This window comes from Carettochelys insculpta, chromosome 21 (assembly GCF_033958435.1).
Source record: "Carettochelys insculpta isolate YL-2023 chromosome 21, ASM3395843v1, whole genome shotgun sequence".
Classification (NCBI taxonomy): Eukaryota; Metazoa; Chordata; order Testudines; family Carettochelyidae; genus Carettochelys; species Carettochelys insculpta.
Window position 1 is genome coordinate 24,585,510 of NC_134157.1, and position 124,773 is coordinate 24,710,282.

A 124,773-nucleotide genomic window follows, 5' to 3' on the forward strand; every position below is an offset into this window, starting at 1 on the left:
GTCTGTGCAGTGCGGCACGCTGCGGGGGAGCCCAGCGCTGGGTTATACCAAACAGACCCATGGGCCAGTGCCGCAGTCGGGTGCAGTGCAGGGTCTGTGCAGTGCGGCACGCCGCGGGGGAGCCCAGCGCTGGGTTATACCAAACAGACCCATGGGCCAGAGCCGCAGTCGGGTGCAGTGCAGGGTCTGTGCAGTGCGGCACGCCGCGGGGGAGCCCAGCGCTGGGTTATACCAAACAGACCCATGGGCCAGAGCCGCAGTCGGGTGCAGTGCAGGGTCTGTGCAGTGCGGCACGCCGCGGGGGAGCCCAGCGCTGGGTTATACCAAACAGACCCATGGGCCAGAGCCGCAGTCGGGTGCAGTGCAGGGTCTGTGCAGTGCGGCACGCCGCGGGGGAGCCCAGCGCTGGGTTATACCAAACAGACCCATGGGCCAGAGCCGCAGTCGGGTGCAGTGCAGGGTCTGTGCAGTGCGGCACGCCGCGGGGGAGCCCAGCGCTGGGTTATACCAAACAGAGCCATGGGCCAGAGCCGCAGTCGGGTGCAGTGCAGGGTCTGTGCAGTGCGGCACGCTGCGGGGGAGCCCAGCGCTGGGTTATACCAAACAGACCCATGGGCCAGAGCTGCAGTCGGGTGCAGTGCAGGGTCTGTGCAGTGCGGCACGCCGCGGGGGAGCCCAGCGCTGGGTTATACCAAACAGAGCCATGGGCCAGAGCCGCAGTCGGGTGCAGTGCAGGGTCTGTGCAGTGCGGCACGCTGCGGGGGAGCCCAGCGCTGGGTTATACCAAACAGACCCATGGGCCAGAGCCGCAGTCGGGTGCAGTGCAGGGTCTGTGCAGTGCGGCACGCCGCGGGGGAGCCCAGCGCTGGGTTATACCAAACAGACCCATGGGCCAGAGCCGCAGTCGGGTGCAGTGCAGGGTCTGTGCAGTGCGGCACGCTGCGGGGGAGCCCAGCGCTGGGTTATACCAAACAGAGCCATGGGCCAGAGCCGCAGTCGGGTGCAGTGCAGGGTCTGTGCAGTGCGGCACGCTGCGGGGGAGCCCAGCGCTGGGTTATACCAAACAGACCCATGGGCCAGAGCCGCAGTCGGGTGCAGTGCAGGGTCTGTGCAGTGCGGCACGCCGCGGGGGAGCCCAGCGCTGGGTTATACCAAACAGACCCATGGGCCAGAGCCGCAGTCGGGTGCAGTGCAGGGTCTGTGCAGTGCGGCACGCCGCGGGGGAGGCCAGCGCTGGGTTATACCAAACAGACCCATGGGCCAGAGCCGCAGTCGGGTGCAGTGCAGGGTCTGTGCAGTGCGGCACGCCGCGGGGGAGCCCAGCGCTGGGTTATACCAAACAGACCCATGGGCCAGAGCCGCAGTCGGGTGCAGTGCAGGGTCTGTGCAGTGCGGCACGCCGCGGGGGAGCCCAGCGCTGGGTTATACCAAACAGACCCATGGGCCAGAGCTGCAGTCGGGTGCAGTGCAGGGTCTGTGCAGTGCGGCACGCCGCGGGGGAGCCCAGCGCTGGGTTATACCAAACAGACCCATGGGCCAGAGCCGCAGTCGGGTGCAGTGCAGGGTCTGTGCAGTGCGGCACGCCGCGGGGGAGCCCAGCGCTGGGTTATACCAAACAGACCCATGGGCCAGAGCTGCAGTCGGGTGCAGTGCAGGGTCTGTGCAGTGCGGCACGCCGCGGGGGAGCCCAGCGCTGGGTTATACCAAACAGACCAATCACACTTCTTTCTGTTCTGTGCTGAAACAACAGGAATCTGCTGCTTTCACAGCTCTTGCTCTGGGGGCTCTCCCAGGTGTTTCCTGAGAACAGTCAGACTGACATTTTATTTTTAGAGTCTGCCTGGGGTGGAAACATGGCCGCTCACTGTCACCAGGGGAAGGTCCTGCCCTGATTGTCATTCCCCCCGCCAGCTGTTCCGCCTCTTTGTGGAGCTGCTCCCCAGCCAGAGGCGCAGGCTGCACTGCTGCCAAAGCCAGTGACTGTGAGCTGATCTGTGCACACAGCAGCCCTAGCACTCCCACTCTCCCTGAGAGGAACTGGGTAACCTGCCAAGAAGAGCCCTGGCTGGGGCAGCCAGCTGCCATGGCAAGAGCAGCATGAAGACAAGGACACAACGTAACCCATAGGCCTGGGCTTAGGAGGACCATGAGAACGACTCAGGGCTCCATGAGAACCTCTGCAATGCGCTACACCTTGCTCTGGGCTTTCCAGCATGTGTTCTTGTGCACAGGGCAGCCACATGTCCAACACAAAGTGCCAGCCCCACAGCATGGGGCCCACGTCCTCTGTCCTGACAGCCATGTGGATTCTCTGAGCTCCGCGCCTTCCATACCAGGCTCCAGAGGCCATCCTTCCTCCCTCCCTGTTCAGAGGCCATCACAATCAACACTGAGCCCAGCAGCTTCAAGGAGGTATCCAGACTGGCCAGCCCCTGCAGATGCAGATGTCCCTCTTCCCTGGCTGCACCCGAAGAGGAGATGCTGCTAGGGACTCCCCTGGATCGTCGGCTTGTCAAAGCCTTTGCAGAGGTTGAGACTATCCATTCTAGAGTGCTTCAGTCTTCGCCGTTGACCAGACCTTATTGTACTTGCGTATGTCTGTGGGTGGCCTGCCCTGGCTGAAGACTCCTCCTGGCACAATCTCCTCACCCTCTGGGCCATTTTATTTACAACCTGCCTTGCTCTGCTGTTCCCAGAGAGCGTGCACCTCCTCTGGAAATGCAGCTGCTCTGCCTGGATATGCTTTACTCATTCAAAGGCCAAAACTGGCACAAACGATGCTGCAGGATGTGCTGTGCAGTCCAAGGCACAGGAGCTGTAGAACTGGGGACTGGCACACCCCTTTCTAATAAACCATTCTTTTCCCTTCATTTCTTGACTTGGAGAATTCTTCTGAGCCAGTAAAATCTAGGGGCCCTCCAGCTCCAGTGGAATAGAAACCAGTCTTCCTCAGACACAAATCCCAGTACAATAGCCAAGAAGGAACTGATATTCTCCAGTAAAATGTGCTTTCGAAAAAAAGTCCCAGAAGGCAAAACAAAACCTGCCCAGAAGTTTGACAAACTCCACGAGATTGCAGCACTGACACATCATACAACTGTGGTTTGAACAAATGTAAATAAGTGAATGTCTTAGGAAAGGGAGTAGGTAAAATGTGCAATGGACACGTAATGCACACAACACCCGCATACATGCGTACATGACAGTAACTGTACACGCGTAGTCTCAGAGAACTCCATGGGACTGCTCATGTGCCAGAGTTACTTAGATGTGCAGAGCCTGAGACCGCTGTATGGAAGAACATAGCAGCGTCATCTCCATCTCCCTAATAGTGACAGTGTCAACGCCTCCTGCCCTACAAGCATTCTTGGGTGCTCATTGTCACACTCTGAGCAGCTCAGGGCTCCATGTACCACAGCATAAAGAGTTGATTTGCTTGGCCTTCCCAGTTGCCTCCTTAGGCAATGGCTATGCTACAGCATATAATGCCAGAGTGGAAGTAAAGAAGCTGTTCTCATGTTCCAATCTGGGCTCACAACCACCACCTGTTCCCCATGAAAATGGTATTGCAGCTCATGCCACAAACATGTAGAAACATGGACCAGAATGCATCTGGGGAGATTTCTGGTTACTAAGCAGCAATTAGACTCTTCGTTAGGAATCAACTGGTTTCCCACTGCTAGGGCAGGCAAGGGGGGTGTCTTATTGAAATGCTGAGTTTTTAATATTATTACACTAAAGACTTTCTGTATCAGCATCTCTGTGGGGAAGCATTAACACACTATAATGTGTATCAACTTCTCCAGTTCAGGAAATCTTTCTGTATTTGTAATAGGGCATTTGGGGCATATATTATGTATGGAGCATATATTCCTCATTTCCACCACTCATCATCTTTCTCTCTTTTTCTCTAAATTGCTCTCCTACCCCAAAAATGCATTTTGCTCCTCACCACTCAAAATAATTGTCCTTAATCTTTAGATACAGAAGCCAGTACCAGCCCTCAGTGGTGCACGCAGAGGAAACAAGAAAGGCATTGATTGGGCAAGGAAAACAGAAGACCCAGCACCCTGCCTTCTGACAGTGGCCAATGCCAGGTGCCCCACAACAGGGAGTCATGAAGGGATTCCAACAAAGAGAGAGTAGGGACACCCTGTTTGCCCAGCCTGGATAATAGCCAGTGCAGGACCTGTCCTCCATGAATTCATTTAGCTCTTTTTTGAACCTTGTTATAGTTTGAGCCTTCACAACATCCTCTGGCAAAGAGTTCCATAGGTTTGTGTCGTATGAAGAACTACTTCCTTTTGTTTGTTTTAAACTTGCTGCCTATTAATTTCATTTGCTCCTTCTCATAACACAAGAACTACGGATAACCATATGAAACGCATACTCCTTCTCCAAACCCATCATGATTTTATAGACCTCTATCATGTCCTTCCCTTAGTTATTGCCTTTCAAAGCTGAAATGTCCAAGTTTTATTAATTTCTCCTCATCTGAAAACAGTCCGTTCCCCTAAAGATTTTTGTTGCCCTTTTCTCTATATTTTACACTTCTTTTTTGAGATAGGACATTATACACGCACACAGTATTCAAGAAGTGCATGTGCCGTGGATTTATATAGAGGCAATATATTTTCTGTCTTATTATCTATCCTCATGATTTTCAATAATCTGTTAGCTTTTTTTATTGCTGTTTAGCCTTGCCAGATGGCCAGTGTGACAGACTGGATCAGTAACAGAGAGATAGCCATGCTAGTCTATATACTATCAAAACAAAAAAGCAGTAAAATAGCACTTTAAAGACTAACAAACTAATTTATTAGGTGACCTTTCGTGGGACAGACCCACTTCTTCAGACCATAGCCATACCAGAACAGACTCAATATTTAAGGCATTGAGAACCAAAAATAGTAATCAAGGTTGACAAATCAGAAAAAAAATTATCAAGGTGGGCAAATCAGAGAGCAGAGGTGCAGAAGGAGGGTGGGAGAAGTCAAGAATTAGATAAAGCAAAGTATGTAAAAGAGCCCCTATAATGAGCTAGAAAATCGCCACCCCAGTTCAAACCACGTATTAATGTGTCGAATTTGAATATAAAAGAAAGTTCAGCAGCCTCTCCTTCTAAACATTTGTGAAAGTTCCTTTTCAGTAAAACACACACGTTTAGGTCATTAACAGAATGTCCCACTCCATTAAAGTGATGGCTGAGAGGTTTGTGAATCAGGAGTGTTTTTATGTCTGTTTTATGCCCATTAATTCTTTGTCTAAGAGAATCTGAAGTCTGTCCAATATATGAAGCATGTGGGAATTGTTGGCACATGATGGCATATATGATGTTAGTTGAGGAACATGAGAATGTGCCTGTGAGTCTGTGAATAACCTAGTTAGGTCCAGTGATGGTATCTCCAGAATAGATGTGTGGACAAAGTTGGCAATGGGCCTTGTTGCAAGGAAAAGTTCCAGGATTGGTATTCCTGTGGTATAGTCTATGGTTGTTGGGCAGAATCCTCATAAGGTTGGGAGGTTGGCCGTAGGAGAGAACAAGCTTGCCACTTAGGGCCTTCTGGAGTGTGGCATCCTGATTAAGGATAGGTTGTAGGTCTTTAATGATGCATTGCAGTGGTTTGAGTTGGGGGCAATAGGTAATGACCAGTGGTGTTCTGTTATCGGCTTTTTTGGGCCTATCTTGGGTCATCTCCCAAGACATGTTGCTACTATGAGCAGTTCTATGCCATTCTTGGGAGGGACCCAACCATTCTCCCCAAGGCTACCATGAGCTGTTCAGGAAACTTTCCTCAGGTCTCCAGTGAGAGATGAGAGGGGGAGCAGGAGGCAGAGGTGGATGAAGAAGAGGACGTCAATAGTCAGCAGGCAATTTACAAAGCTTACCATGTCAACCTGGAGTTCTTTGTCACCCTGGAGCTAGTCCCGTCATCAATACCTGATGCGCCAGGGTCCAGCAATGTTTTTGAGGGCTCTTCTGGTGAGTGTATTTTTTTAGAGTGCTACAAGCTTGGCTGGGGTATATGTTTACTTCTGTTGAATGTATTTTTTAAACTGCTACAAGTGACTTGCGAGTCAAGCACTGTGGATTTATGCCCCTTAGAACAGCTTGTTAATATTTCTGGGGATGGAGCGCTTATTCTTTTTGGAGATCTCCGTAAAGGTCTCGGCCAGGTACTCTTTCATTTTTCATACTTGCTTTTTGGGGAGGCCTGATTTATTGTGGCTTCCATGATAGCACACCTTGCCGTGCCAGGCAACCAGTATGTAATCTGGTTTCATGGCATGACACAGAATTCTAGAAAATTTTCCAGCCCTGTGCTCACACAGTATAAGCACATTGTCTTTTTCACTCTGTTATTCTTGGGAGGCTGATGTCTCTTTTTTCAACCTAGAAGAAGTACAGGAAGTTTCACTAGAGTTTGTCCCTTTAACATTATCACACTGCTTCCTAGCCATTTAAATTTCTCAGGACTGCCCTGCGTGTGATGGGGTTCAGGGGTCCCCATGCACTGCACCCCATCTGCAGGCAAGACTGACTCTCACTCAGCAGGTAGAACAGGAAGTTTATTAGGTGACAGAGGCCCAGTTTCTTACAGAAGAGTCAGTTCAACAGTCAGAGGCAGTCATTCCAACCCATCCTGGGGAGGGAAGCCCAAGGGGTGCCCCTCTGGGGTGTAGCTTCCCCCCTCGCCAGGGTGGCTGCCTTCCAGCTCCCTCTCCCCTCCAGCTTCTAACTGCCGCCCCAGAATCAAACCCAGCTCGGCTCCTCCCTCCTCTTTGTTCAGGGCAGAGGTGTTACCTGCCAGCCTAGGTTATAGCCCCAGGGTCATCCTTAGCCGCTGAGAGCTGCTCTGCTTGTCTCACACATCCAGCCTGAGTCTCACACATGCACTCCCCCCACTCCATCACACCCTGATTCACTATGTGGCTGGTGGGCTCTCCGTCTCTGCCCTCCACAGGCTGTCCTGGCTCTCTCCCCTCTCTCCCCTCCCACCACATGCTGGCTTTTCCCTGCACAGATTTATGAGGATCCTCCAAGAATTTTTTTTCTGTGCTTTACACTACACAAGGCTGACCTGTCTTCCCCTGTCCACCATGAGGCTGGCAGGCTTGAACCCTTCCCACCACCACACAGCTGCTGGACTGTGCAGACCCTGCTCCCAGACACCAGCATGTCCAGTGTGGGCTTTTCATGCTTTAAATGGCTTTTTTCCTTAACAGGATTTATGAGGATCCAGTGCAAAAGTTTTTTCTGCACTTTACAGGTTACAAGGATGAACACCCCCACACCAGCCCACCATGAGAGCAAAAAAACATTTTTTCTGTGTTTTACAGTTCCCAGGGCTCTATTTCAACCCCTCCCACCCTCCGCACCCTCCCAGCCATCCTTAGCCAGCAAGATTTAATCACGTCCACAATGAAATGGTCTGGATAAATAATACCTTCTGTTCTACAGAGCTGATTCATTGTCATCCTTAAGAAACCAAAAGTGGCCTTGAAAAACAAAAGCTGCAGTGACTGTCAAACAGAGACCTCTTCGTTCTATGGGTAGCTGCTTTGCACCACATTGAAAATTGTATCTAAAATTTAGACTTTCACTATCTTCAACAGGCATTGTGAGTAAGGGAAACAAGGTTGCTGCAATAAAGTGAAAAAAAGAGATCCAAACAGGACATCATCCTGCAGCAGCTTGAAAAGGCAGACAAGGAATGAGCCAAAGCTGCTGCTGACAAAAGGTGGACCCAACAGTGGTGACAAATCATGCTCCAGTGCAGGAACAAGGATTTGGCAGAGCTCCTGACAGCTGTCAGAGAGCAAACCAAGATCCTGTGTTCCATGCTGGAGCTGCTGAGAGATACCCTCCATAGGATTCACTATGCGGCCTGCAAACTCTGTTGCCTGACCTCCCCTCAATATGGCTTGACCCCATTCACCTTGTCGGGGTCCCCAAATGCGGAAGGGAGGGCAAGGACAGCCTCGCTCTCCATCCCACTGATCTCACCCCAACACTCATGACACCAGGAGTTCCCTCTACTTCCTGCCTCTTAACCCCCTACAAATCATTGTGGGGTGTGGGGGAGCTATCCCGATAGTTAAATGCAGCGGATTCATGGAGCTGTCTGCTCATTCATAAAGCTATTTTTCGAAGCCTCCCTGATTGCCGTTGCTTCTGCACAAGTATTGGTGAATGCGCTTGTGTCTGGTGGTGCATCAGCACAGCCCAGGGCACCTGCATCTGCAACCCAGGCTGGCATGAAATTTCCCCCCTTTGATTTGCAAATGGTATGGAGAATACAGCATGCTGCAAGCATGGGGGTGGAGGGGAATGTTGGTTTGACAAAGATCCAAATAGATCAAAAGGCACCTGAATCTGGCTTTTAAACAGCTAAAGGCACATTCCACCACCATTCTGCACTTACTCAGCCTGCAGTTGAAGTGCTCCTGGCTACAGTCCAGGGTGCCTGTGTATGGCTTCATGAGGCAAGGGAACAGAGCATTAGCAGGGTCGCCCAGGTTTACTGTGGGCATCTCCATGCTACCAATCTTGATTTACTGGTCTAGGAAGAAAGTTTCATCCTGGAGCTTTCTTTACACACATGAATTTCTAAAGGTGCGTGTGTCATGCACCTTTTCTGACCATTTCGCATAACTGTTGGTGTAATGACCTTTGTTACCCACCAACGCCTGCAACACCATACAGAAGTACCCCTTGCGGTTTATGTACTCTGAGGCTAGGTGGTCCAGGGCCAGGGTGCAGATGTGTACTCCATCTATTGCCCCATGGCAGTTAGGAAACCTCATGGCAGCAAAGCCATCCACTGTTTTCCTCTCGATGCATCTGACGAAGCAGGTCCTTTGCCCACGAAAGCTTATACTCCAAAATATCTGTTAGTCTATAAGATGCCACAGGACTTTGTGTTGTTTTTGAAGATACAGACGAACTCAGTTACCTCTCTGATACTTGTCACTATTTTCCTGTACATTTCCCAGACTCATGGTCTTTCACAGCAGCCGAGTACTGATTGCCTTGGCTGCCTGGATCACCGCAGCCCCCACTGTAGATCTGCCCACCCCTAATTGTTTTCCCACTGACTCATAGCTGTCAGGCATTGCAAACTTCTACAGAGCAATTACCACTTGCTTGTGAACTGCAAAGCAGGTCTCATTCTGGTATATCTGCACTTCAGGGTGGGGTACAGCAAATCACAAAGTTCCATGGAAGTGGCTTTACACATGAGGAAGTTCTGCAGCCACTGCTGGTCATCCCAGATCTCCAAAATTATGTGGTCCCACCAGAGTGTGTGCTGGTTTCACAGCTCCAGAACTGGCGCTCCACTTCAAGCAATGCAACCAGGGCAGCCAGCAGTTCTGCATTCCTGTTCTCCAATTCTTCAGCATCTCATCTGAATCATCTGCATCCACCCCATCCTCCCACTGGCTTTGTCTAATTAAATACTGCATGACACTTTGGGAAGTGGCCATGACACACTGCAACAACTCTAAGCTGTTCCGGATCCATGGTCGCATTGTGCAGCAGTGTGAGCTAGGGACAGGCTTTGGGAAAATGGTACAAAGAATGGCATGAATTCCTTGAGCTAGCCGTTTGCTTCCCAATGGCAGGGGGTGGGGGCATCACACTTTGGGAAGATATCGGACACCCATAAGCACTTGCGGCATATTTTTTTCCTATAAGCTACTGGAACAAAAACCTAGAATGCAGTGGGACAACAGGCACTGTGGGATAGGTACACACAAAACATTGCTGGTGCAGTCGAATATAGGTAAGACAATGGAGTAGGTTGGATATTAAGAAAAACTACTTCACTAGGAGGCTGGGGGAGCACTGGAATGTGTTGCCTAGAAAGGTGGTGGATTCTTCATCCCTAGAGGTTTTTAAGTCCTGGCTTGACAAGGTCCTGGCTGGGATGACTTAGTTGGGGTTGATCCTGCTTGAAGCAGGGGGCTGGACTAGATGACCTCCTGAGGTCCCTTCCAGCCCTATGGCTCTATGGAGACACACCATGTCAACTTTCTGGACATATGTGGACACTCATCTTCAATTTTATAAATTCCAGCAGTAAAAAGTTGACTTCAATAAATTCAACTTTATTTAGTAGTGTAGACATAGCCTTTGAGTACTCCTTTAGCATCTTGATTGATTAGTGGTCCCACTGGTTGTTTAGCCAGGTTCCTGCTTGTGATGTACATTTTGCTATTACTTTTTGAGTTTTTGGCTAACTCTCCTTCAAATTCTATTTTTGGCTTTCTTAATTATGTATTTTCACTTCACTTGCCAGAGTTTAAGGTCTTTTTTATTTTCCTCAATATGATTGGAGTAGAGAAAGGTGATTAAGAATAATCCACATGGATTCACCAAGGGTAAGTCATGCCTGACCAACCTAATGGCATTCTATGATGAGATAACTGGCTTTGTGGATATGGGAAAGGCAGTGGATGTGATATACCTTGACTTTAGCAAAGCTTTTCATATGGTCTTCCACAGTATTCTTGCCAGCAAGTTAAAGAAGTATAGCTTGGATGAATGGACTATAAGGTAAATAGATAGCTGGCTACATCGTTTTGCTCAATGGAACTGATTAATGGCTCAATATCTGGTTAACAGCCTGTATCAAGTGCCCCAGAAGTCAGTCCTGAGGCTGGTTTTGTTCAACATCTTTATTAATGATCTGGCTGATGGGATGGATTGTGCCATCAACAAGTTCACAGATGACGCTAAGCTGAGGGGAGTGATAGATACACTGGAGGGGAGGGATAGGATCCAGAGTGACCTAGATAAATTGGAGGATTAGGCCAAAAGAAATCTGATGAGGTTGAGCAATGACAGGTGCAGAGTCCTGCACTTAGGACAGAAGTAAACCATGTACTGCTACAGGGTGGGGACTGACTGGCTGAGCATTGGTTTTGCAAAAAAGGGCCTGGCCATTGCAGCAAATGAAAAGCTGGAGGAGTCAACAGTGTGCTCTTGTTGTCAAGAAGGCTAATGGCATTTTGGGCTGCATTAGTAGGAGCACTGCCACAGATCAACAGAAGTGTTTATTCCGCCGTATCTGGCACTGGTGAGGCTATATCTGGAGTTGTGTGTTCAGTTTTAGACCCCCTACTACAGAAATGATGAGAACAAATTGGAGAGAGTCCAGTGGAGGGCAAGAAAATGATAAGGAGGCCCTGGGGCACATGATTTATGAGGACAGGCTGAGGAAACTGGGCTTATTTAGTCTACAGAAGAGAAGAGTGATGGTGGGTTGATAGCAACCTTTGCCTATCTAAAGGGTGTTTCCAAAGAGGATGGAGAGAGGCTGTTCTCAATCAGTGGTGGTGGACAATGGAGCAATGATCTGAAGCTGCAGTGAGGAAGGTCTAGCTTGGATGTTAGGATAAAACTATTTCACTACGAGGGTGGTGAAGCCCTGGAATAGGTCACCTAGAGAGGTGGTGGAATCTCCATCCTTTGAGGTTTTTAAGTCCTGGCTTCACAGGAACATAACAATAATAATTATAATTTCTATAGCATCATTCGTCAAAGGATCTCCAATACTTTACACACACTAGTGAATTACTCACATGACCGCTGCCAGGTGATATGACCATGCTCATGTTAAAGCCTGAGAACTGAATTAGACATGATCATGCAGCTGTGATAGAAATGGGAACAGAACTCAAGAACTTTTCTGATGCTCAGCTCACAGCACCAGACTGCTGCACATTTGGAGAAGATCAGCTGTTAACCTCAACAACCCTAAACTATATTTAAGGAGCTGTTGTCTGAAGCACTGGAATGGGTTGCTTAGTTGATTGGTTTCTGTTACAGATAGGCATACAGCTCAGCCAGTCAGACGCACAAGTGAAGACAGAGTGTCCTACTAAAGAAAAGGAGAGAACTATTTAGATACTCACTAGGCAGGTTAGTCAGAAAGTGAGAATTCAGCACTGTAAAGAAAAGGAATTGAACTAGCTATCCCGGTGAGAAAAGATCAGAATATAAAGGACCCCCTGCCAGGGCGAGTTGGAGCAGACAATCAAAATTAACAAGAGGGGACGCTGGGATTATTTGTGCAGTAGGCTAGACTATCACCCATAGAATATGGCCCTGTAACATAAGCAAAGAGGCATCATGTAATATACCTGCTCAGTCAACCGTGGCTTCTTGGGACTATAGGGGAAAAGAGAACTGGAGTGTGGCTTCCAGGAGAGGGCATCTTCCTGCTAAAATTCACGGAGGCCAGGTCTGCCTGGCTGGCCCCAGCTGTCTTTGACCACACTACCCAGCAGGTTGGTGGGACAGAAGTCTCTTGTGCGCAGGTTTCCATTAAGGGGTAGATCGGCCGGACTGCACATCTCTGTACAGTCACGCCTGGCCTTAAGTCTTTGCAGCGTGTTGGCCTTGCAAGAGGCCGCTTTCTTCAGGCTGCTGTCCTGCTCCTGCTCGCCCGGACCACGGCCTGCTGCAGCGGAGGTGTCTCGCTCTTTGCATTGAGCGGTTATCTGAAGGCTGCTGGTTTCACATGGATGTCAGTTAAAAACACACTTCCCCGGTCCCAGCCGCCCGCGCTGTCACAAGCGCACACCCCCGCCCCGCCCCGCCCGCTCTTTGCTTCTGATGCTGCTTTGAGTGACACCAGACCAGCCGGTCCGTCCCCGGGCTGACCCGGCACCTCCCAGCCGGGCAGGAGGAGGACAACCCCGCCGGGCAGCGAGCAGGCCCGCCGGCACGCGGAGGTCTGTAACCGGCGCGACTGCCGAGCCTGGCCCCGGGCGCGGAGGGGGCGGCAATCGGGGCTGGCCCGGCCGTGCGCCCTGGGCGCGGAGCTGTGCCCGGCGCCGCGGGTGCCCCTGCGAGGGGCAGGGGGCGAGGCCGGCGGGGCCGGCGCAGTGCGGGCTCCGGGAGGCAGGGGGGGCTCTGCAGCGCGCCGGCTCCCGAGCCTGCCTCCGCCGCGCCGGTCCCGCCGCCCCCCGGCCTGGGCCGCGCCGCCGGCCGCAGCTCCTGCCGGGCGGGCGCGGGGCCGGAGAGCGGCGCTGCGCCGGGTAAGGCACCGCCGCGGGGCTCGGGCCGGCAGCCGCTCCTCCCGCTCCGCTGGGCCGCGCAGGCCGCTGCCGCCGCCGCCGCTGGGCCGGGCCGGGCCGGGCCGGGCCGGGCGATGAGAAGCTGCTTGTGCCTGAGACGGGGCAGACGGGACCCGCCGCCGCCCGCCGCTCGGGCAACAGTTAAGTGTCCCCGGCCCGGCCCCGGCCCCGGCCCCGCTCCCGCTTCTCCGCCGCCTCGCCCGGCCGGGGCCCTGCCGCGGGGGTGCGCCCGGAGCCCGGGCTCGGGCCGGCTCCGCCTGGGCCAAGGCGGCTCTCGGGGCCCGGCCGCAGCGCCTGCCTTTGTCCGCCCCGCTGCCCCCCAGCCCCGCTGCCCCAGAACAATGGCGCGGCGCGGCGCGCTGCCCCCCAGCTGGGCTGGCTCAGGCTCAGGCTCAGCCACACGTGGCGTGGGCTGGGGGAGGGGTCCCCGACCGGGGCGCCTTGACTGCGCCTGTCTGCGCCCCAGCGCAGCGACCGTGGTTCCCCGTTTGCCCCTGTGCTGGCCACGCTTCTCTCGGTGAGGGTTGGGAGGACACCGCCATCCCTCTGGGCCACTGGTGCCCCACGCCAGGAAGGTGCAGTCGCTGTAGCTGGGAGGCCCACCCCTAGGTCCTGCAGACGTGCACCTCTACGGATAAGCGTGTGACTTCGTTCTGCCCTTCTGCAGGACACCCGCGCCAAGGAGACCAAACAGCGAGGTCACTGGCTTCGCCGGTCATGCTGTGTTGCTCCATTTGCCAGAGGTGTTTTGGGGCCTTGGCGACAAGAGTTGTGGCTGCTGGGTGTTAGCACTGTGTTGTGGAGGAGACCCTCCCACTGCAGCACCCCGCCGCAGGTGTAGGTATGAAGTAAATTAAGTGACTTGATCTGCAGGGTCATTTGTGGGAGGAGAATGAGTTATCTGCACCGTGTAGTCTGGCCCAGGGGCCATGGTCTGCTGGATTGTCCATTGGCAGTTGTGGACTTTGTGGTACAGAGCAGCGTGCTGGGGCAAGCTGTGCTGAGAGGTGTAAAGTGTTCTGGGGCAGGTGCTTACCGATTTGTGTTCCTTGGTTTCTGAATTTTTCTCCCCTATTCTCTGAGGTCTCTCCCCAGCCAAAGTGAAATGTGCATTTCCTCCTCTTGGAGCACTGTCCAGACAATGGCATTGTTGATACGTATTCCACTCTGGCTTACATCACTGAGACTTGGTCTTTCTGCTCTGGTGTTTGGGAAGGTTTGTCCAGGTCCGCTCAACTTATCACGTGTTAGGCTCTGTCTGGACTAGAGTTTAAAGATGTGGTGTCATGTTGTTGCTGTTGACCCCGGCACTCCTGCCAGTCACAAAGAGTACATGAAATTGGTGGGAGATTTTCTCATGTTGACCTCCCACTGTGCAGATGGAATCAAAAATCAGTTTTAGATAATTCAACTCCAGCTACACATTTCTTTTACCTGGATTTGCATATCTAAAATCAATTTTTCCTCCTAGTGCAGACTAGGCCTGGGTTGGTCAGGGTATGATTTCTTTTTATTAACACAGGTGTGCTTCTAAAAGCCTTAGGATGGATGCAGTTATAATGAGATGCCTGTTCTTAATGGCAATTTCCTGAGCCAGTGAAAGCACAGTTATACCAGTATAACCACATTGACAGTTGGGGCAGCTTTGCCTGTTAACTGTACTGGTCTAACAATACCTGTAGTAGCCTCTAACTGTAGACAGTACTTAACACTCTCAACAGGAAAAGGCAAATTATACTTCAGCAGGTGCCAAATTAGTCCAGGTAAAGCTTAGATTCCCCACTAGGGGCTGATTTATCCTATCCGGCAAAGTTGACCTAATTTACACAACCCCAGCTCTGTGAGTATCATAAGAGATGTCAACATACCTTGGGTTGACTTATTATGGAGTCTGTACTGCGGGGTGGGGTCAAAGGGAGAAACTTGCTCATTGACTTTTCTTGCACCTGTGGTTCCAGTGAAATATTGGAATCAATGAGAGAGTGATTGGCAGTCAGTTTAGTGGATCTTCACTGCGCTCACTAAATCGATCCCTGCACCACTGATTCCCTGATGAGTGTAGACAAGCCCTAGATTTCAACTCAGCTAAGTCAGCATGTGCTGAAGGAGCGGTTCTCAACCAGAGGTATACATACCTGGGACACAATGGTCTTGCAGAGAATATGTCAGCTCATTTACATAATTGTTTGGTTTTACAACAGGCTGCATAAAAGCACTAGCAAAGTCAGTACCAACTAAAATTTCATAGAATGAGTTATTGATGGTGCTCTATATACTGTACCCTGAACTGCAACATTTCTATTCTAATTGATATATAATTATATGATAAAAATGAGAAAGTGAGCAGTTTTTCAGCATTAGTGTGCTGTGACACTTCTGTATTTTAATGTCTGATTTTGTAAGCAAGTAGTTCTAAGAGAGGTAAAAATGCGGGGTTCAGAAGACAGATAGGAGCCCTGAAAGGGATACTGTAGTCTGGAAAGGTTGATAGTCACTGAGGTAGTGTGCAGCTTGGCTTTGTCTTGGCTGGACATCTAATATTGAACGAGATATCATCAAATGACGTCTCTTTAAATCCTAGTCAAGACTGGGCCTTACCCATCCTTTCCTTTGGGTAGAATAGACCATGTAAAGCTTAATCTGATGTAGTTCATGGATCATGGCACAGACCATAATGCGTCAGTTTTCATCTCATTAAGCACAGCTGTTTCCAACATCCAGTCTAAGGCTTTCGCCCCATTCTTGTGACATTTAGGGCTTGGCTGCACAGACCATGGAAACAAAATGACTTAAATGGAAACAGCTTGCATGGAATTCACACTTTAGGTTACTTAGGCAAGTTACCCTTGTATGGACACTTTCTTTGTATTGAGTGTCCTTGTCAATTTCCTTAATTCTTTTTTTAATTATTTAAACAATAAGGCACTGAAAATACAAAATAGGTGTCCACAAGTGGCCGTGCACTGACATAACAGCAGGTGTAAATTATAACTAATTTAGTTATTTCGGTTCCTGTTTCTGATTAGACCAGCCCAAGTTCCCATGTGTGCTGCAGTCTGTTCCTGGGCTAAGTATAGCTATGTAAATGTGCTGTGCAAATGGCAGCCATATGGAAAGTGGGCCTTTCCTTAGTTCATGTGTAGATAGGACCTAATGCAAAATGATAACTTGCTTCATGGATGACATTTGAAGCTGAAGTTGTGATTACCCATGACTATGCTGTTGGAGCCAGTATCCTGGCCAAAATCCCACTGTCTGCTTAAAATTTCCCCGTGCTCTAAAACTGGCTGTTAGCTCTTAAGCAGCTGCTAGATCACACACCAGATGTGGCTGCGGTTTGGTGGTTGGTGAAGGGATTGTGTATGTGTATCAGTTTGTAGTGTTTTGCAATCCGATTTGTAAAGAGACGTCCTGTGTAATTGTAATTGAAGAGGGCTGTCAATAGGTAGAGTTATTTTCGAATGAACCTGTAATCTTCCAATAGTATTTGAATTAAGACTGCACTAATGTCTCTTCCCATAGACTTTGTGGCTTTATTTCTTCTTTGGTACAGGAAGTTGGTGAGAGGTTTTTATTTTTTAGTTTCATCACTGCTGAGTGTCGTTCTGCCTTTGTGGTAACAAGTTAGTGTCAAAAGCATGGTGCATGTGCTTGAAGAAGGAAGTGATAAGCAAATTGTCCTCCTGCCATTCAGCCTTAGAGCTGTGCTGGTTGTTCATGCAGCATAGTATGTTGATCAGCAGATCTGCTGCACTCTCACACAGTTTGTTCTTGAAGTTATTTGGTTTTGAATTTGTAAATCTTTGTTTTCTAGTTTCCGTCATGTTCCATTTCTTAAACTAAGAGAACTTCACTACCAGTGGATGTAAGTCTGTTTTGTCCTGTGCACTAGTGGTTCCTGCGTGCACGGTCTGGGCATAGTGCTGAAATACTTGAAATGGACGCGAAAAGTAAACCAGTGCAAATGCAGATAAGAATAAGGTAGATGAGGAGGTGTGTGTGAGAGAGAGAGAGAGAGAGAGAGAGAAGGCATGTGTTCTAAAGACACCAATCAGAAGAGGAGATATGTGCATCGATTGGTCTGTGAGCTAAGGGAGTTAGTAAATCTGTGCAATGTGTTTCAGTAATGAGCATCCTTACCAACCACCTCCAGGAACGTGTAATTTTTTTCCCCAGAAACACAGAAGACTCTCAGAGGGATCTAAGCTACTGGAACATGTTCCCTGAGAGCACTCAGTTTCTTCCGGTTCAGAGTAGTATTTCTGTAAACAGATAAAGACTCTCGCTTAACATCAACAGGTCCCATGAGTACAGCCAGTGTCTCTGTCCCAGATTGTGTGCTCCTCTACTGTGTAGTGATCATTGGTATTCTCTCCACAGGGTAATAAGTAAAGATGGGTCCAGAGCTAAACCCTCCTAACCGTTGTGTGTGTTTGTAGAAGGGGGTCAAAAAAGCATTTGACCTGGTCTCCTGTTTCAGGCTGGCTGACCTTTGTCACTGAATGCTTGTTTGCTGTTCATCCTTTTGAAATATTCTGTCCTGATAAACCTTTAGCTATTGCTCCCCGGTGCCCCTCTCTTTCCTGTTGTGTTGACCATTCTCAAGGCTGAAGATCTCCTTGGAATGGGCAGGATCAGGAGAAGGCTGTGGACTGCTCAGTCCATTTTCCTTTAACAGGCCAGCGATCTGTTGGCTCTGAGCTCAGTGCTGCCAGAAGTCCAGCCCAGCTGTGAATATAGTAGAGGTGATGGGGCAGTTTGTAAAGTGAGGGTCCTGAGAGCTGTTGAACCATACTTTAAACCCTATAAATAATGGAAACCACTTCAAGCCAGAGGGTGCCACAGCACGTCCCGCACCCCTAGTTCCAGCACATCTGGAACACACCGTCTGCAGGTAAAGACTCTGATATGTTGACCCTTTGCTGGTTTGCGGTATGGAAATCCCAGGGTTGGTCTCTGCTGCACGGCCCATATAGAGCACAGCTAGGTGGTGGGGTTGAAATGCTGATGAAATGCTAGCCAGAGTCCTGTAGCAGTGACAAGGGAGCAACCAGGGTTTCAGAATTTATTGCGAGTTTCTCTTATAAAGGATCGGGATCTTTCTCTCCCACCCCTTGCCCATGGTGAGGCGCCCTCAGGGCGGGGGGCACTGCTGTCGTGTTCTCCCCATCAGTATTACCCTCAGGGTTACTGGAGAGCTCTCCACAGGAGAGTGCGAAGGTCTGGGCTGACTGACCAATGAGTCAGTTCCTATGGGAAGAAAGCTCCTGGTAACTCACCAGCAAGGAGCAGCCATGCTCCTTCCTGTAACAAGGGATCAGGATGGTTGTGCTTGGAGCTCCTGGGTGTGTTCTGTCATTGTCTCTTGTTGCCTCTGCTCTGCAGGGTGAGAGCCTGAATCCTCCGTGCCCAATTCCCACAAGGAAAATGAAGAGTTGTCTTGATTATACCAATGGGGGGCCCAGCTTAGGGCAAGCTGCTCATGCAGATCGAGAAACCCTCCTCTCCTAGATCTTTTCTTCTGCTCTCCAGCCATCCTGGTGCCTCCCTCCATGTGGAATGCCTTAGGAGATGGACCAGCTGATCGCCGCTCGCTGGGAGGCCTGTCAGGGATGATCATTTTGGGGTTATTTAGTACTGTAAAATCTGCCCTGGGAGCAGTATCTCTCAGTGCATCGTCTTGTCGCCTTTGCCTGCTGCTTGTCGACTTCAGTTTCTCAAGTGCTCCTGTGAATGTGGGCAGGGCCTAGAATGCAGATAACTCCCAGTGAGGGTTATGGCAGGTGAGGTCGTCGGCAGGCAGGTCCCCTCTCTCCTCCTTCCCTAGCCAGCAGCCCCTGCAGCAGCAGTTTGGGTCTCCCCTCCTCCTAGTGCTTGGCATTTTCAGGGCCTCCACGCACACAGACTGGACAGGCACAGGGCATTTGGACCGACCTAGTGAGAGAACACTTTGCACGGATGGAAAATGATATCTTAACTGATCTGAGCTGTTCCCAAAGCACCCCTGCTCAGGTTGGAGCTGTGGCGGAAGACCTCCCCATACCGAATTCTACAAAGGCTGACCAGTATCAAGTAAAATTATAAAATGCAGCCTCTTGATTAGCTGGCTGGAGTTCTGAGCTGCCGTACATCTCACCAGGACTGCAGGTCAGCCATGCGCTGTTTATAGAGACACTGGCTATAATAATAAGCCGTCTAATAGAACTGTTTGTGTGTCCTCCATCTTAATTTCACGTATGCTTTTCAAGAAAAATCACAGTGGGTTCAGGCACGCAACAGTCAAGCAAGCAAACTTCATTAATGCCCCGTGGGGAGGAGTGAAGTACAACCGATCCCGTGTTCACCTAGCCAAGGTCTACTCTGCGACCTGCGTAAAGTTCACCAAAATATTGCCTGCATTCCCAGGGGATGATCTCCCCCTCCGTGCCCATTCCAGGTGCATCCTAGAACTATCCGCAAGATGAGGTGTTGCTCTGAAGAGGCATCCACAGCCTAGCAGAGCTGGCTGAATAACCCCACTGTTCCACTGCAGCATGGCGCCCTAGCAATGTGTAGGGCTGCAGTGAGCTCTGACCATGGCACATGTGTGGGGCTGCTGAGCGAGGCCATGGCTCCTGCACTGTGTGCTGTGGTATTTGGCAGCAGAGCTTAGGAGCTGCGCCAGGTGTAGCGTGTACCTAAGTATGTGGTGCAGCGTGTGGTAGCTGAACCCGCCCCAGCGCCCTACCCATCTGTGGGTGAAACAGGGAATGCTGCCCAATCCTTCCTGAGCAAGGGCGGCAGAGCTGGAGCGCTTCCCAGAGCAGCGAGGTCTTCTGCAGGGTGGGCTGGATGGCAGCTGGAAGTGTTTCTCACAGACTGGCAGCCCCAGGGCTGCCTGGGAGGCACTGTGAAAGACAGCACAAAGGTAGGGAAACCTCCTCAGCCACATGTGATGCTGACCTGTCCCTGTGGCTGTACAGCCCCTCGCAGAGTGGAGCCCTGCTTGCGACTGAATGTCTGTCAAGGAGCCAGGGCCTGAGTCTATGTAGGGGAGCAGGATTGGGCCCGTAATGTTATGCACAGGCCCAGCCCAGTTTGGGTGTGCTTCCCCGGATTACTGTGGGAGCCCGATTGCTGTGATGGGCCGTGCCACTGGGGGCACTGGGCTGGGATGGAGTGTCTAGCTGGCCACTCTGTGCTGCTCAGCCAGGCTCAGGAGCAAGAAGCGTCACACCCTGGCCTTCCTACCGCAAGCGCACTTCTCCCTCCCCCCGGGAGAGTCACATGTGTGAGTCAGCCCCGCAGCCTCCCATCTCCAAGGAGAAAGGCCCATTTCTTCAGCTCTTCATCTCCGCTGCTGCCAGGACAAAACGGCTTTGTCTGCATCGTGACAGAGTCGGGATTGAGTCTGGTTCCTGCCCCTCGCGCTGAGTCAGACACCCACAAAACCGCTTTGTGCTTTTGCTGCGTGGCGCCTGGTTGACAAAGGCACAACCCCCATGGAAGGCAGGCTGGTGTCAGCCTCCAGGAAGTGAGAAGTGCAGCTCTACTGAGCTGCAGCCCCAGGGACTTGTGTTGCTGGCTCCCTCCAGTCACTCCGCACAGGTATGTGACTTGTTCTGAGGGTTGGGCTGCGGCCGCTGGGCTGGCACTTACGGGCTGTTACCTTCCAGGGAGACAGGTCTTGAAGGAAAGCCTAAGTCACATCTGCTCAACAAGCCTCCATTCAGTGCGGCCACAGCGCTGCCAGGATCCCAGTGGAGACAAGGCCAGAGAAATACAGGGGTTTAGAATCCCCTGGCATTTTCCCACCAAGCAGAGTTCCTCTTGCATCTGGCTGGTTCCCCAGCATTATCTCCCCTGCGGAGGGCTCTGAGCCAGGCACCATTCCCCAGAGCTCTAGTGGCAGAAGAGGGACAGAGACCTTTGCTGCTCCTTTTATTTTTCTCTTGGGAGACACTTGGGTTCTCTGATGGGCCAAGACAAGCAGCAGCAGATGGACAGTGACCTCACCGCTCCCATTTGTTCCTAGGCATAGGGCGTTGGGTGGGTCTCCTGAAGGCTGTGCATGGGAATGTCCAGGGGGCTGACTCCCCATTCATGCTGAACATCTTGTCTCTATGGAGCACCCAGTCTGTGCTGCTCCAAGAGTGAGCAAGTGCCAAGTCCTGTGCTCCTCAGCTGCCCAGACAGTTCCTTTCTCTACTGGGGACCCAGCTCCCGTGGCTGGCCAGCAAAGACAGCTGCTTAGAACCATCCCCTCCAAACAAGGTGTGGTGCCGCAGGCCAGGTTCCCAGTAGCGCAGCCCTGTGCGAGTTGGTGGCTAGTTCCCGCTTGGGTGGGTTGGGCTTTCGTTTGACTGAGAGGCTGGCCATCCAGCACATGGCTAGCTAGGTGTGGGAAAGTAGCAGTTCGCTTTTGTTCGAAGCTCTCTGGGCTCTCCTTTGCCCTGCTTCTACTGGTGTAAGCTGTTATCAGCTCCAGCAGAAACCAAGATGATGAGACACCCCAGGGACTGGAATGGCATGGGAAGTGTTAGTGTCCTCTCAGAGGATCAGAGCTCATGAGAAGAATATTTTCAGTGTCAAACAATCTTCTGTTAATGGTTTTCACAAACTCCTGGACTCCAGCAGTCTTCCATCTGCACAGCTGCATCTCACTAACCCCTTCGTTCCGTGGGAAACCAGCGCTACAGTTCCGGGATAAACAGTCTTTGCGCCATCTGGGGCCAGTGTCTCCCTCTAATTTTGAGGTTAAATAGCTGCAGGTGGTTTGAGCTGTGTTTCTGTGAGAACCATTCCACAGTGCTGATGGACTTGGCTAGGCAGCCAAAGCAAGCGAGTGGGGACCCTTCCGTGCCCTGCTCTAAGAGGGGCACTGAGGCAGGGCTGCATGGAATGAGCCAGTGTTGCTCCAAAGTGTGGGGGGTGGGGTCTGCACTGCAGAACTTCAGAGCATGTAAGGTCTCAAGCCAGGTGTTGTGTGAGAGGATGGGGCGCAGCTGGCTGGAGAGTGGCAGACGCTTTTGGAAAGGTTCACAGAGGGCACACCCAGGTCCTCACCACCACATTGGTCAGGTTTTGGCTTTTCATTTAAAAGTGGGAAGGTTTCAAAAGAAGTAAAATTTTTATGCAAAACTGCCCCTTTTGGGAAAGTCCATCTGTCTCCCGGACTCTCCCTGTGCAGCATGTGCAGGCTTCCCCCGCCCTGCAGTGCAGTCTTACATGCCTGCTGCCCTCAGGAGGTGGGTGGGCCTGGGGCAGTTTGCAGCAAAGTGGCTCCTGGAGGGGTTGTGAGGTTCAGTGGAGGAGAAGCTGCTTGAAACAAATCACGTTAGCTGCCTAGAGGACGAAATGGCTTGAGCCAAGTTTTCAAAAGCCAGTAATGATTTTTGGACACCCAACAGGAGTCACCACAAAGGGGCAAGGGCCTGCACATTTTCTAAGGGCAGTTGCTCGGAACTCTCTGCAAATGAGGCACCCCCCTGCCCCAAATCCCCAGCCACTTCTGAAACTTGTGACCGTGCTTGTTTGGCTTGTTGTTTTTAAGGAAAGATATTGTCCATATGCTCCATTCTTGTGAGGCTTGCAGGAGAGGAGAGCCTGTAGTGAGGTCCAGGCTGCTTAAGGAGATTGTGATGGTGTTTTCCACAATTGGAAGGAAGCAAAGACTCTCTCACCCCGGCATTATAGCATGTCAAGTCCTAGCACTCCTCCTGAGAGCAAGGCTGGCACGCGCCCTACTGCTGGGCAGAGTGGCCACATTGCTATCTGCCTTTGGATGCAGCCGTCACGGGTGATAGGAAAGACTTGAGAGGAATAGATGTCCTTCTTCTTTGCTGAGATGGTCGTTCCCAATCCGAAATCTGCTCACTGTATCCTCTCCTGTTGTGAACTAGGGAATGTCACTATTGCTTTTCAGGACAATGTAGCTTCACCGAAGAGAAACGACCATCAATGTTTGTTGTGTGTCAGAAGAAATTGATGGGTCTCAGTTGGTCATTACGCTCTAGCAAGCAACCCATGAATGCATTTCTCAGAAAATACATCTATGTGCAGATTACATCGTCTGCATTTTGAATTCTCATTATGCTGTGTCAGCACTGCGCCATTGATGCCCTCAGTTATGAATTGTTAATTGCAAAGCATTTGGGGACACTGGTAGGTTGCCGTGTTTTGAACGGCAAGCAGTTCCATTGGTTGGGTTGGTTGCTCTATGTAACTAAACTTGAGTGCCCTGTTTGCTGGAAGGTGCAGGCTGTGGTGTAGGTGGGCTGCCGTCTCTCTGTTCTCAGGGCTGCCTTCATTCTCCTGAGCTGACTGAAGCCGAGGCATCAGTACGCAAGATAGAAGGGGGAGACACCAGGGTTCAAAATGCAAATTCCTGTCTCCGGATTGCTAGACGCTTGTGTTGTGTGGATAACGACGTGAGCTGCGTTCCCGTTTCTTGGCATTCCCAAGAAGCTCCTCCAGGTGATGAAGCAGAACTTTTTCTGACGCCCATCTGGGGGCAATGGCTTCATTGCTGTCCTAGGCCGATGCTGACTTTTGGGTCCTGGCCGGAGGCTGTGGGGGAGGATACCACTGTGCTGACTGTACATGTTGCACTGCTGTGTGGGACACCAGAGCCACCTTGTATTGCCTGCGCTCTGCTGTTTGCTCAGGCTGGGCATTACGAAGTACGCACACCTCTCCTGCGGGCACCCGCACTCACCTCTGCCTGTTCTGAGCAATAAGTGCCCAACCCTGACGAGCTGATGCTTAATTGCTGTGAAAAAGCCGCTGAAGGAGCCCAGCTTGTCTGGCTTCCTGGCACCAGCGCTCTTTCACACACGCAGCTGCCGTTTCATCTCTTGGTGTCGAGTTGGTTTCCTGGCGTGTTCCTCTCTGGAAGCAAGAGGGGACTTGCCTCACCTGGCTTCTTGTCAGGGTGCCACACGCAAAGGCACTGCTCCCCCAGACTTGCCCAGAATCCTGCCCCAGCCCTCCCGCCTCCTCCTCACGTGACCTGGCCAGCGCACGCATCTCCCTAACGGTTCGCTCAGGCTGTGTCCCTTGCCCTGCCTCAGGTCGCTCTGAACCCAGCTATGCTGCAGGCCCTGCCCCATTGTGCCTTCCTGCTGCCTCAGCCATGCGGGACAAGGACATTCGCCGGGTCGCAGATGCTGTACAGCGTCGGGTGCCATGGAGGCAGCTCTTGAGCCTGCTGCAGCTAAGGCCTGGAAGGAGGCAGACTACCAGTGGCATTCTCAGTTAGTCTGTTACCAAGCTCCCCTCAGGAGCCGCAGAACTACCTGGGCCTTTCTGCTCAGTATGTCTGGTCATTTTGCCTTTCATTGGGTGATGAGCTCCGGTTCTCTTAGGGGCACTCGGTCAGCTCAGGATAAACATTCAGGAAACAGTCCGGTCAATCTCAGAAGAGGCTGTTGGCCTGAACTCCTGACTGTTCAGAGATGACACAAATATAAGTTCTTATCAAAAGTAAATGCCCCCTTAAAAATGCTTGCCAGCTTTCCCGCTTTAAGGTGTGTGTGTGGCTGAGGCTTGGGCTGGCTGTGCAGTGCTCTAGTACACACCTGGCACTCTGCGGAGGGCTGCTCAAAGGCTTGGGCTTCTGTCTAAAGGGTGTGCTGCCAGATAGCCTCTAACTCTGCTTCCCTGTTTCAGGCACAGTCCATAATGCCGGAAGTCCGAGACCTGTCGGAGGCCTTGCCTGACGTGCCGATGGACCCCATTACAGGAGTCGGGGTGGTCGCATCTCGGAACCGGGCACCTACAGGTTATGATGTAGTAAGTAGAGCTGATGCTGCCTCGGCAGTATTATCCATGTGTCGTTCATTTGCTGAGAGCCGTGTCTCCACCAGAGAATGGGCCAGCTGTTTGTGTGTGCACCTTGCAGAACGTGTGCTGGGGTCTGGTTTGTACCAGCCATCCTCCTCCAGGTCTTGGCTTTGGAAGAGTATCTGCGGTACTTTCCCTGTGCAGTCATGGGAGTGCATCTCCTCGCCTCTTCACCCATGCCACGTGAACCACAAGACTTCTGGAAAGCCCTCCTCTGGGTAATTACAGAAACAGCTGCCCAGCATGGCAGGCAAATGCAATCACCCTAGTAATGCTTCTCTTGAAGGGTTCTAGAGCCCCATACATCTTCTGTCTTCAGTGCCAGGGAATCCTGTGTCCGCTGTCGAACAGCACACCTCGCCCAGCACAACGTGCCCAGCTGGGAGAACGTAGTCGGCAGAGTATAGTCCTGCAACCTGGGCTTTGGTAAGAAGCTGGGCAGCTGGCAGAGACCCTCAGACACTGTGGTGCTGAGACTGTGGAAGTTGTTGCCGGGATAGACAGATATGGGTGCTTAGCATCTGTTTAGCTCTTGCATTGATTGGTCAAATTGCTTTGGAACCAGAACAGGAATTTTTCCCAAGTCCAGTGACCCAAACCAATGAACAACTCAAACATATTAAATTTGCATAGCTGTAAAGTGCAAACGTAGCTACCCTAGCAGAGCAGCCCAGTCGTCCATCTGCTCCCCTTGCACTGCTCTTTCCACTCTACAGCACGCTTGGTCCCACGCCCTCCTTCAAAGCAGGGGGTTGGAATGAGTAAAATGTGAAAGAGAAGGTCAGTTTTTCCAAGGCCAAGTGACTCCTCGTGTAAAGCACCTTGGGAGCCGTGTTCCCTGCAAGCTGGACACTTGGATGGCCACCCAGCAGAGATTCAGGTGCTACCCAGCTGATGAGCAGAGGGCCACGGTTCCCACAGCTGATTACATGTGTTTCTACTGGTGGTGCACATTTGCACATGTCTTGGTGCACATAACAAAATGTATTCTGCCCATGAATGGGAAAACTGGTTGTGAGGTTCCTGTGTAATTTACACCCAAGTCCAATAACTGGGCAGCAGTGACCATCACAGCACACTTGCTGCCCCTAGCAGAAGTGTTAACTGACTGGAAAGGGCAGATGTCATTGATGAGCCAACTACGTGGTAACATGCAAGGAGACAGAGAGGACCTCTGCAGCAGAGGGGTCCATCAGGTCTCAGGGAATAGTTGGTCTCTGCTTGCAGGCCCTCCTCATGGCTTTGAGTGGCATCTTCCTCCGTGTCTGGCTGAGCACATGGGAGATCAGGGGGCAGAAGGCATCACAGCTTCTGCTGCTTGGTGCATAATGTGTCATGCTGTGCCTCTGTCACAGCACCATCTTTCTGAACAAGAGGCAAATACCCTCACAGCCTGCCCAGCATTAGGCCTGGGTGTTACCGTCCAGAGGGGAGGGGATGTGACTTAACCACTCCACTTTCCAGAGCTCCCAAAGTATCTATCAGAATTAATGATTGCGTGGGTGGCTGTGGGGAGGTGGCAGAGCTGCAGTGGGGCAGCTGTGGACCTTTGGAGCTCTTTGAGCCGGAGGATTGTTACCTGCATGAGCAGTGCATGCTGCTGTGTGATTAGCCTGGTGTTGCATTCCCTGTGAATTATGCCCGGGTAGGGCATTCACCCAAAGAGTGGGTCAGTGGCTTGCAGCCCTGCTGGGCTTTCCTGGACGGTAAAGAAAAGGAGCTAAAAGCTGCTTGGCATTTACAGGGCTGGGGCTTAGTGCTGCAAGCCAAAATCACACCCCCAGAGGCCTGCGCTCACCTCCCACAGACATCTGGGCATGCTGGTGCTGCAGGTGGCCTGCCCGCCGTGCTGAGTGACATCTCTGAGGCACACCTTGGGTGCATTTTCATCAGTGCTGAGCACTGCAGCTCCTGCGGCAGTCGTCTGCTGGTGTTGGAGCTGCTGAGAGCCTGGCTGGCTCAGGCCCACCAATGTCAGGCAATGGTTGCTGTGCAGGGCATGCTGGGACTGGCTTCCACGTACAGGCCTCATGGTCCATTTCCAGGGCGATCTAGCGGCAGCAGTGTTGTTGGCTGCCAGTTACCACTGTGTTTGGTGCCAATAGTCACATCAAAGAGATGCTTTTCCTGTAACTTGTTAGAACTGTAGGCTCCAAGTGCAAACTCCATGTCCTTCCTGCAGTGAGCTGGCTCCGCCCTGTGCTGAGGCAAACAGCCCCATGCACTGCAAAGCCCCCTGGCTCGGGCTCTCTCTGATCCCAGTGTAGTTCTGCAAGGTCCCTGGAGAGGAAGCCCTGCAGAAGGTGTCTGACGTTTCCTGTTTCTGGTACCCTACCCCAGCCCCACCGGGTCTCCTGACAAGTGAGTGCATGCTCACATTCTTCGGGCTGGAAAGAGACTCTTAAAGGCTAATCTGGTGCTGCAGCATTAGAGATTAATTGCTGGGACAGCATCTGTGGTGGTAGCACTTATGGGGGAGCTGGGCCTTTCAGTTCAGCATCTCAGTCAGCAGCCTCCTACTCTGCAGAGCGCCTTGATAGGAAGCTCTGCAAATAGCGTTAACTCAGGGCTCGTCCATGTGCCAGTCGCGACAATGGCGTGTCAACTTTTCCCTTGACTTTCATGGGATTCGAGTCAGGCCAGGAACAGACCCTCCAGGCGATGGTATGGCCACACTGCCAATGCACACACTGGAAGGGGGCTTGCTAGGAAGGGGCCTGCCCCTGCTCCACTTTGGGTGGGTTTGTGAGTGCAGAGAGCTGCACTAAGGAGCCCTGCCAATGGGGGCTAAAGCAGGCAATGGCCTCAGGGCCTGGTGAGTCAAAAGGGCTTGGAGCTCCTGCCTATCCCACTGTAACTGCAGCAGCCATGGTGGCTGGGTCCCCTGGCCCTTGAGTTGCTGGTGGAGCCCTGGCCTGCGCTGAAGTGCTGGCGGGGAGGCCCTTCCTGGAGCATAGAGATGACATCCCTGCCAGGGGCCCAGCGAGTCTGTCGGTCCCCCCGTGTGAGAGCCCAGGCAGAAAGCAGGAGAGGGGGCGGGTGGCGAGGGGTGACCAGGCCTGGCCTGTGCGAGGGAGCTGAGAGCTGATCAGGGAGCTCAGGTGCCCCCATGGCAGGAGCGGATGAGGCTGTCTTGGCCTGCAGCTGGGTTCAGGCACTGACGTCCTGTCAGTGTTCTCTGCTGCAAAGCCTCCATCCATGGCCTACATCAGGTGGCTCTCTCCTGCTGCAGGCCTCGTGCTGGGCACTCAGAGGCCCTGTATTTCCCATGTCAGCGCGGGGCACTGGCATGTTCTGCAGAGATACCTGCACTGCAGTTACAGCCCCTGGGGCCAACTCATCGTGCGAGGCTTGGGCCGTGCAAGGCCCGGATTAGAGTTGCAGCCCAGGCTCTGGGGCCCCATTGCAGGGAGTGCTGCTCACAGCAGGGCGGGGGCAGGCTCAGCAGAAAACACAGCGCTGGGGCCTTCTTCCGTTAGTGCCCTCTACCCTTTGCACCAGTCCTGTGGGACGCTCCCTGGTGGCTCTGCATGGGTGGGGCACACAGGGAGGGGGCTGAGCATGGGGCCAGGGACTGGTTGCAACTTTTACTCAATTTTGGCAGGAAAATGAAACAAACGGGCTGTCCAGGGAAGGTGCTGGGAGGGATAGTGTGTGTCTGAGCGCTGCCCTGCTCCGCTGGGGTACGTGTTTGAGGCAGGTGTCAGCCCTCCAAGTCCTCTGTCACTTGGCTCAGAGCAGCATGGCCAGACAAGGCAACTTCCGAACCTTCCGCTCCCCAGTTTGTTCCTGAGACAGGCCTTTCCCGAATCTGCTCTTGCGGGTAGCTCAGGCACAGCGCTGCACAGCCAGCGACTGCAGGACACTCCTTGCAACCGTCAACACCGGCACATCCTTTTCCTTGGAATTCAGTGATCCGACCCCTTTGGGTTGCCTTATGTCGTGCATAAGACGTGGGCATGTTACACATGTTCCTTCACGGTACAGAGGTGCGGCAGCATTAACTCTCTACACTCTTTCCCACATCGGAGAGGAGAAGACAAACCAGTTCCCCTCCTGGATCTACTCTGGAAGGGTTCTTCAGAGCTGTTAAAATGGGCCTGCACCAAGGCCCTTGGTGTCTGCTCCCTCCAGTGACCCAGGTGATTACCAACTTTAGCATTACCTGTGCACCTCACAAGTGGTTTTTTGAAGGCCTGGGAACAAAGGCCCTAAAGCAAGCTAAATGTTATGCCTAAAAAGTCAATTAAAATTAACCACAGCAAATCCCTCTTCCTCCTCCAAAATGAGAACTACTAAAAATAGAGGGGTTGTCTAGACTTGTGCTAAATGGGTGCCATGGAGCAAGCAGAAAATGATTCCTGTGTGTGTCCTTTGCTCTGGCCATCCTTGCCAGGGACTCCCCCTGCCCAGCTGGACAGAGGATGGTGCTGCTGTTGATTCTGACTCTCTCGTTCGGATTTCCCTTGTGCACGCTCTCAAGTTCAGGCTCGTGAATTTTCAAAGAGCGCCATTCCCCCAGGGTTCCCTTTTCCCTGGGGGCTGTGGATGGGAGCTCCAGCCCCTGCTTGTCTTGAGCCCTCCTGCAATTGTGGAGCCCAGCAGCTCAGGAAAGGGGCTTGGCTTTAATTCTACTGGAGTCAGAATAGCGAAAGAGATTGAAAATGCTGCAGCATTTAACCTCAGAGGCAGTTGCTGGAGGAAGCAAATTATTGCTGGGACTGTCCATGATTTCAGAGGAGGTTTTGGGGTTTGATCCTGCGAGAGTGGGGGGCGTTTTCTTATAGGGAAATGGGAGGAAGTATTACATGTTGTTTGTCTTTGTGTTCCTTCCCCATCCTTTCTTTTCCATTTTGTTCTGTCACGCTCGTTGCTTCTCAAGGGCACAGGCAGGAAGTCCCACCTTCTCTCTGGCTCCCTTGCAATCCTTCTGCCTCTCCTGAGGTGACAGCTGCTGCGGAAAAAGGCCATCCCAATGGCCTTTGCCTCCCTGCTCCACTTCTTTTCTGGTCTCCTTCTCTCCGCTCTCTGCCCCAGGTGGAGGGTGGGTTGGCAGCTGCCTCATTCGCAGATACACCGTGGCTGGTGGCATGACATGCTCCAGCAGCTGTTCAAGGGGCTGTGTCGGTGGAAGCCTCTTTCCTGGGCCTAGCTGTGTTTGCACTGGTGTCTGTGTTGGCCAGGAATGTGGGTTTAACTTTGTGGTGTAGATCAGGCCCTAGTGCTGCTGTGTCCCGGGGGTGCTGCTGCTTGCGTAGAGTAAATAACAATGAGTGTGCACTGGTGCCTCCAGGAAAGGGCTTGTGTGAGTTCTGCAGCTGCCAGTCTGGCCCTATAGGAAGACGCAGGATGCCTCAGCTGTCTGGAGAAAGGCATGCAGCGTCAGGTCGGGAACCGTGATGCAAGGAGTTCTCTTCTTTCCCAGCGTGAGCTGACACTGCCAAGCTGTTGGGCAGCTCAGCCGGCATACCTCCCATGTCCTCTAAGGCTGCTGCAGCAGTGCTGTCCCTGGTGACGTTCGTTCTGCAGGGAGCAGCTCCAGAACGCAAGAGGTCACACCTGGCAGCCTCAAAGTCTCAGCTAGGTGAGCCTTGGGAGGTACCTGGGTTCTGTGGGATACTTCAGGAGGTGACTGCGTCCCTGTTGCCTGAATAAATAATAATATGTCAGAGGTCTTATTCCTTTACATCGAGGAGAGGCAGGGCAGAGTTGCCCTGAACTCAGGACAGCTCGCACTGAGCCAGTAAGCAGTGCTATCAGTTGTGTGCTTAACTTTCATCACGGGGTCATGAAATGCAGCTTCCAGCGTTATCCTGCCCCTCCTCTGGCTGCTGTCCTGACCCTGCGGAACACTTCTCTCCCTAAGCACTCGTGTGGCTTCGCTCTGACCAGCAGCATCACAGCCAAATCTGACCTGCAGATGGCAGGGTTGTGTGTTGGATCATGTGGATTTTGTAAGACTAAAGAAAACCAATGTGACACTCAGTGTTTAGAAGGGGTGGCTCTAAAATACAGACTGAATGGCGAAGTGTCAGTCAAACGTTGCCTCAAGCACAGCATCCCAGAGATTCTGCATTCCAGGAAACAGCAGCTTTTCCAGTTGTCAGAAAGCCCCTAGACACATGCAGCTGGCTATGTGGCTTGCCTGCATTGATACCCAGGCTCTGTCATTGTGCTAAGCTGCCGTGTTGTACATTTGAGTAGCTGTTTATGTGGATCAGTGTTCTGCTTGGGGAGCATGACTGGCTGCATTCAGCTGAAGTTCAGAGGGACATAATGGCTATATGGGGTCAGACCAATGATCAGTCTAGCCCAGTGTCCCGTCCAGTGCCAAAGGCTTCCGAAGGATTGACCAGAATTGGGCAGTGTTTGGAGTGGTCCTTCCCCTGTTGTCCAGTCCCAGGTTCTGGCAATTGGGCTTTTGGAGACACCCACATGCAATACAGCAGCTTTGATACAGCACTGTCCTGTGACTCTGGGCTGCTCCAATGGCCTCTCTGTGTCACTAGGCCTGTCCCTGATTGTCCCATCAGGATCTGAGTGAGTGCTGCTCTGTCCTTCCCCCGAACCCCTCCTCAGGCTGGTCCATAACCACGCTCTCTGTGCCTAGTTGTAGAGAGAGCCTGGGCTCCCCTCAGTGAGAGGTAGGGCTTCTGCTGGGAATAGAACTTAAATTGTGACGATGTTTGCATCTTTCACTGTTGGAAACGAATTGTTTGAGATTCTGTGTTCAGATGTGCAGTGACTGGGGAGATGAGTCGAATCCTGTGCTGACTTACACACCGGTTCGGCATTGTGCTGGGCAGCAAGTCAGGGAAGTTTAGACTGCTGTGTTACAGTGGCTTCTGTCCACGCAGGCCTGGGCACAGGGAAGTAGCCCCTGGATTAGAGGGAGCTGAACAGTCCTCTGAGCTGCTGTCCTCAAGAGGCACATTGTGAATTGGGGTTGCATCAGTCCAGAGGCAGTGGGGTGGCCTCTGCACACAGCTGAGTCTGCAGCTAAAGCAAAGGGACTTGGAAGGGCAAAAGGGAATGTCACTTTTGGAGCTCAGTTTCTGGTTAACTCTTCTGAGTGCATGAACCCAGTTCCCCAATTCAGGGATGGTTGGAGTGAGCCCGTGTCTTGGAGAGCAGTGACTCTAGCCTCTGTGAACTGTCGCAACCAGCAGTGCCCCTCGGAGCTGACGTCCTGGGCACAAGGGGATTTTAAGACATTCATTCTTCTAGAAATTAACGTTACTGGCCCAGGGAATAACTGGGGGAAAACATTTGCACAACTGTTGGCTGGTCCCATCCAGCCCTGCTTGCTGGGCATGTGAGGATACCATTCAGGCAGCTTCCTGCCCACCTTCAGGAGGGAGGCACCTTTTAGAGGGCAGTTTCTGGCATCCCTGACAAGTAGCCGCCTTTGCATGTTTGCAGAGCTGTGTCGCTGGTGATGGACTGGCATGGAGTGCTGTAATATGCTGACTTTCCAAGCTATTGTTTAGAGGCAATAACCAAAGCTGCCATTTCCTTACTGGAATAGTTTTTGTCAGGAAATCTCTAATAAGTGGCTCCCTCAGGACAATGTTTTTAGGAATTGGATTTTTTTTATCCCTCCACTTTACCTTGTGAAATGAGCTAATGAGGTGCTGAGAGAATGCAGGCCAGTGTTAATGAGAAGACGTATGAGGAAAATGTACTGCATGTGCATTAGCTGTGTCTTGGCTCACATGTCCCATCTTTCACTCCTCTTTCAGGTTGCACACACAGCAGATGGCATGGATGCTGACCTCTGGAAAGACGGCTTGTTTAAATCCAAGGTCACAAGATACCTGTGCTTCACAAGATCATTTTCCAAAGAAAACGTAAGTCCATTTGTGCTGTGGCTGAACAGTTTGCGACTCTGCTCAATGTACTCCTGTTCTAAATGGATTCAGTCTGGGGCGCGTGGACAGTTCTCGCAGTTTTTTCTCCAAGTTAGGGTGTGTCTGTACCCAAACCAGGCTCACTGGGCCCTTGCTGTGTGTTTGTTGCCCTAATCAGCTGTTCATTCTGGGGAATGCAACTCACAGAATGATTTGCAATCAAAGAAATGGGGGAAAAAATCCTAGGAATGTTTGTTTCACCCCTGTCTTTGCACTAGCATCTGGTGCACCTGTACCAGGGCCGCCTGTGATAGCAGGGCAGGTGACTTTCATACACTGCCGACATCAGGAAAGCAAGCGGAAGAGTTGAATCCTGAAGAGCAGAATGATCAACCCCTTCCCAGGAGCTTCCAGGGCCAGAGCATCTACTCTGCTCCCCCTGGGGGACTCACTTCTTCACCCTTCTCTGTCCCACACAGGCCTTTCAGTAGCTCTGGGTAGGTTTGCCCTAGAATCTCAGGTTCCCACATGGCTATTCAGGTGTTGTTCCTCATATGTGAGCAGCAGCTGTCTGTGTGCACCTCCATTGAAGAGCGGGCAACTCCTCCAGTCTTGGTTGGTGGTGGCTGACACTCCGACATTGGGTCTGGGAAGCCACCTGATCTAGGGCCTTTACTGTCTGTTTGTACTTTTCAGCTGAGTATGGCGTAAAGCCTGTACATTTTGCTTTCCACACACAATTAGAGCAACTCCACAGAGGGGACTTTCACTCCTCTCCATGTTTTGAATTTTGGCATTGATTCAGTTTTCAGTGGTTTTGGTGACACCAGTGCAGGGAAAGGCAGCCCCAGTACCACATGGGATCCTGACCCATGCCTTGGGCTCTGAGGTGCTGCAGTACAACAATTAATGGGAGGCCAATCCTGGATTTTGACTTAAAAACTGAAGGATCCACCAGCCTCCAGCCAGGCCCCTGGACTGGACTGGAGCGAAGCAGCAGAGCAGACAGAGCATTGCTGCTTGTGGATGGATGCACAGTCACTGTGCTGTTCATCTGCAGTAGTAGGGAGGGTTTTACCTTCAAAGATTTATGCTCGTGTGAATATTAACCTGTGGCTACCTTCCGTGTAAGCTTGTCAGAAATCATTAGACGGTGGCAGCAACTTCTGGCTACCAGCGACCATCCAGTTCCTTGAGTCAGTTCAAGCTGGGCTTCTGGCGTGATTCACTTGAGAACGTGCTCCTTACATTGAAGTGAGCCTGGCAGCTGCAGTGGGAGCACTGTAACAAGCACCTCACTGGCGCAAGCTGTGACTCGCCTTTGACCCAGGTTAGATGGATGGTCTTGCAGCTCCGTGCCAGTCATTTTCTTTGTTTTAAAGTCTTCCCTGACTCTGCTCCTGCAGCCTATGACCAGGGCTGCCCTGCGAACATAGGGGATTCCTTGGTTGTTTGCAATTAGCTGGACTTAGGCTGTCCCTGCTGCTTCCAATAGCTGTATTACGGGGGAGCCTCATCCGCTGCAGTGCTGTCCGTTCTGAGTGAGGGTCTGTTGCTGGCTGCACACACCGAACTGACCCCACTGAGTATGCTGCCAGCTGCTGTTCAAGGAGATGACCTTCCCTCATTTCTGCCTGAAAACTTTGAGTGAGGCTGGGCTGCAGTGAGCACATTGACCCAAGAGTCATTGTTCGCATTTCTCACCGCAGAGAGGGAGATATGCAGAAGGAAGGACGTGGGCAAACCGCTGGAGACCACCCAGGGTTACACTGGTATGCACTGTGTTAAGTGCCACTGTTGGATTAAAGGAAAAGGGGAACGAGCTTTCAGGGCTCACTCACACGCTCCTGCATGCTTACACAGACAAACTCTCACAGTGAATAGTTGCACAGGGCAGCAGAGGAAGCCGAGGCATAGCCAGCCTAGTGTGTCTGGCTGCAATCACAGATCCAGGGTGGCGGGTTAATCATACAACCCCCTTGTCAGCTTGCTCTTCCATCTGTACCATCCATCCTGGGGAGACGGAAGGAGTCCAAGGCCAGGTTTCTTCCTGCCTCCCTAGCCAGCCGAGACTCACTCCTGCAGAAGAAGTGGTGATGGTAAGAAGCAGAAAAAGAACTCCTGTAGCTTTGAACCCACCTTCTATGTGCCTCAGTCCAGTCCCGCTGGCCCAGGGCGCAGTCTGACCATGAGTCATGAGCATAGAATCATAGAACAACAGAGCTGGAAGAGACCTAAAAAAGCCATCAAATCCATCTCCCTGCCCCAGGCAGCACCAAACCCATCAGATCAGCCCAGCCAGGGCTCTGTTGAGGCAAGACTTAAACACCTCCAGGGTGGAGACTCCACTCCTTCCCTGGATAGACCATTCCAATGTTCCACCACCTTCCTAGTGAAACAGTTTTTCCTAATGTTCAACCTGGACCTTTCCAACAGCAACTTGAGACCATTGTTCTGTGTTCTGCCATCCGTGACCACTGTGAACAGCCTCTCTCCCGCCTCTTTGCAACCTCTCTTCAGTAAGTTGAAGGCTGTTATCAAGTCCCCCCTCAGTCTTCTCTTCTGCAGACTAAACAGTCCCAATTCCCTCAATTTCTTCATAGGTCATATGCTCCAGCCCCCTAATCATTTTGGTCACCCTCCACTGGACCCTCTCCAGTGTATCCACATCCTTCCTATAATTGGGGGCCCAGAACTGGACACAGTACTCCAGAGGCGGCCTCACCAAAGCCGAATAAAGAAGAATAATCACTTCTCTGGATCTACTGGCAATGCTCCTCTTGGTGCAACCTGATATGCCATTAGCCTTCTTGGTGACAACAGCACACTGTTGACTCATGTCCAGCTTCTTGTCCACTACAACTCCCAGGTCCTTTTCTGCAAAACTACTACCGAGCCAGACGGACCCCAGCCTGTAACAATGCTTGGGATTCTTCCGGACCAAGTGCAGGACTCTGCACTTGTCTGTATTGAACCTCATCAGGTTTCTTGTGTCCCAGTCTTCCAAGATGTCTAAGTCACTCTGGACCCTGTCCCTACCCTCCAGCTTATCTACCTCTCCCCCTAGCTTAGTGTCATCCGCAGACTTGCTGAGGGTGCAAACCAACCCCTCATCCAGGTCACTGATAAATACGTTGGACAGAACAGGACCCAGAACTGAACCTTGGGGCACTCCACTAGAAACCGACCGCCATCCCGACATCGAGCCGTTGATCACTACCCGCTGGGCCTGACCTTCTAGCCAGCTTTCTACCCATCTTACCGTCCATTTAGCCAATCCGCATTCCTTTAACTTGCTGACAAGAATATTATGGGAGACCGTATCAAAAGCTTTGCTAAAGTCAAGATAAATCACATCCATTGATTTTTCCCTATCCACAGACCCAGTTCTCTCATCATAGAAACTAGTCAGATTGATCAGACATGACTTGCCCTTCGTGAATCCATGCTGACTGTTCCTGATCACTTTCCCCTCCTCCAAATGCCTCAAAATGACTTCCTTGAGGAGCCCCTCCATGATTTTTCCAGGGAATGATGTAAGACTGACTGGCCTATAGAGCCCTGGATCATCCTTCTTCCCTTTTTTAAAGATGGGCACTACATTTGCCTTTTTGCAATCATCCGGGATCTCTCCTGATCTCCACGACTTTTCAGAGGTAATGGCCAAGGGCTCGTTAATGACATATGCCAACTCCCAACTCCCTCAGAAACCTTGGATGAATTAAGTCCGGTCCCATGGATTAATGTATGTTTAGCTTTTTTAGATAGCTCCTAACTTGTTCTTTTCTCACCAAAGGCTGTCCACCTTCGTCCCACAGTGCATCACTTATCGCATTAGTCCGGGAGCTGTCCTTGTCCGTGAAGACAGAGGCAAAGAAAGCATTAAGTACTTCAGCTTTCCCTACATCATCTGTCACTGGGTTACCTTCCTTATCCAGTAGCGGCCCCACGCGCTCTCTGATCACCTTCTTCTTGTTAACATGCCTGTAGGAACTTTCCTTGTTATCCTTCACATTCCTCATGAGTCGCAATTCCAGTTGTGCTTTCGCCTTCCTGATAACTGCCCTACATTCTCAAGCTGTACGTTTATACCCCTCCCTAGACATCTGTCCCAGTTTCCACTTTTTCCACTACCAGCAGATGAGACTTTGAGCTTCACTTGGTGGGGCCTCTTTCTCTTTTGTGGGTGGATTCCTTTGCAGAGCTCAGCTCCCGTTATTCTCTGGCCACCCAGGTGCTTCTGGCAGCTAGTTGTCCAGGCAGGCTGGCGTCAGGGGCTGAATCCCTTGCACACACCCCACATTCACACGTTCCTGCCTCACACAAAGGAGAGCTCACTTCAGAGAAAGATGATTCTTTTACAGAGAGGAGCGGCCTGCTCCTGGACTGGACCAGGAAAGCACCTCCTCCTGTCTCCCCTTTCTGTAACTGCTGGCTGGACTCTAGTGGCAGCTCCCCACCTCTGAGATTTTAAACCTTTGAGCTGTCCAGCTCCCAGGGAGTGGCTAGGCGTTCCTCTGCTCTTTGTGACAGTGCTGTCAGCTGCGGTGGGGTTTCCCTGGGTGGTGGTTGGCTCTTCTTTTACATCTGTCATCTGCCTTACCACTTGGGTTGGCAAATCTTCCGTCACTCAGGGTATGAATAAGCCATCCCCTGAGCCACAGACATTACACCAGCCAGGAGAGCTGCATAGCTGCTGCTGCTGCTTATAGGGGGTGGAGTAATTAATTACACAGGAGAGCTCTCTCCTGCTGGCCGAGAGCAGCTCCACTAGAGGTCTTACAGCTGTGCGGCTGCCTAGCTCAGCTCTCTCATGTAGCCCTGGCCATGCTTGTGTGACTCAAATTTTGCTGGTTCAGCTGAATGCAGTGGCGAAAGCGTGTTGGTCTTGGGACGGGGGGTGTAATAGCTTTTGTTGGACCAGCTTCTGTTGGTGAGACGGACACATCGTGCTCTCGAAAGTTGCCTTTCTCTCCAGCATAAGTTAGTCCAATGGAAGATGTTACTTCCCCCACCTCATCAGTGGGTTAGTTAACAGAACAGAGTTCCATCAAAGGGCTCCTTTGTAATGTTGTTTGCTGCGAGCATCATCCTCAGCTGCATAAGAAATCTTTGCAAGAATGTCTCCTTTCTCAGCAGGTTGACAGTTTCCATGTGTTGGGGTCAGTGGATTCTCTAACATTTCTACAGGAGCGAATTGCTTGCTGTTCTCCTATACACACCATAGACTCCTCACTGGCTCCTGCCTTTCTGGTGTATTGAGGGGACAGAGGCATCATCAGTTTAAATGACGCTGAGTGTTGGTGTCAGACAGACACACAGTAGGATAATGCAACAGGGAGGATGTGCTAGCAAAGATGGTTTGTCTCCCAGACACTGTGCCTGGACAGAACATTCACTGACATGTTCAGATTTTAGAAAAATTGCTTGCTCGTTTTCAGCATCATTACTGTAACTAAAATTAGATTGAAGTGTGTTGCTAGTGAGATTTAAAAACAAAACTGTTCGGAAGGTGCGAAGCCCCAGTCAACCTGCTCATATTTCAAAGCCTGCCAATTCAAATACACCCCGTAATCACTAATCAGAAAGCCCGGGTTTATCTGAAATATTTTCCTTGCTCAGATAAAACTGGGCATGGCAGTTTGCAGGAAGTAATAATGAAATACACTGACAGGGTCTCCTCGCATAGAATGACATTTTAATTACGTTTCTGTTCAGAAAAGCCATGTGGCAACGAAAGAGTGTTGGTTTTCCTTCCACGTGTGAATCCAGAATATTGGCTTTAATGGGAACTGCGAAGGAAATGAAGTCTCTAAACAATTGTGGAGGCTGTCATGCTAAATTGTTTTTTAGCTCTTCAATTCTTGATTAATAGGACAAGGCACCAGTTCCGAATTCATATGGATTCCAAATGAAATTTATCATTCCAAATGGCATGATCTTTTGGAGCTAGCTCGCCTGCTTTTGGAGCTAGCACCACATGCATTCAATATTAATTAGCAGCAGCATGTAATAACTTTGGTTGTGTCTGCATGAGATGTCTCTCCTTAGCAGTGGTGAGAAATGCTACCCTAGAAACATCATGTGGCTTTTGTGGCAGGACGGTGCATACGGCTTGTATGCTTAGAGTCCACTGTGGCCAATGACAATTTACCGTTCACTTACTGGGTTGACCCAGGGATTTTCCAGGAGAATGGTGTGGTCTCCATTTCCCAGGTGCTCAGAGATTACCCAGCTAGCAGAAGAGGCTATCTAAAGGAAGGTGCCTGTAGTCTCTCAGCTGGTGACATGGTGCTGGCTCTGTACATACTGTACAGTGGGCAATCAGGAGTCAAGCAGCAAATCTGGCACAGGCAGAGGTTTAAGAAGCCGCAGAAGGTGCGGCGGGGGTTGGGTAATAAGCCCACCCTGCTCTCCCTGCGCAGCGGCAGGACTAAGCCCGATCCCTACTCTGGGCACTCAGACGGGTGCATGGAGTTGCAGCACCCCTCAGGTTTGGCCCAGCCACACCTCTGTGGTGGAGCCAGGTGAACGGGCCAGGCCGAGTGGTGCAGTGACCCTGTGCACTAGGGGGCTGCATGGCATGGGTGCGGGGGGGCTAATCACCTGTGGTTTGACAGTCATTTCCAAGACTTTGTGGCTGCTATACACAGTCACGATTTCGGTCACCTCTTTGACGAAACCCCGCCTCACCTGGAGCTGTTAGCCTGTGGCCTGATACCTGTTCTACGGTCGCTCTCTCTGAAGTCCCATTGGCAAGACAGGAGCCTGAATTGCTAAGCATCACAGTCACCTGTTTTTCTCCTCTCTCTAAAGAGCCATTTAGGCAACGTCCTCGTCGACATGAAACTAATTGATATCAAGGACACGCTGCCTGTGGGCTTCATCCCCATCCAGGAGACAGTGGATACACGTAAGTGTGTTTTCACGAGGCGGGTGTTTGTGAGCATCAGGCTCCATGCTACTGCAGACGCCACGCACAGCCCCAGCAGCACTGCGGGACAAGACAGGTAGCATAGCTGTGGGCGCATGTTTCTGGGTGGTGCTAGACTAGGAATCAGTGTTTTGTTCTCATGTGGAACTGCGCCTGGGCCCATGCCGAGCAAAAATGTGCTGCGTTCCTCTGGGCTTTTCAGTGCAGCTGCCTCGATTGCCCACAGGAATGTTGCACTTGTGCATGCCCAAGTGTGTGTGTGTGTCTTGCTCCCCCCTTGGCATGGGCAGGGAGCACCAAAAGGCAGCAGAGCCACTGTGCAGGTGGGACGCAGTGCAGAGTGGCCCCTGCCTACAGAAAGGCAGGGTTGTGTGGTGCTGCTCACGGAGACAGGCGTCCTGAGTTTGGCCAAAGGCAGTGTGGCACAGTTGGTTGTGGGCAGGATGGTCAGAAGACTCCCAGTCTTCTTGTCCCATGTCTCCACCTGCATGAGCACAAAGGATTTCACCTGGGGAAAGCAGCTGGACCTGCTGCAGATTCCCCTGGCAGGTCAATGCCGTGGGGTCAGACGAGCTTGCGGGAAGGGGCTGCAGCCACTCTGCTGATGCGCAAGCTTGCCAGTTTGTGCCAGTCACGAAGTGCAGAATAGCTTGTAAATTTAAAGCGGGGGTGGGGGGCAGTGAGTAATTCACTGGGATCTGCAGTGCATTGGGGTGATTCTCCAGTCACTGCCCATTGGGGTTGATTTGTCGGGATGACCAAGAAGGACAAGGTTGTGTAACCCGTACCTGGCTCCCCGTCCCACCCCACCCCAGTGAGATCCAGTGCACACGTTGAGCAGAGGCGAGTCAATTGCTCCTCAAGGCTGTGGATGGAGAGTAACCTTAAAATCGCAGTCCCATAAGTGCTGGCTGCCAGGGAGAGGACTGTATGATTCATGTTCGGTGGATTGTGCTGCAGCCCATGCACGCCTTGGAAGCAGAGGCGTTGTTTGTATAAATAAAGTGGTGCATTTCCCCTGCCTCCATGAGCTCATGTCCTTAGCAGCTCTCTAGCCTACGCTGAGTTTGCTACAGATGGAGGATCTAGCAGAGGGTGAAGGAGCTGAGCAGACAAGCCAATCAAGCCAGCTACATTCTGAAATGAGATCCACGTGTGCCTCTCATTGTGTTCAAAGCACCACGGTGGCTCTGCATTTCCATTCGTAGTCTCCTGGGCTAGTAACACAGCACACCGAGCGTGCTGCTCCCTCCCTTCCTTGGCAAAGCTTAGCAGTGTGCGGTACCAGGAGCCAGGCTTCCAATGTCCCTCTTTAGGCACCTACATGAAAGTGGCCCAATTGCAAGCAGCTGAGCACCCGCAAACCCATCTTAAGCGATGGGGGGCTCTGGCCACTTAAATCAGGCCAGGCTTCTTGAGGGATGTTGGCCATGGTGTATGGATGGCATGCTCTAACTAAGAGAGATCCTGCCAAGTCTCAATAAGCAGCCTTATGTTGCCAGCCTGCTTGTGGGTCACCTGACCCCTCACAGCCTGTGGGGGCACAGCCTGCGCTGTTTGCAAAGCTCCGGGACACCGCGTAGGGTGGCTGCTGCCAGTGGGCAAGTACAAGGGCAGAAGGGGCTGGAGATGCACTTAGCTAGGAGTGTGCCAGGGTAGACTGCAGATTGGCACAGGCCTGTGGAGGATTCGGTAAAGGGCTCTACCTGCATGGAGCCCTGAGCCCATTGACATTACAGGTGGAGCACTCTGCAGTCTCCAGCTGTGAGTTCCTGCTTCACTGGAGGTTTAAGTCCAGAGGCAGGTTAGTTTTATTCAGTTCTTCTCAAGTTGGAGCTTGCAGCCAATGCCCTCTGGGCTGCCCAAAGCCAGCTGTCTCTGCCTGCACAGGCCAGTGTGTGCTCGCTCTCTGGTCGCTGCAGACTGGCAGTAATATCAATGCCAGATGATAAGCCCATGAGTAAAATGTGTCTACATCATGATAAGCAAGAAAAGTCTGCAGAGGAGATCATCAAAACCTACTGCCTCTAGTAGTTTCAGAGGCAGATGTGGATGTCTGCTTATTCGTACCCTGTAAACCTAACTTTAATCCCTTGTGCAATAATGGAACAAATACTGATGGAGAAAATCACAATGATAACTGAGCCAGAGGGCTCATCAGTGCTGGGGGCTAGTCGGGACTAGCTCTCGCCTGGCAATGCTGGTTGCCCTTTGGGGATAGAATTATAGGATGAGGAGATGTGGGAAGAGCGTGAATTTAGCTGATTGGCTGTTTGGTAAAGCCGGCAGTGCAGTTCCCCACAAATCAGATGTTCAGAGACGAAGTCACAGTGACTTGGCTACCGGGGAGCCGACAAACATGCCAGGCCCCTGGGTAAGGGGCAGGGGTTGGCTTGGCGCTTCCAGGATGGGTGTGGCCTTAGGTGAAGAGAGGGGCTGGGAGCAGCCTGCCCTCAGCACCACCTGGAGCACACTGCATAGAGTCTCCTCCGGCCCTCATTGCTGCCCACAGTGCGCCGCACTCCAGCAGTGCGTTAGAGGGCCTGGGGCCCCAGGGGCGGCGGTTGCCAGGAGCCCTACCCCTTCTGAAGTGCCAGCCCCAGGGCAGCTGCCCCCTTTGCCACCGCCCTCTCAACAGGCCTGCTTGGCTGATGATGTGGGCTGAACGTTGGCAGCAGTGCTGCTACATGGGGAGGAGCGAGGCCCCGAGGAGTACGGTGTTGTGCTGAGCCCCATGCAGCAGGATTGGTGTGGAATCCTGTTTTATTAATTTTGCTAGGCTAGAAGAGGGCTAAAGCCACTAACGAGATTCAGATCTTGTACTCCAGTGGAAGGAGTTCTAAACAACACCAAGGGCAGAGGACCGTGCAGAGACCTCCAGAGATTAGAAGGCCCAGCATAACGCAGCAAAATGAGCGACAGCTGGGAGAGAGCCTACGTTCCCTAGGCTCAGTTCTTTAAGACTGAAGCTTCTGGTACAATTAGTTCTACCTAAGAGCTTGGCTAGATTAGGGAAGTATACATTGGTGCTACACCAGGCAAATTTTGGTTACAGTATACTGTGTCACTGCAGAATGGGATTTATGCTAGGACAGGATATCCTGGTAACTTGCTGGGGTAAATTGTGCCATTGCAGCATATCCACATTTTGGGGTTGCACCATTGCAACAACTGCTCAGGTGCTAAGAGCCCCGTGTGGACAGGATGTCAGCTAGGTTTGGGAGAGATGTACCTAAGGAAATGGGAATCGGCCATCATGCACCTCTCTGTGCCACTCTGGTGGTCCAGTCTGTCTTCCAGCTCCCTAGTCTCCCCACGTGGAAGCATTTTGCTGAATGCTCCTGATTTGAGTCTGACAATAGTGTTGAATGCGAGAACGGCCATGCAGAAAAAACCCTGTGACCCTGGGCTGGACAGTGATGCTGGTGAATTGTGTGTGTGTTGCCAGATGTAGCATTTGTAACAGAGATACCACGAGGTCGCTCTCCAGGCTGCTGAGGTGAATGTGACCACAAGAGAAGTAAAGGCAATTATATGGGAGATGAGGGATGTGGAAACAACAGTCTGACAAACTGTGTGCTGTGAGGAATCTAATCTGCTTTGGAGATGATAGTGTGGAGGAAAGTACTGCTGAGTAACAAATCTTGCATTCCACACGAAAGGGCTTGTGTCAGAAAATTCCCTCGCAGTCTGTGTGGGGCTTTGCACACTTATTTGCAGTCCACCTCCTATTCCTGCCATAACTATCTGCATAAGCTCTGAAGATGCAATAAATAACTTTTATGCCCTGGTCATGCATAGAAAGCAGCCTCTAATCTTGGTTTCCTTTCACAGAAGAAATAGCTTTCAGAAAGAAGAGGCTCTGCATCAAATTCATCCCTCGAGATTCGACGGAGGCTGCTATTTGTGATATCCGAATCCTGGGCAGAGCTAAGCAGGCCCCTCCACAGTACACATTCATAGGGTAAGCAGCCCTTCACACTTCCCATACCGCAGCACGTCCTGAAGCCGCACACTGTAATTTCCTACTGGAATGAAGTGGGAGTTTGCAAGAGTTAATGTTTGGGATGAGCTCTGAGATCACTGAAGGAAAAGAGCTACATACAAGGAAAGTGTTGCTCTGCTTAGTATGAGAATTAATTGACCTTATGTGGCAATTAGCCTGGTTCTTACTACAAAAGATGTTTCTTGGTGAAACTCACCTCTGTTTGCTATCATGTGCATGCTGCATTTGCTAAGAGTGTTAATGGCTTCTCTGTTACTTACAAAGGGAACTTAACAATATGGGCATTTGGTACCGAATGGGCAGGGTTCCACGCAACCATGACGCCTCGCAACCTGCAACACCTTCTTCCCAGGTACCCGCTTCAACACCAGCTCCCAACCTTCCTAGGTAGGTTTTGCCACTTTTCACTGTTTTCTCTAGTTCTCTCCTGCGTGGGTGTGCCGTGCTTCATGTGTTATCTGAACACTCAGGCCAGGGGGACTGGGACCACTGGGCACTGTCACAGTGTAAGTTGCTATACAGTTTACCCTGATATGATAGGGGAATGCATAGCTGTGCGTCTGTCATGCAGAGAAGGGAGCAAAGCCAACAGAACAAAGATGTACTCCTCTGGGCTGCCCAGTGGCCCTGTTCATCCTGCTGGCCTGGATTAGAGGGTAAACAGTTCCATGTGTGGCATTGCCTGTCTGTTGTGCCCTGCACCCCACTGTCCTTCTGTAGGGCTTTTCACGGTTGCCCCTGTGTCCATGTTTTTAGTTTGGTCTCACACAGGTGCCAAGGGTTCTCCTTTGTGGGGCAGGGCCATGGTCTGGCTAGCCAGTCCTTACCATCCCCGCCCCCAGAGAACATGGAGTGAGGTGATTCCATTCATGCCACGGGTGGGTTGTGCAGGCTGCTTATAGAAGAGTAGGGAACAATCTCCCTCCAGTCCCCAGAATTGAAACTGAGGTTTGCTTTTCTCTGCTGCGTCTGAACCTGCGATTTTAGGCCCTGCTGGAGCAGTTTGTGGTACGTGGGCCCAGCTGCCCGACATCACACAAGGAGCTGCAGCAGCAGGGCCATGGGTTTGTTTGGGCAGTATACTGAGTGTCCTATGTGCTTTGTATGTCAGAGTAACAGGGGTGTCACGATAGCCTGCAATTATTTAGCACATGTTCCAGCACAGAGCCCAGGGGCGGGCGTGTTGTGAAACAATCCCACACACAAAGAACAAATTGAATGATTTCTGTTACTGGCATTCAGTGTGAAAATACCACGTTGCATGCTAGAGTGAGAGACACCCCTAGGCGCCGTGTACTCTCTGGAGATCCCTTTGTGTGTTCTTACATATCTGGAGAGTCTGGGTTTTCTTAGTACTTTCCATGTATTGCAGGCCCATTTAGAGTATGGCAGGACTTGACTGGGATTTACATTTCTAAGGAGATTAGCAGGTGGGATTCCATGGAGACTGCAAACATTTCCGTGTATTGGATGGATAGAAGATGCTGCCCGTATCCTTGGTGGTTTTGCTTTTCTGTGAATTTTAAGGAGTGGCCATCTTAAAATTGCCTAATAAAGGCTTCTAACATGGTGTGTGGTAACTTTATCCTGGTTAAGGCCAGTGTCTGGGTACAGGCCTGCTCCCATGCCCCTCTGTGTACTTACAGCCTAGTGCACTGCAAGTCACTGCAATGAACGTTGTGCTAAGTCTCTTGTGCTATCTGGAAGGAGTCCATGCTGCAACGTTTAGAGCTGTCTGGCCCACAATTCATAGTGGGGATATATAAGAAATCCAATAAGAATCAGGAGTCCTGCTGGAGTTCTCAGTGTTTGTATCTGGAGCCATGGAATTGTTTCAGAATTCCTCTAGGTGCAAGCCGCGTAAGTAACAAAGACCATGTGAGATCAAAGGGAGACATCTTGTCTTTACAATGGACATCTTCATTTTCTGTCAGTGAGAAAAATGCAGGCAAATTTCCATTGCAAAGAGAAAAGTTATCTTAGCAAGGGAATGTCAGTGTCTGTTCTTAATCATTTAGAATGGAAGGGTCACTTGATAACTGAGCAGGGAGGACCCCGGTTGCTCCCGAGCTGTTGGGAACAGGGCCAGAATTGGAGCTCAGAGCATCAGCAACAGCCTGAAAAGAAGTGTTTACAAGGCTTATATATTTTATAACCTCTTGTTGTACAGTTTATGGTTTACAATGGCTGCAAGGAAATTGGATCAGTTTTGTTTTACTCACCAAATAAAACAAATGTCAAAATAGTCAATATAAAATGTATTCTAATTTGGCTGAGTTAAAACAGCCAGTATGCAGTGGAATAATTGAATGTTACATTAATTCCTTGTAGTAAAAACCACCTGTCTATAGCTGGCACTGCTCTCGTGCCCCATGTAAGATTTACAGGTAACTTTTACACTGGAATAAAAACAGCCCAATCATTCAAGGCATCTATTCATATCTGGGGTTTTTGCATTGATAATTTATCGTCCAATATATTTTTAGAAATAGAAATGTATATAACAATGCTCCCTGCAAACCCTCATATTAGAGGATGTATATGTTACTTGAAGAGCTGTTTTAACACTTTATCAATGGCATATTAATTTACTCATGTGTAATGTCCGTGGAAGATTGTAATCATGAGTAACCTTTTATTTTAATATGACCATTGAGATAAGAGAACACACTTGCAGCCAGTTTGTCATTTTATTCCATGTGGATGTATTCCCACAGCAGCAGCAAAAGCCTGTTCTGAATAACTGGGAGTACACAACTAGTGCTCTATAGCTGTTAGGTTGGTCAGATGTTTGAAAGGATTCTCTTCCATGCCTGGCTGCCTTTCAATCAGGGCAACAGGTAGCAAACCCTCCATGCTTTGGAAAGCTTGCTGGTGCTATAGATACTCATGGGGAGATGTCAGCATGCCCCAGTGAGGTCCTGCAAACCTGAGCCCTTCCAGAGAGGAGGGTTCCTGAATACATCAGTTTACATTTCTGTGCCAAGCAGGTTCAGCCGACGTGCTATTGATTCTAGTGATGCTGGCACATAAGAATCCATCCCCGGTGCCTTGCTGCTAGGCAAGAGATTCAGCACAGCCCCTTATGGGGTGTCACTTCTGCTGCTTTGTCCAGCTCAGCTTCACTTGGGCCATTCGCACCCTGGGCTCTGCTGAGTCCCAGCCTGAGGACTTCCTGGCCCTTTCTGGTAAAGCAGGCCATGGGTGAGGAGTCACTGGACTCTGTTACATGAGGGTTTTGTCATTTGCTGGGCACTTGGAAGTCAGTCTCCACACAAATCAAATGAACAAGGGCTTTTTCTAAATTGTCTGCCCTGGAATGGCCTGAGAGAGCAGTGGCCAGTGACTCAGCTGTGCAGGCGTCACTCATTGCTTGTGCCTGCCCTCTCAGGAGAGAGAGAAATCAGTACCAAAGAACCTGAGTCTCATTCTCACAGGAATCTGTTCAGAAATCCATCTTCTCCTGTGCCCATGTTCTGTGCCTGGCTGGCAGCATCCTGGGTTTTTCAGCAACTGATGCCTTCAATGGGAATGACCCTCATCCTCCCTCACCCTCCACCTACACACAGGCAGGGTTGCTGTATCTGGGATCCTCCCTCTTCCTAGTATGGGTAATAGGCTCTGGTCAGAACTGCGGCACAGGAAGGGGCAAAGGAATAAGCACAGTTCCTCCTTCAGCATGGGACAGGGAAGGGTCACTTGTTTCCTCTTCCAGGAATGGTCATCTTGTCGCTGCGGCTCTCCCTTGTCCTTGGTGTTCCCTGCTATGACTGTCTGAGCCTGTGCGCCACGTCTGCAGTGAGAACGAGACCTTGCGCTGTGAAGCGGCTGTTGTGCACTGTAGGATGACAAAGTACCCGTCTCCCAGTACTTCCTGCACTGGGCAGCCTGGAGACTACTCTTGCGCTTTCTTATTCAAGACGCAGCTGTTAAAAGATCCAGCCCATTTGCCTGAGTCGCCCACAGCAGGGATGTTTAAAGGTTTCAGCTTTAACCTGCTCTCCTGGGCTTGTTTGCTGTGTGCTGCTGAGCAGTTTTCAAGCATGCAGGAGTTAAACGCAGCTTTGTTGGGTGGGTTGGTGCAAGTAACATCGCTTATGTGAGTTCATGTTAGTGCAGCACCTTAGGACATTGAGGGGTGTTCCCCCAAAAGCAGGAGCTAAAGGTAAATATTTCAGCCTTGCTTTCTGGGGACTTCAACTCGATTGCTGTGTGTGAGGAGCAGGCAGATCACAGTGCATCACAGGCTGTCAGAGGCACATGTTTAGGAAATAAGCATTGGCAAAAGCTTCCTTATGGTTTGGCTTCAGAGCAGGGTGTGAGCTCAGCTTTCTGCTTTACACTTGTGCTGAGCTTCTCAGGGTGGGAGTTCTGACTTCCTGACGGCTCCCTTCCTCAGCGGCTGAGGCCTGTGCATAGGCTGCTGGCGTGGCCCTTACGTTCCTTCTTTCCGTGTGTATGTGTGCATGTGGTTTCTTGGTTAGCAAGTGCCTTCTGCTGGAGCCTCCACAATCTTTTAACAATTTGTCAGCTTCAAGCAAGATGTCACTCAGTGCTGCTGAAGTATTTTACCATGACAGACATAATTGCACTTAACTTTTTGCGTGGCTGTTATCAATCTGCAGCAGATACTTGGGGAAATGGAACACTTTGATTGCGAAAGATGTGTCACCTGCGTTTAATCTTACTCGTGGCAAGACTGTAATTCAGTCACAACTTTTGCATGTTGCTGTCAGGCTCTGAGAAGGCATGTCTGCACTGACCCTGAGAATTGTTCAGTCACTTCGATTGCAGGGCTGTCATCTGAAAGGTTAATGGCTTACTAGGGGAAAGGAGCCTCATGCTGCAGTCCTCTTGTGTTCAGATCCTGCTTTGCCATAACTGGGTTCACAGAGCGTTCAGGCCAACGAGGCTACGACCCTGCTGCCCACTCGCAGAGCTGGCCTACTCCACCTTCCAGGTAGTTTGGCCTGGTGTGTCCTGAGCGCTCATTTCATCTCTTCTTGAATTAAGAGTGAGCAAGGGAAACAAGCAGGGGCTGGTGTGAACACCTGGAGCTTTCTTCTTCTCGGTCGCAAGTGCAGATTTTGCCCTGTCGCTCCTTGGCGGATGTTGGTTGGCCAGCAAGCGGAAGGCCTCTGTGGATGGATTACAGAAACTACCAGCCAGAGTTCCACTGCTTGGGCAGCTCCAGCCATGAGGCCAACCTTCAGCTGGGTGGCAAAGGCTGAATTTTCTTCTTGGGGTGGGATGTCTGGTACAGTCACCAGGGCCCCAGGGTAAGTGGGGGATGGCTTCAAGCCCCTGGAAGGGGCAGGGCCTCAGGCAAGCAGCCCTTAGTGTCACTCTCTCCCACCCCCTGTGAAGCCCTCTGAGATGTGAAACTGCTCTGTGGCAGCAATTCAAAGGGGCCCCGGGCTTTGGCTGCCACTGCTGCCGCGGTAGCAACCAAGGCAGCAGCGAGCTCCAGGCCCTGGAACAAATGACTCCTTTGGCCCTGACCCCCATCCATGTGCCTGGGCAGAGTAAACAGGCACTCAAGGGTTGCGGGAGGACATGCACTGCTGCTAACCTGCAGTTCCTGTTGTGCCAATAAAGAATTAAGTCCGTGGGGTCCCTCTTACCAGTGACTAGTGAGCATACAAGTTCCCTGGGGAATGCTAGCGCTGTAATGCCCAGTGATGTTCTGGGAGGTGATAGAGCTAGAATGCCAGGACACAAGCTGCTGTTACAGCTAATTAATCAAAGAGCTGTAGGAATGCCAGTGTCACTGTCTGCAAGTGAGAAATGAGCTTTGGGATTTCCTAGCAGTGGGTTTGTTGCCTCTTCCCGCTTGCATGCCTTGGAATACAGACTCAGTCTGTGCCCTGGAGTGCAGAGCTGGTGAGAGTGTCGGACCAGGAGAGCTCCCTCTGAGAAAGGCAAGTATGTGATGTGACTTCTTGGACTAGGAGCAGCTTGTGTGAGTTTTCCTCCCTTGCTAGTGATGATATTTTGAATGGTTGTTACTTCCTCCTAGTAAAGGTACCTGTTTTGTTCATGTTCCCCTGCACAGAACTGAGTTTGTGACAAGACTGGTGGGATTTCTGGAAGAGGGGACTGTTGTTCGTTAGCTGATTTGGTTTATGGGTGGCATTTGGACTGTGGCATGTAGTTTGAAAGGTGATTGACAACATGGTACCAATGGATGTGACTCATCAGAGAGCTAGACTCAGCACAGTACTGAGCCAGCCCCTCTCCCACAAAGATGAATAGAAGAGGAGAGCTTTCATCTGTCCCTCATCTTTTTTAAAAAGTACAGTAGGGTCTCAATATTGGGTTTGCAAATTCAGTTATTTGCAAGCGGCTGCTTCCCCAGGGCTCCCAGACACGGAGCGCTGGCAGCCTCCACTTCCCCGGGGCTCTGGGCAGGGAGCGCTGGCAGCGGCCACTTCCCCAGGGCTCCCAGGCACAGAGTGCCAGCAGCCACCACTTCCCCCGGGGTCCCAGGCACGGAGCGCTGGCAGCACAGAGCTGCCATATTCGCAAAATTCTACATCGACAACAGTTCCCAACACAGAACCCCCGCGAATGTTGAGACCCTACTGTACCAGCCCAGACTATTACAAGTAACAGCATCTGAATTTTTCATGCTCTTCATCCCTCTTTCCTGAGCTTAGATAGCTTATCAAACAAGAGCTCATATAGTCCTTGATTCAAATCATTGTGGCAATACAGTGGCACATACTTAGTCTTTCATTAACTGACTTGTTTTAACCCTTGGTCAAGCTGAGGGTGGCTACGTCTGGATTGCAGGCTTCTGTCAGGAGCCTGTAGATCTGCTGCCCTGGGAGCCTTCTGCCAACACCCGGGTCATCCTCGTTCTACCAGGAAGAAGGGATGTGTCAGCAGAGGTGGTTTTTCTGACATTTGGCTCTGTGTGGGCAGGCCAAATGCGGGGAAAGCCCCTCCTGACAGAAATGTCGGCTGGAGATCTGCAAATGCATTGCACAATTTGCGTTTCTTTTGCCAACAGTTTTTGGCAATCTAGACATAGCTGGTGGGACCCACAGTCAGCGAGTAGGTGTGCAGAGTTGGGATTGGTGGAAAACCGAAGGCCTGCGGGGTTGATGAGATGACAACATGAAAGACTAGGCACTTCCAGGAGGAAGCATTTTCCACAGTCCCACTCCTGGTGTGGTATGAAGTGTGTTGTATAATCAGCTTCACCCATTATACCTGTGATGGTGCACCCCCCACCACACAAGAAACATGCTGAGACCAGCATGCGTGAACAGCGGATGGGAGGGCAGGCTATCATTTAGTGATTATTTCCTGTAAGAAGTTTGTTATGAAACTTGCACATACCCTGCATGGTTTGCATCCAGCTCTGCTACAGCCCAATCTCTGGCCCCAGTCACCACCCAAACCCCCTACCCCAGGCCACAATGCCCTCTGTCCTGCACCCATTCCTACATCCCTGCCCCAGGCCAGAATCCTCTCCTGCACCCCAATCCCCTGCCCCAGGTCACACTGCCCTTCCTTCACCCAAACTCCCTTTCAGACCCCACACTCTCTCCTGCATCCCAGTCCTCTACCCTGAGCTCCCTTCAGCACCCAGCCTCCATCCCAGGCCCCACAGCCTCTCCATAGAAAGGGCGGCCCTTGACCACTTACCAAAACCTTGCCCACATGCTCCCGTCAAAAATTATTGCCCATCCCAGCTGTAGGAGCTACACTATAGTTTGGACTGTGGGTTTTGTATAGTAGGCCAGGCACTCCTTGGTTTTTGTTCCGTTGACTTCTGTTTAGAAGTGACTAGCTGAGCCTGAGGAAGAGAATAGTGGCTCTGGAGCAGGGATTCCCAACCTAGGGGTTGGGACGCAAATGTGGGTCACCATTAGATTTTCTAAGGGTCGCTGGCTGAGTGGCTCTAAGCTGCATGCGTCTCTTTAAGGAGCCATTTGCGGCTCCAGATGCTGCTTCCTGACTCCTCCAGCAGGAGGGATCCAGCCATTGATCCAATTAAATTGAGTCCCATTTCAGCACAGCAGGTCAGGGAACTGCCCACACTGCAAATGGGGGAAGGGAGAAGGAGGGCTGGAGGGTGTAAGCCTGGGAACGGGGGGCAGTTTGGGGCTGCACAGGATTTAACTGGGGGGGGTGGTTTGGGGCTGAGAGGGAGGGAGAACCTTCCCACCAGTTTGGAATTGACTTGGGTCACAAAGTCTGACTGAATTGTCGAAATGGGTTGCTGTCTTGGAAAGGTTGGGAACCGCTGCTCTCGAGCCTCTTGTAAACAACATCATGGTGTGAGCAGAAGTGAGGCCGTACACTGTGCTGGGTGAGTGCTTCTCCCCCTGCCCCGCCGAAGTCTCCAGCTCAGTGGAAAGAGTCGATCTCTCCTTACATCCTTCTCTCCTGCCTGTGGGCTGCTAGACAGCTGCGTGTGGCACCCCCGCTCATGGGGGTTTTGGCAGGTGGAATGAGACTTGCAAGGTGCTTGTTTTAGCAGCAGGCCTGTGAGGGTTTAGAAGCTGTTTAAATATTTGGGTTTATCGGATCAGATTTGATGGTCTGGAGTGAAAGCCATTCCCTTGGGAATTCACAGCCTTCCAGTCTCTCTTGTCACAGCTGCTCTTTCTCCTGTGTTGGCAAGTGTTGGAGCACTGCGGTGCTTGCATGCCGGGAGAGCGAGGGGCAGTGACCAAATACCATAGGTGTGGTTTGGATACTGGGAAATCTGCGCCTGTGTTTTCTGTGGATTGTAGCTTGAGGCGTGAGGACTTCCCAAGGGACCCTTTCACTTGTACCCACGTGCCACCAACGCATCTGTTTAAGGCTGCGCTCTGTTCTGGTCCATCCACTGAGCTTGACACTGTTACCTAGTGGGTGGATTTTGAGCTTCTGTAGCCTAGTGTTGTGCCCTGTGAGCGAGGTGAGAGCTCCTCGGAACAGAAGCTGAATGGGGAAGATGATGCCGTTGTATTTGGCAGTATTTCTGTACAGCTCAATGGTTCTTGTGTTCACATGACGCAAATGCACACAGCATGCCCAAGAACAGTGGCAGTCTCAGGCAGTGTTATGCAGCACGGTCTGAGTTTACTAAGCAGCATGAGTCCATGTTCTGTATCTCAAATGACGTCTGTACCACATTGCACCCGATCTGCTTGTCAGCTAAAGTCACCACTGTTTACCCTGGTGTCCTCTGTTGATATTTGGGAGTGAATTATGAAGCTTCCTTTGCTGTCTGGCGATTCCCCCTCACAATCCTATGTCACTTTTTGTCAGTATTTGCTCCCTAACATCAGAAGCAATTCATCATCTCCGTGCAGACAGTCATTACAACAGCTGTTCGGACCACTGGGTATCCTGTGGCCTGTTTGTGTGAGTGCCTCAAGAGGAAGCATCCGAGAACTGGCTGTAATGTGGGCATAGCAAACACCACTGTCTGAGCGGTTCTAGCGACTGGGCCGGTCATGCTGTTTTGGTTGCTGCTCTTTGTCAGGTCGCTCCCTGTGCGTGACGAGTGGAAGAGCAGCTGAAATAGAGTGGTTAAATCAAACCTGCTCTAAAGTGTTGTCATTGTTTTGATACCACCATGAATTGTTCTGGAATTGTCAATATGCTAATGTTTGAGAACATGTTTTTCTGGTATCTGTGTGTCTTAGGGCTGAGGTTAAATCCATCAGGTTTTCTGTGGCGGCACTTGAGAGGATTGTTTTGAGAACCTGATTTCCTCTCTCAATGGAGTAGACTCTCCGAAGGCCATCTTGTCACTTTTATCATGGGGTGGAGAGGGCTTTGTGTGTGTGTGTGTGTGTGTGCGCGCACGCGTGTGCAAGTGCTCATGTGCCGAAGAAAAATAACTGGCATTAGTATATGTTGCCGTTCCTTATTATAAGAGATTCCACTAAAGTGCGAATTATTATTACTGCTAATATCTTCCAGTGGAAACTTTCAGAGTAAACGAGCAATGGTTGAGACTCTATTTAATGGCATGCGGGCTGGCATGATAAGAATGCAAATAAGTGTTATTAGCCTAATGATTTTGCTGTCGCCATGGCTGTGCAGCAACACTGTTGTGAATATGTCATGCCGCACCCGTGAATTTGGAAAGTGTGTCAAAACACAAGTTCAATTAGTTTGCTCTAATTGTGGCTCTAGAGAGTTAGTAACTATATCACTCCTCATTAAGAGATTTTCTTATTTGGATTCATGTAACATATGAAGGAAGTTTCAGAATCCCAGAGAGGAGTAGGTTTCTGCCAAGAGGGAGGGTGTAGCTTGTACCTGCTCTGCAGCCTGGCTGCAGGCCATGCGCTGCACCCTGAGCCTGGGTGCTGGGAGAGGGGTGCTATGAGACCCTAGTGCACAGGGCAGGTGTGAAAGCCCCTGAGATCTCTCCCCCCATGTAGCAAGGAGAGACACACAAGACGGGCAATGGAAGGTCTCCAGTTCAGGAATCCCAGGCCCTCTCCTCGGGGCATGTTCAGTTGCCCCTGCTGCGCCCCATGGGTGTGTCGCTCCCAGCACAGCTAGAGAGTGTGCTGAGAACACCGGGCTGTGGCAGAATTGGGGGCGTGGGCCAGCCACCCCTGTGCAAGTGGCTCACCTCGTGGCTCACCCCAGCCACTGCCTGTGCTGCCACACATGCACTGTAGTTAGTGCACTCGCTCAAGCAGAGCTGGCCAGACCCTGTCTGCTCCGACTGGGCACTGCACTCCCAGCTGCAGCGCAAGGGCTTCCTATGAACCCGCCACAGAGACAACCTCTGGCGCCAGCATCAAGCGTGCCGTGCTGTGTTAGCTGGTGCAGAGAGTGGCTGGCCCACCACTGGGGGTCCTAGAGTGGTGCTGCGAGCTAGGCTTGCCTCCGAGTGTTCAGCGGATCCAGCGTCACTTGCAGCGCTGGCTCCATTGGCACAGCGTGAGCCAGACGACACCGAACAGCTTGCATCGCTGCTGGCCGCTAGCGTTCCTGCCTCCCTCAGACATGGCCTCCCTCTCTGGCCCAGGTGGGAGTGCAGCCAGGCCTTGTGAAGTCTGCCCTGGAGTTCAGCAGCCTGGCGAAACTGCACCGTCTCCAGCCTCCCTTTGCAAGGCACATGACTGGGAGACGGCTGGCAGGGTCAGGCACTCCCCAGGGCGCGGGAGAGCAGGGCCTAGGTCCCTGGCTGCTGCAGACTTGGTGTGTGACCCTGAGCAGGTTGAAGAGCATTAGGAGCCTAAATGCTACAGCCCTGTATCTGCACACGTGTCTGCAAAGCTGAGCTGCGGCTAGCTGCATCCACGGCTGCCAGCGCGGCCACCCACCCAGAGGCACCTGGTGCGGAGATTCCAGGGGTGGGGGAGAGTGGTGCTGGCCATGTGCCCCTACCCCCTCGCTGGCCATGCTCCATCCGTACCGCTCCCTCTGCTGCGCCTGCTCCCCCTCCTCATGCTGTGACCCCCTGTGCATCCCCCACAGATATAAAGCAGATACCCACAGATTTGCAGGGCTCTGTCTCTGGCCTCAGTTCCCCGTCAGTCTCATTCCCTGCCTGAGGCAACAGCCCCTCTGAGCCTCATTGAGGTGCCAGGCAGCTGAACTCATTCCAAGGCCAGGAGGGGCTGAGCTACTGCAGGAATGGCCCATGTTGGTGCTGGGGAGTAGCCATCCTACGCAGGTTGGACCTGTGCCAAGCCGTGGCAGTGCTGGGAAATGGGTAGAGAATGCAGGGCTGGGCATGAGCAGCCCCTTACTGTAGGTTTCCCGTTGCATGTGCCAGGGCCAGAGGCTGAGCACAGACTTCCAGGGTGCTGCCTGCCTGTGACACAGCCGCTCAGCCATTCCCCCACCTGTCGTGTGCAAGGGTCAGCAAGAACAGGTGAGGCAGCTCCAGACAGACAGCACACTCACCCTCACCTGGCTCCTGGAGCATTCCACAGAACTCAGCTCCCTGGACCCGCCTCTTCTGACAATGGCACAAAGCCCCTGGCGTGGTCTTGAGACAGACTCCCAGGCTGCCCGTGTGCTGAGCCTACCCAGCGCGACAGCTGCAGCCTCTTGGCTGACACCCTGCCTGCAGAGATAGCAGCCGGACGGCATACGGCTGGCTCCCGTTGGCTGCTGAAGGAGGTGCTGACAGAAAGGGGCAAGCACTGAAGGAGATGGGCAGGGAAGTGACTGTACAATCTGCCACCCCTGCATCCCCTGCCAGGACTTCTGCACCCCAGGCCTCCAGGGAGTATCAAGCCAAGGTGAGGTCTCTTGGACTCATTCCTGGGGCAGCTCGCCTCACACATGCTAGGCAGTCTTTGACCATGTGACTCCTGCTAGGACCTGCCCACCATGGTCTGGGCTTCCCATGCCCTCCGTTGCAGGGCATTTAACAGTTAGAACCACACAACACCCTGTTGTGCACTCCAGGAGAGCCCATGTCCTTGGTCAGTCTCGCATGAAAGAAACTCAACACCGAAATCCAAACCCTAGCCCTCTAGATTAACAAACCCCATTCAGTCTGGCCTCTCCAAACAGGGTGTGCGATCCAATCAGGGCAAGCCTAGCTTTCCGCAGGAATGCCTGGTATGCTGTCTGAACTTGTTTTAACTCTTCACGGGGGACCGGGTGCAAATTCTTCAGCTCACATGTGATGCGAGCAGCTGGTAGTGGGTTAAAGTCGTAATGGTTTAAATCTTCTAGGCTTTCCTTCCAGTTCTGTGATAATTTGATGAAGAACTTCACCCTAATTATATATTCAAATGAGGAATAAGTGTCAATATGGCTTCCCATTGCCTGGAATGATGATTAATTATATTCAAAACTCTAGTGGCCACTGTAATCTAAGCCAAACCGTTGTTGTTGATTATTTCTGCAACACATTTGCCATGTTTTTGTTTTAAAATTTAAACTAGTAATTGATTTGCCATATGCTGCAGAGCTGCACATGCTTTCATGATATGTGTTTAGGAACTTGGGGAGTTTGTAATTGGGATTTTCTTGCTTTTTTTCCAATGGCAGTCTATTTTTTCTTTCTACAAAGCAAAATGATTTGGCTTTTGAAACCCAGAAGGAAAATTCATTATGCAATCAAGTTAGTAGGTATAAGTTATATTGATTCTGGCCAAATGTTTGTATTCATGTGTAATAAATTAGACTGTTTTGCCCTCCCCTCTCTCCCAACCTCTCTCCCTTTGTCACATATTTTTAAATTAGAATTTAAAGTTTTGGTCTTGTACTACCAATGTTATCTCCTGTCCTGTGGTGTTACAACTCAGTTTCCTCCTTGGAGAGGCCCTGCACCAGGTTTTATTCTGAATGATGAAACTCCACATGGCTATCGGAAAGAATGGATGCTTGCAACAGAGCTGAGGGAACAGGGGAGAGAGACTACAAAGCCATTTGTATTTATTTGAAACCCTCCTCCTACTAGACAGTCTCTGTGATGCAGTTTTTCTAAATTAATACCCCATCAGCATTTAAGGACATGTGAAAAACAAGATACAGGTTTGCATGTTCACCAAAAGCAAGTTTCAAATTATATGGTCTGCTTTAATAGTTGTAATTGATTCACACTTTGTGGCTGAGTGCTCTAGGCTCAGAGGTTAACTCTGCTGTATGCAGGGTATGAATAAACTGGAGGGGGTGCTGGGGAATGAGCTAACAGCTGGGTAGATGCATTTTTGCCATCCCACTCACGTGTACATAGGCTGGGTCGGTTTGATTCAAAGCCATCCATTTGAATTATGCTGGTGGGAAGTAAACACCATCTTAGCAGATGGGACTGAGGAAACCTGGTGTTGTGTGGATTGCTAGGAAATGGTAATAGTAGTTCATACTTTGTTTTTGGTGAAACAGACTAACGTGGCTACTTCTCTGAATGGGTCTACCAAAGTAATTCATAGTACACAGTGTGCCAACAAAATTAGGAAGTTGTACACAGTGTGCCAACAAAATTAGGAAGTTGTAGGGATCACAACCTTCCACATATCCAGGAGCCTTTAAATAAAAACTTCATTTAATCCTAGGGCTGAGACATACCCAAAGAACAATCAGGAGTCCTGTGGCACCTTAAGGACTAAAAAATGTGTGTGGGTATAAGCTTTTGTGGGCTGGAACCACAAAAGCTTATGTCTAAATAAATTTGTTAGTCTTTAATGTGCCACAGGATTCTTTGGTTTTGCGGGTTTTTTTTCCCGGTAGACCCAGCATTTTTAGCCTGCTATAAGGTGGGTGCATAAAACATTTTGATAACTGCTGTCTGAGAGCAGTTATCAATGGTTTGCAGTCATGATGGAAGGGCCTAACACGTGGGGTTTAGCAGGGGTCAGTTTTGGGACTGAGTCTATTCAATATGTTCATCAATGAATTAGATAAAGGCATAGACAGTACGCTTATAAAGTTTGTGGATTATACCAGGCTGGGAGAGGTTCCAAGTGCTTTGAAGGGTATGGTTATAATTCAGAGTGAACTGGACCAAACTGAAGAAATGGTCTGAGATAAGCAGAGTGAATGAAATTCAATAAGGACAAATGCAAAGTGTGCCACTTAGCAAGGGAACAATCAGTTTCACACATACAAAATGGGAAGTGACAGTCTAGGAGGGAGCACTGCAGAAAGGGATCGGGGGGGTCATAGTGGACCGCTAGCTGAATGTGTGTCAACAATGTGACACTGTTGAAAAAGAACCAAAAAAAAAAACCACAACACAAACCTAATTCTGGGATGCATTAACAAGAATATTGTAAGCAAGACACAAGAAGTCATTTTCCCCTCTATACTCTGTGTTGATTAGGCCTCAGCTCTGGACACCAAGTCTCAGGAAAGATATGGACAAATTGGAAAGAGTCCAGAGAAGATCTATAAAATGATTAAATGTCTAGAAAACATGACCTATGAGGGAGTACCGAAAGAACTGCGTTTGTTTAGTTTGGAAAAGAGAAGACTGCAAAGGACATGATCGCAGCTTTCAAATACCTAAAAGTCTGTTACAAAGAAGAGAGGAAAATTATTCTCCTTAACCTCTGAGGATAGGACAAGAAGCAATGGGCTTAAACTGCATAAACGGAGGTTTATGCTGGGCCTTAGGAAAAACTTCCTAACTGTCAGGGTGGTTAAACACTGGAATAAATTGCCTAGGGAGGCTGTGGAATCTCCATCACTGAAGATATTTAAGAGCAGATCAGACAAACACCTGTCAGGGGTGATCTAGATGGTGCTTGGTCCTTCTGTGAGGGCAGGAGACTGGATTTGATGACCTCTCGAGGTCCCTTCCACTTCTAACATTCTGTGATTCTATATGCATGTGCAGCCTCTGTTGGCTCTGGCTTCTTTTGAGGTAGTTGAAAAATACTCCCCATAGAAGCAATGAGGGGTCCTGTGGCACCTTATAGACTAACAGAAATGTATGAGCATAAGCTTCATGGGCAAAGACCCACTTTGTCAGATGCAGGTGGTGGAAGTTTGCAGAGGCAGGTATAAATAGGCAGGCCAGAGCAAGGCTGGAGGTAATGAGGTTAACTCAGTCAGGGAGGGTGAGTCCTACTACCAGCAATTGATCTGGAGGTGTGAACACCAAGAGAGGAGAAACTGCTTTTGTATTTGGCTAACCATTCACAGTCTTTGTTTAATCCTGAGCTGAGGGTGTCAAATTTGCAGATGAAATGCAGCTCTGCAGTTTCTCTTTGGAGTCTGGTTTTAAAATTTTTTTGCTGTAGGATAGCTACTTTTAAATCTGTTACTGTGTGTCCTGGGAGATTGAAGTGCTCTCCTACAGGCTTTTGTACATTGCAAAGAGAAACTGCTGAGCTGCATTTCATCTGCAAATTTGACACCCTCAGCTCAGGATTAAACAAAGACTGTGAATGGCTAGCTAAATACAAAAGCAGTTTCTCCTCTCCTGGGGTGTGTCTACACTTGCATTCCTCTTTCGAAAGAGGCATGCAAATTAACCAAATTGAACATGCAAACGAGGCATAAATTTACATATTCAACACCTCATTTGCATATTCTAATTTCAAAAGAGCATCTTTTGAAAGAAGAAAGCCAGTGTAGACGGTGCGCTTTCGAAATTAAACCCTATCTTCGAAAGAATCCTTCTTCCCATTAAATAAAGGAAAGAAGTATTCTTGCGAAGATGGGTTTACTTTCGAAAGAGCAGCATCTACACTGGCTTTCTTCTTTTGAAAAAAAGCTCTTGAAATTAGAATATGCAAATTAGGTGTTGAATATGCAAATATATGCCTTGTTTGCATTTTCAATTTGGCTAATTGACATACCTCTTTCAAAAGAGGAACGCAAGTGTAGGCACACCCTTGGTGTTCATACCTCCAGATCAACTGCTGGTAGTAGGCCTCACCCTCCCTGATGGAGTTAACCTCATTATCTCTAGCCTTGCTCTGGCCTGCCTACTTATACCTGCCTCTGCAAATTTCCACTACCTGCATCTGACGAAGTGGGTCTTTGCCCACGAAAGCTTATGTTCATACATTTCTGTTAGTCTATAAGGTGCCACAGGACCCTTCGTTGCTTTTGCAGATCCAGACTAACATGGCTACCCCTCTGATATTCTCCCCATAGAGAATATCCAGCACCTCAATGGACTGAAATTGTTAATCTCTGGTGACTTCTGTGTGCTATGTACTCCTGATTTATCAGGCTACAAGAAACTTTGTGTTGCTCAGATATGTGCCCTTTGGAGGTAGGTTTTGTTTTCTCCCTATGAGCCCCCATTGGGTTACTGTTTATGCATGTAGCGGGAGCAGCCAGGTCTCAGAACACGCAAAAGATGTGCAGGCATTCCTCACTGTTAAATGTCTGGATGGCTCTTCAGTAAATTCCTGGATGATTTATTAAAAATGGAAGGAAAAGTGAATACTACACAGAAGCAGCATAAGTGGCTGGAGTGGGAAAAAGTCCCTCCTGGGTGGCCTTTTCAGTGGAAAGCTGTTGGCTAAATTTGCAAACACTTTCATGTGGCCTTTTTGGTTTTGTTTCAATGTTTATTGGCAATAGGTTTGGAAGTAAACACTACCTCAAGGCAATGGTCTCCTCATTCCCATGATAATTGTTGAAGCTGTTCCTCTGCTTTGTAGGAATGTGTCCTGGTTATTAAAGGTAGCTGTTTTCCAACAAATATTTAATAACTAGAAGTTCCTTAGCCTGGAAAACAGGCCAGATGTTCTTTGCTGGAGAGTACATGATACTCCCCCCCACCAAAACATGGCATTTGTAATGAGAGAAGCACTACCTTGTTTTCTGGCAAATGGACACTGTGAAGCATCTTCCCTTGTTCATGTAGCTTTTAAATGTATGAACTGGACAGCAGCTGCCTCTTCCCTTCATAGTAAACTAAATGGTTGCTGGGAACAGAGAAGCATCTTCATTACTAGTGGCAACTGGGTCCAGAAGATTAATGATAACATATAATAAAAATTCACGGAGACCTAGTATCAACAGTAGAAGATACAGACTTAAAAAGGAAAAGCTTGAAAGCGTATAAATCTGTGGCCGGCAAATATCATTCCTAATAAAATGTATTATGTAACTTTGGATAAAGCTGTCCCTAGTTTAGTGACAATATTAATTGACTCAAGTCCCAAGACTGATTTGGGGACAAAATAAAATTCTCTCTTGCATTCACTTAGACCCATCAGGTGGCAGGAGAAATTGACACTGGCCTTCTTGTATTCCACCTGAAGTGCAGTAAATTGGCAAGTTGGTCAGTTTGCCCTTACTAGAGAAGGCCTTGATGGTAAGTAGGATCCAGCACAGGATTATGAGGTAGGGTTTATGGAGCCATGATTCCCTGGCTGGTTTCTGGAGAGAGGGTAAGGAGTGTGGAAGCTAGAAACTCACGCTCACCAGTTAGCGAACGTTCTGGAACTAGGAGTGCTGCTGTTGAAGAGGTTTTTATTTCACTCAGGGTTTACTATTTGGGTCAGTGGTTCTCAGCACCTCCACTATAGATTGTCCCAGCGCCCCTGCTGGATAGTGGCTGTCAGCATGGTGATTTAGGCTTTTTCCCTGTTGCCAAACAGCTGGTGTGAATAATCGAAGCACCAGACTCCAGATTTTGAAACTCCAAGGCTTGCAAATGACCACAAGAGAGCTTGCATTTCTGCCTCTGGACCTAGGGTACAGCTGGGACTCCCTGAGCATCACTTCCTGATCCTTGCCTGTAGCAGCAGGGGTCTGCAGAGCTTGCCTGCTTTCTGTAGCCCATACTCTGCCATTGCCTTCTCTTTTAATAGGTCATAAATGCTGAGCTATTGAGAGGGTCCCTATTTCATTTCTGCAGGCTTGCTTTATTTACAGCCTGTGCTGGAGATAACTAAAGTTATTAAAGTGTAAGGGTGGGGGGGGGGCAGTGGGGGGGGACATCACATGTCTGGGTTCTGTTTGAATCACTCAAGCTTGATGTGCTGAGGACATGAGTGTTTCTCAAGTGGGAGTCCAGACCCTAAAAGAGCTGTGCAGGGAGGTGTCACAAGGTTATTTGAGGGGATCGTGGTATTGCCACCCTTATTCTGCTCTGCTTCAACCCCCACCCCCACCTTATTTTCAGATTGGGACCCTACAAGTGCAAGACCATGAGATTTCAGATTTAAATAATTGAACTTGGGAAATTTACAGTTTTCGAAATCCAGTGACCATGAAATTGATCAAATAGGCTGTGAACATAAGAGGCCCTAGCAAGGGATGATCACACCATCTTCTCCTGCTCTGTGCTAATGTCCTCTCCTTTTCCCCCTTTCTGCACTAGACACATCTCTCTGACGCTTCCTGCGAGCTTTCGAGGCAAAAGTCATAGCTCCCGGCTCGACTTTGAACACCAGCACTCAAATTTATACGCTATATCAGGTAATAATGGTGTATGCAGTTATGACTCTTTTATACTGTGCTCTGTCAGTAGGTCTAACCCTGGGTAGTTAAAAGATGGGCTAATTGTAGATCAAGTCCTGAGCACTAGATGCTTTTGATTAGATCCAGAATCATTTTTGTCTACTTATTGTTATCATTATCTTTGTTATTTTTATTATTTTCTCTGGAGTCTGGACCTTGACCAAGAAATTTGGATTTAACAAAAAATAATAGACTACCACTGGCAAGCCAAATAGAGCAGTCCTGGCTGGAAGGAAAAAAAAAAAAAAAAAAGAAAGGTGAGAGATCCAGACATGGAACCACCATGATTTCTGTCACTGAAGCATCAAAAACATGTGGCGTGCAAACTAGTTCCAAAGATGTCCAGGCACAACTGTTCCTAACAGTCAGTGTCATTGTTCACTGGAAACAGTGGTGCTAGCAGTGGGATTGTAGGTACGTTTTGTCAGTATAACACCTCTGTGTATCTTTCTCCCTCTCCTTTTTAGCTCTGGTCCTCACAAGTAAATCACAAAAGCCGTATTTTCTTTCCATATTCACAGGACACTTTTTCAGTATGATAAGCCTGGTTTCTGCATAGGCACTGCTCCTGTCTACTTCCAACTCCACCCACAATCCAAAGACCCATGCCTAAGTGGTAAAAATAAAACAAACGAACATCTGTGGCTTTGGTGTGCTGCATGCTAGCACGGCATTGAATTTTCTCCCCTCCTCTGGGATAAATCAGAAACTAGACATTGTTTGGTTTTAAGGGGTTTCTTACTTTGAGACCCTCATTAGCTTCCCTTTTTGAGGGGTTCTTCTTAGAGCCCTGCATGGATACAAAATCTGTATCCACAAAAATGAGCTGCAGCTATCCATGTTGACATCTAGAAGGGCAAACACCTGCAGCTATAAAGCAGATTTGCAGGGCTCTATTTATTCTCTTTCCCTTCATTCTCTGCAAACGCCAGAGTGGCCTTAGTTTCACGTTCTTCAGAAGTATGGGAGCTTTCCCCAGATTTCTTCAATATTCAAAGTGGGAGAAAGAGAGAGGGAGACCAGAATGCTGTGAACTAATCATGAATGTAGTATGAGCACATGTTGACTCGTTATTCAGAAAATGGCACTATTTTCCATCTAGGGCAGGCCTACACATACTAGAGCTGGTCAAAAGTCTCCAAAGTTCAGAGTCAGAAAACAAGACTGCTTTTCCTGATGTTTTTTCTTACCAGGTATAGTATGCATGAAAATGAAAGAACAATTCAAATACCCTGCTGAGGAGCAAGACCTGCATGTGTGTAAATGAAAAAACACCCAGCACATCTCTGTCCCTTGTGGCAGGGTCAGTCTTATTCCTGACCCCAGGCCCTCCGTTCAGTCCACTGGCCCAGCCATCAATGGGTAGCGCCCCATTACCCTTGCTGGAGCAGAGGGGTGGTCTGGGGGGAACCCGGTCCTCACCCACTCATTCCAGGTTCTGACCCAGGGACCCTGCATGGCTGCTACCAGAGAGGGCTGACTCCCTTCACCCTGGCCCCTGCATCTCTTCTCCCTCGGCTACTTCCCCAGACGATCCCCCGAGTACCTCCTTCAGGTGGTGGCGGCAGCAGCAGGTCCCCTTCCTTGATTGGCTCCACTGGCTGACAAGTTCTCCTCAGTCTCCAGTTGAGTCTCAGGGTCCCCCAGTCTGGGGGGCAGCCCAGTCCCTTGTTTCTGAGGCTCTTTTCTTTTTCTGCCCTTCCTCCGAGTCTCCTTCCCTCTCCTTACTCACCTCTCACACACGCCCCTTGCCCTGCACAGGACAGGGTTTATAAAGGTAGCCTGGAGTGGGATCAGCTGCCCCCACGCTGCCTGATTGTCAGTACCAGATCTGCCCTGTTTTGACTCTTGTATTTCCTGTCCTGGCCTCACCCTGCCACACCCTGCACACAATCCATACTGGTACCAGGTTTAAGGCTTAGCTAATGCTGGCACCTGTGCAAACCCATTTCAGGAGGACTTCTGGCTATACATTTTTAATTTCCGTGGTGGTGATTGAGCCAGAAGGAGCATGAGAACGGCCATGCTGGGTCAGACTGTTGGTCCCTCCAGCCCAGCATCCTGTCTTCTGACAGTGTCCAGTGCCAGGGTGCTCAGAGGGAGTGAACAGAATGGGGCAATTATCACATGAACCCTCCCGCATCACTCAGTCCCAGCAGATTCTGGCAATTGGAGGTTTATGGACACACATAGTATGGGGTTGTATCTCTGACCATCTTGACTAATAGCTGGTGATGAACTTATCTAATTTGTTTTTGAACCCAGATATACTTTACTTTCACCCTTCACAGCTTTCCCTGCCAACCCAGCTTGACTCTGGTACCAGGCTGGGATTGCCTGGCTGCAGCTGCGAAGTTGGCAGGGAAGAGATTTTATACAAGTACCTTCTCCCAGAGCCAGTCCCTGTGCCGCCAAGAGCAGTATAATCTGGAAGCCATTTGCAGTCCACAGCAGTAATAAATTTAGTGATCCTTCAGACTACTGACAAATGTTACTTATTATATGCAAAGATGGTATTCTTTATGTTATCTGTGCGTGTGCGTACACATAAAATCTTACCCAGCACCAACAGCTCCAGTTCAGAGTGATATTGCTCTTAAAAGATTTTCTCAGTGTTTTTTCCCTAGACAAATTGAGGCCTTTAAAACTGCAGTTTTAAAACTTTACACCTATAGTTTTGTTGTGCCACTGTGCATACAAAATGATGGGGTCTCAATTAGCTGTTACCATTTCTGAAAGAGATCTGAGCGTCACTGTGCATAGTTCTCTGAAAACATCCACTCAGTATGTAGTGGCAGTCAGAAAAACAAACAGAATGTTGGGAGTGGTTAAGGAAGAGGTTGAGAATAAGACAGAAATTGTATTGCCGCTGTATGAATCCCTGGTACGCCAACATCTTGAGTAATGCATGCAGATGTGGTCGCCTCATCTCAAAAAAGATATATTGGACATGGCAAAGGTTCAGAAAAGGCAACAAAAATTATTTGAGGTATGGAATGGCCACCATATGAGGAGAGAGTGATAAAGCTGAGACTTTTCAGCTTGGAAAAGACAACTGAGAAGGGATATGATAGAGGTCTATAAAATGTGGTGAGAGGAAAGTAAATAACAAAGTGTTAATTACTTTGCCTTCTACCACAGGAACTAGGGGTCACCAAATGAAATTAATAGGCAGCAAGTTTAAAACAAACAAAAGGAAGTATTTATTCACACAACGCTCAGTCAACCTGTGAAACTCCTTGACAGAAGTCCAAAACTAAAACATGGTTCAAAAAAGAACCAGACAAGTTTGCGGGGGATGGGTCTGTCAATGGTTATTAGCCAGGATAGGCAAGGCAGGAGGGGCACACCACTGACACAACTCATCTGGGAACATGACACTAACCTAATTCATGCTCTGTAGTCAGTTATCTAAAAGATCATAATTAAAACTGCCGCTTTAGGTTCCTGACTGTGTGGAATAGAACAATGGCAGAATTCCTGTCAGGGCTGTTTCTCTCATTACTCATCGGCCCTGAGGGATGTGGTGGACACATAAGGGAGTGCCTGTTCTTGTGCCCACGTGAGACAGTTCTAGAGTGGGGGAAGAGAAGGTCACGAGTTTCCACTTGCTGACACCTCATGAGCCCAACAGGCACATTTAGACTGACAAGAACTATTTCTGCCTTCAAGCTGCCGGAGAAACCCCTGGGTGGTAGGAATTCCTGGAGGCTGCTGTTTCCGGCAGCAGAATGAGCTTGGGAGGGGTTACCTGTTCAACACAGACCCTGAATATTTCACCAGATGTTCACAGGGAAAGTGCAAACCAAGCCAATAAAGCTAGGTAAAGCAATGGCCCCCAGAGTTTGCACAAGTTTTAGTCAAAGCTTGTAACTTTTATTCTGACTGCCGGTCCTCTGAGCACATTGTAATACAAGCTGCAGTGCTTACATGTGTTGTAATGCCTCTCGCAGCTGTGAAACATTTCCATAGAAAAGGTTGTGTAATGTGAAACATCCTGTGCATTGGCAGGAATCTCCCTCTGTGTCCCCGGACCATTGCTGCCTTTTCAGCAGCCTTGATTAGATGCTGTCTGTGACAGCTCCCTTTTGTGCTTTACCATTCTAAAGGTAGGTTGAACCTCAGGACACGTTGGTAACAAATCCAAAATTTCCTGTTCCATCTGTGTAATTTGCAGTCATTTGGTCCTATCTACAGTACAGCATCAGTGTCTTGCTGCAGTGCTACGGTAACAGAAGCCTACACATTTATTCCGCTGGCTCAAGCTTTTTGTGTAGATAGGGTACTGGTTGTGACGCGGTGCAGGTCCTGCACTCAGTCATTGCTGATTAAGAGCTTGTGTCTAAGGAGAGACTGCAGTAGCTACTGTCACTGAAGCAGAGTCCTTCAGAGGATAATGGCTGGAACTGTTGGGTGGATCGCAGCTAGACAATGCCTGGGAGGGAATGTACAGAGCCTGGAGGTTTTATTTGGTCAGGTCAGTGGTGGATTAGAAAATAGTTTAGACATACGGTGTCCCCAGCTGCTTACTGGAGCTCTGCAATGCAACCCCTGCCTCTGTGCCAGTTTCGGGTGTGTTTCAGTCTCTCACCAGAGCTGTGTGCTATTGAGGAGCAGAGCAGTATGCTACTGTGCCTTTTGCTGGGAGCCTGAGTCCTCACCAGCTGCTGACTCTGTAGCATTCCTGTCCTGCACACATGAGCCTGACTCAGTTTCTTTTCTTTTCAGCTGGGTAAAGGTAATTCTGTTAGCAGGGAGCTGCGTTGCTCTTTCAGGCTTCTGAGCCCCAGCAGAAGTGCCACTAGCCAGAGTGTAGGGGCCAAGTACTCTTTTACTAAGGTGTCAAGGGGAAAGTGGCAGATAGGTACCTGTGAGACCTACCACCTCCTTGTGCACTCAGCAGCGTGCTGGGAAAGGGACAGTAACAAGGCTCCCCTCACAAACCGTGGAGTCATGCCAGTTCGGAATTAGCCGCATTCCCTCTTCTCCCAGTGCAGGTTCTGGCACTGGCTTGTGACCTAGACGATCACTAAGGGTGATTGTAAGAAAGTAAAGGATTTGCAAAGTGCACGTGCAAGGAAGCTGTAATGAGCAAAGCTGCCAACTCCAGAGCTGGGGAAGTTCAGTCGCTTTCTATCATAGTGCCATGGTTTTCCATTAGCATCATCCCAGACTCATTTTCCGTGTGTCCCAGTCTCTCCCTTGCAGGCTGAGTGACGCATTGTGTTGATGATTTGTTGTTACCAGGCAGCCTAGTTTATAAAGCGTTACGGGGTTACTACGCACCTCCCAAGTGCCGCCTTGTCTGCTGCACCGTGATTGTTACTTGAAGTATCCAGCACTGCCTAGCAGAGTGGTGGAACGGAGCTGCAATGCGTGTGTTTCACAGGTTAAGCCAGGCTCTAGCCAGGTGTGGGGAACCTTTGCTGGGTCTTGCTGAGAGGGGGTGCAGTAGCAGGGTGGGGGTGCTTGCTGCCACATGCCGCTGCCACCCCTTCCTCGGCTGGGGAAACAGCAGCTGTGGAGAAAATTCTCTCCAGGGAGCTCTCTTTTCTGCCACTGCCAGGCACCACCTCCTGCTGCTACTCTGGTTGGCCAGAATTCCAGCCAATCAGCATGGTGGAGGAAGCCTCTCTGCAGGCAGTGCCACACTGCTATTCCCCCAGCCAGGGAATGGGAAGGAGGAGCGGCAGCGGTGCCACATGCTGCCCCATCTGCCCCCCCCCCACATGCTTGTGTGCCCCATCAGAGCCACTGGGCTGGGTCTATCCTAGCTTGCCTGATCTGTCCCACGAGGCATGGGGCTCCCCAACCTGCCGAGGGCCAGATGCTGGGTTTGGGTGACCCGAGCCTTGGAGTCCAGATCCAGGTAAGCCACGGACCAGATCTGGGCCACAGGCCAGGGGTTCCCTACAACTGCTGGGGCTTTGAATGACACTTTATGGGAGCCAGTCACCTCACATCTTCCCACAGCTGGTTCTTGCTCCTTCCTTTGCAGCATCTAGCGCTGGCCACTGTGGGAGACAGTGTGCTGGGCTGGACGGCCCTTGGGCCTGATCCAATCTGCAGCCTCTGTGTTGCTATCAAATAATTTAACATTTGCACCTCTGAAAGCTTGTTCACTGCATCTTTCCAAATGATTGGTTACTCAGGCGACAGCCGAGAGCCGCAGTGCGATGTAATAGGCCTTTGCTGCTTGTCACAGTTACAGTTCCCATGCCGTTAGGAGTGCTTCCAGATTGCTGGCTAGAAGTCCCGTGAGAAAGTCAGATTGCTAGAGAAATCCTGCAGGAGTCTGGGCTCCCCACTTGGTTGGGCCACACTTTTGTTTTCCAGTCCCAATGAGGCGGGCTTACCTGGGGCCCTTCTGATATCTGTAGGCTCCCTCTCTTTAGGTAGCAAGCACTGGTAAGGGAGAGGCACTGCCTTTCTGGCTGCCTCTCACCAAAATGGGAGTTGTTCCTGCTGCACAATTCTGACATCCTTGGAAAGCAAAAGCAATTCCAAATAATTAATGATTTTTGAATAGCTGCTTCCCTCCCGTTGCAATTTTAATTTAGTCCTTATTTAAATAGCAGAGGGGCAGTTAATCAGTTTCATAATGTATGTAATTATCTCCATCATTCCTATTGATAATTTCAGCCAATTGGTCTAGATTTAAAAAACAAAAAGAGTAAGGGGGCAGGAAATCATTGTATGTTACACCAAGGAGAATGCACCCATGTGGTACTCTGAACATCTGAACATGCAGAGCCAAACCTTGCCCTTAGATGGGCTAATTTGTCATGGCAACATTGGATCTGGCCATTATGCCTGTAATTATTAAGTGCCTGCAGATCTGTAATTAAGGTGAAAATAGACCTGAAAGTTGTTAGTTTATTTAGTTGATCTTTGGGCATTTTCACTCTCAGCAATTAAGTGCTAGGAGGCAGAACAAATAAAATAGATTCTGGATTGCATATTAGAGCAATAAATAAGTTAATTCAAGATTTCCTGTATATAAAAAATATGGCCCTGACTCTAGCACTGCTCAGGAGGTTCCTGCACAGAGCTCTGGTACACGATCAGGACCTCTGTCTGGACTTGCTTTGTTCTTCACGCAGAAGATGTTTTCTTCCCATATGTCACACCCCCAGGGCTGTAACTCCCATTTTTATAGAAAGAGGTATTTATGACTGGGTCTGCAAAGGTCTTGTGCTGCAGGGAGTGTGGCCCCAAACAGTGGCAAGAGTTTGATTGTAGGTGTTCAAACAGCCACCCCTTAGGGCTGGGAATGCCTTTTTCCAGACAGACCCATCAACAAGCACTGCTCGGTATTTTACAGCACAAACCTTTTTCATGGCCTTCAATTTAATTAAGATGTTGTTGTGACTACATATTGCCTTCATTTCAGACCTCAGCATCCTGGCTTATATTGCTGTGGCTTATCAAAGCCACAAGGACAGAGAGAGAGCCCTCGCATGCCGCCATCGATAATAGCATGCAGGGAAAAGTCCTGAATGAGGTGAAAAGTTATTTATAATAATGGTGCTCAGGCAGAGGGGAAATAAGTCACTGTGAGGGCATATAAATTTGTGTGATAGTGTACAAACAGCCAGAGCTCGCCTTGTCTTGCCATCTATCCCAGCAAAGAATGAGAACAGCATCTAGCATAAAGAAAAATATAATAAGAAAAGGAAGAAATGAATGAGGAGGCGTGGAGGATTGATCGCTCAGTGTATTTGTATATCCTGATGTAAAAGGTGCTGCTGACAGGTGGCCAGGTTTTCTCTGTAAAAAACCATGTGTGTGCTGTCAGGGCCATGCGAGCAGCCTTGTTTCGATTGATGAATTGCCTGCTTTCTTGATTAAACCTTCCGTCACTTAAGAAACAAAGAGCCTGTGTTTGGATGGCAGAGTGGGACATGTCACCGAAATCTGTCTGCTCTACCTTTGTGCAGATGTTGGGCACAGACTGTAACATGTATTATTAAAATGAATGTGGCATTTACTGTGCATTATTTCTTTCCTGGGAGAAAGGACCTGTAAATTATATGCTAATAATAAGCTTTAACCCTTTCAGAAAGTCGGAGATTTAAGAGTGCAAATATTCCTGCAGTCTTCGCTAATTGGATGTGCTTTAATACCACTGTAGCTATCTCACTGAAGTTAATAAACAGTGTGTTTCAGGCCAATGTGCGACTGCCCCTTGGGGAACTTGCCTCCAATAAGTTTTCTGCTGCGTAAGTGCCACTGAAACATAAACCTTTTGAATTACAAGATGCTCCACATAAAGCTCTCCTCAAATACTGATTAGAGTAGGAGGAGGTCTGCTCACTCCAACAGCCGTCTTTGGAGGGGCACGTCACAGCCAGCCATGCTCGGGAGTCACAGTGCCATGTGTTGAGGACTTGAGTTTCCTGTCACACAAATTGCACCCACATCTAAAACTACCTCTTCTGCCCTGCCATTCCAGGCCCTCAGGAGCAGAGGTGCGCATGGGAGTGCGCTAGTGTATTGTGCCAATAGCCAAGGGCTGACCTGGCAAAATCACATTCGCTTAGTTGTTTGTGAGAGCTGAGAAATAATTTGCTGTATGTTTGGGCTGTTCAATGGGACAATCATAGCTAGTGCTCGCTCTGCTAAACCAGTCATGCAGAAGTCACCTTGGGGAAAACGGCTGCATAGGATTATCATTTAAATATTATGTAAAATTCCTCCAATCGCATTTCAGACTAACTCAGTGTGGATGCAACCCTGTGTCATGCACCCAGCTATCTAATTTCTAAGATATATTTGTGCGTCCCCCTGTGCCACGCCCCGATGGAGCTCCATTAAGCTGTGCTTGTAGCTTTGAGGGTTTGAGCACGTACTGTAATGGTGACCAGACAGAGACTGTATGACATGAAGGCTGTGTCTACACTAGCCCCAAACTTCGAAATGGCCATGCAAATGGCCATTTCAAAGTTTACTAATAAAGCGCTGAAATACATATTCAGCACCTCATTAGCATGGGGGCAGCTGCGGCACTTCGAAATTGACACGGCTCGCCGCCGCACAGCTCGTCCACACGGGACTCCTTTTCAAAAGGACCCCGCCTACTTCGAAGTCCCCTTATTCCTATGAGCAGATGGGAATAAGGGGACTTTGAAGTACCCAGGGTCCTTTCGAAAAAGCGCCCTGTTTGGACGAGCCGCGTGGCGGCGAGGCACGTCAATTTCAAACTGCTGTGGCCACCTGCATGCTAATGAGGTGCTGAATATGTATTTCAGCTCTTCATTAGTAAACTTCGAAATGGCCATTTGCATGGCCATTTCGAAGTTTGGGGCTAGTGTAGACAGAGTCGAAATGTGGTGGGTTCTCTGTATAGGAGCTGTACAATTGTGCATTCCGTGTAGCCGCAGCCCGTAGTGTGACTGTGTGGAGCTCATAAGCTTATACCATGGCAGCTGCTTTTCTCAATCACACCTCTCGTTTCAGTGAGTGAAATCCTGCTCCTGTAGGGTGGCTTTTAGAAGGTACCATGCTGATGACGCAGCTGAGTTTGAAGGAGTCCCAAAGAGCATGGAGTCAGGCTGTTCTCGATGCTGGCAGATGATAGAATAAAGAGAAGTGGTCTCAAGTTGCAATGGAGGGAAGTCTAGGTTGACTGTCAGGAAAAACTATGGCACTAGAAAGGTGGCGGAGCTCTGGAATGGCTTACCTATGGAGGGGGTGGAATCTCCATCCCTAGAGGTTTTCAAGTCCCAGCTTGACAAATCCCTGGCTGGGATGATTTAGTCAGGGTTGTTCCTGCTTTGAGCAGGGGGTTGGACTTAATGACCTCCTGAGGTCTCTTGCAATCCTAATTTTCTGTGGTTCTAAGACTGTATTATGCCCTTGAAAGATAAAATATGAGAACTGGTGGTTGTGGAAAATTAGCAGAAGAAAGGCAAAGAGTACTTTGATACATTGTTGGTCAGATAATTACTGAACAGCACATGCTGGCAATCAACCCTAGACAATTAAAATAGTTCCATGCATGTCCTTTAAAATAGATTGTCAACGTCTTGTGGCTCCGATGTCTGTGATGGTGTTAGTCCATCACACAGGTTCCAGAAGTGCACTGCTAGCTACCAACAGAAGAAAGGGAGGAAATTAGTAAATAAACCTTTTTTAAAAAAAAAAAAAAAAAAGGTTGAGAAAGTGAAACCATTTGTAAATTTTACCTTTGCAGTATGAATTAGTTACAGATCCTCTTGAAAGCATCCATGGAGTCAGCATTAAAAGTACTTGATACAAGGTCTGCTTTTAGTAAGTGTATAACTAGATACTTCAGAGTTCTGAAGTGTTGGGAGTTCACAACAAATCTTGATACCAGTTATATGTTGACTATATAGGTAGTCCGTTGTGTCTGATGATGACGTCTTGAGCTTGCCCAGTCTCGTCAGTTGTAGACTCGTGGCTGAGGAGTCCAAGCTTTGAACGGCACGGGCATTCACAGTGGGGGCAAGGGAATTGTTCTGGCTCTGTTGGTGTGGCTGCTGCTGTTGCTTTCTTCCTCTCATGAGCATCAATAAGGCGTACGTGTCGCTGCTCTTCGAAGTTGTCATACACGTGTCGTGCAAGAGCACGCCAGCCTGTTTGGTCTTTTGCATGCTGCTCTAGCTGATCTACTTTTAAACCAGAATGAGAAATGTTGGCCTTCACATAGTCTTTATACCTCTTGCGAGGCCTACGTTGATTCCTTTTGCCCTGGGAGAATTCACCGTAGAGGAGTTGCTTAGGGATTCTTGACTCCTTCATTCGTATGACGTGCCCTGTCCAGAGAAGCTGGGCTTTTAGAATCATGGCTTCGATGCTCACGGTTCCTGCTCTGTCCAGGACTTCCAGGTTCGTAACTCTGTCCTGCCATCGAATGTGCAGTATTGACCTCAGGCTGCTGTGTGGAAGCGCTACAGCAGTTTTATGTGTTTTCTGTACAAGGTCCAGGTTTCACATCCATGCAGGAGCCTGGTCAGGACTACAGCCTTGTGCACCTTCAGTTTAGTGGACTGTTGGATGTTGTGCTGATTCAACACTCGTGCTCTCAGGCGTCCTAGTGCCTGGCTGGCCGGGCAGATTCTGGCACTGATTTCTTTGTCAAGGGAGCCATCATTGGCTATCACACTGCCAAGGTACTTGAACTCCTCTGCTGTTTTTAACTCAGTTTCTTCAATAAAGATTGAAGCGGGGAGAACAGCAGATCCTGGAGCAGGTTGAAACAGCACCTCGGTCTTTCCTAGGCTGATGGTCAAACCAAAGGGGCAAGTGGCATCAGCAGACTTGTTGACGATGAGCTGGAGATCAGATTTGTTGACTAGATCAGTGCTTGCACTTCAGAATGTTTTACCCACTTGGAGCACAATATCTGTATGTGAAGTGGGTTGTAACTAAGTTCCAGTCAAACATATTTTCTTATTTTTTCAGAACCCCATTCCACTCTAATCCTGGCTTTAGTTGCAGTTTTCTAAAATGCCTGTTTCTGTTCTTGAATACTTAGTGGCTTTTTTTTTGTGTTTGGGGATTGGTTGGGAAGATTTAGCTGAAGATGAAGGTCTCAGCTATCATGAGGACATGATGTCCCATAGATCAGAGATGGAGTAGATCTGTCACATCCCTGAAAAGAGGCTCATTAGTCTACAGATTTGTTTTACAATTGTATGAAAAAATGAATGGCTCAAGCTCTAGCAGAGCTGAAATCCTTTGTTAGGCAAAGGACTCTCTTCTGCATGCATGACTTGTTTGATAGCAGCAGAGATCTTGTGAGCTACAGGTAAAGCAACGTGAAAGGGAGCAGCAGAACTTGCCATTTCCTGCCCTGCACATCACCTGTCAGTGTTCCCCCCCCCGCCCGCCCTTCCCCAGAAGGAGCCAAGGAATGCAGCCATGCTGCAGGGCAAGGGTGTTGACAGTCTGTGCTGTGTCTGGCTTCTGTAGTGCTCACCCAATCACTAGTGGGAGGTGCAGTTTCTCTGCCTAAAATACAAGAGGACAGTAAACATTCCCTAGCATCAAGTGCAACTGGCAGGAGTGAGTGAGGGTCACATCAAACCAACAAATCCGGGAGACAGGGGCTTGTCCTGGCAACTCTTGGAGATGGCTATTAACACTCCTGCCGTAGCTGCTTTGGGACCTTTTGACCCTGTGATGCCTTTGGTTACTGCATCATTTTAATTCTGGAGATGTCACATGTGGTGGAGAAGGAGAGCAGAGCAAATTCTGCAGAAAGTGGCCATAAATTTAAGTTCCAAAAAGGGCCAGGTGTTGCTGGCTGTCCAGCCCCCTCTTTATTCTGGGACAGTCGTGTGTGGGCCAGAACACCTTCCGGAAGAGCAATAGTGAGGAACACTCTAGCCCGTGTGCAGTGCGTGGAGGGCGTTCTCTGGGAATGATACTGGTCTGACAAGTCATCCCTTCACATAGCAGAAAGAACTCTGTCACTTGGGTGACCGCTCCCCTTGCACAGTTAGAAACTTACTGATAGCCAACTGTCAAAACCACTGTCTCGGCAGAGCGCGGGCCAGCAGCCCATGGGGTGACACCTGTTCACACAGAACATTTGCCAAGTCGCTTCGGATGCCAAATGCACTGAAATTCACATGGCAGGAGTCTGCAATCTAACGAGGACTGTTCACATGGCACATGGTGGCCTTAAAGCAGCTAGCAATTCCCACAGGAAACGTCCTCCTTATAAGGGGACTCTCTGTTGGTGGAGACCTGGTAGAATCAGCCCAGACCCTTCCCTGGGGTCAGGGCTGTGCGGGGAAGCACAGCAGGGACTGGTGAGAGCTGAGCTCTGCTACGCCTGATCATCTGCAGCACTAAGATATTGCCCCGGCTTTGTGAGTTCAAGGAGGCATATGTGCCCTAGCATATGCCAAGGCCAAGCAGGCCTGAATCTGGGAGCTCCCTTCAGCTGCCCATCGCTCTGCACTCAGATGTGGAGGAGACCGAAGGCCTCAGTCTGCTCATGGCTAATTTGGAAACCAAGCAAGAGGCTGACTTTGTCCGGTTGTTTGCTGTGCATTACACCCTCAGTGGAGGGAAGAGGTAGCCCAGCTCTTGCATCTTCCCTCTCTCTAAGGCTGTCATTAGTCAGGCCTGGCTGGCACTCTCACTTTAGCCCCTGCAGCAGCCCACACCCCACTAAAGGCAGGTCTATGCTAGGGGGACAGGTCGATCACAGCTATTCAGTGTTACATGAGTAGCATAACTCAAATTGCCGTAGCTTAGAGCTATACTGCAGAGCTCAGACCACACTGGGTCAACAGAAGAGCTCCTCCATCGACTCCCCTTACTCTTCTCAGGCTGCACTCAGTGGGAGAATGACCGGTGGTCAATTCGTTGCATCTATACTAGACACAATAAATCAACCTCTGCTGAATCGATGGCTTCTCCCTCCATCCCGTCGCTAGTGAAGACATGCCCTCACTAACCAGACTGAGACTCCAGAGCAAGAGTTGCAGTAGATCTGGGCAGCGATATCTGGTATTTGCAGTAAAGCGTTTGGAAGCTTCGGTTCAGTGCTGAAGCGGGAAAAAAATAAAAGATATAGGGGTAAGTGATAATCCCAACACAGCTCTATAACTGAAAGTGCTGCGGACAGCAAAGATATTGGAAACTCATTGTTTTTCTGATCTGGGATCCATCAAAGCAAAGGGATTCATGAAATAAATGCCAGGTTTCTTTCCTGTATGGATAACAGAAACTGGGAATTGCCACAGCCAGGTGTGTGCAGTGATCAGGTTCTGGGGATGCTTCAGGCTTTGGTGGAATGGGAAGAACAGTCCTGGCATTGGCACAGGAACCAGGCTGGTTCTAAGCAGTCAAAACTTCTTTTGAGCCCAGTGATCTTTGTGTGGAAGTATGAGATACCCTGGTGAAGTGTAGCCTCTTAAGCATAGAGGGAGGAATCGATAGTGGCCCTCTTTGCTTCAGTGGGCAATTGGAATGGCAATAAGGCAGATGGGTTTAGAGGCACCCCGTGGTGCTCTGTGAGCCCTAGAGGCCCTGTGCAATGAAGTAACTGCCAGAGGCTGGATTTTATTCTGCTCCCACATGCCTTCGTCCCTTGTGAACTATTTGACTTGCCACAGCCCAGCTCTGTAGTGCAGCTCTGTGCACAACATCAACCTTTGCTTCTTGAAGCTCCTGTGAAAAAAGTTTGCCAACCCATTGCCATGGAACCTGCCCTCAACTTCATCTCACAGTCAGTTGGTAGAATAAAATCCCCTTCAGACTGTTGAGCTTGTGACTGCTTTGCTCTTTGTCAGCACCTCCTGGAAGCTGCTATGGGCTCAGAGGGTTTGGTGCTCGCTGTATGTGGAACATACAAACCCTTCTTTTTAAACGGGTTTCCAGATTTAGAAAGTGAGAAGAATTAAATATTTCATTACATTTCGGCGCCCCAGATTTTTTTTTCCTTTTACAAAACATCAGGTTATCCATGCCACAGTACTGCCACGTTGCCGCGATTATACATTGCATAAGGTATTGTATCTTTTATCTGCATGTAATCAGGACAGACGTTTTAATCAGAGGTTAGTCATTTATTTTTGCAAACTATTGTTTTGATTCATCATTTTTGCAGATAATTAAATGGTTCACTTGGCACAGCGTGTCTGCTGTATTAAAACAGGTAATTTTAAAAAAAGAAAGATGCTATTTTTTGGATCACTGCACAAGAATTGCTTTTATCTTCATCTTTGAACATAGTTTCTGGTTGTTTTGCATTACCCTCTAACATTCAAGTGCTTGAGTGTACTCTGCTCTCTAGAGGTAAGACCCTGTGCTGCATTTTGCCAGCCCAGCTTTGGAACTCAGTGCAGCTCTCCAAAAAGAAAAGCAGAACGAAATTTAAATTTGTGGCACTAAATTTTAATTGGTTAGATCCATAACAACAGACCAGTTGCGACATTTGCTGTATGGCTTGAAACCATCTCACTGGGCTGAGATTAAAGTCATCCTCTCTTTTTACCCTATCGCAGTTTCCACCATTTCGGATAAAGAGACCCGGACGTGTTCAAAAGTATAAAAGGTTCCACTTATTGCAGAGGTCTTGTGTAAAAGGCTGCATATGCATATTTCAAAAAGTAAAAATCTTATTTCTTTAGACAAAGTCTAGACAAGTGTTTGTAACTGTGTGCGCATGTGTCCTCCTAAAATCAGCTGTCCTGTTACCTATGAAGTTCTGTCTGCTTGTTGATGTGCAGTAATACACTGTATCCTGCCTTTATAAACAGTAACACTTCAATCAGGTCAGTGGCCAGCTAGTGAATGGTAGAGCTCCAAGCTCTGCTATTAACAAGGTTATTTCCGAACATGTAGATTTTCTGGTTAATTTTGCTTAAAAAAAACAGAACTTTTTTTTTTTGTGTCCTACAGCTAAAATTTGGATGCTCCCGTTTGCTTAGCTATGTAAAACTGTAAAAGCTTTGTTACAGCATTGCTCCCTGCGTGTCTCCTGGAGCTAAGTCACAGCTAATGCATGAATCTGCAGCTTCAGTGTGAATGCACAACTACACTCCTGATGTTCATATCCATTATTCCATTGTTTATCTTGTCTTCAAAAGACTACCTGCTTCTCTCTCGCTGTCCAGGGATTTATCACACTCCACTCCTAGGCAGTATCTGAGCACCTCCTAAGTGCTGAACCACAGACATAATAGTTAACATCCCTGTTCCTCCCAAGGCTGTGGGTTTGTAAAACTTTTATCTGAAGGGAAGTCAACTCGGACAGCTGGGATTTTGCATTGAGGTCAGAAGACAATGAGCCCCTTTGTCATTCTTGTTCCTAAAGTCAAACTCCAGTTCCTGCACTCGCCTAAGCCAATCTGAGTTGACCAGTGCAGCTTTTCCAGTGCTCCATAGTTTGAATGAGACAGGTAATGGCTTTAGAGACAGCTTGGACCCAGCACATGGAGGGCTGTGGTTGTTAGGACAGAGACCTTGGGTTGGACTCTGCAGTCAGTGAGGAACTAGCGCACCCGGTGATGTGCTCACGGCAACTCATGTTGCTCTGCAGACAGACTCTTACATCGTGTACCAGTTGCTGGAGGAGTGAGCCCTTTGAGAGGAGCTGCAGTATATTTGTTTTGCTTGTATGAGTACCAGAATTTAATTTTTTTTAATCGGAAGCTGCCGTGTAGTTTGGATATTTAAACAGTTATTAACCGAATGACAATTAACAGATTGCATAGACAGATTTTCTTTTGAAAATCTCTGAAATTGAGTACAGTTTGCAAAACTATCACACCATAGTAATGACAATGAATTTTGATTTCCCGGAACTGATATTAGACTCCTTATTAAACTATGTGCATCTGCTTTTAATTTACTCCAAATAATTGGAAAATGCAATGAAGCTTTCCAATTAAAGCGCGGCTTTATGCTGTTTAATAATACCCCCATAATATTATAGCTTATGAAGTGACAGGTGAGTTGGTGTATGAATAAAACATAAAGGCAGCAATAAGGGACAGAAAACCGGAGACAGTTGTTGGGGATTTTAAATGCTGGATGTAATTTGCATATATTAATCTCTTCTTTTCAGCCTTATCAGGCGTTCTTCAGTATTTGAAGTTAAAATAGCGTTGACAGGCGGGAGTAGGCTTAGTTTTTTCAAGGATTTATTACTTGTATAATTTCTGATCTTTAATAAGCAGATATGACTGATCCTCATAGTTCTATAGAAATCAGTTAATTGTTCCAGATGGCGTGTACTGATTATGCAAAATTACTTTTCACACCATTTTTTTTTTTGTGATGGAGTTTGGAGTAAAATTAAATTTTTATAGCTGCCTTATCACAGTGTTTTACAGTGGTTTTTGCGCAGAAGTTGAATTTAATCTACTATATTAGATTGACCAGCACAGTTACTCTAATGGAGCATTTTGTGATTTGACAAAGAATAATAGAACACATTGCTCTTTGTTCGTTACTGTGATACTAATAAAAAGGAGTTCCAGGGTAGAGAACTAGGCTGTTGTTTATGAAGAATGTATAATTCACACAGTTAAAAATGCTAAATTGTTACAGCGAGATGTTCTCTCTCGTTTGGATAGGAGATCTGGGCAGAACAAATGAACATGGTCTTGTTGCTACAGATTTCACCTAATAAAGAAGGATTTTTTAAATGACTCATGTAGCTAAATTGTGTGGAGCTTTTTGTTAGGAGAAGCAGTCATCCAAATGGCATGCACTGAGCCCAAGTGAAAGGTGTCGGTGGTGTTCTCCTCGATTAACATAATCTGGATCACTCAATGGCATAATTTCATAATTGAAAAGCATTTATAAAGGTGGTTGGATTTCAGTTACCTAATTGAAAACTGTTTATATGGAATAAATTGCACACACAAAAGCCCCTTGCTAATAAGGTTAAGGTGATTCATTTTTAATGTTGACTAAACTGTCAGATCATTGAGAAGAGCAAGGCACTGGTTTCCTTTCATACCAGCGCTGCCCAGGCTCCCAGTCTGCCTTTTTCTTTGGCTGTCTCTTCTAGGAGTGGATGGATGGGAGCTGGGCAGCGGCCTTCTCCTCCCTTCCCCTCAGCCAGCTGGTAACGTTGGCAACTGTACCTCCTTGGTAGAGGTTGGTCAGCACATAGGGAGGTGCTCTTTACCTTTACAGCCTTGTCATCTGTCTAAAGCATCAAGTAGTATGGCAGTTGTTCCAGAGCACGTGGTTTTCATTTATACTCTCCCATCAGCTGTAGCAGGTTTGTCAAAGAGCAATGCCAGATTCTGTTTTACTTCCTTGATATTTTTCATTATTTGTCCTACACTCTCACAGGCAGGACGTGAACCTTTTCATTCAGTGGCTCTGATCACCATGTTTTCTATGTATCACATTGATTGGGCAGGCAGGTACTGGTTTGTCCTCTCCACTTGACAAGTTTTAGGGTTATTGCTTTATGTTGTTGTTGTTTTGTTTCAATTATCATGTCTTCTCCCAAAGCAAACAGCCCCTTCAAGTGAGGTTCTCAGTTCTGAATTGGTGTGCTCCTTCACTTCTGATGTGGGCCAGTAGTGTGAGGAGACAGCATTGGGTTTTTTTCTGTGGCCTGAAAATAGTACTGCTTTTTACAACGTAGGTCAAATTTGGGCATACAATCCTAACTTTCATCTTTTAGACATTTATAAGAAGGCTCAAGGTATATTCATGTTGGATTAATGAATTTTACTAATCTATTAAAAGTGAAACGGCAAATGTTTAAAAAATGTGGATTATGGAATTTAACTCCCCAATTAAATTAGAAAATCAGGGACACAGGAAATGGTCTTTAAAAGAGTGCTTCTTTTTAACTCACTAAAGAGAGACAAGTAATTAACTCAGCCATTAAAAGGCTTAACATTTCACTTGTCTCCCCTACAACTGGAAAATTGTTTTGTGTATATAGCTATTGTATATCAGAGTAATGGTATAAATCAGAAATGATTAGAAAATATTTGTTCTAATGAAGTAATAATTTGATAGTAATGCTTTTAATCAGCATAGCTTAGGGCTACATTGACTGGACAGACTTTATGTGAATTCTCTAATTTTAATCTTTAAAATGCTATCTAATGTCTCATTAAGACTTGCATATAATGTATCTTAAGTACAGTCATTAAATATAGTTTAGGGAGATTTATGTGCAGATATTGCTTAAAGATGTTTTAATAGGCCCATTTACTCTGATGATATTAATGATCTCTTAACACATATTAAGCTTCTAAAACTAGAGGTATGATACTCATAGTGAACAAAACAACTTAGAATCTGTAAATGGATTGAATAATTCCGCTAGGTCATTTTTGTTGGTTATTTCTAATCAGTTTCTCAAATATTCTCTTGAATCTGCTTAACTCTTTCGTGGTCTGGCAGTTGTCTCACTCTTTTAAAATGCGCTTCCACGTACACGTCCATGTTTTCCTATGGTGTACGTTATACAGGCCATCGGCAAGGTCATTCTGATTCTTTGTTGTGATATGTTAAGGGTTAATGGAGATGATTGTTTCTCATAGAATCATATGTGACATATAAGACCTCACTTCCCCACCTCCCTGTGTCAATATCTTGGACCTACTGTAAAAGAACTGTAAACCATTATCCACGTTCATTCAGCTCATAGCAACAAGAATATATTTATAGAACTAAATTAGGTACTTGTAGAAAAAGGTTTGTGTTTGTCTATTCTTTAAATATTCAAAACATTTGATCATTTAAAGTTTGGGTGCAAAAATTTTGATGATACATAAGTAACAAAATCTGTTCATTTCAACAATGTCACTCTATTTCCATCTCTCGGAGTTATTGCAAACAAAATTATTTTGTTTCAGTCACTAAACTCTCCTATTTAAAAAAAAATCCTTCTGAGTTCAGAGACTTTTGTAATTACTAAATTGGTTTGTTAGAAGAAGATAATAGCAAATTTCTTATTTTCATAATTGGACATTTCTTCCCTGTGGGCTAATGTATGCACAGCCCTTGCATACACAATAAGCTGTGCATTTCAAAAGCCATAACTAGCTAATAAGTGCTCTGGTGTCATCAGAGAGTAATGGTTTGCTGATTAGCATAATTAATGACAAATGGTGGTGTGGAATTGGTGGATTGGTTTAGCGGATGATAAATGTATCGCAGCTTAGGTTGGATCCTGCCAAGTAGGCTTTGCTAGCTGGCAGCCCTTCTGTTCTTGCACAGGTAGACCTCATTAGTCACCCTGCGAAGGTGCCAGCTTATTTTCAATGCTGTTTTGAGCACAGAAAACTTAATAATACAACCAAGTGCAACCTGGAACCTTTCCCTGCAACAAAGCCCGCTGCCAGCTTTGTCCATATATCTTCTCTGGAAATACCATCACTGGACCTAACCAGGTTACTCACAGAATCACGGGCACTTTCTCATGCTCCTCTACTAACATCATATATGCCATCATGTGCCAACAATGCCCAGATGCTTTGTATGTTGGACAGACTTCTAACTCCCTTACACAAAGGGTCAACGGACACAAAACAAACATCAAAACACTCCAGATCCACAAACCAGTTAGTCAACATTTTAATGGAATGGGGCATTCTGTCAATGACCTCAAGGTATGTGTGTTACTGAAGAGAAATTATCGCTCCTTTTTAGAAAGAGAAGTGGACAAACTGACATTTATATTCAAATTCGGAACATTAACACATGGTTTAAATAGTGATGGGAACTTTCTGAGTCACTGTAGGGGCTCGTCTTCATACTTAACTCAATCTAATTCTTGATCTTCCCCCCCACCCCTCCACTCTCTGATTTGCTCACCTTGATTATCTTTTTCTGATTTGTCCTCCTCGCTTACTGTTTTTGGTTCTCTGTGTCTTAAATATTGAGTCTGTTCTGGTCTGGCTATGGTCTGAAGAAGTGGGTCTGTCCCACGAAAGCTCACCTAATAAACTATTTTGCTAGTCTTTAAAGTGCTACTTGACTGCTTTTTGTTTTGATAGTGTATAGACTAGCACGGCTTACTCTCTGTTACTAACCAAGTGCAGTGTGCCTGTTTTCTTCATGCCTTTTCTCAAATCTGTTCTTCCTCTCTAGCCAGCAACTCATTCCTGTTCCATTGTCCAGAAATTAAATCAGAGTTCTGTTCAGATTCCCCAGGTGGTGCAAGGAGGTTCTAGAAAGCATTCTAGTGAAGCTTCACGAGGTATGAGTGCTACTTTTGCAATGGAGAGGTGAATTGCTGCATCTGTCTGAAATATTTTTGTGGGCTGTAAATGTTCTTTTTCCTTTGAGGGAAGGAAAGAGGCAATAGACAGCCATCCATGCTATGAGACGGGCACATTTATCCCCAACTTGATTAATCAAGGTTGATTTGCATTCACAAATGAGACTGATAAAAATGAAGTTACCTTTTCACCTTTAATGGAGTGGGGAGGATTTCTGGGATGTCTTTCCTTTAAGTGATGAGCAATTCCTTTACCAATAAGGATGCAAATCCTTAATTTGCATTAGCAAAAGGGGCTAATTATTATATAGATAATTAGCATCTGGAAATGAGGATTATCTTAATTACAAAGCACAATTTCCCTAATAGCTACACAACTCTAAGTTTGATGTGTGTGAAGACTAGTGACTATTATGTAATTAGTAATCATATTAATGTTGCACAGTAGATATGATTTGCATATGCAAATGTAATTTACCTGATAGAAATATGTGGCCCTTCTAATGACTCAAAAGTCTTAAACATGAAAATACTTACAGAACTCCAGCATCTGGTTTGCAGTTTGCTGCCACTTTCAGTGACTCTCCCGTCACAACGCAAAGTTGGCACCAGCCTGGCATGGTGCTTGTGAGGGGTAAAGCGGGCCCATGGCAGAAAAGGATGACATCCTTCCCAGGTAGCTGTTGCGGTCACAGCTCAACTATGGGTAGCTTCCAGTGCTGGTTTTCTCTGATCCTTGAAAATCCAGCCGCCTACCTGCAAAGTGATGTGTCCTCCTCCACCCCTCGTCTGCCACTCTGTTGCTGCAGCCCTCAGCAGTCCCTTGCATGTCATCAATGGGGCACGACCTTGCTGATGTCATCTCTCCCCTGAGTTTCAGGCTGTGGCTTGGGGACACTTGTCCAGGTTTTCCTGCAAGGGCTACATTCTACCCTCAGGACTGACATGCATGCTCCTGGCACCAGGTGTCCAGTGCTAGCAGCAGTCTCTGCTCAGTCACAGTGAAAGATCCCAGTTGCGTTCTTTGCAAAGCTGTTTATTCTCCCAGCTGTAGTGTTGGGTCTGGAGGGCCAGGGTTTAGAGGCCAACTTCTGTGGGTCGTGTTACGGTTGTCGTTCTTTCCAGGTGCGAGAGTGGAGATGTTCTCGGAGATGCTTCATAGCTGTAAACTCTTTTTAGTTGCCTTAGAAATCTGAACGTGAATCAACTACTTGATGGGTGGGGTGTGTCTTCTGAAGTCTGTTACCCAGAGTGCTTTGCCAGTTCATAGCTGCTTCCTGGGCAGGTGGATTTCCAAATTCTGGAACAAACTGTGAGGTGATCATGCCTGAGTCTGACCTGTCCCAGCATCTAATCTCTGGGCCTCTCGTGACATTTCTTTGCACACAGATTGTACAGGCTGTAACTCCATCACAAGGCCCAGCGCTTCGACTGGTGCTTGGTGCCTTGGCTTGCAGGAATGCAGAGCTGGTGAGCTGCAGGCTAGGTGCTGTCTTCTCCCGGGCTTTTCCTTTCCAGTGTAAGGAAGGGGTTGGAACAACACCATCCTGTTCACCCCAACCAGCTTTTCCTGTAGCATCTCACTTTGCGTGTCTGCCTTACTGGATGTGTCTTGCTCCCAGGCAGAGTCTGTGTGCTGATTGGCTGGAGTGCGTTGATCGTTGTGACTGCATCTATTTTTTCTGCAAACATGAAAGCGTTAGGTACTTTGCAGCACAGTTAGGAAGACTTTAAGTGCCTGCCACGCGCGGCCTCATGCATGGATGTAGGTAGGGCGCTTTGAGTGAGGGTATGCATGTGAGGCAGAGGGAGTGATGAGAAAGGTCAAGGGTGTAACAAGAGAGTCCAGCCACTGTTTGGTTTGTGTACACAGGGACAATCAGGAAGCCAAAGCATATCAGCTGCCGCTGAAGTCATTGTGTGTATGTGAAAGCTCACTAGCCCCTGTGGCTGCTATGGTTCAGGAGTGAAGTGTCCTTCATTCTCTGTAAGCTTATCGTTCTCAGGAGGGAGCAGGATAAACTCATCGTAGTCCAAGAGCTCTCTGCTCCCTAGTCATAGGATCCACACGGAGGCGGTGGACATGCTTTGAGTTTTGGCTTGACACCTTTTAGTTGATGCACCTGAACTTTTCTGCCAGTCTTCAGGCAGCGGCCTTAGTGCTGAAGATGGGGAAGGAAGCCAACATGTAAATAAGTCAGACTCCTGGCCTGCTAAACCCAGGGTTATGAGTACAGTCCTCGAGGGGGCCATTTAGGGGTCTGTGGCAAATAGATCTAAAAAAAAAAAAATCTGTCAGGGATGGTGATAGGTCCTGCTGTGAGGGCAGGGACTGAACTCAACCTCTCAAGGTCCCTTCCAGTTCTATGAGATATGCATGTCTCCTACCCTCCTAGGAGGAGGGTCTTGGTCTCCCTACTGCATGGCAGTCCAGGCCTCTGCTATAGCCCACGAATGCTCCTGGACTGACACAATCAGCACAGAGATGTTGAAAGCTCTCCAGTCTGGCTCTGCTAATGTCACAGACCAGCTCTCTTTTTGGCAGGATGCTTCCCATCAAGGCATCATTTAGTTCTCAGTGCTGCTCTGGGAGAAACAGCTTTAGCATTTCCGCCTGTTCACATCCATGGAAGACCTGCATGACATTTCCATGTAGGGCCACTCCATCTTCTGCCTGCCTGCCTGCTGTACCAGAAACACCAAACCACGTGCACCCCTTAGAAGGTGAAATCATCCAGAACAAACCTCTACCCTGCATGCACTGCTCTTCCTTGGGGAGAAGATCTGAGAGTGAACCGCTCGTAAAGGTGCTAAGTCACTTCACTTCACGCATGACGACAAGGGGCTGATAGAGAGCTGTAAGACTCCCTAGAACATTGTTAACACTGTGCCTTGTTTCATCTAATCATACAAATTTATCCCCTCGTTTGATGAGACACTTGGTTCACAGATAGGTCCCAAGCACTTGAATCTGACCTTTGGTTTGTTCAGTGTCTCCCTAGAAGAAGCACCTTGAACAAGGCACTACATGGTACAGTGAGAACAAAGGGAAGGCCAAGCCCACCTGGCATGATGCTGTAAAACATGCAGCATGTTCTTGAGCTATGCCCAGAGTGGCAGCCTGAGGGCTGAAAACAAAACTAATGCAAAATCCAGAAGCTCTGGAAGGAAGCAGCCACTGCTGATCCAGGTAAAGACTCATCAGAGGAGAGGTGTTTGTCACCTCAGATCACCAAACACTACTGCAGTTGAGGGCACTGCTTGACATTGTTTTCGAGATTTCAGATCAAGTTGCACATGCCTGCAGCCTCCTGTGCCTCTGACACAGACTGACAGATATTTACGTGTTTAATGAAGTTCCATTAAATATAGAGCTGGTGGTAATTGAAAAGTGCCTGTGCTCTTCTTCAGCGAAGTGCGCTTTGTATCGGCAGTGGAGGGAAACGCACATACTGCTTTGGGAAGAGGCTCCTTTGGCCTTCAACTAAGACACCATTTCTCTCTCTCTCTCAGACTCGGCAAGAGTCCAGCACCACTCACCTCTTTGGTACCTACTCTGGTAAAATTAATGAAGGATTGTTGCCAGGAAGTGACACTGCCCCCAGTGAGATCATCTACATTCTGTATGGGAGGAGGACTTCTAAAGAAGAATGCATTGAAGAATAACAAAACCGGTGTCTTAGTCATAAACACTTGCAATGCAAAGGGCTCATTTGAAGTCTCTGCCCAGTGCTGATGCGGGCGCAGCCATGGCTCAGTGGGGCTACTCAGCTGTTCTCATTCTGTGCGTGACAATTTTATTTTTGAACAAAAAGCCAGGACTGACTTTTTGAATAGTTTGTATGCGGTTTCTGTCGGTGCGGATGTGCCCGTGCTCAAGCGAGGCAGTGGCAAAACCCCACAGAGATGAAGAGACATTGTAACGATTGAGTTCGAAGTCACAAAAGGAATTGGAACCATTTTAATTTTAGTAATAATGCAGTGAGGTAGGAACAAAACTCTCCCTTCTTCTTTTAACAAACATTGTTCCAAGTAAAACAGACCGTCTGTGCTATCTCCGGGCTGAGCCATCTTTCAGAAGTCTTGAAAGGTGTTCATTCCTCACAGTTACTGGTGTGGGCATGGGGAAAGCTAGCAAGGTCCCCTTGTATCTGCAGTGTCTCCAGGCTACAGTCTCTGACCGGGCAAGTGCTTGCTAAGTAGGCCTCAGCCCTTGTGTGACTGTCCCTTGTTAGTTGCCCTGTGCATTGTCTGCTCCAATTCTCTGTTATTGCTAATGTGAAGGACACAGACATGGATGGGCTTCTGGAATTAGAAACTGTGGCATTATGCTTTATATCTCACGTGCAGCTAAGAATTCCTTTTCTTTCACCTGAGGTGTTAGCCATGGGAATTCCTTTAAACATGTCACTGAACTTGTTCCAAGTTTGTTCCTTTTCTGGGGCGCAGCCCGTGCCCTGTCTCAGAGGGAGAAGGCAGCTGGGGGCTCATTTTCATTACAAACCATGAAGCCCCCTACAAGCGTGCAGTGCTCCTGGCTCAAGCCCAGTTTAGATCACCCTCTGCCACCGTGACAAAGCAGGTAAGTGTCAGGTGAGGAGAAAAAGGGGAAATGTTGTACCAGGTGTTTGCATAGAGGCATGTGCGTTGGGCAGGTTCTAGAATGGTCTCGGCAGAAGTAATGCAAAGGACATCAAATGGCTGAATGTGGGGGAAGGGAACGAACAGGCTGAGCTCAATAGCCTGGCACTAAATTTTCACAACTCTCTGCCTGGGGCACATGGGCAGCCCAGCTGGCAGTGCTCTGGGGCAGACTGCCAGAGAGTTCGTTCAGTAGTAAGCTGAAGGGAGAGAATGAAAAGCAAGTGAATCTGTTTATCCTATGGCTGGGGTGACTGGAGATCTTGCATCAATGTGTGCAGCTGGCTTTTCTAATGAGAGAGGCCTGGCCACCTCCTTGGCTAGTGAGGGGGTCCAAGCATGCAGTACGCTCTCTGTGAACATGGATCTTCCTCCCAAGGCCTGCAAGCTGTCCCTCCCTCCCTCCCTGCCAGGTCAGGGTGCCCGTCTGCCCCTCAGCGGAAGAGCCTGGTGCTGAGGTTCTAGACCTGCCATGGTCCAGCTGTCTCTGAGTGCTCATCCTGTCTCTGCAGGTTACAGCAGGAGCTCTGGGCGTGACCCTCTTCTTTCAATCGCTCACATTTGGGGGTCAGGCTCTCTGGTCTATGAGGCACTTTGTGCCATGCACAATCTCTTGGCAGAGCCTCTGGGGGATGGCCCTGGCATGGACAAGCTGGGCCCCCAGCAGGCTGTGGCTCCACAGCGTAAAGGCAGGGAGGCCATGTCAGAGGAGCCCCAGAGGCAGGACTCCCCTGCTCCTTCCCTGTCCGCTGCGAACCTTGTGCCAGTGAGGGATACAGGCCCGGCTGCTCTAACCACCCCAGGGGCCAGAGAACCTGCAATCAGCCAGCTCTCTGCAGCACGGCTTTGGGGCCAGAACGTCAGTAACTTAGGCTGGCCTTCCATGCCCCAGAGCACAAATGAACCCAGGGGTCCGGGAGAGAACCTCAAGTCCCCCTTCACACTTGCCAGCACCCCTCATCTGATCAGCAGGCTGCTGTGTTCACTGTGTCACTGCAATGAACGGGGCTGTCCTTGCTCTCCTCGTGCAGGTCACGGGCTCCGCCCCAGCAAAGTGCTCCTCGTGGTAGGGAGCTGCTTTCACTTGCTCTCATTAGGCCGTTTGACTAATGACTGGAGGAGTCGGCTGAGCTGCTCAGGGACTGATGGCCTCTCACTGGTCCTCTTCACACAGCCTGCGAAGGCAGCCTCTCTTGGAGCAGCACAGATGGCTGCCCCAAACAGCGGAGTAAACGACAATATGTCTTGGAGACACTGTCAGGCTGCAGCTTATTTGTCATGTCATGGCGGCCTTGTGGGCTAGGGAGAAACTTTCTTCCCCCCCCCCACCCCCCGATCTGAGAAATCAGTTATAGTAGGGTTGTGCTGTTGGCAGGGAGAGAAGCTGGAGACAGTCCACAATAAACTGGGGTCAGTTTCAGAATAGTTGGGGACTTTTCTTTGTTTTAAAAAATAAACCCTGAACGTTGGGGTTTCCAGCCCATCAGGCAGCGAACACAGCCTCTGGCAATGGCAGACATTCCTGCGGCAGTGGGGTGGGCGAGGATGCTGCAGTTTTGCCCTTGTTAATGATGTGCAGCCTGGGACAAGGGACACTGTAGCACACCTTGGTTACTTTTGAGGCTTGATGTTCGGACTTGGTCAGCAATTGAGACATGGGTTTCACTATACCACATGGAGAACGTGGCTTGGTCTGCAAAACTCCTGTTTTCATGGTCCATTATTGCAGCCTATTGTAAATCATTTTTTCCATATTTATAAACAATTTTCTTCTGTATGGAGATCAGACAATATTCCTCCCATTTTGTTTTTGTTTGTGTTTGTTTTTTTACCATGCTGTGCTGCAGTCTCTCCCGTGTTTAGTAAAACATAGTTAGTAGAAGGCTAAAACTTTGCTAACAATGGAATTCAGAACAGGAGATAGACGTGCTGATGAGAACCAAAGCATTAGGTATGTTGGAAGGTAAATAAAGTGTCATATTTAGCCATGTAACACTTTGGCTACGTCTACACGTGAAGCCTACTTCGAAGTAGCTTATTTCAATATAGTGACATCGAAATAGGCTATTTCGATGAATAACATCTACACGTCCTCCAGGGCTGGCAACGTCGATGTTCAACTTCGACGTTGCGCAGCACCACATCGAAATAGGCGCAGCGAGGGAACGTCTACACGCCAAAGTAGCACACATCGAAATAAGGGTGCCAGGCACAGCTGCAGACAGGGTCACAGGGCGGACTCAACAGCAAGCCGCTCCCTTAAAGGGCCCCTCCCAGACACAGTTGCACTAAACAACACAAGATACACAGAGCCGACAACTGGTTGCAGACCCTGTGCATGCAGCATGGATCCCCAGCTGCGGCAGCAGCAGCCAGAAGCCCTGGGCTAAGGGCTGCTGCACACAATGACCATAGAGCCCCGCAGGGGCTGGAGAGAGGGCGTCTCTCAACCCCTCAGCTGATGGCCGCCATGGCGGACCCCGCAATTTCGATGTTGCGGGACGCGCAACGACTACACAGTCCCTACTTCGACGTTGAACGTCGAAGTAGGGCGCTATTCCTATCCCCTCATGGGGTTAGCGGCTTCGACGTCTCGCCGCCTAACGTCGATGTTAACTTCGAAATAGTGCCCAACACGTGTAGCCGTGACGGGCGCTATTTCGAAGTTAGTGCCGCTACTTCGAAGTAGCGTGCACGTGTAGACACGGCTTTTGTTCTGAAAGACAAAGGTTACAGAGACGTCTCACGGAAATCAGTGGAAATTCTAACCTCTGTCTAGGACCTGAAGTGATTCTATGGGATTTTTAAGAGATGATCACGACACTGCTATTGAATGTGCTTGGATGGTTTGAAAAGACAGCTCCTAGTATGTGTGTGTGCTATAGGGCTTAGAAGCCAGGTTGCAGACCCGGACTTGTTTGACACAGGTGCTGTACAGAAAGATGGTCCCTGTCCCAATGGGCTTATTACCAAGAGAAGATTCTTTTCCATTAAATTCTATATGTTCTCCAAATAATTTCTGTGGCTTCCTGCCTATTGCATTCTCCAGGAATGCTGCCGAAAGAATGTCCCGATCCGTTGTACACATGCGTTTCTCGGCAGACAGTAGTCGCCTGGCAAGTGGCGTAATATTGCTGAATCCTGCAGCCTTTCAAATGGTGAAAAGCTACAGACCAGTGGGTAAGAACAACTCAAATTGTACAATACAACTGTGCCCCTTCAGCACTGTCTGGGCCTTCTCCCATCAACTGGAAAACCTCCTGTGCTTATCAAAAACGGAGTACGTGTGATGGCCACATCTACGGAATGACAGAGCCAGAGTCAGTGACCTTGGCCTGCACAACCTGTTGTTCTTACAACTGCTAGCATGTTGCCTTCACCGGGGGAACCAATCCTACCTGGTACTGAATGACCCAGGTTCTGTGGAGTCCAGCTGCAGCTAAGAGGACTCGTGGCCCTGAAGGATTTAGAGTGCATTGGAAAGGAAGTACAGGACATTTCAACTACAGACACTTAAGTGCCAAAGGGTCATTATCCCACAACAGAAATGCCAGGGATGAAAGATACACTGAATTTAGCGCAGCTTCCTTAGCACCAAGAACATGGAAGGTGTTGTGACAACCCACTCTCTCCCGCCTGCTGATGGGGTTCACTAGCACTCCAGGCCCATTGCCTCCAGACAGTGAGCCTGGCCATTTACCTGAGAGCAGAACTAGGCCCCTGCAAGGTCCTGCCCTCTCCAGCTCCTCTTTGGCACTCACACTGCTAGCTTCGCTGTCAGCTCCAGCTAGTAACATAGGTTATTATTTGGTCTCCTTCCAATAGCAGTGCCAGTAGCTGCCACTGATGGAAGACTGCACAAGAGAACTAGCAGAGAGTGCATGACTGGCACCGGCTGGAGGGATTACTCCGGACATGGCTGTGGCATCTCCTTGCTTGTCAGGCCTCTTCTGCTTCTAGCAGAAGCCGGGCTCCACACACAGGTCCATCCTAGCATGTGACCATAGGCAGCCATCCTGTCTGACACTGGAAACATCACCCCCTTCCTCTTCTGCGTCTGCAGTAGCTCTGTCCTGCTGAGGGGGAGTTCCTTCTGCAGCACTGAGCCCAATGTCCCTACCCCATAACGAATAATCCTAATTACAGAGAGCTCTATCTCTTCAAAGGGGAAAGCCCCCATTCAAAGGAGCGCAGCAGATTGATCAGGATGTCGCACTTGTCCTTCAGTTCTGCATGTGCCGTGGCATAGAAGAGACACCAAGGTTGAGATTCACAGAGGAGCCGCGGGGAGTTAGGTGCCTGGCTCTCATTTGTGTTGCAGGGCAACTTAAGTACATAGTGCCCTTTGCCTCTGTTGAACATCGCAGCCACAGGGCAGCTCATGGCCAGGGTTCCAGGTTAATAGGGTGGCTTATTTACATGACAGTATCACCAAGAGGTACCAGCCAAGAGCCAAACCACATTGTGCTGGGCTCTGTACAAATGTGCATGGACACCTTTGGGCAAGGCCTTCACTTTACTGTCTCCTAACAGTGAAGCACTGTCTTTCAGCATTTGTCCTTGGTATTTGCAAATGAAGCATGGTGTGGTTTTTTTAGTGTATTTAATTTCACAGTGGATTCTGATTCTTTGTCTGGGTTGCTGCCAGATTGGAACTTCTGAGTTGCCAGCATCCTGTGCTGATCATTAACTTGTTCATACATATTCCCAGATTCTCAAGGCAAACAATGAAGAAGTTTTCCCTCTGGTAGTTGTTCAGCTGAAAATAAATTTTCGTTAGCTGGGGAACTTTGCCATTTTTATGAGACTGTTTGAAATTATTTTCTGAGACATTCACCTTTGTAAAAAGCAAACTCTGCACTAGGCTTTCACATCTGGGAGAGGTTGCAGAATTTTATACTCTTGTAGCAAGCTGTGTCTAGAAAGGAGGATATCTTGGCAGCAATATAGTCTCTGGTTTTCTATTGAATTAATTAATTTTCAAGCAGTAGGGAGAATAAGGAGTGATGTTTTTATAAGGGTGCTTTTTTTTTTAAATAATATACCTTTGTAAAAGATTATGACAAAAAAAGCAATGAAAGAAATTCAAAGCTGTCAAATCCTCGGGCGCAAATTTCAGTGCAGACGTGGCTGTTATTTCCTCGCAACTCTAGGTACGTCAACTCTTCCTTGGCTGCATCTCCCTCCACAGTGGTGTGAAGGATTAGTGTTCGCCGTAGTATGCGCACAGAACCCTCCAAGCACTAAGGCAGCTATTCATCTATACCCAGGAGCTAAATATGACAATGTTAGCATTTTTCATTTCCCTGGCGTTACCATTAATAAAGCAATGATCCAAAAGAAGCTTTGCTGAGTCTGTTCTTTATGCTTCCATCACTCACGACTAGATAATTTCACATAGGATCGTTTTTAAATTAAATGACGATAAAAGCGCTCTGCTGTTCTGTGTTCACTAGTTCATAGAAGTCTATCAAGTCATTAATGTGTCATGACAAACTGCTGGATGGATGCAAGAGTAATTAATTATTTGCATAAATAACAGGTTGAACTTGGGGCTGTGAACCTCAATGGCATATGCATCATATTGACGGTGTCTCAGAACCTCTCGTGGACTGTTCATAAAGAGAGTTAAAAGTTAACATATTTGGAATCAGATTTTCATCCTTTTTAAAATGGTCAAACGGTTGGCTTGAGTTTTGATGCTCTTTGTTATGAAGGTCTTTGTTAACGGCCATTATAAGGAGGCATCTGATCACTGGAGCTTTCAATGAACAATTATAGATTTTTATAATTGCTATTAATCGCCACATATTTTTCAAGATAATCACAGCAATTATTATTTAGATTCCTCTTGTATGTGCACACTGGAGACAAGAACAAGTGCTTATTATAGTGAGTAGTATAGTGAACTAGAGTCTTAAGTTCTTTGTCATCGAGAAACTCATTATGTGAGCTGATGCTGCCTAAGAAAGTTCATCAGCGTGGGTAAATTAGGGTAGCAGTGGCAAATCTGATTATTTAAATCTGGTAGCTTTGCTAAAAATATAGTTATTCAAAGAAGATGAATTACTAATTTGACAACTAAAGTTTAGTTGGAATCTACAGCATTAGGAAGAAGGCAGCATCTGTCCTACAGCCAGTAAAAAAGAGTGACTTTTCCTTTCATATTCAAGAGAGAATTTCTAAATGAGTTCACCAGTTGTATTTATAGGGGGTAGTTTTGTGACATACCCTTTAAAGGTTAATATTTAATCTTAGTAATTTACACTAAATTGCATTTTAAGATCTATCAGTTAAAAATGAATTCATTGTTCTGCAGTTGTATGTGAAATGAGAGATTGTCATTTTGGCTTTAGCTTCCATCATCTGCTACTTCCTGTTAGAGGGGGAGGCAAATTCTGTGCAAAATCTGGTCCTTCACATTTTGTAGAGTGGAATTCTCACTTCCAGCTCCTGGTGATTCCTTCATCCAGTGCCAGTGAATGAGCAAGTTGAGCATAATCATTAAGGAGGAGCCGCACCGGGGAGATAATAAAGAACCGTTGAAAACATTTTTTGTTCTGAAATTCCATTTTGCATTTACCATTTTAATCTGAGAAGGGTGAAGGGACCTTCCTAATCTGAGACTGACTCTGCAGACTGAGTTACATAAGAATAGCCATACTGGGTCAGACCAAAGGTCCATCCAGCCCAGTGCCTGTCTGCCAACAGTGGCCAGTGCCAGGTGCCCCATAGAGGGTGGACCGAAGACAATGATCAAGCGATTTGTCTCCTGCCATACATCTCTAGCCTCTGACAATTAGAGGCCAAGGACACCATTCCTACCCTTGGCAAATAGCCTTTTATGGACCTAACCTCCATGAATTTATCTAGCTCTTTCTTAAATTCTATTATAGTCCTAGCCTTCACAGTCTCCTCTGGCAAGGAGTTCCACAGGTTAACAATGCCCTGAGTGAAGAACAACTTTCTTTTATTAGTTTTAAACCTGCTACCCATTAATTTCATTTGGTGTCCTCTAGTTCTTATGTTATGGGCATAAGTAAATAACTTCTTATTCACCCTTTCCACGCCTGTTATAATTTTATATACCTGTATCGTGTCCCACCTCAGCCTCCTCTTTTCTAAACTAAAAAGTCCCAATCTTTTTAGCCTCTCCTCATACGGGACCTGTTTCAAGCCCCTAATCATTCTAGTTGCCCTTTTCTGAACCTTTTCCAGTGCCAGGATATCTTTTTTTTTTTGGGTGAGGAGACCATATCTGTACACAGTATTCAAGGTGTGGGTGTACCATAGATTTATATAGGGGCAGTAAGATACTCCTTGTCTTATTTTCTATCCCTTTTTTAATAATAGCTAACATCCTATTTGCCTTTTTGACAGCCTCTGCACACTGCGTGGATGTTTTCAAGGAGCTATCCACGATAACTCCAAGATCTCTTTCCTGGTTAGTTATAGCTAAATTAACCCCCCATCATATTGTAAGCATAGCTGGGGTTATTTTTTCCAATGTGCATTACCTTACACTTATCCACATTAAATCTCATTTGCCATTTTGTTGCCCAGTCACTCAGTTTGATGAGATCTTTTTGAAGTTCTTCACAGTCTGCCTTTGTCTAGACTGTCTTGAACAGTTTAGTGTCATCTGCAAACTTTGCCACCTCACTGCTCACCCCCTTCTCCAGATCATTTATGAATAAATTGAACAGGATTCGTCCTTGGACTGACTCTTGGGGAACACCACTAGTTACCCCTGTGCATTTGGAAAATTTACCATTTATGCCTACCCTCTGTTTCCTGTCTTTTAACCAGTTATCAGTCCATGAAAGGACCTTCCCTCTTATCCCATGACAACTCAATTTACATAAGAGCCTTTGATGAGGTACCTTGTCAAAGGCTTTGTGGAAATCTAAGTATGCTATATCCAGTGGATCTCCCGTCTGCATGTTTGTTAACCCCTTCAAAGAACTCTAACAGTTAGTAAGACATGATTTCCCTCTGCAGAAACCATGGTGACTTTTGCCCATCAAATTATCTTCTTCTACGTGCCTGACAATTTTATTCTTTACTATTGTTTCAACTAGTTTGCCCAGAACTGACGTTAAACTTACCAGTCTGTAATTGCCAGGGTCACCTCTAGAGCCCTTTTTAAATGTTGGTGTCACATTAGCTCTTCCAGTCATTTAGGTACAGAAGCTGATCCAAAGGACAGGTTACAAACTAGTGTTCATAGCTCTGCAATTTCCCATTTGAGTTCTTTCAGAACCCTTGGATGAATGCTATCCAGTTCCAGTGATTTGTTAACATTAAGTTATCTATTTGTTCCAAAACCTCCTCAAATGACACTTCGATCTGGGACAGTTCCTCATTTCATTTCCCACAAAAAATGGTGCAGGTTTGGGAATCTCCCCAACATGCTCAGCCGTGAAGACTGAAGCAAAGAAATCATTTAGTCTCTCTGCAATGGTTTTATTGTCCTTGATTGCTCCTTTTGTATTTTTATCTAGGGGACCCACTGGTTTTTTAGCAGACTTCCTGCTTCTGATGTATTTAAAAAACATTTTGTTATTACTTTTTGAGCTTTTGGCTAGCTGTTCTGCAAAATCTTTTTTGGCTTTCCTTATTACAGTTTTATTCTTAATTTGGTAGTGTTTATGTTCCTTTCTATTTACCTCACTAGGATTTGCCTTCCACTTCTTGAAAGATGCCTTTTTATCCCTCACTGCTTGTTTTACATGGATGTTAACCCATGGTGGCTCTTTTTTTGGTGTCTTAGTATGTTTTTTAATTTGGGGTAAGCATTTAAGCTGGGCCTCTATTATAGTGTCTTCGAGAAGCTTCCACGCAGCTTGCAGGGTTTTTGTTCTAGTCACTCTGGCTTTTAATTTCTGTTTAACTAACCTCCTCATTTTAGCATAATTCCCCCTTTTGAAATTAAATGCCAGAGTGTTGGACTGCTGAGGTGTTCTTCCCACCACAGGAATATTAAATATTATTATGTTGTGATCACTATTACTAAGCGATCCTGTAATAGTGACCTCGTGGACCAGATCCTCCACTCCACTCAGTACTAAATCAAGAATTGCCTCTCCCCTTGTGGGTTCCCGTACCAGCTGCTCCAAGAAGCCGTCATTAACGGCATCAAGAAATCTTATTTCTGCATCTCATCCTGGTGTGACATGTTCCCAGTCAATATGGGGATTACTGAAATCCCCCATTACTATTGAGTGTTTTATTTTGGTAGCCTCTCTAATCTCCCTTAACATTTCAACATACACAGAGGGAAGGAAACAACTTTCCCTTCCTTCCCTCCAGGCATTTCAAATTCCCTGTTTTTTGATACCATGAGACTGTTTCTTTTCTCAAGTGGCTCCTGATTTGCAATGTTCTGCACAGAGAACTGGGTTTCATTGTGTGTTTTGTGTCAGAAGGAAAACTGTTAGATTGTGCCTGTCCATTTCGCAAAGGAAGAGAGACAATCCTGATGCCTATCAGATCAAAGACTGGGCAAGCCAAGGGAGACAGTAGCTGAATGTTCCCAAAATGGATTCCATTTTCCAAGTTGGAGGAAGGACAGAGGAGCGTTGAGGGCCAGCGAAAGGGATATAAGGACACACTGAAAGTACGCATGAAAAAATGCAGCATCGGTGTCGACACTTGGGAGAACCTTGCCCAATAGTGACCCCAGTGGAGAACAGGAATCTGTGAGGGAGTGGCACAGTTTGAGGGGTCCCGCTGCAGTGCATACAAGGAGAGGCATAGAAGAAGAAAAGAGCATCAAAACGTGCCCCGTTACCGTCCAACAGCTACCAACACCTGCCCCTTCTGTGATAAGATCTGCAGCTCCAGAATGGAGCTGATCAGCCATCAATGGACTCACAAATAGGAGGGTTACCTGAAGACGTCCTACTTGTTATTGAGTGACCTCCGAGAGAGACATATTGCTGCTAGATCATGGAATCAGAAATTTAGGCCTGGAGAAGTCATTAAGTCCGGTCCTCCGCCCTGAGATGAGACTAAGGAAACCTAGACCATCCCTGACAGGTATTCATCTAGCCTGGTCTCAAGCACGTCTGGTGGGGGGTTCACTCATTCCAATCCCTGTGTGGTCAGTAATAACCAAAAGTCTCATTGCTCTTACACGGCTGTTTGGAGATCCGTATCTGAAAACCACTGGTCTCTCCAATGCCAGGAGTCATGTCCCATCAGGGAAACAGCCATCCCAGGATGGGGGTGTTGTCAGCCTAACTGGGAAGGCCTGAATCATCCAGGGACACTGAGTGAGCTTGGTACTGGTGCACTGAGAGGTCAGGTGTGTCAGGGGAGAGGGGCTGTACTAAATGCCGGAATCTGATGCTGGGATATTTGTGGATGAAAAGAGACTATTCCAGGCACTGTACACATGGCTTGTTCAAGTTTATTGTTTAGGTAATGAAATTGTTACAATCCCAAAATTATTTAAAATCTCGGAGATTACTCTGAACTTTACACCTTTATGGTAAAGTTCTACAGAGTTTAACAGAGATGAGAGTCATACTCTTTCTGTGGGTCTTCTGCGTGGGGCAGTATAGGCTGTAGGATTCTTTGGGATATTTTTTAAACCCATAGAAAGGACACCATTCTCTGTCAAAGCTTGATGGACTTTAGAATTGATTTCCAGCAGATCCCTCTTGATTTCCTGCCTATTGAAAAATAGTCCATAGCATTTTCCCAAAAGAGAGAGGTCTCTGACTAAGCCATGATTCTTCAGCAAATGTGGGCTGAGCATCACTTGTAGCTGGAAGGCTTGCACAGTCAGTCACTGCCTTGGTACAAGTTTCTGAGATCCTTGGACTAGTCGGGGCATTTTCTTTCCACGTGCATTTAGCACCCAGCACTGGGAGGAGGGACAGAGTAGTGTAACTGTGAGAGGCCTCCAGACAAACACCATCAGTCATCAGCTGTAGAAATAAAGGTTTATGGGTTTGGTTTCTGGAAACCTTGGTTTGGTTATTTCTGCTGTTCAGTCTGCCCATCGGTCGGTCACTGATTACTGAGTGTCATGGCAGAGCACTTGGGTGAGGGTTTATCTTGGTTTCTCAAAGATGTCACCTAGATGATGGACACAGTCTTCCTACTTGGCCATGTCAAACACCAGGTGCTCCCAGTGAACGCTTTTCCTGCAACCAGCAGGAAGAAAAACTGCTCCAGAATTAGCGGGCTGCACAGGCACTGGCAGTGCAATTGTTAAAGAACTGCTGGCGCCGCCTGGAAACCAGGTGGAAATGCTGTATTCTGCCAAGAGAGAGCCTCGTTGTTCCCTTGATGACTGACTCATGGACGCTCACATGCAAGCTGCTAACCTGTACCAGGTCAGCACACGCCTCACCTCCTCATGGCTGTTTACAGTGGTTGTGATGCTAAGCTGTAGATCAAGTGACAGATCTCAAAGGCCCTGATTCTGCAACAGTGCAGATATACCCTAGTGGGTCCCAGCCCCACAGTTGCAGGATCTGGGTCCTAGTAATTAGTCTCTCAACTAATAACTTTAATTGATATTTGTGTTTTAGTGTAGACATTTTATAGATGAGTCTTTTTCATTACAGTAAACCCTCGATTTAACGAACTAGTGGGGGAAAGGGTGTCAGTTAAACCTGAAAGCCTGTTAAATACAAGGGTTTACAGGGTGCCCTGCCTTAGACAATCCCCAGCCAGGCTCCCCCAGCCCCTCCCACCCCCCATGAAATAAATGCCGGTGACTCACCAGAGCCACCAGACCCACTGGAGCTGCTGCCAGAGCTTCCATGCACCCCTTCCACCAGGGGTGGGGCGAGCACACAAATGCAGGCTGCCCGCATACGCATCCCACTCCGGTGGGAGGAGCGCATGTCAGCTCTGGCAGTGGTCCAGCCGCAGCAGCTGGAAGCAGCAGCCTCTCCCGCCGCGGTGGCTCCGGCTCTGGTGAGTCAGGTTATGTACATTCTTGGATGGAAGAGGGGTGACTTAGTGGACTTGGGGAACAACAGGGGGGCTGGCAGATGTTTGTTGTTCCCAAAGTCCACAAAATAGGGGTGCGTAAAATCAAGGGTTTATTGTATTGTTGTCGTTTCCATTTACTGCCCACAGGTAGTAGGATGGTCTCTCATTCCTCTGGCAGAATGAAAGCAAACGTGGCAGGGCTTGGCCTGGGAGCTGCCACTAGCTTTGGAAAGTGGCCATTGGAATGCAGCCCCTCCACTTGACCCGGCCTGCCAAGAGCTCCAGAAAACTGCCAGGCCAAGCGAATCCAAGGGTCCGGCGTGTGATTATTTTCAGAGCCGTGTTGGAGCAGTGGACAAAGAATTGAAAGCCCCTCTCAGACTCCATGTAACTGTATTATGAAATGAGTGGGCTGCCAGCAAATTGCAGGTCAGAGTTGTCTACTGCTGCACTGAGGGAATGGCCCCCGGGGCCGGGTACGGACACGCAGAGCCTCTTCAGCAGATTGCAGCATGCACATGAAGTCTGTTCCCTTGTCTGTGTCTGCTTGGCTGTCGTGTGGCAATGACGTCCTTATGGAGTTAACTTCAGCTCTGACTTACCCCTCCCCGTCCCCTGTGCATTATCAGAAACATCGCTCTCATGCTAATGTTGAACTGTAAAAAACCACTTGAGGGCTGCCTCCTGACCCCCACCTTATACTGACATCTCATTGTGCAGAGCAGCACCACTGACCTCAGTGTAACCACTCGTGGAGCATGGCCTTACTCCAGAGGGGTCCTGCGGGTGGGGTCTGGCCCCAGGTGGCAGGAGGTCCCAGGGTGATAGTGCAACACATCTGACGTTTGTCAGTTTAATGGAAACAAGACTGAAACCACCAATTCCATCTGCCACATTCTAAGCCAGTGGCTGGTGCACAAGTGTCTGACTGCCAGGGGCCTGGTGGGTTTGCTGGACTAGCTGAGGGTCAGTAAGGGGCACCATGCTGGGGAAAGGGAAGAGGGTGGCAGGAGGGTGATGTGCGTTCAGTGACTCCATTCTGTCTCACACCTACATTCCAGCAGCCTCCTCCTCTCCCTCCAGTTTCTTGTGCTTCATTAATGATTATTTAGGCTGTAGTATTGCCCTGGGTGTGTTGGGGAAAATGCTTCCCAAAAATTCTTGCCTGCAGAAAGTGAATGTGAGCAGCTTTAGCTGGACATGACTTACTTGTAACTACCCAGAGTTGGACTCAAACCTGGGACCTCTGGAACGTAGTGCAGGTGCCTCTCCAGTTGGAGCTAAAATCAAGCTGGGGCTCAGCTAAGACTCATTCTTTCTCTGTATAAGTGGTCCAGGAGCTACTCCATGGGGCAGTGGCACACACCTGGATGTGTGGGTTACACACTATTGTGGTGGAATCAAATATCCCAACTTGAAATGTCCTGGTAGTTATTAGAGTCAGATTCCTGTGAGGAAATTTGGGCTTATGCCCTGAAAATTGCTACAAACACTCACAAGACTGGGCTTGGGAAAAGTAGTGCCAAACCCTCTGCCAAGTGTCACGTGTTGCAACAGTTATGGTCCCACCTGCACTTTGTGGGTGAATGTTCAAGCTACTGAAATCCTCAGGTGGGAGTGAGGTGCAGGACTCTTCTGATCAGTGGAGATGACCCTTGGGAGCATTTACTTTGGCAGAGAACACAATACTCAGGTGTGAAGCGTGGCTGAAGATACCGGCTGTGAGCCCTCTGGTTTGTCAGGAAAGATGCCCAGAGATTGGTTAGAGAGCAGCCTGCTTCTGGCAGGGCTCTGATTCTGTTCCAAACTGTGTGCATTCGGCAGAGAGTCCCCATGCTCTGCACACAGTGACGCTGGTGTTAAACACAGATACAGGGCCTGTAGGGGAAAAAAACCTGTACTACCGCCCTGCTCCTAGTACGGGACTGGCGCAGGGACAGGCGGTGACAGCTCAGTGCTGTATTTGTTTAAATTCCCCTGAATGGGTATTTCAAACCCTTGACTTCTAGTGCCTGCCTAGGAAAAGAGCAGCTGAATGAACTCATTGTTTTCTGATTTTTCCCTTTAATGTATTTTCCAAACAGCCTAGTGATGGGCCTGACACGCTGATTCCTATGTATGCTGCTTTCACTTTGGGATTACAGCATTAATAACACACTTCCATGCATCATGCCATTTTTAAGCATGATCGTTATGATAAAGGGCATATACTTAATTACAGGCCTGCTTAATTACAGCTCTGTTGAAGCTCGTTTGTTTAGGAGAATGCTAATTGCGCTACTGAGCCTTTGGCACATCTTTCCTTTCAGCTGCTGGGTTTCTCTGTACTGTGTATCAGCAGGTTTTTTTTAACTACAGTCTCAAAGACTGAGGGAGGTTACTGATGCATTTCTGTGGCTGTTTTTCTGTGTTAAAGGCACAGACAGACTAGCGTGGGGTTATTTCTGTCATTTATTTAACAAAAACCATTGTCTGGCTGACCAAGGTGGCGCCCTGCTCATGTAAGAAGTGCTGCTAATCCCACAAGTTTGAGAACTTGCTTGGCTCTGTGGCACTGCTTCTCATCTGTGTATTTTGTTTGGTGTAACGCTGTAGCTGTGCATTGCTGCCACACAGCACCCTGCTTCCATGTGAGTAAGATAGTCAGAGAAAAAAGTATATAAAGGGCATGTTAAAAGGATGAAAATCTTCCTGCAGCCATAACCTGAACTCGTCCCTCTTGGCTGAATTTACATGCACAAAAGAGCTGCAGGAGTGGTGGCCATTTCAAATCAGAGCCCAAGGAGCACTGCTCTGGGTTCAGCACTGTGCAAAAGAAAACCCATTGAGGGTTCAGACAGAGGCCACAGCAAGCATTAAACTTGTTTTGGGGGCATCGTCGTGTCATCTTTTCTCAGAGCTGAAATTAAAAAGAGGCTGGATTGAACCAAGTAAACGGTGTGAATCACGTGCAATGCCTACTCAGGGCTCAGTGTGCTGCATTGGAAATGTGCCCTTTTCAGATATGGGAGTTGCTGAGAGAGGCAGGTTCTAAAAATAAACTAGTTCACCTGGGCTCTGGTGCCTTTCACAGCTTACTTTGGGGTTGCAAAGACTGTGACAATACAACCAAGATTAAAAGAAAAAAGAGCCAAAGCCTATGCACAAAGCAGACCATGTACCCAAGGTTGTGCTGCAAACCCAGAAGCCAGGGCAGTGTGACTTCAGGATGTGCACTGCCCAGCTAACCTACCCCCGGTGTCTTGGATACCCTGTGATTTAACTGGCATCTGTTTCCAGGGTACAATGTGTTTAGTGCATTATATCTCCATTGAGTTATTTGCTGCCTACTGTTCCCAGTAGTCGACTGGTAAGGAAAGGTCATTTACCTTGAAGAATTTTGTCTCTAGTGTCAGAATGATTTTTTTACAGGAGTGCAAACAAATTTTCAAGTCTCTGTTTCCAAAACTAATCCCTTCAGTTTGCTTGTGGAATGCTGGGTTCCTTGTGGTCTGCTTCACAAGGGCTCCTTTTTTTCTCATGCATCTGACAAAACTGATCTTTGCCCACGAAAGCTTATGCTCCAAAATATATGTTAGTCTACAAGGTGCCACAGGACTTCTTCTTGTTCTCCTTTTTTTAATGTAACAGTTTATATTCAAAGTATTATTACACAGCAAGTGGTAGATGGAAGTCTGCCTTTTTCAGCCATCAGCATTTGCTTTGGACTCCAGGCGCTGTCCTGCTGGAGAGTCTGGTTCTGTATACAGCCCAACCAAGGTGGGAGCAAATTCCTAGAACAGTCTGTAAAATTGTGCCCAGATCCAGAATGATATGGGATGTTGTTATGAATATTCCTGACTGCCTCCCCATACTTTGAACTGGCAGTACAACTGGGAGAGATAATAGGCAGGTCTGCTGTGATGAATTTGCACCCTGGTATGTTATTGCTAAATATCCATGTGAGTCACACATAGCATGTCCTTAAAATGCAGTCCGTTATTGGAGAGCAGAATATCAGTGTAAGATTTCAACTCTCTGTTCACCTGTGTTTTTCAGCCATGGATGGAGTGCCTTTTATGATCTCAGATAAGTTTGCCTGTGCTCCTGAAGGGGTAAGTTACCTCTGTTGTTTGTTAGCAGAAAGTTCACCCTCATGCAGAGGGCTCTGGCAAGGCATGGGCAATAGCTAATCTTGTGGGACATAACTGGTGCATAGTCCTGGTGCTGGCTGCCTGCACCAAAGCGAACTTCATGGTAGTGACTGTGGATGCGCCTGAGAACCCTGTACTTTGATGTGTGTGGGACCGTTTAGATTGTTTCACCAGATCTTTTCTAAAAGTAAATTCCTCTGTTCGCCAAAACCTTTCTCACTGCAGAGACAGAGGTGTTCGTGAGTGAATTCCTGACTTCGCCAAGAGTGTCTGGATGAGTCAGAAAAAGCAAATACCTGCTTTTGCAAATCCAGGTTATCTCTTTTGTCCCTGCCCTGCACAGCAGGGGCCCTGTTCTTTCAGGTCTCAGAAGCTGAACCCGCAGCTGATGGGGTAACTGCAGATGCTTGTTGAGATAGTGCAGCGTTCTTCTCATCCCCGCTATTTGTAGCTCTGCTAAGAGCTGTGCCAGGCTGTGGTGAGGCCTCGAGCATGGCCAGGGCAAAGGTGGCAGGGCTGCCATCAGCCAGGAGCATTTGATCAAACTAGTACACGGTCGTACTTGCTGTTTTAAAATGAGAGTTTTTCAGTTCATTGGTGAGAGCCCTTCACATTCCATTGTGGGCCTGGCTTTTTGCTCCTGAGCCCAAGTAAAATAGTTCCCTGTCTGCACCCACATCTTTGCTAGACCTGCCAGGCCCGACTCTCCCAGGAGCCTGACATGCTGGTGGCGGTATTGTGGAAATATGGTTCTGGGCCTGCATTGAAAGCAGGGGGTCCTGGGCTGAGCCTCCCTTGTAATGAAATACAACATGCATTGCTTCCACCTCTCTGGAAGCGGCTTAATCTTGAAAAATGCTTGTGATTTTGCACGTGGCGTGCAAGTAACTTTAGCTGACCCAACATAGCTAGGTTGCCATGGCTACGCTGGCAGGATTCCAGTTTCTGTGGTGAGAGGCTATGCTGTCCTGTTTACTAATTCCAGTCTAGAAAGTTTAGAGAGGTTGTTATGTCCTAATGATACAGCAGCTGGACGGCCATGGGGGTCCAGGCAAGAGAAACATGGCTAGAAAAATGTTTTTAGGATTCATGTTTCCCTCTGGTTTGAGAGATTGTCAACACCAAAGCGGGACTGTTCCCAGTGCAGAGCACTGCCTGCTGGGCTTGGGAGCGCGTATCAGGCTGCGCGTGAGCAGAGGCTCTGCAGGGCCAGGCAGTGACAGCAAAGCTTCCCATGCCACCCTGCACGGTGGTTTCTGAACTCGGACCTGTGCCTTCTTCTGGGCAGGGAGAGGACTCAGGTTCTGTCCAGCCCAGCGTGTGTCTGCGGAGAAGGTCGGCACAGAGTGCTGGTTAGCGCTTAACGTGGCAGTTGGTTTTGTGGAATGGAGTTCATAGATGATCCTTTGGAGCACTGCTTGCCTGGTGCTAATTTAAGACTGTAATCCAGAGCAGAAAAGCTCTGCATCCCATTACCATCCCCCTAATCCATCCAGTGCCTCTAGCAATATCTCTTTAAAAATCAATGCACAAGTAGCTGTTACTGCAAACACAGGACTGTTGACTGTATCTCATTCTTCACGTCCTGTTTCTGGCATTGCCTCCTTTTTGTTTTGTGGTTATAGAAACTCCAGCTAAACTGTGATGGCCTTGCAGCTGTCGCTCTCTGGATAGAATTGTGTGTGCATTGTTATACTCTTCCGTCTGCGTTCCCAGAGAGCAGGAATCTGCCACTGTTAGGAGAAATGCAGAGAGCCATTAGGGTGTGCTAAGCCTTCCTCGAGATTCTTGTGACACCATTGCCACCATATGGTCAGTGTGGTCAGGCTTTTCCACAACTAATGCCTCTCTTCTTTATGTCACCATCAAAAACCCATGGTGTAGTGCCTCCCCCCCACAGGAAGACAGTGAGGGATGTACCAGTTTGAAATGACCCTGTAAACTTAGCGAAGAAGCTCATTAGTGATAAGCAAGCATCATAGTGACTGCCTGTGGGCTACCTTCTGCCCCTGTGTTGGCGTAATGGGGAAAAGGGTTACACACAATTTTATAGATGGCGCCTCTAACTCTCCAGTGCCAGTGAATAAACCTGCTGAATTATTTTTAAAGCTAAACAGCATCTCTCTGTTCTCCCCCCACCCCCCTAGATGCAGCAAGTCGATCTCTTGGGCATCACAATCAAATCTCTGGCAGAAATCGAAAAGGAGGTAAGTGACCCTGTGAGACTTTGAGCACAGGCACCGCCATATCTGTGCTCAAGTAGCTGTAAGTTTCCCTCCCATATGGGAAGAGTTTAGATTGTTTTGCCAGGTCACAGCTCATGGATAAAGTCAACAGTAAGTTCAGCCAAACAGTACATTCAAAACTGCAATGCCTTTTGTGATTTGTGCCAGAAGTTTTCATTGTTGACTCTAACAGCAAAATCTGCACCCTCCATTTAACTCCCTGTGTGTCTCTTGTTTAACCTTCCTTTCTCGCTTATTACCAAACTAAATGTGTCCCTGAACAGGGAACTCTTTGTAGGAAGTTGCCTCTTTTATTTCAGGAACCAATTGAACTCAATTAAGCAGCACCACGTAAACTGCTGCAGAATTTTTCAGTTTGATGGTGAATGTAACTTGCTCCCAGGAACGAAAATGCTGAGGTTTTAGAGAATGTGAACCCTCCAAACGAGAGAGGAGACAGGAATCAAACCATCGTCTGTCTACTTCTTGCCTTGTGTAATTGCTGTTTTCCTAAGTCAGTGTATTAATGTGTGCATGTGCTGTGCTGCAGAATGTTAAGCAGTCAGGTATTCAGAGGCAGCTTCCTTTGAGAGGAATATTTGTCTTAAAGATGGAGCTGGTAGAACCATGTTCCTTTGGGATTTCTTTTTGTGTTATCAGCTCCCAGGTTCTGTACTGAACGCTGGCTAGAATGAAGACAAAGTGAAGCAATGTGGCACAGCAAAATTTCTGAAACTGTCACAGCCAGCACAGAAACTCATCTGACTATCTACTCCTTTTGTTTTTGATTTGTAGTATGTCATAAAAATGGAAGGAGTGTCACATGCAGATTATAGGTGACTTTACAACAAAACACAGTGGTTTATTACTCGGGTCTTTTTTATGGGATGTTGGGAATTCTCATGCTGATTTCCGTAATAAGGAAGACTCTATTTTACAAGCTAACAAATCTTCAGGAACGAGTTATGCAGGTTTAAGGTGTGAGTGTTGTATCCAGGCTGTGAATATTTCCTTGCCCTAACACATACCAGGATTTAGCAGCCAGGCAATCTGGCTATGGAATATCTTAGAGTATCCCATGTCTTATCTCCCCCATGGAAATATTTGCTGGTGCGAGCCAGCTCAAATCCTAGAGCCTTGCTCATCTTCTGGACCATCTCGGTCACCTACTCATCCAGCGCACTTGCATGCTGATTGCTTATAAAATGCAGATTTTGCCTTTCTTAGTGAAAAATGGCAGAGCAATGGTCCCTGTTTGGGGGCCTACCTGGGATATCACTGGTGCACAGGGCCTGGTACACTGAGATTAACTTTACCCTGGGTGAAAAGCAGAACAGTATCTAATAGTGTCACAAAGACCACTTAAGGAAGGCCAGCTTGGTCTATGCAAACCCTGACTGGTGCCAGTGCTGCTGCTTACTTCCCCTGTATAAAACTGTGGTACGCCCACATCTTGAGTGCTGCATGCAGATGTGGTCTCCTCACCTCAAAAGAGATATATTGGCGTTAGAAAAGGTTCAGAAAAGGGCAACTAAAATGATTAAGGGTTTGGAATGAGTCCCATATGAGGAGAGGCTAGAGAGACTGGGACTTTTCAGTCTAGGAAAGAGGACAGTGAGGGGCGATATGATAGAGGTATATAAAATCATGAATGGTGTGGAGAAAGTGAATACAGAAAAGTTATTTACTTGTTCCCATAATATAAGAACCAGAGGTCACCAAATGAAATTAATGGGTAGCAGGTTCAAAACTAATAAAAGAAAGTTTTTTTTCACACAGCACACAGTCAACCTGTGGAACTCCTTCCCAGAGGACACTGTGAAGGCCAGGACTCTAACAGAGTTTAAAAAAGAGCTTGATAAATATTTGGAGGTTAAGTCCGTAGATGGCTATTAGCAAGGGGTAAGGTTATGGTGACTAGCCTTTTGTCAAAGATGGGAGATGGATGGCAGGAGACAAATCCCTTGATCATTGTCTTCAGTTCACCTCCTCTGGGACACCTGGCATTGGCTACTGTCGGCAGACAGGATACTGGGCTATACGAACCTTTGGTCTGACCCAGTATGGCCGTTCTTATGTTCACTGGATGTGGGCCTGAACTGTCAACATCTGTTGCTAGGATGAGCTGTGGGCACGAATGGTTTAGTCAGTAGGTTTTGTCCATCTTGCTAGAGTGGCAGATTATGAAGATGTTAGATTTCAACTTTAGAGTTTGAACCCCAGCACCATGTGCAAGTTCTGGGCTGGGGGAGAGGCCTCAGACCTGGCAGCACAGTTCCAAAGAGTACGGGATTAAAAAGCCGATTAAATGTGCCAGGTTGTCCTCCTCCTTTTGTGCTGCAATGAGAGGGAGCTCTCCATCCCAGCAGCCCCTTCTCCCATCACAGGCCGCATGTGTTTCAGAGTAATGAAAAGTTTAATTATGCAGCCCATATTCCTTGATGGAGCATCTTGTCTGCATATAAAGGGAGGTGCATATAAATATTGTGAATTTCTGTGTAGCTTTATTTCCCTTGCAGGCAATAGCTCCATTACAGCAAACCTGCTAGATTTCCAGCAGCAGTAAGAGAGCATTTTCCCTGGAGCTGCATGCCATGCAGAAATATTCCCGAAGAATTCCAGGAATGATTGTTCATTCCCTAGAGTGGCGTGTGCCAGCTGTACCAGCCATTCTCTAGGCTGTGGTAACAGCCTCCTCCTTTACGCAGACACACAAGCCTGTCAGCTCTTCGGAGGAGACGTTGTTGTGGGAGCACTGCAAGACTCCCACCTGGATGAGGAGGCCGCTGTGCTGTCAGACCCTGCTGGGTGTCTCCTGCCCTCAGACACATCCTGCCTGTCAGGAGGCACATGCACAGGCCTGGGTCAGTCACTAGAGGCTTGTGTCCATGACGTTTTCCAGCCCTTTCCCTAGGGAGTTCACATTCTACTCAGAGAAGTCAGAGGCTGGGAGGAGCGATTTGGTACCAAATGACTGGAAGACGGCCAGTATAACGCCAATATTTAAAAAAGGCTCTAGAGGAGACCCTGGCAATTATAGACCGATAAGTCTAACATCCGTACCAGGCAAATTAGTAGAAACACTAGTAAAGAATAAAATTGCCAGGCACGTAGAAGAGCACAAATTGTTGGGCAAAAGTCAGCATGGTTTCTGCAGAGGGAAGTCGTGTGTAACTAATCTATTAGAATTCTTTGAAGGGGTTAATAAACATGCGGACAAGGGGCACCCAGTGGACATAATATACCTAGTTATGTAAATTAGGCGGTCATGGGATAGGAGGAAAGATCCTTTCATGGATCGGGAATTGGTTAAAAGACAGAAAACAAAGGGTTGGAATAAATGGTAAATTTTCACAATGGAGGAGGGTAACTAGTGGTGTTCCCCAGGGGTCAGTCCTGGGACCGATCCTGTTCAACTTGTTCATCAATGATCTAGAAAATGAGGTAAGCAGTGAGGTGGCAAAGTTTGCAGATGACACCAAGTTGTTCAGGACAGTCAAAACCAAAAGGGATTGTGAAGAACTACAAAAAAGATCTCAGCAAACTGAGTGATTGGGCAGCAAAATGGCAAATGAAATTTAATGTGGGTAAGTGTAAGGTAATGCATGTTGGAAAAAATAACCCAAATTACACGTACTACATGATGGGGTCAAATTTAGCTACGACAGATCAGGAAAGGGATCTTGGAGTTATAGTGGATAGTTCTCTGAAGACATCCACGCAGTGTGCAGCGGCAGTTAGTAAAGCAAATAGGATGTTAGGAATTATTAAAAAAGGGATCGATAATAAGACAAAAGATATCATACTTCCCCTATATAAAACTATGGTACGCCCACATCTTGAGTACTGTGTGCAGATGTGGTCTCCTCACCTCAAAAAAGATATATTGGCATTAGAAAAGGTTCAGAAAAGGGCGACTAAGATGATTAGGGGCTTGGAACGGGTCCCATATGGGGAGAGGCTAGAGAGACTGGGACTTTTCAGTTTGGAAAAGAGGCAATTGAGGGGCGATATGATAGAGGTATATAAAATCATGAATGGTGTGGAGAAAGTGAATATAGAAAAATTATTTACCTTTTCCCATAATATAAGAACTAGGGGACACCAAATTAAATTGATGGGTAGTAGGTTCAAAACTAATAAAAGGAAATTTTTCTTCACACAGCGCACAGTCAACCTGTGGAACTCCTTGCCCGAGGAGGCTGTGAAGGCCAGGACTCTATTAGGGTTTAAAAAAGAGCTTGATAAATTTTTGCAGGTTAGGTCCATAAATGGCTATTAGCCAGGGATAAAGTATGGTGCCCTGGCCTTCAGAACAAGGGCAGGAGATGGATGGCAGGAGATAAGTCACTTGATCATTGTCTTCTGTTCTCCTTCTCTGGGGCACCTGGCATTGGCCACTGTCGGCAGACGGGATACTGGGCTGGATGGACCTTTGGTCTGACCCAGTATGGCTGTTCTTATGTTCTTATGTCCGAGGCCAGCCACTAACCAGTGCCAAAGCCAAGATTCAGTGCAGATCTGCCCCCGCCCAGCAGAGTGTCCTAATCGCTGGAGCACCATTTCCTTCTGGGGGCAGAGGCAGGGAGGGTTACATGCAACCTGTTCCTACCTTCAGCTCCAGGATAGGATTTTGTGCTTGTTTGCCAGGCCCTGTATGTGCCCAGCATAGCGAGGCCTGTGCTGTAACACACTTGTAACCAAATCCCTAGCATGTGACGACTCAACCAGTTCCACCCTCTTCTGGACAGGAGAGTGTCAGGGTTGGGCCGGGAAGAAGCCCTCACGCCCAGACACCACAGATCATAGAGCATGATATCAGCCAGCTCAGCATTGCCTTAAGCCTCCGTTCTGTGACCTCATTAACAATACAGCAGGGCCATCGGCCTCCCCACCCGTGTCAGAGCACGCTTTCAACAGAATCCTCCATTCTGTTTGCCACTTGGCATTCAACTAAAAGACTAGCAAGAGTCTAATTGGTAATGTGAGCATCTAATATTAATCATTCTTTTAAAATTGACAAGGGAGGCTGTTCATTTAACCATTTAATTGCTACAGGGGTTTGTAGACTGCTGTTTGCAAACGTTTTGATGAAGAAATTGTAAATCTACTAGAGTTTAAAATCTTAATTTTCTCCAGAAATATTTTTCCTTGTTCTCCTGTTTGTAGTCAATTCTCCAGAGTGTAGTCACATGAAATGTTCTTTAAATGAACATATTTGCTAACTGGCATGATTTCAGTTTTTAAAACATTGGTTCCAGCAATTAGGCATTTTTTCAGTTCCCAAATGACTAGAGAAATTCGTCTTGATTATAATTGCTCTTAGCCACGCATATCTAATTTGTGTCTTTTTAAGTGTTAATTAGTAAACAGTTTGAGCTGACATCTTTATGTGTTTGTGTGTTGAAAAATGAGGCTTATTGCTTATTTAGCTTGGGGCTGATAGTGCTAGCTGTGACATCATGACATTGAGGTAAAATTAATGAAGACATGTTTGCCAATTAAAAAGCTTTCGTGGAGAAGACGACTCCTTGACACCTCCTCCCTTGCACCATTTGAATATGGGAGCTGTGTGCCATCGATCACTTTCTTTATAAGGTGAATGAGGCAGGAGTTCCTTATGGTTTAGGCATCTAACTACTTTTCTGAGTTGCCTGGGGAGCAAATTTCCTTAGTCCAGGATTGCATGGTTTCGTTTTCCTTCTTTTTAACTGCTCTTTGTAAAGGTTAACTCTAAAGAACAGCAGGTTTGGCCACAAAGTAATTTGTGGTCACGTAGCACCATCTACTGATGTAATTTTTTATTGCAGGAAGAGAAAGACTTGCGGCTTCTGGGATTAGATCAGTAGTGAGATGGTGGTGTGGAGTAGTGAGGAGGTGGTATGGGTGCTGGAGCCCCATAGTGCTGGACTCAAAGCAAGCATAGAACATACACCATCCCTACCTGAAGCCTCCAGGATTGTGATTTCTTTGTCCAAAAGACAGCAGCTGTACCCAGGAGAGCCCTGCCTAGAGGGGCTTACAGTCCCCTGACATGGTGAAGGCTGTTTGCAATCAGACTGCTCTGGCACAAGCCCTAGGTCTCCTTCAGCCAGCGGAGCCACCGGGCACTTCCAAGCTCTGTGCTGCGCACTGCAGGCTCCAACAGACATGTCTGATTGGGGGTCCATGCCACCCTGCAGGCCTGCACATCCCAGGCTCTGGCCAGCTGAGCCCCTGGGCTTGGCCTAACCTCAGAGCCCAGCGAGACACTTCGGAGCTCCATGACAGGCACTCTCCTCCCACCTTTGCCCTCGACTGGCGTGGCTCACTGTGCCTGGAGGAGCTGGCCCAGTATGAGCTCTGACAGGGCCAGGCTTGGCTTCCTTGCCTAGGGGATGTGAACAGCTCCCCTCTCTAGCAGCACAGGCCCAGGCAGGTGCACAGGAGACCTCTGGGAAGTGGGCAGGACACAGACAGACAGTCGAGGTGATTTAAGTACCCTTCGCTTTTTGAGCTATGAGCCGTGTCCTCTTAGCACCCAGCCTGGTGCATTGCTGGTGGCTGTGGATAGGAGGAGCCATAGACCCTCCCCCATGCTCAGAACACTGGCCTTTCGAGCAAGTACAGCTAGAAAGGAGGCTGAGCGCCCCTGGATCCTGCTTGCCCCTTAGCAGCCCTCCGCAGCTCCAGGTGTCCCCCACCCCGGTGGCTTGTGGCCTGGTGCCCCAGTTCTGAGTTCACCTTGTTAAGGGGACCTTGACCCAGAGGAGCAGGCTGCATGCTGCCTTTCTGACCACGAGTAGCAGCTGGGAGGGAGGGGTGGGATCGAGGCAGTGGGCTCAGTGGAGCTGGGCCAGTTCCCCAGCACTGAGCATGCCCGGCTTCACAAACCCGGCAACACCCTGTCCCAGAGCGTCCCCTTGTGTGTAGATGCGAGCGGCTCTGCTGCTGGACGCACGCGGGTGTAGGTGCGGGGCTGTAATTAGGTGGAGCAGCTGCCTCTGTGCAGCTCACAGGAGCAGCATTTTAATGTGGCCTTTGGGAGCTGCTTCCTCCCCGTCTCCCAGTGAAGATGTTGGTTGTCTCCTGACAGGCCAGCATGCCCCAGGGCCCAGCCCAGTGCTGTCCAAATGCACAGTAAGAGGCAGCCTCGGGTAGGTCCACGTTGGAAAGCTGTTTTTTTGAGGAAGAGAAGAGCTACGGGCTGCAAGATACAGACTCGGAGTAGCTGCCTGGGCTGAGGGGAATTGGCCATGTAGCCATAAGCTGGTGGACAGCATGTGATGACCAAAGAGGGCCAAAGCCATTTGCCTCAGCCTGTGCCCCGTGGTTTCCTGGCTGAGTGCTGCCAGCAGCTGACCACCTAGGAGGTAGAGGTGGGGTTGTGAGTACAAAGGTTTTGGGCCTTTCCCAAGTACCCCTCTGTTAGGCCACCCGGGGTGTCTCCTACCCTCAGACACATCCTGCCTGTCAGGAGGCACGTGCAGAGGCCTGGGTCAGTCACCAGAGGCCTGTGTCCATGACATTTTCCAGGCCCCATCACCAGGGCAGCAGGTCCCATGCTGGTTCCATGCGTGCATTCACCAGAGGTCAGCAGCTCATGGATACAAGGTGTTTTCTACCCAGGGTGGGGAGTGGGGAAGGTGCACTGGAGCAGCCCTCCCTGAAGGGCAGAGTTCCCTGAGTCGCTCAGAGGGGCTGTGCCAGGGAAGGGGAGCCACTATTCATCCAGGCTCCTGCTGTCCTTCTGACCTGAGGGCATGAAAGGCACGATTGACCTGGAAACACTCCAGAGCCAGGCATGAGGAACCGAGCTGCAGCATCATGGTTTCAGTGACTATTACCCCTCTGCTTCCTGGAGCAGGAGGATGCTGTGGCACTGTCTCAGCTGAGCTCGCCCATCCAAGTCAGAGTAGGAAGCCCAGGGAGAAAGGATTGAATTGCCAGATTCCAGTCGCCCCTGTCAGTACCCTCTGCTCTGCAGCAACACTGGCATGGCTCTCGCAGCAATGCTGCTGAGCGAGGGGTGTACTTTGCGTGAGTTGTGTTTTCTAGTCAGGCCCGAGGCTACATTAGGGAGAGTGGCCGGTTGGTGTAAATCTTAAAGGATTTCATTTCTCCTCCTTCCATACGTGTTTTGGTTGAAGGAGGAGGGCTGCGTAAGCTTATGTGACGCGGTGCCTAAAGACAAAGGAGCATTTGCTCTGGACTAAGTGGTCTGGAATGGCATCTTTATCAACCACTCGCTTGGTTACTTTGGAGAGGAATGTAGGAACGACCCCGGTGACCAGAGCGAGGCCTGAGGGAAGGACAGGCAGAACTCCTGGGTTGTAATCCTAACCAACACTTGCACGCATGACCTAGGGCCAATTTCTTACACACTCTGTGCTGCGTCTTACACATCTGTCCAACAAGCATGATCGTTCTTATGCCAAATATCAACTTATAATTGCATACAGATCCTGGGCTGAAAGATGCCACAGAATAAATAACACAGCACTTCCAAGTCTCCAAGTAGCTGTGGCGGGCGTGTGTGAACTATGCTTTGCCACAAGGTGGCAGTGTTACCCTGCGAGAAAACCTCTGCGCTCTAATGGGCAGGCACAGGGCATTCCTGGGGTTAACGCTGGCTGGGAGGTGCTGATGACCAGAGGTTCACTGGGGGATCCCTGCCACCCGCAAGTCCACAGGAAAGGCCCTGGGCTGTGGCTGTTCTTGCTGTTGGAAGCTGGATATTTGACAAGGAAGTGCAGCACCATCTGGTCTGTGCAGGCAGAGCATCTCTGGAGACCAGTGCCCAGCCAAGCACCTACCAGTCAAAGCAACCCCGTCAACAGTCACTATGGGTGCCTGAGCAAACCGCTGCCCAGAAATGGCTGCACTGGGATAGCCTGCGAAGCTGTCAGCAGAAAGCAGCCTTTCTGCCATGCCTGCACATTGTAGCAGGTGCCCAACCAGGGTTGCACCTGTGCCTGGGAAAGGCGGTGGCCAAGCCCTCAGGCCCCCTGCAGAGTGTGCTGGCTTCATGGGCAGTGGGATTTCCCATGGGCGTGCTCGTGTTCCAGCTTAAACCTGCTTTATTTCTATTTATTTTATATCGATGCAGAGCAATCTGAGCTAACTGACATACACGCCACTCGGAGTGAAAGAAGTGTGTATGCTCACAGGGCAGCATCTCTCTTACACCAGCTTAATTAAGCTGGTGCAAGTGTGTGTATCGACGTGCAGAGGGGAGAAGTACTTCTCCCTGGCTGCTTTATGTGATGGATACACGTTCACATTTACCTCTGCACAGGCCGCAACAGGATGTGGAGGAAGGAATTCCCTGCATTTCTACTGACAGTCTTTATTCTCGTCCCCCTGGCCATGCCAGCATTACTCTGGGAGCTTGGCTATGGACCAGTTCTTGAAAGTGCTGCAGAGCTTCTGTTTCCACATCTTGAGAACTACTTTTCACTTGATTCCTTCATACAGGCCTGAATTATAATGTTAGCAACAGTGGAAGAATCCGCAGGGCTTGGCACACGCCCCTGCTTCCTTGCAGCTTACAGGGCTGGTGTGTAATTGAAGAGACGACAAGTGTGAGGTCTCTGGACTAGCCTGCTGTTGGGCAGCATCCTGTGGTGGCCCCCTCTGGCCAGGGCGCTGGGCAGCACTGGGGGGAGCAGGGCATGGCCAGGCTGGGACAAGCTCTGAGCAAGGGCCAGTGAGGGCTTGCGTGGTGACCCAGGGCACATCACTCACCTGGATACTGGGTGTCCCTCTGCACCAGCAGCTCTGGGTACTGCACTAGGGGAGAGGTGGGGTGTCGTGTGGTCCCATTTCACCCTGCACCGGGTGATGAGAAAGACAGGTCTGAGGCCAGGGCTCACAGGCTGCTCTCCAGCTCCCGTGCGCATCCGGTGGCCTTGGCACACTCCCTTGCACGGTTGTGATGCCTGTCTTGGTCTCTCTTTGTCTCCCTCTCCAGTACGACTACAGCTTCAGGACCGAGCAGAGTGCTGCGGCCCGGCTGCCTCCCAGCCCCACTAGATGTCAGCAGACACCGCAGTCCTGAGGAGCGAGTGCCAGCGCAGTGCAGGTGCACAGTTACTACTGACAGAGGCTGCTGGAGCTCTCCTTGGCCGAGAGGATGCTTGTAACGCCTCGCCGTGCCTCCCTCCCCGTGCCTCCCCCATGGCTTGTGCCTCTTGTGTCTGCGATTTGGACTGTGTTTTTAACCCTGGCTGTCCAGCGCTCTCCTCTGACAGCCCTGCCAGGGTGATTCCTGGTCATGAATCCCTTGGAGTTTGACTAATGGCTTCTACCTACTGCACAGCACCTGCAGCGTGCTTCCTGAAACAGGCTGGAGGTCAGATGCTGCAGGCCGTGAGCCTCCAGCTCGCGTAAGCAGGAGGATTCCCAGCAATGAGCTCTGCTAGGGACTGAGGATTAGGTTAACAATAAAGTCGTTAGCCAGCAGAGCATGAAATGCACCAGTTCCCATTGGGAATGCAGCATAATCTGTCCAGCAAGGTTCTCCAGCTTGTGCAGGGTCAGAAAACCATCAGGTCAGCACCCTGGGGCATTTCAGACTCCTTTGGTTAGCAAGCTATGCCCTGATGGCAAACCGTTCATCTGCCTTCTCCATGTCCAGATGGCACAACAGCTCTTCTGTGCCAGGAGATGCCAGAGGCCTTCATGGCTTGTTGTCACTTTCAGCTCATGTGGCCAGGATCACTCGTTTGGTTCCACTTAGGGCTCTGTCTCAAGTTGCTGGCAAAGGAGAATAGCAGGAAGAGCACAGGGACCTCAGAGGCACCTCTGCCTGGCCCAAAGAAGCTGTGTGCCCCTTGCTGGAAGTAGAGGGCCATGGCATATGTTAACTAGCTCTCTCTGACCTGGGTATGGATGGCAAGCCAGCCAGAGCTCTGCAATGCCATCCCAGCTTCTCCCAGCCACCGGGAGCTGTGCCATGGCACCTGCCCAGGAAGCGGGCATTGGAATCTGCTCATTACTTAGGCAGTTTTCAAACATGTGCCCCTGCAAGCTGCTGCCATGGAAGAGACTTGTGTGCCCTGTCCCTGCACACTTCTTCACACGGGACGGGAACTGCTAAAGCCTGACCATGTCACACAAAGCTGAGATAGTTCTACTGGGCAAGTGCGTGATTCATTACATCCTGGCCTCAGCATGCTTGTGACTGGAGTCCCTGGCTCGCTCTGGAGTCCAGTGCACACCTTGGTGAAGTCTCTTGCTGTAATAAGTTATTTAGAAGCATTTGTCTGAGCTCTGTGCTGCTTTTCACATCTGCTGTGGAACAAAGCTACGTTGCAGCAGCAAAGCGCTATTTTTAAAAGTAAGTGTTTAAAGTGTGCAACTTCCTGTTGTGTCAAAGACAGGTTGTCTTACCCTATGAGAATGCAGCTGCCACCGTAAGAAACGCTGGTATTGTAGCTCTGGGCTGGGTTGTTGAGACCGGCTTTGTGCTGCTTTTGACTTTCCTACATTCTCTCGTCTAAGCAAATGTTGACTATGAGTAGGTTTTGTACTGTTGGGTTGTGTGTTTTGTATTTGTACATATGTAACATATTTCTTGTCCAATGATCCATTTCTGGTTTCAAAGCACTGCATTGTGTTGCTGGGGAAACCACCCAAACATTCTGGGTAGAACCCGATTCCAAGCCCTTGCCTTGGCTCACCAGACCAGTCTCCCTTTCACTAGCTGCCTCTGAGAGCCCAGCGCTGGGCTGGGAGAATGGGCACATAGGGTTATAAAATAGTCAGGTCTGAGCACAAAAATCAAGGCCTGTAATATTCAGCAGCATCTGGCACAGGCCCAAGTGATTCCCAGAGGGGCTCCTTTCTTCTAGAGTTCCAAGAAGCCTCTGGTGCAGGAGAGCAAAGCCAGCTTTTACTGCCTCGCTGTGCAGGGGCTGGGTGGATCGTGCCGACATCAGCCAAGGAACATCTCAGAGGGTCTAATACACAGCCTGGTCATTCTGCTCAGGGTCACTTCATGTTCAGAGTCACGCCACACTGCACTTGCTTGTCCATGCCATCCACCTTGGGTGTTTCTGGCCTCTTGGCTGTCTGTAATTTGTTCCATTGCTCATTGTAGCAGCAGTCTGTAGTTGCCTCCTTGGTGGAGGGCAGCTTTGTGGATGTTAGAATGGATAGGTCAAGGTTTTCTGCAATGTGTGTCAGAGCATCAGGGTGAGGGTTAGTGTAAGAGAAAGCTGCCCCTCCCCACACACACAGACACTGGAGAACTGGGAGATCTGATTTAATACCAGGGTAGCTAGAGCACGGTCCACAGTTCTGCCTTGTAGCTCTACCAGAAGATGGTGGCGTCTGCTGTGAGGAGCTGTTGTCTCAGTGGACAGCTCCTCTTTGCTCCAGGGGAGGGCAGGCCCAGCAGCTCCATTGCAGATGCATTTCACTGAGCAGCCGAGGCTGCTAAGGGCAGTCAGTCAGCGCTACTCTGCGCCGCTCTCAGCGGTTATCAAACACTGATCGATGCTTGGGGCCAGGGAGCGCTTCCTTAGCAGCCTCAGGAATCTCGGCCCGAGGCTGCAGCATTCCGTTCAGCAGATGGAGCCAGAAAAGCCGCCCCGCTTTGGTGCAGCTGGAAGGGTGAGGCTGCTGGTTAATGCACATTTGAAGCTTTGATGTCCTGTTTGCAGGAGTGACTTAGGGCGTCTCCCTAACACGGCTCTCGTAGAAACTAGTTGACGTGAACGGCTCAGTGAGAGCAAAGTTCAGTTTTCGTCGGCAGAATACTGGATAGCTCCCGGTGTTGATGGGGTCTCTAAGTGGGACAAGTATTTGTACAGTGTAGGCTTCATTCCGGCCCGCTCCCAGTCCAAACAGTGTCTCAGGACTGCCTCTGCAACAAGAGACTGAAAACGAACATTTGAGCTTCACATTTGTGTTCTTGTGCAGCTTGGTAGTGACACATCAGCTGAAGACCTGCACAAGCATGTAAGGCAAATGGGGGTTGGTGGCTCAGGAGACAGGATGGCTGGTCAGAGTCTCTGTTGCTCTCAGGCCTACTCAGATGGCTGTGAATCTTTCCTTAGACAAGTGGGCTCAGCGTGCAGAGCAGGAAGCAGTGATCATGCTCACAATATTGCTTTGGACTATAAGCAGATTGACAAGGGTGCAGGTGATTTCCTTTGGAACTCTTTCGATATGAAGCAATTTCCCACTCTGGCTCTACAGACCTGAGGCCAATAGGGATCACATTGGTATTTCAATAGGCACATCTTAATTGTCAAACAGTAATTTTGTTATTGAAAATACCTCCATGCAGGGTGGCCCTGGTTCCTAGTGGTTATTGCTCTCCACTGGCAAATAAAGGAGCTGCCATGAATTTCCCATTGCTTGTCTGACACCCCATGCATTGGCCCACCCAGTCCCAGGGGTGGGCATATGTTTGCTGCTCTGCAGGGACCTACAAGCGACTGGGGTTGGTGGACTTGTCAGGAGAAGGGGTGAGGGGATGTAAAAGAGGCGGGCTGGTTCCTCCTACTTGTAACTTCCGTGTCTTCAATGCCCCAGGTCTATCCTCAGAGATGCTAAGGAGGGTGCAGCTGCCATTGGGGAAAGGACAACATTAATTTGCCAAATAAGCCTAGAGTCTCCTCACACTGCCCCTAAGCCAGTGCTGGGAATGCAGGGTTTGCTGTCAGTCAGATGAGGTATTAGTAGTGCCGTGCCCATTGCAAAGGGAGAACTGCAGGTAATGTGTTCAGTAGTTCCTGGGTCAGCCAGGTAACTAGCTTGTGAAATCCCGTGTAGTAGTAATAGAGAGAAGGGCTTAGTCCTAGAGTAACGTAGCCTGTGAACATTGTGGTAGATGCTTGTGTGTTTGGTTAGCTGTTACCTTGCCCCTGTCTTGCAGCCATATTCATGTGGAATTAGACTGGTGCTAGTCCTCCTTCTATGGCTTCGGCCTGTGACAGCTGGTCACTCTGAGCATGTGCTTTGTAGGGCCAGTCATGGCCCCGCTGTGCTGACTGGAGGTCAGTATTCTATGGCGCTCGGTTATTTGGGTTTTCACCAGTTGCTGAATTTGTCAAACCCCAAATTGATGAAGACAGGCAGCCAACCGGGCCTCCTCAGGCCACCACTTCACAGTTTGGCTCCCTCTGCCCCATGCTCCTTCACCCTTCCTTTCTGCCCAGCTCTCCCATGCCCTGCATCTTCAGACTCCGCTGCCTATGAGTTACATTTCTGTGCCAATTGCTTATGGGGCTAGATGTGCTCCAGTGGCCCCATGGCGCGGCAGCTGTATCCACTCCAAGTGTCTGCTCACCTCAGAGCTTGGGCAGGCTTCTCACCAGCAGTCAGCAGCAGGATCCTGACTGGTTGGTTCAGCTGCGGCCGGAGCCACCATCTTGCTGGAAAGTGCCATAATGGGTGGGAGTGAGGGATAGACATGGCTGAGAGCCTAACTCCGAGCTGCTCTGCTGTAGAGCTAATGCAGATGAAGAATAACCATCATAAACATTAGTTTTTATAACATCAAAGTCATTGTTGAGTCAAATGGTATTGGATTTGTAGTCCCTTGCCCTGAGCAGCAGAGGACAAACAGCTTTGCAGGATGGCTGCCTCCTGCCACTGGCTTTACCCCTTCAAACGTGTGCAAGGGCCTTGAGTGATAGTTTACTGGTGAATTCTCATCCCATGCTGCTGAGCAGGATATTTCCTGCTTTCCATGGGGTGAGGCAGGTCCTGTTCCTGACGCTCCTCCAGGGTTTATTGTCCCCATGAGTTTCACATCACACACATAGGGCCGAATCTGCCCTGTGCTGAAGGTCTACATGTTCTCAAAATAGCTCAAATGGGACGTAAGTGGTGCCTAAGTCTTCTCTGAGTCCTCTGCTTAGGTCTGAATTCCACCCGCTGCAGAGGGTGTGTTTGTATTGTTGCATTAACTATTACCTCAGCCTGCGAGCCTTGAAGAACCCTTGCAAGACGCTGCACTCACTCCATGTGGCAATGAAGAGAGAAGATAACAGGACACACGTCAGCACTGGTAATTCTGAGCCATACAAGTCAAACACAGCTGTCGATCGGGGCAGCGCAATGCTGCGTGACTTAATGTGTTCATTTGATACAGGGAACCCAAGCTGGCTGAATTTTTCTTAGTTGTCTGTTGTGAAGAGAATTCTTAGCAGCAGCAACTTTAGTTGTTATGTCACAGAAATGGGAAAGCAAAACCTTTTATGTGGTTGTAAAATGTTTTTAAGATGCTGCGTTCTTGTTAGGATATTGGAAGTGAATTTACTGTGCATTAATCTGATGAATGTTATGACTTTTTATATTTATTTTAGATCGCCCTCCTGTATTTTACAAAGGGAAGTTTCATTGTGTGATAACTTAGTCTGTATTCTTAATATAATTTGCTAAATAAAAATTTGTTTTAACCAGCTTGCCTTCCTGGATAGTTTTTTGAAAAATACATTCTGGAAGAAACTTCATATGTCCTTAGGGGTTTAGTATTACTCTATTTGAGTTTTTCATTGTATGCTAACTCCTGCTGCAAAAACTCCCATCATCTTTGATGTGCTGAATATGTTGGCAAATAGTGAACATTTGTTCAATCAGTAAAAATTGTAACCCCCTGAGATAATGTAGCAACACTCTATTTCTGTAAGCACCAGGTACTTTTACAATCCACTGTGTCAGAAGCAAATAATTTTCTCCTTTTGAATATAAATGTACTGTGTGTTTTTAATATAAGGTGTAGGTACTGCTATTAGTAACTGGAGCAATTTCCTTTCAAATATATGCTATGTGTATGTAACTCACTTTAAAGATGACTAATAGGGATTAAGTATCAGAGAGGTAGCCATGTTGGTTTGCATCTTCGAGAACAACATTATCAATATCTGACTTGTTTTTTCCTCTGTTGATACATACTACCGATAATGGGCCATTTCCACATTGACTGAATAGACCTTGTCAGCTCTGGACCTCCCTTTTACTGGGACCCCACTCTTTCAATACCCCTTTGAAACCGCCCCCCATCCATGCATCTGATGAAGCGGGTCTTTGCCCACAAAAGCTTATGCTCCAAAATATCTGTTAGTCTATAAGGCGCCACAGGACTTCTTGTTGTTCTATAGGGATTAAGTATCAGAGAGGTAGCTGTGTTAGTCTGTTTCTGCAAAAATGAGTTCTGTGGTGCCTTATAGACTACCAGATTTATCAGAGCATAAGGTTTCGTGTGTCACATGCATCTGATGAATGGGTGTTTGCCCACAAAAACTTATGCTCTGATAAATCTGTCTCATTGTTCTAATAGGTTTGCTAATTTTTCAGTGTCATGTGTTGCTAGCAGGTGTCAGCTTTGAGGCTTTTACATAAAGATATGGATTTTGTTTGTAGGTTTCCTATTCATAGAATGTCATGTACAAATACCTCATTGCACAATTATACTCAAATACTTTGTTTTCAAACTGACAGGTGGAGCATTTGGTGTTGCTGAACAGCAGGCGGTCTGAATTTTTAAATTTGTTTGAGTTGAAGATGACAATCCAGCTGCTGATTGTAAATTTTCGAAAGTACCTTGAGGGCCAAATTCTGCCATTATTAGTTAAACAAAACTGCTGTGGGTGATTCAGCTAGAAGGGTTCCAGCATTTCTAAGAACAAGGTTGGGGGAAGGGGGTTGCTTGGTAATACGAAAGTCTTGCAATCATTTTGTTTATCGACAGGATGTGGAACAGGCATTTGAAGCTTGGTGGTAGGTTGGTGCCTTAGGATTAAAGCAGTGCCTTTTCCCCATCCCTGTGGGTTACAAGCCTCTGACAATTATCTTGTGCACATGCTTTTTGGAGCCTTTTTAAAGACTGGCAGCAAATCCTCTGACCATTCCATCTGTACTGAGCATGCTTCCCTGCGACAGAGGGCATGAGAGAACTCTGGCATGGAGCTGCAGAGACAAACGGGTTATCCAGTTTTACCCTGCCTTGTTGCTGGGGGTGATTGTGGTGGTGGGCCCCAGAGCTGAGAACAGGAAACTCAGTTGCACTGAGTGCATTGCAGGGCCAGTTGCACACATGAGCTGCGTCTACACATGCACGCTACTTCGAAGTAGCGGCACCAACTTCGAAATAGCGCCCGTCGCGTCTACACGCGTCAGGCGCTATTTCGAAGTTAACTTCGACGTTAGGCGGCGAGACGTCGAAGTCGCTAACCTCATGAGGAGATAGGAATAGCGCCCTACTTCGACGTTCAACGTCGAAGTAGGGACCGTGCAGACGATCCGCGTCCTGCAACGTCGAAATTGCTGGGTCCTCCATGGCGGCCATCAGCTGAGGGGTTGAGAGATGCTCTCTCTCCAGCCCCTGCGGGGCTCTATGGTCACCGTGGGCAGCAGCCCTTAGCCCAGGGCTTCTGGCTGCTTCTGTGGCAGCTGGGGATCTATGCTGCAGGCACAGGGTCTGCAACCAGTTGTCAGCTCTGTGTACCTTGTGTTGCTTAGTGCAACTGTGTCTGGGAGGGGCCCTTTAAGGGAGCGGCTTGCTGTTGAGTCCGCCCTGTGACCCTGTCTGCAGCTGTGCCTGGCATCCCTATTTCGATGTGTGCTACTTTGACGTGTAGACGTTCCCTCGCTGCGCCTATTTCGATGTTGGGCTGAGCAACGTCGAAGTTGAACATCGACGTTGCTGGCCCTGGAGGACGTGTAGACGTTATTCATCGAAATAGACTATTTCGATGTTGGCTGCACGTGTAGACGTAGCCATGGTTCCCAAGCTGGAGAGCGTATACAGCTGGATCCTTTGGGACATCTGCAGCTGTCCTCCCAAGCTGGCTCTTCTGTGTGCTTGATGCACTCAACCACAAGTGGCAAGGAGGAGTGCAAAGGGGGAAGCAGCCAATGGCAATGGGTGACAGTCAGGACAGGAGTAAAGGAGATGAGTGGTGGGGAAAGCCTGTAATCACTAGCTGCACTCCCCTTCAGAAGGTGGAACATTCCCAGGATTCCTGAGACTCAACCTCCATCCAGCAAATGTCTGTGAAATTCACTGGCAAAATGTGTCTCTCATCGCCCTGTCCTGGTTGAGCCACATGGATAACAAACTGCAACTGCTGCCCATGACTCGGTCAGCTCAACAGCAGAGGTTTGTACGATGGCTCTACAGGTTCAACATGCGGATTACTCGTGCAAGGCTAGTAAGGGTCTACAGGAAGGAATTTCTGAGTGAGAGAATCAAGTTGCTTTCTTTAAAACCTTAGAAATGATACCCAAAAAACCTGCTAAAGTGGAAAAATCAAAACGTCACAAATTGGGACAAGTCAGAATTTAGGGACTCTGTGGAAAAAGTGAATCACGTGAATCATCTCTCTGTCTCACGTCATTTGGCATGCCCCAGCTGTATTTCGTTGGAGCTCTGCCATGTGAACACTTCCAGAGCAGAGTCTCCTCATTCACTGCAAAGTTTAGTGACCTCAAAATCCTTGTCATCAAAAACGCTATTACAAAGCAACCCAAAGGGGGCCAAAGGAAGGTTGCACAGGGAGCCATAAATCTGGCATTTCCAAACTTATCAGAGTTTGGCATTGCTATTGAAACCATCTTATATTGTGG

General features: G+C 48.7%; 1 protein-coding gene across 21 annotated transcripts; it reads left to right on the forward strand.

Annotated features, from left to right (window-relative positions):
• Positions 1-12,673: 12,673 nt before the first annotated feature.
• Positions 12,674-121,607, forward strand: MVB12B (multivesicular body subunit 12B). Of its 21 annotated transcripts, XR_012648353.1 has the most exons (15): positions 12,919-13,229; positions 24,739-24,861; positions 32,655-32,762; positions 39,579-39,675; positions 43,531-43,660; positions 43,967-44,089; positions 62,427-62,524; positions 62,715-62,980; positions 63,088-63,182; positions 63,669-63,759; positions 97,322-97,937; positions 99,999-100,280; positions 103,890-103,945; positions 106,132-106,191; positions 116,162-116,174. XR_012648353.1 is itself a non-coding variant. In XM_075015549.1 (11 exons), the coding sequence occupies exons 3-11, from the start codon at positions 24,751-24,753 to the stop codon at positions 116,246-116,248; spliced, it is 870 nt and encodes a 289-aa protein (XP_074871650.1). In that variant the 5' UTR covers positions 13,211-13,229; positions 13,757-23,544; positions 24,739-24,750; the 3' UTR covers positions 116,249-121,607. The 21 variants fall into 21 exon arrangements, 7 of the variants coding, with proteins under 7 accessions (XP_074871653.1, XP_074871647.1, XP_074871654.1 ...); XR_012648354.1 differs by lacking the exons at positions 63,669-63,759; positions 97,322-97,937 and adding an exon at positions 83,126-83,234; XR_012648361.1 differs by lacking the exon at positions 62,715-62,980.
• Positions 121,608-124,773: the final 3,166 nt, after the last annotated feature.

Bases quoted from the DNA above. Each gene is read 5' to 3' on its own strand.
- MVB12B (XM_075015546.1), top strand. From the start codon at position 13,164: ATGAGAAGCTGCTTGTGCCTGAGACGGGGCAGACGGGACCCGCCGCCG. The intron at 24,862-32,654 runs GTAAGTAGAGCT...CTCCTCTTTCAG, and splicing joins CACCTACAGGTTATGATGTA to GTTGCACACACAGCAGATGG. The intron at 44,090-62,426 runs GTAGGTTTTGCC...TTTCTGCACTAG, and splicing joins CCAGCTCCCAACCTTCCTAG to ACACATCTCTCTGACGCTTC.